The following is a 140,521-nucleotide window of genomic DNA, read 5'->3' as shown; positions in this document are numbered from 1 at the left end:
AAAGGTGAGAGAGACAGTCACTCACAAACTCTGCCCTAACCTGGACTACCCCACCTCCACACCTCACCTCTTTTTGCCCTCAGCCCGCTCTCTCTCTCTCTCTCTTTCTCTCTCTCTCTCTCTTCTCTCTCTCTCTCTCTCCTCTCTCTCTTCCTTCCCGGAGGCAGCTCAGGTGCTGAAAGGTGCTTTCTGGAAAGGAAAGGTATTTGGCAAGGAGCAGGCGGTGGGGGAAGGGGAATGTCAGCTCTTGCTAACCTGAGGGGTGTGGCCCCATGCGAGTCAACATGAGGAGGGAGTGGCTTCCTGCCTGAGCCCAGGCTGCCTGCAGTGGAAATTCCTACCTGGCCCTCTGCTCTCGCCCTACCTGCCACGGCAGCAGCTTCACAAACAAACAAGACAAAGGCGGAAGTCAACGTGACACTGACCCTGCCTGGGCCTCTGTCCTTGAGAGGTTTCAGACAAGTTCAGGGCCCAGGAGCGCAGGAGCCCAGGAGCCCACACCACCCAAGACTCCTGACTTTCCAGTCCGTGGAAGGGCATCTTGAAGCAGTCAAGCCAGTTGACCTTTCTGGATTCCAAGTCTTCTTCAATGGACAGAGGTGAAAAGGACAGGTGTCAGAAATAAGTATTGGGCCACGTACTGTGGTTCAAATCCTGCCTCCACGTCACAGTGGAGCGTGGAGAAGACGCAGACGACCCATTCCGGCATCTGTCTCAGCACCTTTTCCTCCACTCCCCCAAGTCTCTTGGAGATGGAAGCGACCTTGAACTTCCGATCCATCCCGCTGATAGGTGTGCACCACCACACTCAATTTCATGCATTTCTGGGGCTCAAACCTGAGGCTTTGCAAATGCCGGGCAAGTACTCCCCGTGCTTAGCCACCACCACCTCCCCCCGCCCCAGCCCTGAGACTTCTGTGCCCCTTTTCTCTCCTCAGCTGCTCATGTGACTGCCTTGAGGCTTTGGAGGTGGGGCGTGCAAATCACCCACTTAAGCCTCACTGTCACAGAGATCCATCACATGGTCTTATTTATTTTCCTGTGTGAGTGTGCACATGTACCACCTGACTGCAGACGCCAACGGAGGCCAGAAGAGGGCAACGAACACCCCGATCCTGGAGTTCGAGATGGTTGGGAGCTGTTGTGTGGGTGCTGGGAACGCAGCCAGCACTATTAGCCATGGAGCCATCTCTCCAGCCCTGCCTTGTTGCTTCTTTCGTAAACCTCAGCCTGGAGCCGGCCGTGGTGGTACACACCTTTAATCAATCCCATCGCAGAGGCGGAAGGCAGGTGGAGCTCTGTGAGCTGGAGGCCAGCCTGGTCTACACAGCGGGTTCCAGGACAGCCAGGGCCATAGAGAGAGATGCTGTCCAAAAAGAAGAAAAAGAAGACATGAACCCAGATTCTACCAGATTCTAAGAGGCCTCACATTATTTTACCTTCCATGAGCAAGGCCTGCTGGTACATTTCGGAGCTGACGCCTCTGGCCTCCTCCTGTACTAGCACTCACATGCACACACTCACACATGGATACACACACGTACACATAATTAAAAGTAATAAGTAAAGCAAAAGGGTCAGCTCGCTGGGTGGTGGCGGCACACGTGAATTCCTGTGAGTTCAAGGCCAGTCTGGTCTAAAGAGCCAGTTCCAGGACAGCCAGGGGGAGGTGGTTGGGGGTGTGTGTGGATGGGTGGGTGTCATCTCAATGACACATGCAGTTTGGGGCCAGCCTTCGTACGTGAGACCCTGTTTCCACGGAACTTATGGCTCCGTGCATCACTGGGCGAGCAAGGGAAACAGTGTCACTTGGGAAGAGTCATTTTCAAATGTGACATCCATACTTCATCCTAAGTGAGCCCAAACCTCCAGGGTGTGCCCCAGTGTTCCCTCTGTGCCTTTGTTTCCCCAGCGGCAAAGCCGGCCGAGGCAGCGGTTCTCGACCTTCCTAATGCTGCAGCCCTTTAATGCAGTTCCTCACCTGTGCTGACCCCCAACCACGAAATTATATTCGTTGCTGCTTTATAACTGCAATATTGCTACTGTTAGGAATCATGATGTAAATATCTGTGTTTTCCAACCTGACCCCTGCGAAAGGGTCATTCAACCTCCAACGGGTCAAAACTCATAGGTTGAGAAACACTAAAATTAAGTGACTGATTTTGAACAAGATCAGCAGAAATGATGAAAGACGTGTTAAAAGCCACGCCATGAGTGCTTCCAGAATTCAGGTTGAAGGCAGAGGAGGAGAAACAGCCAGGGCCATGTGACTGTCACCAGGTCCCACCCCCACCCCTACTGGTGCCCAGTGCACCTGGGAGAGGCCCCCTCTGGCCTCTGAAGGGGATGGAAGGCCAAGAAGAGGCTCACCTACCTGCCTTCTGTGCAAAGTCCAGCGGGGCCCCACCCCCCCTGGCACTGTGCCCCACCCCCACAGCAGAGCGGTGGGCACTGCCACACCCCAACCTGCCATTTGGAGTCTGTGACAAGAACCAAACCTCCCCAGCCTCCCCGCTCCCCTTTCCGGCTTTTATTATTTTCTTTTCCATAAAGATTGCTCCCCGCTAGCTACTCCTCTATCAAGGCCCAGAGGAAGAACACGTGGTCCAGGGTCTGAGAAACGCCAGGCCTGACGGCCCCACAACCCCCACCCTGCAGCATAAACCCAGGGCTTTTAAGCAAGGAATGGTTTTCAGCAAATCTCCCACTATCAGCAGAAACCTTTGAAAGAGTTTGTTTAAAGGCCAGGGAGATAAACAGCCAGGAGAAGTGTTTGTTTAAGAGGCATACTCTGTGTGGCCACTCAGGGGCCAGGATCTACTTCGGCAGGGAGGGGAGCCACTTGGAGGGGGGGGCTCCCTGGGGCACCCTTGGCCTCCTAGGTGTGGACTCCAGCCCAGGTAAGCTACCCGAGTCCTGGGGAAGGGAGAGGAGCTGAGCCGCACCCGTGGGTCCTCCTGGGCTAATGGTAGTAGAGGGAAGTTCAAAGGAGCCCTTCTCAGTCTGCAGCCATGAGAAGGGAAGGCACCCAGAAGGATCTGCTGGTGAGATGGGGGCAGAAATCCCACATGAAGGAGCTGAGAAATGGTTCAGTCAGTAGTGTGCCTGGCGCACAAGCAGGAAAGTAGAATAGGGATGCCTAGAGCCCACGTGAAAAGCCTGGTCAGGGGAGAGGCGTGAAAACAGGAAGATCACTGGAGTTTGCTGGTTAGCTGGCTTCATCCAACTGACAAACTTCAGCTCCACTGAGAGGCCCTGTCTCAAAAAAGTGAGCCAACACACACCAGAGTGAACCCTCACACAAAATTAGCTCTCTTCAACTTCCAAGACACTGGCACACCTGCCTCGGTGTGTGCGGAGTATTCATCCTTCCATTGGCCAAAGGTTCCAAGAACCCGCTTTCCACCATGTGGGGGACTTGGGGTTCAACAGAACAGAGTAAGGCTTCACACACAGTGAGCATGCGCCAGCTAAGGAGACCCCAACTGAGGGAGGAAATAGGTCCCAGGGCTTGGGAGGGACCGTTGAAGCTCCTGGAAGGTGACTTTGGTGGATGATCCAGGCAGGACCTCCTCCCGGGGCAATGATGAGCCCAGAGGAATGATGAGTCTTCCACAGAGCCCCGGGACAGGTCCCACGGGCAAGAAGAACCATGGCACTGTCCACATCCTTGGTGTCCTTGTTGAGGTGGGTATGGGCTGGTGAGCCTTCGGGCAGGAAACAGAGAACTCATGCTGTCTCTTCCCAAGAATCCTTTCTCCCTTCCAGGCAGCAAAGACACAAGATCTGAAGACAGGGAGACAGGCAACTCCTGACACAAAGTTAACGCCATGGTGCCCCGGGAGGCTGGGTCAGAAGCAGCCTGTTTAGCTCTTGAGGCAGGTCCTCGGTTGGGCCTGGAAATCTCTGCTTCCATCCAGGCTCTGCCTTTTGCTGAGCCGGTGACCTGGACAACTGATTCGAGGCTTCCTGGTTCTAGTTTTCTTCTCTAGGAAGTGGGAATAATATAGCATCTCCTTACCTGGGTAGGAAGCCGGAAGGAAGAATGGCAGGTGTTTGCATATAAGGTATATAGATGCTCAGTAAACACTAGGCTTCCCAGTTGGGGCCCTCTCATCCTTGTTTTCTACTCCCCCTCTTGGAAAGGTGAGCTAGAAAATGAGAGGTATGTGTCCCAGGTTCTAGAACAGGACAAGGTAAGATGCACCTAAATTGTCTGCAGGCACTGGAAGGACCCTCTCACAGAAGAAAGCCCAGATTGGCTCCGCGGGATTCACAAGGATAGGATTCCAGAACAGTGGGGTTTCTGTCACACCGGGAGGAAATCCAAGAAGCCAGTGCTGTCAACCTGTACAAGGAACATCAAGACACAGAGATTCTGGGCTGGGCAGAGAGATGGAGGGCTGCCTGGAGAGGAGTTTGGACGCCCCTCCCCCGGTCTCTAGAGCTGCTCTTACATTGAGATTTAGGAATTTTCCAGCGCTCCTTACAGTGGTGGTGGTTGTGTGTGTGTCGGGGGGCGGGGGGTTCAAAGTCCAACAAGTCCATCTCCAACCCTCGTGAAGAAAAGTTACCTGTTGCTTTTACTCACAGTCCTGCCATGGTGATAAACCCATGCTAAGTTTGGATCAGCAGCCCATTAGATCATGAACCTTGGGCAGATAGTATGGGTGAGGTTTACAGGGCCTTGAGCGCTTTCTCCCTGTACAAGGAGAACATTCCAGCACCGTGAAAGAATGGAGGGGCAGATGTGCTTGGGAGATATGCTGTGTTTATATTTAATTTATTTATATAGAACTTTTATTTATGTTTAATTTAATTTTTATATTATATTTTTATATTATATCCATATTTATCACACGATTCCTAGCACTCTAAGGCTCAACCTGGAATAAGATGCACTTCTTCTGGGATCATAGGATTGCCCAGACATTTATAGGGCCAGACTGCTGTCCCAGCCCCTCCTCTCTGTCAGCTGGGGACCTCAGGGATCCTTCTTTTTGCCCTGTGGATGCCTTGCCAAGGAGAACCCTCGTGCCTGGCAGCTGGAAGCCAGCACTTTTCTTTTCAAAGCGTCTGTATCTCCTTTGCCTCCTCCTCCTTCCTCTCCCCCCCAAACCCCAAAAAAGGGAGGATGCCCTCTGTTGAGTACACAGCCTGTAATTTTGCTGTCAAACCTCAGCTAGGAGGTCAGTGTTGTGACTGGCTGTGTAAGGATCTCTCCCTTAAGGGTAATTACAGTAAATTCCCCTCTGAAGGACAGCTCTCTCCGGATGGAATACAAGAAAACCCCCACCTCACATCCCTGTTGGTGGAAATGCTTGGGTCTCTGTGGCTGTTACTGGCACTCAGTGCTCAGACACTTTGAGGCACTCCGACTCCTCTGAGTTGAAGTTGCAGGGTGACAAGGGGACAAGACCCAAGGCCACAGGGAAGTATGACCACACAGCAAGTGGGGAGGCCTCTAGGGGGCCCTGTCTGGGGTTCTGGGTGGTCCAGAAGGAGCTTGGCTCCATTTGGAGTGTCTCTGCTTTAGCTGACAATACCTGGAACTAGGAAATCAGGAAGGTTTCATCTCCTGGCATCTAGACAGGGAGAGGAGACCCCTCTGTGAGGACCCATCCCTCTAACAGGTTGGCCCCCAGGTTGGCCCCCATTACGTGTTCTGCACTGTACTGTACCAGGCACTAAAGGATCCCTGCCCCGACATGGACTAGTGGGGTTGGAGATGGACTTACGACTTGGATGGGACAGTGATGCCCTTGAGAAAGAGAACTCCTAATCGTAAGAAAGCCCTCATAGGTGAAATAAATACCCAGCACACCTGTCCATCATCCACAGGCCTCACCAGGTGACACCACTTTCCCTTAGTTTCCTTCCACCCAGAGGACCCAAAGATGGCAGGAAAAAAAAAGTGTTCACCATGACCTTTCGGGTCTAGATTTGGAGCGTCCTCTCTCTATCCCAGGGGGACCCCGGCAAGAACTGGGGAATCACTTCACCCACAACAAACAGTTAAAAGGAAGAAAGTGGGCCTGGCGATATCAATGCACTTTGATAACAATAAACCCTGCTTTTAATTTATGCTAATGTGTAGGGCTGTGGTGACAGTAAGAACTAAATTACAGAGTGGCTTTCGAGCCAGTAATTATCCCTCCATTTTTCGCCGCTCTGGAAGATGGACACACAATTATGCTCTCTTGCTGTATATTAATACAGATTCTTGACATCTTCAGCAGACCCGGAGCTGTCATCCAGCTTTTTGTCTCCTTTAATTGAAAATTAATGGTTACTGGGTTGCCACGGAAACAGAGGCCACGGACGCCAATGGCGCTCACGTCTCACTAAGGGACTGGCGGCATCAGGAGTCCGGAATGACCTTGAAAGTTAAAAGAAAAAAAAAAAAACTTAAAAAAAAAAGAAAGGGGAGAGGAGGGGAGATGAGGACAGGAGGGTGGGAGACTGTGGGTCAGAGCTGAGGGAGACAAGAGGGGGAAAGAATGGGTGAAAAAAGGGAGGGGAGGGGGAGTGAGAAAAATTTAAAGAGAAAATTCCTCAGGATTGGGAGCACGGGTGCTGGACGGAAAGAAATTAAGTAAGTAAATTTCGCCTCTCAAGTTTTTCGTTGTTTGTGTTTTGTTTGGCCGCTGTTTTGTTCTTTGACTCTGGCTCTGTTACATCCCAGGGTGGAGGATGATCTTGAACTTCTGATCTCTTGCCTCCACCCACTCAGTGGGTGCTGCTATTACAGGTAATGTGCCATCAAGCCTGGTTTAGGCAGCGATGGGGATTGAACCCAGGGCTTTAGCACTCTGCCAGCTGAGCCATATCCTCAGCCCAGTTACCTCCTCCCTCCCCCAGAAGGCCATTGAAAGGCTGGGAGACAGATCTTCCCTTCCGGTTAAACCTGCCTGGAGCTCCAGGGGAAGAGACAAAGTTTCTTAGGTGTGGGGGGAGGCAGTGGATGGGACAGAGGGCAGGGAGGTGTGTGAGCTGGGGGTGCGCACCCCGGGAGTCAGTTGGGTGACGCTGTTAGAAACAGGATTGGGGAGAGAGCTGGGAAGCCATCCCAGCAGGGCCAGGTGAAAGGGCCCTCTAGGCCTTCAGCTTTAGAAAGTAACGAAAGAACCAGACAGAGTTAGGCATGAGGGGGGAGCCTAGGCCTGGGAGGCAAGCTTGGTTCACCCCAGATTATCAGAGATGGGGTGGACTGCCCAGGGAATCCGGAACCTAGCAGTTCTGAGGTTGTATGCTCAGCACAGGGATGGTGAAGACCCCTGAGGGTCCTGACAGGAAAGCTGGGCTCCTTTCCTCTCAGCCAGGGCATCTGTACCCAGGGGAAGCCAGGGCCACGCCAGCGCCGGGGTCCCTGAAGACAAATGAATGCTGATCTGTCCCAAGAAAGGGTGGAAATGGAAAATGGGGGTAGATGGACACATAAGCAAGCAATTGCTGGATAAACTCCCCTCAAATTTCCTCTCTAAAGATGGTTACTGCAGTGTTTACATAGTTAAAGAGTCTATATAACCAACCACTGGACAGATGAGATGAAATGCCTATAAGCCAAATCATCATCATCATCATCATCAAATCATCATCATCACAATAAGCCAAAAAGCAGAGCATTCTTTAACTTTATTTTATTATTATTATTATTATTTCTTTTGATTTTATGTATATTAGTGTTTGACTGCAAGTATGTCTATGTGAAGGTGTGGGATCCCCTGAAACAGGAGTTACAGTCTTGAGCTGCCATGTGGGGGCTGGGAATTGAAACTGGGTCCTCTGGAAGAGCGGCCGGTGCTCTTAACCAATGAGCCATCTCTCCAGACTGCACCGCCTCCCCCCCCCCTTTTTGTTGTTTGTTTGTTGAGACAGGATTTCCTCTGTGTAGCCCTGGCTGTCTTGGACTCACTTTGAGCCCACGCCAGCCTCAGACTCACTAAGATCTGCCTGCCTCTACCTCCTGAGCGCTGGGCTTCAAGGCGTGCGCTGCATTCTGCTTTTTACAGTATTTCTTAATGTGTGTTTGTGCCTGTATGTATGAGTGTGTGCAGTACCCTCGGAGGTCAGAAGAGGGTGTTGGGCCTCCTGAGGCTAGAGTTACAGTCGGTTGTAAATCACCCTACACATAGGAAACCAAAGTCCCTGGGGGTACTGATGCATCTCTCTGTCACATCTATCTATCTGTCTGTCTGTGTGTCTATCTATCTATCTATCCATCCATCCATCCATCCATCATCCATCTATCCATCCATCCATCTATCTATCTATCTATCTATCTATCTATCTATCTATCTATCTATCATCTATTTTTTGAGGCAAGGTCCAGACTGGCCTAGATAGACCTATATACAGAGAAGGGCGACCTTGAATATTTTTTTTAGATTTATTATTTTTATTTCCTGTGTACAAGTGTTTTGCCTGGAGAGGTCCAAAGTGTCAGATTCCCTGGAACTGGAGTTATGAATGGTTTCGAGTCATCTTGTGGGTGCTGGATATTAAACCCAGGGTCTCTGGAAAAGCAACAGGCACGCCTAACCACAGAGCCATCTCCCTCGCCCCTGATCTTGAACTTTTGATTCTGTTGCCTCCACCTGCTGGGAAGACAGGTGTGTGCCACCACATCCAGTCTGCTGGGTGCTGTGAATTGAACCCAGGGCTTTGAGCATGGTAGGTAAACACTACCAAAGTGAACTGTATGAGACTCTGCCTCCAGGAAATTACTGCATGTGTGTATTAAAAGTGAGCAATAGCAAGTCTGTAAATGTGCACATATGTCAAAGGATCGAAACTAGTGCACACAGGAAGCGTTGCCATGGTTACCTCTGGGCTTTTAGATTATATGTGATCTTTATCGCCTTTTGTGTGTGTTTCTCTGTATTTTCTCAGTTTTCCTCTGTACGTGAATCTCTGTGTTTGGTTTGTTTTGGTTTGGTTGGTTTGTTTGATTGTTTTGTATTTTCAAGACAGGGTTTCTCTGTGTAGCCCTGGCTGTCCTAGACTCACTTTGTAGACCAGGCTGGCCTCAAACTCACAGAGATCTGCCCACCTCTGCCTCCCAAGTGCTGGGATTAACAGTGTGTGACACTGTGCCTGGCTTGGTTTTGTTTTTTTGAGACAGGGTCTCCTGTAGCCCAGGCTTGCTCTACAAGTGAGAATGACCTTGAACTCCAGATCCTCCTGCCTCCCTGCTCCTTCTTCAGGTGATGAGATTACAGCTGTACACCATCACGTCATATCTTCTGAAATTCTATACTATATATAACTTTGATTATGATAAAATAATATTTCTGAGATGAGAAGCTCTAGGAACCAGCATCCCAAAGACTAAATTCCCAGAATTCCCAACAAGAGGGAGCCCCCCCATACTTATGTTGAGATTTGGCAGCTGGCCCAGAGTTTTACCCTAGAAACAAGAAAGACCCCTTCCCTAATCACCAGATCCCATTCCAAACCCTCATCTCATTCAAATCCCTGCCTCACTTCAGCTGGATGTCCAGAGTATCCAGAGGTGGGGAGGGGCGGAGGACCCCAGAAGGGCTGCCCAATGGTTACCTGAGCAGATAGACTTGTGTCCTGGCGGCCATAACCACGGCTTGGTTCCTGGGTGAACCCTGAGAGTGGCCAGTTTGAGCCACTTGCCTGCACATTCGTGGGGCTCATCAGCCCCGAGGCTGGCACCCAGCTGGACCTCAGCGGTCACCAAGCTCATGATGAACCTTGAGCAGTCATTAACTACACACCATTATAATTATAAGGCAAATCTCATTGTTTATGTGTGCTCATACATGTGTAGGTGTGCATGTAGTGTGAGAGAGAGAGAGGCAGAGACAGAGAGAGAGACAGGGGCCAGCTTTAGATATTCCTCAAGAACCATCCACCTTTCTTTTTGTTTATTTATTTTTGAGAATGAGTCTCACGACGTAGCTGCCAATAGCCTGGAACTGGCTCTGTAGACCAGGCTGGACTTGAACTCAGAGAGATCCTCCTGCCTCTGCCTCTGCCTCCTAAAGTGTTCGCCTCCATGCCTGGCCCTCTTTTTTAAAACTTTGCTTTTATTTAGTGTGTGTGTGTGTGTGTGTGTGTGAATAAGAGCACACATATGACGCTGCTTACGTGTAAGGAACAGAGAACAGCTTTCAGGATCCGGTTCTCTCCTAGGCTGGGTTTCATTGATTGACCTTACTTAGGTCATCTGGCTTAGTTGGCAAGTGCTCTGACCTCACCCGGACATCTCACCAGCCACCCTACACTGTTTTATTTATTTATATTTTGTGTGTGAGACAGGGTCTCACGTAGCACGGCTGGTCTTGCATTACCTATGTAGCTGAAGACATCTTTGACCCCTGATTCTCCCAACTCTGCTCCTGAGTGCTGCTATCGGACCAAGACAGGTTAGGCTCTTCCTCTTTCTGAGGGTGGCTTTTGCTTCAAGCACTGGGAGTGTCTCACGGGGGCCCCAGCTCTGTCTTTATGTGGCCTGCAACGCTATGGAAGAATGTGACTAGAAAGAATGCTTGTTCCTCGCTGTCCACAGCCTGACTAGCTGACTGGGGCATTAAACTGAGCACCTGTCCCATGCCATGTAGGAGGCCTTGCCTCCTCTCAGCCCCCTTCCCCGTCTGTCCTTTTCCACATGTCTGCTGTCCTTGCCCCCACCTCTCCAGTCACCGCTGCCCACTTCCCTCCCTGCCCATTTTCCCAGAGCAAGAACAAGAGAACAAACGAGACAAACCCAGAGGCGGCAGTAGTGGCGGCAACGAGGGAGACAGGGAATGGGCCTTCATTCCCGGCTTCCCTGATCCCGACCTTAATCCCTGCTCAGCATCCTGTCAGCCGGCTGTTCTGAGCTGACATTGCTGCGGGCACCTTCTCGGCAGCCCTTCCTCAGATCTGCCTCCTCTGGGGACTTTTAAAGAGGAGCCTGAGGTTTCTCCGTTACAGCCTGCTTCACTCGCTGCCCTCCAGCAAAACCTGGGCTCCCGCGGGGCGGCGGGGAGGAGGGCTGCGGGGGCGGTGCCAGTTCTGATGTTTTTAAGGAGGAGTTAGGATGGAGCGGGCAGGGCCCCAGAGGTTTCAGAGAGTGAGGGTCAGGCCTAGGGCAGGGGCCCAGCCAGTACTGCCTGTCTAGGGAGGCAGGGCAGGGATCAGATGGGGGGCGAGCCTGAGAGGCAGAGGAGAAACTGTGGCGCAGTGAATTTAGTGGTGGGTGAGGAAGCTGGCGTTATGTATAGTTTTGAACCAGCAGGAAATCAGAGCGTAGAGTGGGGTCAGCGAAATGGCACAGCGGGCAAAGTGATTGCAGCCAAGACCGATAGCCAGAGTTTGATGGTTTGAATTCACGGTGGGAGGAGAAAACAGAGTCCTGTAAGTTCTTCTCCGACCTCTGCTGTGCCCCGTGTGGTGCACATGCGTGAGCACGAGCGGGTGTGCACACACACTCGCTGAATAAATGAAAAAAGAAAACGTTGTTTTAAAGAACTCGGAGATGGCTGCGTGTGGTGGCTCACACCTTTTATCCCAACAGAGGCAAGCAGATCTCTGAGTTCAAGGCCAGCCTCATTTACCTAGTGAGTTCCAGACAGCCAGGGCTGCATAGTAACACTGTGGTTGAAAGACAGACAGACAGACAGACATGGAAGGAAGGAGGGAAGGAAGGAAGGAAGGAAGGAAGGAAGGAAGGAAGGAAGGAAGGAAGGAAGGAAGGGAAAAGAAGGAAGGAAAGAGAAAATCAAACCCAAACCAACCAACCAACCAAAAAACAAAACAAAACAACAAAAACAAAAAAACTCGGTGTGGTTTGGAGAAGGGGTCAGCCAGTGAATGCCTATACCAACTGAAAGAAACATTTATACCTGCCAGGTGCAGCAAGCCATGGCAAGGAGGGGGCAGGCTAATTCCAAAGCCACCCCTGCCATTTGGTAGCTGTGGCCCAGTTGCTTGCCTTCCTGAGCCCCTTTTCTCTTCTCTCTAAGGTTGGGAGCGATGTTAGCAACTGCTTCCTTACAGGATCATGGTAGAGATAGAGTCCTCCAGGGCAGAGCAGTTGGGTTTTACTGATCATCACCATTCAAGTCACTATCCTCCGGGACTTAAAATTCTGCAGCTTTGTTTGGGTCTTCAAGAACGGTACTGAAGTGGGGCGTGGTGCACACTTTAAACTCAGCACTTGGGAGGCAGAGGCAGGAGGATCTCTGTGAGGCCAGCCTGGTCTACGTTGTGAGCTCCTGGAGAGCCATGACTACAAATGACCCTGTCTCAGAAAGAAAGAAAGGAAAGAAGGAAGGAAGGAAGGAAGGAAGGAAGGAAGGAAGGAAGGAAGGTTACTGTATCTAAGATCACTGCATGAGAGCAAGCGTCATGCAGGAGCCTAGAGAAATTGCTCTGAGGCCCCATATCAGAATCAGTCTGCAGCCTCAACTGTCTAGGGCAGCATGTCTGGCCAGCCCCAAATGTCCAAGCAACCAGGTCAAAATGCCGTATCATTGCCCGGTCCCCAATAGGTGTTGATAGAATCTCCCCTCCTCTTTTCCTTCCTTCCAAGCCAATATCATCCTTCCTAGATTCCACTCAGAAAATTCCTGCCCAACCAGACCAGGTACTTCAGTCTCAACCTGGGTAAGGCGGAGGGGAATGCCTTCAGGGTCCCCCCCCCCCAGGCCAGGGCTGCTTCCAGTGTTCAGGAAAGCACCAACAGCTGGTCTCAGCATTCCCAGGAACCAGCCCCTGCAGGCTGACCTCGGGACACCCTGCACCCAACCTGCTGAGTCCATACCGTGCGAGGGATCCTGGGAAGCAGCCTGTAAGAAGCCCTGCTGGATTTGCACACACACCCACATTGCTGCTGAAGACACATCCTAGCTAGAGGTCCCGGCAAATGTCTGTCTGCAATCCCGACTCTGCAAGGCCGAGGCAGAAGGGATTACAAGATCAAGGCCAGCCTGGAAAACATGAGACCCTGTCTCAAAAGACAAAACAGGGTGAGCAAGAGGGTTCAGTGGGTCATACGTGCCTGTGTGAGGCTATCAACCTGAGTTCAATCCCTGGGACCTGCATGGTGGAAAGAGAGAAGCAATTACTGACGTTCCTATATGTGCACACACAAACACACACACACACACACACACACACACACACACACACTAAAATAAAAGGAAACAAAAGAAAACCCAAGCCAGACTTAGTAACACACGCCTTTAATCCCAGCACTTTGGAGGCAGAAGGTGGTGGATCTCTGTGAATTGGGACCAGCTTGTTCTACACAGTGAGTTCAAGAACAGCCAGGGCTACAAAGAGACCCTGTTTCAGAAGGGGGTGGGTACTTCCTGGTGCCTTTTCTCTCTTGCACTGCTTCACACTGTACATTGTTTTCCTCCTACCCCCACCTCTACCCTAGATAAGGTGTCTCTCTATAGCCCTGGCCGTCCTGGACTCCCTCGGTAGACCAGGCTGGCCTCAGACTTACCCTCCTGCCTCTGCTCCCCAGGGCTGGGATTAAAGGTGGGTGCCACTACTGCCCTACATACTTCATATTCGTATGTTGTGAAGATGTAAGGCCTCTCTCGGCTGGGGAGGTGGAGGCTTCTTCTGCTAGCCGGGATGGGACACCCTGCAAGCCGCTCTGAGATCTCAGCCTGGATTCTGCCCTAGAATCCTAAACTCTCCCCATACGACCGCTAACCGCTGAGAGCTTCCAGTTCTAGTTTCCACAGTGAACCCCATCTTTCCAAGGTCCTGTGGTACTTCTGGGCTCCTCCCTGGGATACGCTGCGACCCTGCCCTGGGAAGCCAGGCTCGCTCAGGCAGTGGCCCGCGTGCTCCGGAAGCTGTGAGCAGACAGCTTTCTGCTGATCCCTTCCTCCAGCTTCGGCCGGTGCGTCCACCTTTTGGGAGGCCCCAGGGAGGACTTAGATTTCCCATAGTTCACATTTCCAGGCATTCCAACCTGTAATGCCCCGTGGATTCCCAGCAGCCTTAGCCCTGGCCAGTCTCGCCAAGGAGGTGCTGCTGGGAGAAGGCCTTTCCAGGAGCCTCCCACTGAGCCTGTGCCTGCCATCCAGGCTGCCACGGCTGGTTCAGCAGACAGGGCAAGCCATCCCCATCATCACAACCTCAGTGAGATTCCCCAACACTCAAAGTGAACCAGGGTAGGAATCTCTCATTCTGACTTAAAAATATATATATATTTTAAAATTTTAATCATAGTATGTGCTCATTTGTCACGGGCATGTGCGTGTGAGCACATGAGCTACATTAGCACTAGGAACCAAACTCGGATCATGAGGAAGCGCAGCGTGGTTTCCCATGGAGCCTTCTTCTGACGCTTTATTCTCTTGAGACTGAATTCTTCTGCACACCCCACCACACACCGTGACAGGTGCTGGCTACCTACAAAGCTTCTTTTCCAACTGGATCTTCACAGAGCCCCAGCATTTAGCTGTCTGGCTCTTGAAGGGAGCCCATCTGTTTGGGAGGGTGCAGGGGTGCCTGGGAGGGGCCCCAGCCAGGCAGGTTCCTTCCAGTTCCTGCAGGGGGAGAACCCTTGTCACCAGGCAGTCCCGGGCCAGGGTGTGATTCCAGGGTGGGAGACAGTGCAGAGGGAAAGCCAGGAAACAAGACACCACAAGAGTGTCTTGGAAGCCAGGCCTGGAAGCCTGGCCTGGAAGCCAGGCCCTGAAACTCCCATGGGCGTGAGACCAGAAACCCAAACCTGGGCCCTCTACCCCACCTCCTCAAGCCACTGTCCGGAAAAAATAAACTCTTTCCTGCGAGCAGCTCCGAACCAGAGTCTGTGAGTCCGCTGTGACACATGTTACATAAATAGAAGCCGCAGAGGGGGAAAGCCTGTTTTCTCTTTCATTATTTATCACTCTCTAACCATCTCCAGCTGGGTGAGTAAACAGGCATGTTGGCCCGTAATGAAGACCAGACCGCTGCCGTGGGCCTGCCGGAGGGACTAGGTGTGTGTGTGTGTGTGTGTGTGTGTGTGTGTGTGTCTGCCTGTGTGCGTGTGTGTGCGCGTGCGAGTGTGGTGTTAGAGAGAGGATGTGCCACTCCTCAAGCCAGCATCTGAGAGGAAGGAAGGTTGGTGTGGAAGGGGGTTCCTAGTTCTAGAAGGCGAGGGGACATCCCCTGGCGGCCCGTCTGGGGTAGGACAGAGCAGGTGCAGGTCCGGTGGGAGGGGGTGCTGGGGCACGAGGGCGTGGGCCAGCCGTGTGGGTGGAAGGATGTGACACCAGAAGGCTCGCCCAGGGCTGCTAATGTCTGCGGCTCTGAGAGCGGCCTCTCCCAGGGTGGCCTCCGAGTGCGGCCATCACTGAGCGTGGGGTGGTGGAACTCGGAGCAAGGGGACCTGTGCTGAGCTGTGGGAGGCCACGGAGGTGTGTGGCCTTGGAATGTGTGTTGAGTGGTGTGTGTCACTTCGGGAGAGTTTATGGCCATGGGTGGTGTTAGAAGCTGAATTGTACTCCTCACGTCCCAGAGTGTGTGTATGCGTGTGAGGTACCCCGGCATCCAGCACCTCGGAATGTTATCTAATTTGGAAACCAGATGTTTGTAAATGTAAGCAGTGAAGAGAAATTGGAACTGGGGTTGGGTGGCAACATGGTGTTCTGAGTGGATGTTCAAATCTGTCCCTGTGAAGGCACCAGCGTACGAGAGAATGCCCTTGGAAGGGGAGAGTGGAGTGATGTGACTGCATGGCGAAAGGAGAGAGAACAGACTCACAAAAGTTTCAGAATAACAGATTCTTATTGCCACACTCACACTATGACACCCCCACATACACAACAGGGCACCCGCACACTCACACCCCAGCACCCCACATTCATATTAAAGCATCCCCACATACATGACAGGGCACCCCTAAATTCACACCAGGCACCCCCCCACACACACACATACAAACTAAATACAACTCTATAATACAAAATGTCTTATAGACTCTCTGGCTTACAGACCCTGACACTAACACCTCCAAGACAGCCCCTTGCACGAAGACCCACAGAGCCTGCACCATCTCCACCATCAGGGTGTTTTGCTTCACCCTTTCCCAGCTTCCACCGCGTCTTGCCTTATTCAGGAGTCTGAGGAGCCACAGACCTGACTGCTTTTGTGCTGCATAATTTGCAAACTACGCATGCAATATACATAATAAAGATCTTTTTTTTTTTTTTTTTTTACTTTATGGATATGAGTGCATGCATGTGTGCACACCAGGTGCGCACATGCCTTCAGAGGCTAGAAGAGGGTGTCAGATACCCTGAAACTGGAGTTACAGAGCGCTGTGAGCTCCCTCGTGTGTGCTGGAAACCACACCTGAATCCTCCGAAGAGCAGCAATCCCTTTCAGCCCCTCTGCCATCTCTCTAGCGCCCTCAGCATGTTCTTTGCTTGCCTGTGTTGTGGCTCTGGGAACACACCCAAGGCCTCATGCATCCTGAGCAGGCTTAAAGCTGCAGCCCCTACTACAGTTTTGTTGCTTTGGAATAGGACCTCACATAGCCCGGGCTGGCCTTGAACTCACTATATCACCGAAGATGACATAGAATTCCTGCCTAGTCTCCTGAATCTATTTTCCCAAATGCTGGGGTGGCGGGAAAGAGCCACCATGATGGTGTCTGTGTGTCTGTGTGTGTTGTCTGTGTGTGTGTCTGTGTGTGTGTCTGTGTGTGTGTGTGTGTGTGGTGTGGGTGTGGTTTGAGACCGAGTCTCCTTCAGTCCAGGTTGACACCAGCTTCCCGGGTAACCAAGGATGATCTTGCGTTTCTGGTCCTCCTTCCTCCACTTCTGGGGTGCTGGGATTACAGATGCTCCGAATCACACCAGGGTTTGTGGTGTGAGCTCAGCCCTTCTGCCACACACACACACCAGGCAAGCGCTCTGCCCACCGAGCTCCATCCAGCCCCCACTGGCTTTAATTGTAGTAGGTAATTATTTACCAGCAGTTTGACAATAGCGAGTTTTAACTTTGAATCCTATTATATGGTTTGTTTGTTGTTTTGTTTTGTTTTTCCTTTTCTTTCCTGTCTTTTTTCTTTGTTTTGTTTGTTTGTTTCTGACAGGATCTCTCTATGTAGCACTGGCTGGCCTAGAGCTCCCCAAGCATAGATCAGGCTGGCCCAGAAGTCACAAAGATCCACCTGTCTCAGCCTTCTTAGTGCTGGTATTTAAGGTGTGTGTCACTATGTCTAGCTGTATTTGCTCCTTTTGCAGTTCCCAGGCTACAGCTCTGGACAGGCACTACAGGGAGGTACAGGGGGCTAAGATGGGCGGGAAGGGGTGGAATTAAGGTGGGGATGGGGCGGGACTAATGTGGGAGGAAGAGGTGGGGCTAAAGTGGAAGGGAAGGGGTGGGGCTAAAATGGGAACGGAAAAACAGCTACAGCAGAAACCGCGTAGACCATGGCGTCAAGAGTATGTGGTAAATATTCTTTATATAATGGCCAGCTAGAGAGCAGAGACCAAGGCAGGAGTCGGCAACCAGGCTCAACCTCAAAGGCCCACCTACGCCCACCGGGGTTACCATAACCTTCCAACAGCAGTGACAGCAGCTAGGGACCAAGCATTTGCTGTTTAAGATTCAGTCAAGAGAAAGGTCGGGACCGTCAGGACGGCGGAGCAAACAAAGGTGCTTGCCATCAAGCCTGACTTCCATAGCTGGAATCCTGGGACTCGCATGGTGGAAAGAGAGAACAGAAGCCAGACAGGGGTGGTGTGTGTGCCTTTAATCCCAGGTTTCGGAGGCAGAGGCAGGCAGGTCTCTGTGAATTCAAGGCCGGCCTGGTTTTTCAAAGTCGGCAAAGACTTCATATTAAAGTCTCACCTCAAAACTAGAGAGACCATCCTTTCCCTGAATTCTGCGTCTCTCATTGACAGAACAGTTCTACAAAAGAAATGACTAATTATTGTTGTAATTTTGAATCAATGACGTGTTTTATGAATCCCTACATAACATCCTTAGTTTGGCCTCTTGGACAACAAAACCTAATATTTACTCCCTATCACTGTGCAAAAAAAGTGTGTTGATCTCTGCTTGTACCTGCCCCTCGTCCTTGTAGCCCTAAACAGCCTGGATGATTCGTAAACAGATGGGCGTGTCCGTGTCCCCAATGTAACGTTAATTACAGAGAAGATGGTGGGCAGGATTTGAGCCACTGCACACAGCAACAGCAGCAGACCTCAGCGCCGGCTCCTGCACTTCCGGGAGCACATCTGATCCATCTCCATTGTTATTTAAGCCCCTTTGAAGTGGCTTTTCTGATGCCTGCGCTGAGACAAGCTCCCAGAAGGAGAGTGTGTAATCCAGCCTGGGGCATTCAGGGAAGACGTCCAAGAGGAGGTGCCTCAAGACCGGTCGGCAGTGAAAGCAAACGGGAGAAAAGATATTCTGCGTGAAGGGCAGGTGTGAGCGGAAGCCCAGCCGCACGGCACAGGGTCAGGTGACAGAGCCGGAGGTGGACAGGATGGAATGCGAGGTTTGAGACAGCACACCCCACACCCTGTGTGCCAGGCCAGGGTGCTGAATTTAAAATATATAAATGAAACAGTTGTGTGTGTGTGTGTGTGTGTGTGTGTGAGAGAGAGACTGTGAGAACAGGTGCTGTGGAGTATGTGTGGAGGTCAGAGGGCAGCTTTCCGGAGTCAGTTCTCTCTTTCCAATGTGGGTGGGTTCTAGGGATCCAACTCAGACCATCTTTTACTCACTGGAATGCATCTCGGGCGGGGCCATGACAAGTTCAACCTGGCTCTCTGGGACTTGAACCATGGCTTCACAAATGCAGGACAGTTAAGCGAACTCACTTTTTAAAGACCCCCTCCTCCAACTAGACTGCACATTTTTCTTGAACATATATATATTTTTATTTTTCATGAAGGGTCAAATACATAGCCCAGGCTGACCTCAGACTCACTAAGGATGACTTGAAACTCCCGGTCTTTCTAGCCGATGCTTGACTACTAGGATTACAGGTGTGTGCCATAATGCCTTGTGTATTTGGTCGTGGGGATTAAACCCAGAGCGTCACACCTACAAGGCAAACTGGGCTTCCAGCTGTATTATATTCCTACCTGCTCAGTCCTCGCTGCCCTTTCAGACAAGGTCTTGCCCTGGAGCCCAATCTTCCACTTGTGGCTCACCTTCCTCAGCCCCCAGCTTGCCAGGACTGCAGGTATGGGCCACCATGTCTAGGCCTGGAGCTTTTTGACCACTGTGGATGATGGATGCAGTGGAGGGAGGCTCTTAACAAGAATTGGGCTGGAAATAGGGGTCCAATTCAGAAGCCGGAATGTTCCAAGTCATCGGTGATGAGGGTCCCAGAGGCAAGACGAGTGTGGGTGGAGAAGGGGAGTGAATGGTTCTGGAAAACGCTTTGGAAGCCACCTGGCAGGACAGGTGGCTGACTGGGCGTGTCGAGGAGGAGACAGGAAAAGCCAGTGGTTCTTAGTGGACCAATGAAAGAAGCATGTTTCAGGTGACGGCAGTGACTCTGGAGCTGAGGACATATGTGCCTCGAATGATAACGTAGCCGGTCACCCAGCACCATATAAACCAGGCTTGACGTACATGCCTGTAATCCAAGCATTCAGGAGGTAGAGGCAGGAGGATTAGATCAATGATGATGACGAAGGTTGGAGACATTTTGAGTGAGATATCCCTTGAGGCCCCCAGGAATAGGGGTGGGATAAAAATCTAAGGCAGGACGGTACAAGAAGCCACCAACATACAGGCAGTACTTAAATCTAAGCGAGAGTTGGCTCAGTGGTTAAGAGCACTTGCTGCTCTTCCGGAGGACCAGAGTTCAATTCCTAACACCAGCACGACAGCTCACAACCATCTGTAACTCCAGTTCCAGAAGATCTGATGCCCTCATCTGAACTCTGCAGGGATCAGGTAAGCATATGGCATGCATGCATACACACACTCACCATACATACATATACATACATGCAAGCAACACATCCTCACATGCAAAATAAAAATAAGCAAATAAACCAAGAGAGCAGGACTCTCTTGGTGGCTCAGTGGTTAAAGGCACTTGCTGTCCAATGATGCAAACTCGATATAGCTGAGTTCGGTGCTCAGAACTCACACAGAGGTGGGAGGAGAGAACCGACTCCACAAAGTTCTCTTCTGACCCCCAGGCGCCATAGCATGTATGACCACATATACACGTACAATATTGATAAGCAATATAAAGTAACTTCAAAATAAACCAAGCCACGAGAGTAGGTGGGATTGTCCAAGAAGATATGTGTGAGCACAGCTTTGAGACCAGCTTGGAAGCATGAAAACCCTAAGTGCACAGCAGGGGACGGTAGATAGGGATGAAGCCACTGAACCACACAAAAAGAGAGAGCCGGGGAGGGCGGAGTGTGGCAGGCCCTGGCACTCTCTCATCTCTCAGACTTTGATTATGAACTCAGATTCTCCTCTGCTCTTTGCCAGGAGGTTTGTTGTTGTTTTTGTTCTTTCGGATCAGGGACGTGTTCATGGCTCCAGCCCAGGCCAGCATGGACACGTGGGAAAAACAAGTCATCCTCCACAAACAGGCCTGAAGCAGTGCCTGAGGTGGGGAGGGAGAAAAATGCAGGCTCCATCTCCCTGGCCTTCTACACAGGGCCTCGGGGTGCATTCCACAAGGCCCCTTGGGTACACACTTTTACTGAGTTGCTGCCCTCTCTCCATCCTGCCCGCAGAGACTGCCTCTACACCCACCGTAACAAAGGGCAGACCTTGCGGGCAGAGAGATGGCTCAGCAGTTAAGAGCACCTGTTGCTCTGGCAGAGGACCCGGACTGGGTTCTCAGCACCCACAGACAGTCGGCAGCTCCTAGCTGCCTGGCACTCCAGTTTCAAGGATCCCATACCTTCCTCTGACCTCCACGAGCTCTTGTGTGTGGTATATGCACACATAGACACACAAACACATGCACCCTCACACACACACGCATAAAATAAATATATTTTAAAAGAAGCAGACTAGTGTCTCCTCTGGTCCTAAGGCTCTCAGCAGGGGACGCCCCACATTCACAGGATGAATGGACCTCAGCAGTGAGAAATTCTTTTTCTTGGACTGGGCATGTCATGTGGTGATAGAACACATTGCCTACCAGGTTAAAGATCCTCAGTTCAGCCCCCAGCACCACAGAGCCACAAAACCTTTCTCTCACCTCAGTTGCCCTCTTGTAGGGAATACCATTTAAGCTGAAGCTTGGAAAGATTCTTCAGCTATCGTCCTTGTGTCCCACCCTCCAAGGGGCTCTCTTCTCCTCATTTGTCATTTGTCTAGCCTTAGAAGTCCTTACTCTTTCTCAGCTTTAAGTCTACAGTGCCAGGTTCTGGTTGGAACTGTCAGCCAGCGTCAGGGAGAAACAGGAGACTGAACAGCCTGGAAATGCTTTCTACTTCCTGCCAGTGTCCATTGGATCTACCTGCTCCTCACCTTCCACCCTCAAGAATGCCGGGGAAGACTGAGAGGCGGCTCAGAATTAGGGGTTCCTACTGCTCTTCCAGAGGATGTGAATCCAGTTCCCAGAACCCACACTGGGCGTTCCATATCCATGGGTAACTTTGGCGTCAGAGGACCCAACACCCTGTTCTGGTTTCCTTGGGCACATAAGCGGCATATACATGAATAAAAATTAAATCTTGAATATTTCATATTTTCTTATATGCATGTGTGTATGTCTGTGCACATTTATACAGGAGGCCAGAAAGGGCCTGGGATCCCTTGGAGCTGGAGTTACAGAAGGTTGTAAACCTTCTAATATGTATGCTGGGAACTGAACTCAGAGCCTCTTCAAGAACAGCCAGCATTCATAATCACTGAGCCATCTCTTTATCTCCCTCCTGACCAACACGATTTTTTTTTTAATTTTTATTTTATTGTTCGTATATGTATATTTTACTTGAATGTATCTATGTGTACCAAATGTGTGTCTGGTGCCCTAAAAGGCAAGAAGAGGGCATCAGGTGCCCAGGAACTGGAATTTCAAACAGGAGCCACCATATGGGTATTGGGAATCAAACCTGAGTCATTTGTGGGAACAGCCAGTACCTTTAATGGCTAAGCCACCCATAACTGCAGCCCCCCAAAAATCTGGCAAAACAAAACAGGGAAATGGCCTTAAGACCAAGTCTTTGAGTGAAACAGAGGGGAGAGATGAGGCAATGCCGGCTGTATCAGAAGCCCGGGCCTGAACCCACACCCTGCTCTCTGTAATCATGAGACTCATGTCTAGCCCCACTGACCTTCTTGTCCTCTATAAAAATATAACAATGGCCACTGGAGCAGCAGCCCGAGGGGAATGTTCCGTTGAAAACATGTGACTTGAAGGAAGCCCAGCAGGAGTGGGGAAATGAGACACGAGTCGGGGAGGAAGGATTGAATGATGCACTATCGAGCCAGCCATTAAGTGTGGTCCCGTTCCATCAGCAGCCCCTGGGTGTGTACAGCAGTGTTTGTTTTCCTGAGACAGGGTCTCACTCTAGCCCAGGCTGGCCTGTTATTCACTCTGTAGCCCAGGCTGGCCACAGATTCCTGGTGAACCTCCTACTTCATTCTCCCTCATGCTTGGATTACAAGCGTGAGACACTGCACCTACACCGTGTCTTTCCTTCCTTCCATCCTTCTTTTCTTGTTCTCCTTTGAAGTCCAGGGACTCCAACAGGCTCTATACGTTCTAAGCAAATGTTCTACCACCGAGCTGCGTCCCTGACGCATGCATGAGGGGAGTTTTTTAAGGTGGGATATTTATACGCCAGATCCTACCTGCTATGGTATAGGGTTCTCCTAGAAAGGATTAACTCCCCACCTGAATGTTCTTCCTCCTTGTGGCAGAGCGGGTTCGAATGCCTGGAGGCTCGGAGGAAACCCCCAGGAAAGCAAAAGCAGGCATTGGTTATGGGAAGCTGGGGTGGGGGTTGTAGATGGTCAGAGCAGGATGGCAAACTGCATCCCGCCCACAGGAGACGAGGCTGTGTGCAGAGCTCTTAGCACTGAGTCTGGGTACCCGTGTGCTCCACTCACACACACTCAAGCCTTCAACTGCTTGAATCTCCAGCTACCTGACAACTGGGAGAATCTTAGGGTAAGAAGGCCAGAGGTCAAATGCAGATGAGGTGGGAGGAGAGTGGGTCATAAGTGATAAGGGGAAGACCAGAAAGAAGAGGGAATAAACGAACCAGAAAGGGAGTCCTGGAGCTCAGGCCTGGCATAGACTATGGCTGGGGGCAGTGTAAGGAAAGCCAGGGAACAGGTCAGCTCAGGGAGCACACCTAATAGAAATGTATAAAGTCTCTTTTTATCTTTTCTCATGTCCGCCCTAGAGCCATTGTCTGCTGGGTGGGGGAGGGGGCGCTGGAAACGTAGCTCAGTGACAGAGCACTCCCGTAACATGCATGAGGCCTTGATTTCCATCTTCAACACTCTATGGGATAGGGTGTGAGGGTGGGGGTGGCCGGTAATGTCTCGTGGGTAGGCAGTGTGGTGGCACTGACCTGTAGCCCTAGCCCTCCCTAGGAGGACTTTCATAGTTCTGGCCTGGAGGCCAACCTGGGCAAAGGCAATGCAGTAATGTAGTGAAATTCTCTCTCTGTGTCTCTCTGTCTCTCCACTGTCTCACTATGTAGCTCTGGCTGTACTGGAACTCACGATGTAGACCAGGCTGGCCTCAAACTCACGGAGACCCGCCTGCCCCTGCCAGCGGAGTGCCGGGATTACAGGTGTGCCCTATGAGGGTCCATCTCAACCTCACCTTTCTCAAGATTGACAGAGGGAGGGCTGAGGTGCCAGGCTACTCTCCCGGCTTGTGCTGGGTCTGTCTCGCTTTTCCCACACAGAAACCGATCCGTGCTGGAGATCTCACTTGACCCATTGACGCTGTTCATCTAATTAACAGAACACTGCTCACGGCTTGTCACGGTACCGTTCATTTCCTGATCTTTAATGAGAGATTTCCCATCAATCTGCCCGAAGTCCCTGTGTCTACCACGACAAACAAACAAACAAAAAACCCTAAGTGTCTGTGTTTGTTAGAGTGATTTCAAGGCTGCTGCAAGCATCTCCCAGGGCTCTGGCACAGATCGGTGCCACCTCCCCCAGTTCCATGGGCCTGGGCTCCACAGTGCCAGGGACATAGCGCCATGGCATGGTCTGGTCTTCTATTTGGGCCAATGTGGTAAAACTGATAAGCCTCCTGCAGGGGCTGGAGCTCTCTCTTAGTGTAAGGGGGAGTCTACAGAGTGCCTGGAAGGATCCTGGCACAGTTCATTAAGATATCAAGCCTTAATGAAATATTTCTTTGTTTAAATTGTCATTTATCTTGGGGAACAGAGGCCTTTGTGGGAAGAAAAGACTGCCCTTGCCTCCCTCCCCCACCTCCACTCAGCACAGACTCTGGAGCTTTCTGAAAGACTGCAAAGGGTAGGTGGGGAGGGGAGAAAATTCCAGAGAGGAGTGACCTGGGGGTGGGGAGGGACAGGAGGAACAGCTCAGCAGAAGGGCCATGAGAGGAAGGGAACTTCGGTGAGACCATGGTGGGCAAACAGCCAGAGCCTAACTGTCCATCAGCGACAGCGAGGTGGAAAAGAAACAGACACGTGAACTGTGGAAAGTTGTTTGGTGATGCTGACGTGACATAGGGATACAGGTGTCTAACAGGCTAACCTTGACCTTGTTATGTGGACTCAGGATCCTTCCGCCTTGGCCTCCCGTGTGCTGGGAATGAAGACAGGGGCCAGAGACGAGGCAGTTGTGAGAATCAGAGCTCCTCTGTTCCAAGCAACCAAATCAGGTGGCTCACAACCATCTGTAAATCCAGCTTCACGCCATCTGACTCCCTCTTCTGGCTGCCTCAGACACTGGACACTCTTGTGTGCACACACATGCACATACATTCAAAAAAATCTTTCAGAACTTAGTGGGGGCTGGAGAAATGGCTCAGCCGTTAGGAGCACCTGTTGCTCTTGCAGAGGACCTGGGTTCAGTGCCCAGCACCCACATGGAGGCAAACAACCATCTGTAACTCCAGTTTTAGGGGGTCTGACACCCTCTTCTGGCATCCTTGGGCACTGCAGTCACGTGGTGCATATATGTAGATGCAGGCAAAACACTCCTATACACACAAAGGTTAAATATAGAACTCTACAAAAGAGAAGATGATGGAAAACTTTTGAGGAGAGAGAAAAAGATAAGTTCCCTGGCAGTGAGATGAATGGAAACAAAATATCTGGGTCCAGGTGTGCTGAGTACGGGATTGAATACACTGTTTCTAAACACAGAGCCACCACCGCTGCCCTTTAGCTGGTCTCAGGCCTCCCGCTGAAAGCAAGCTCCTCTAGCGGCCAGCTCCTGCCCACAAAAGTCTGTTCCCCAGCCCAAGGAAGACGCCATAGCAAGCGCTTCCTCGGCCACCGCCTCCATTTGTTATCTGAAACAAATTATCCCACCTCTCTGAGCCATCTTCGTGCTATAGAATGGGGAGAAGAGCCGCTGCGGTTGGCCTCGCCCACATCTGGATTTCCTAACTGGAAGCTCCTAAGATTTGCTTACCTTTGGCCTTCTGAGAACTGGGGCTTCCAAAAGAAGAGCTCTGTGTTGTGTGTGTGTTTAAGATTTATTTGTTAATTTATATGTACACAATGTTCTGCCTGCATGTACATCTGCAGGCCAGAAGAGGACACCAGATCTCATTATAGACGGTTGTGAGCCACCATGTGATTGCTGGGAATTGAACTCAGGAGCTCTGGAAGAGCAAACAGTGCTCTGAGACACCTCTCCAGCCTGAAAAGTTTCGTGTTCGAGGAAAGCACTTCAGGCGGGGTGACCAGTCTTGGCCCAGACTTTCTTCATGCTATTCTCCCAACCCCGCTAAGAAGGCACCCTTCCGATTCTGTGACCGAAGCAAGGGAGGCTAGAACCTATAATCTGTCTGGGTCACACATCCGTAGGTGGCCAGGATGAAGTTCAGCCTAAGACTGTCTGACTCCAACCCTTAGGGTCCTAACTTGGGCCTCAGCCTTCCAGTCAGGCTGCCACCAGAGTTGCTTCTGCACTCCCCCTGAATGCTGGGTGAGAAGAGACGCAGCGGCTCCCCCTGGGGAACTTAGGGCTCCTGTGGGGAATCCCTCCCAACTCTCACATCCAGGGGAAGGGCTCTGGGCGGGCTACTGTGACTAATAATTGTTTGTTCCACTACCGTCCTTCAAGAGGTCTGTTTTCTCCCCTGGACTGCCTCAATTAGCACAAGATGGGGTCTTCTGACTCCCCTGGGCATCCCACTATGACTCACAAGTCCCACAATCCCACCGGGGCCTGAGTAGGCCCTAGCAGAGGGGTAAACCGAAATGGAAGAAAAACAAAAACAAAAGTTGTTTTCCCAGCGTGCCCTGTGGGAGGTGGGGGAGGGGCTGCGGCAGTGAGGCAAGGGGGCAGGGTTCCGTGGGCAGCGCGCCTCCCTCCTGGACAGAGACACCTTCCCTTTCCTCTTCAGAGCCCCTCCTATCCACTGCACCCTCTGCTTTAGACAAGATGGGGGAGGAGAGCGGGGCAGCAGAGGAGGGTCACCAGCTCAGGGGTCCCTGGTGGCTGAACACCACGGTGCTCCTCAGGCCGCCTCTCCACAGAAGGGAAGATGGAGAGCTGCAGGGCCATAACCTGTCCAAGACAGGTCACTCCTGTTGGAACCGCTTCATCACTCACGAGCTGTGTAAACCTACACAGCAGGAAAGGCGAGTGCCTTCCGTGCCTCAGTTTCCTCCCCTATAAAACAGAACTAACAGACTATCTCACAGGCTAATTATGAAGATGAAAGGAGCCACCGTACCTGGCCCGAGGCGGGCCTTCGTCTAACCCTTGGTTATTATTGTTTGTTTTGGATTAAAAGATGTTTTAAACATAACATTTCAAAATTTATGTGTAGAGGTCACGAACAACTTTCAAGAGTCAGCTTTCTCCTACTACGTGGGTCCCAGGGTCCGATTTCGGTCTACAGGCAGATGACAGGAGGTGTCTCTACCTACTGAGCAATCCGGCCAGCCCCGTTTTGGATTTCTGGAACAGAGTCTCACGTAGCCCAAGCTGGCCTGGAACCCCATCTGTAGATGAGGATGACCTTGAACTGCTGAACCTTCCGATTTCACTACAAGTGTGGGTCACTGCCCCTACTGTCATTTGATTATTTCTGCTGGGCTGCGGGTGTGGCCCGGTGGGAGAACACGGGTTTAGCATTTGTAAGGCTTGGTTTGCTCTCTAATTCAATAAGTGGCACGACAGCCCTCCCCAACTTGACACCTGTCTGTCTGCAGGACTTCAGCAGGATCTACGTCTGCCTCCGTCTGTCCACTAGGCCTGTGGTCATCACATCACCACCTTTCAATCCCCGGCTGTAGCACCCACAGAAAAGGGGCAGAAACAGTTTGAGCTAAGCGTCATCTCTGAGACGCATTTTTAAGAGTTTTCTCCAAAATAAGGCTATCTCTAGGAAACCAGGCCCAGTCCTTATGCAGCTCATCCTCTCCAGGGCATGGGTCTGCCTGCCCTTAGCCACCTGCCTCAAGGTAGCCTGAGGCCAAAAGGGCCTTCCATTCTCATCCCATAGCTGAGGTCTGGAGACCTGGCATCCCCAGACAAGCTGGGGAAACCACAGAGGGGTCCCCCACCTCCTCACACACCCAGACAGGGAAGATGTTTGGGGTAGAGAGTAGGAGGATTTTTTTTTCTTTCTTTCTTTCTTCTTCAGCTCTCCACTAGTCTGAGCCCGGAGCCTACTACCCAACTTTGCCCTCCCCCCTCTCGGAACGTGGGCCTTTCCGTGCCCGGACTTCCCCCTCCCAACCCAAACACACACCACTCCCCCCCCCCCGCCCCCAGCCCCCATCCTCCTAGTCCCCCTGGGCACAGGCGGTATTCAGGGACGCCGAGCTTTGTTTACTGTCTAATTTGTTCAGATAATTGCCTGGACTCTGCTCCGTGCTTGGCCCGCGTGGATCCGGCCCGGGGCCCCTTCTTCATTGGTTCTCACAACACTTTATAGGAAATTCCCCTCTGCAGACCGAGGCAGCGCGCGCGGGCGCGCGCGCGCATGGGGTTGGTAGAAAGAGCCTCCCCAGCCCCCACCCAGTGGGGAGTCGGAGGGAGGCAAGGCAGGGCCCCCGCCGGACGCCGGCTCCGGACTGGGGGGGGGGGGGAGAATCCCTGACCACTCCCCGAGCCGGGCGCAGCTCGCCCGAAACCAGTGAACCACGTGCCTGCAGGACTCGGCCGTACCTCCGGGGCTCCTGGAAAAGGCCACAGTTCCCAAAGCGTCCCATAAGATGGATCCCCAGGCCAGGGCGAACCTCTGCGGCCTATCTGCTTTGGCAGATCCGCCGCCCCACGTTCCCATTTTTCCTTCCCCAAAGTTTGGTCCACGTGGTCTCGTTCAGCTCGCCGCTGGCCGCCTCGCGGGGGAGAAAAGTGGCTGCACCTGCTTTAGGCGAATTATGGTAGCACTAGAAGTTAAGTCTCTCCTCCCTCCGCCGCTCGCTCGCTCGCTCGCTCGTTCGCTCCCTCCTCCCCGTCGCTCGGCGCGCTCCCTCCTTCCCTCCACCCCTCCGGTCCCCCGCCCGGTGCGCCCCGCCCGCGCGCCCGTCGCTGGCAAGCCACTCGCAGCCGGGGCTCAGTCGCAGCCCCTCGGAGTCCGGAGCCGGCCGCCCTCCCGGACCGGACAGCGCCGCCGGCTGCCGGGACGGAGCCCCCCAGCGCGCGAGCAGGGCGCGGCGCGGGCGGCCGCCGAGCCGTGGGGAGGAGCCCGGGCCGGAACCAGGGCTGGGCCGGGGGCGGGGACGCCGGGGTCCCAGAGCCCCGGAGCCCGAGCGAGCTCAGGAGCGTCGCGGGAGCCCCGGGAAGGACGATCGGGAGCCGGGGAGAGCCGAGCCATCCCGCGAAGTGCGATGCCCCCCAGGGGCTGAGGCGCGCGGCGCTCGGCGCTGGAAAAGACCGCCCCGGAGCGGCGCGGCGGGCAGGGGCAGCCCCGGCGAGTGGCGGCGGGCCCGGGCTGCGACCCGACCGAGCCCCATGCCCCGTGCGGGCTGACGGGCCGGAGCCCGCACCGAGCGGCCGGGCCGGACAGGTAGGTGGCCAATCGGAGGACCCTGGAGACCCGGGTGGGGGCTGGGCCGGCGACCCGTCCAACTCCCCGGCTCGCTCACTCTCTCGCCCGTTCCCCGGCTCACTTTGTGTTTGCAAACTGCCCGCCCGAGGCGCGCAGGGCCCCGGGAGGAGCCGGGCCCCGGGGCCGGAGCACTTTGTTCCAGCCGGGCGGGCCGCGGCCGACTGACCCCGGCGAGTTGCGTACGCGCTGCCCCCCGGCTCGGGGGGGCCCCCACGGCCCGGAGCCGTCTGGGGAACAGGTGGGGGCTGCGGAGCGGGGCTGGGGGGCAGCGGGGAGCCGGCCGGGGGGGGCGGCTTTGAGAGGCCACTGAGGCCCGCCCTGCCCCAAGAATCTGGGCTCCACCCCCTCCTGGCCTCGCTGCTGGGAATGGGGTGTTAGGGGGCGCGACCCCCCCTCCCAGAGCGAGACAAAGAATACTTCCCGGCCCGGACTTTCCTGAGCCGGGAAGGGAAGTGGTAAAGTGGGACCCCCCCCCGGGGTCCAGTCTGCACGGGACTCCCCGGGACCAGCAGAAGGACTTGAGTGTGTTCAGGGGGGTGGAGCGGGGGGGGTGCACCGGCCCCAAACACCCCGTCGCCTTGGTGCGCGGAGGTCGCGCCTCGGAAGTGCCGAGAACTCGTCAGCCCCCTTCCCCCCCGCATCCCCTTAGTCAGACGTGAGATAGACGTTGCGGAAAACTTCTTCAGGACTTGGGGTGGGGGGGGGAGAAACTGGTAACGGCCCTGGGATTTTCGTGCGCTTGAGAGCTGGCGGATGCCCTCCCCTCTCGGGGTGGGGAGGGTCAGGTAACCGGAGGGAGGGTCCAGGGCCCCCAGAGGTGAGACCGCGGGAGGGAGCAGTGCGCCCCCCCGACTCTGGTGACTCGCTGGACAGTCCCGTCTGGTCCCCCCGCGCCCCTCTGGCCCGCGGCCATCCTCCGCGCCGCTCAGACCTACGTGAAACTTCCACTTCTCGGGCTCCACCGGAGCCGGGGGCGCCAGCGTGGGGCGGGGGCCCGAGGGACCTGGGGCCGCGGCCACCTGCGCGGAGGGACGTGGAATTTCGCGGGACGCGGATGCCGAGGCGGAAGCCCCGACCGTCCCTGCTGGACTGGCGTCCCCCGGCCCGGGCGACCTCGTGGACCCGCCGATGGTGGCACCCGCCGCTCCGTGGGCCGGGAGGGTGACATTGGACGGGTTCCCCCTCCTCAGCCAGCGCCCCTCTTCTGCACTCCGGGCCTCCCGGGCCAACCCCGCCCCGCGGCTTTCCACGGTCCCCTGCTCGGCACCCGGGATTTCGGGTACTCCGTGGCTAGCTCTCCTGGGCTCCCCACCCGGCGGACTCCGGCTCTCCGGTGCCAGCTTACCCAGCTTGGGGGCCGGGAGGCGCAAACCCCAGTCCGAAGCCGTCGCTGGGCGGTTCCGGAGGAGTCCGAGACTGTTTTTGGCTGATGCGGGATTTTTATTTTTTTGCCTTGAATCTAAAGCGCCTTTGCCCGGGTTGCGGAGAGCCCGCCCGGATTAGCAACCGACGGCGGCGGCGGCGTTGGGTCTGGAGTTCGGGGTTGGGAGAGCGAGCGCAGCCTCCGCGACGGTCGCTGGGGTTTGCCGCGGTGTCCCATCTCCCACGAAGAAAGGAGCAGCGGGGGGTCCACGCCGTCCCGCCGCTTCCTGGCGAAGCCCAGCCATCCCCACCCCCTCGAACCTCGCGGGTCGGCCCCTTAGCCTAGGTACCCTGCGGCACCGGCCTTTTAGGCCGAGGAGCCAGCCAGGAGGAGCCTCCTGAAGCGGAGCCGTCGGCCTCAGACGACCTCTGCCCGCCCCCGCGGAAAACCGCTGTGGGGAAGTGGGGAAGTCTGCAGGCTTTTTCCCCTCTTTCTTTCTTTTCTTCTTTCTTTCCTTTCTTCCTCTTTCTTTCTTCCTTCCTCTCTCTCTCTCTCTCTCTCTCTCTCTTGCTTTCTCTTTCTTTCCTCCTTAAACTTGAGGAACTTTTGCTTTGCCTGACTGACTCAGGGACTGTCCTCTGGAGCTTGGAGGGGCCCTGAGAGCAGCGAGTGTGAAGACTGTGCTGCACCCCCACTCTGGGCAGTTGGGCAAGGTGGCCTGGGCATAATGGATGTCGTTCCCCTTTCCCTTCACGCTTGCTTCCGCCTCGATATCCGAATCTCGGCTTGTGGGGACCTTTTAAGTGCCTGATCGGTTTGTTGTTGTTGTTGTTGTTTGCTTTCTGGGCGAGGGTTGGGGAGACTTGAGACAGTTGTCTCTTTACGTGGCCTAGGCTGGCCTCCGACTCAGTCTTCTGCAGCGGCCTCTGGGATGCCGAGATTACAGATGTGCCCCCCCCCCCATCCCCTGCTTTATTTTTACCTCAGTCCCAACCTTGGCAGCAAGATGGAGGAGACCGTGACTACAGTCTGGAGTGGGGAGTTGAGAAGCCTTTGGACATTGGGGAGCGGCGCTGGCCTGGCCCAGCTTGCTGGGGGACCTGCTTCCTTTCCTTCCTGCGTATCCCCACCCCTTTCCTCCACCTTTGGCCAGAAACTTCCTATCTGTCTGTCAGGTAGCTCCTTCTTGCCAGGAATGCGCACATCCTGCTGTGGGCCCAGACTGCAAACACACCTTTTCCTAGCAGGGGAGGGCCCAGGAGGAGTGGAAGAGGGTGGCTCGCTTTGATCTGGTAATTTCCTCGGTGTTTGCTGAGCTACTACCCTGTCTGGGCAGATCCCGGGCTGGGTACTGGGGTACCCTTATGCTGCTATTGGGAGTCTCCTCTGTGAACCTCAGATTACTGGGAGAAGCAGATATGATGGGGGGAATGGGCGGGGTCTGGTTTCAGAGGACTCTGTAAGGGAGGGAAGGGGCTTCTGCCCCTGAAGCCATCCTTCCTTTTCTGCATCTTAACCCTTCACTGCCCATAGTAGTTTTTGGAAGGTTTCCCCTCCAGACCCAAGCCTTTATTCTTACTCCCTAAACAGCTCGGGATACTTTCTTCCATCTTCAGGGCTTCTCAGTTTCTCTGCCCCCATCCCCTTCTCTTCTCTCAGCTTCCCCAGGCCCAAGGCAGCGACGGGTCTATTTCTGTCAGGGTTTTTATGCCTCCATTGGCCGAAACAGCTTCCTCTGAGGTGGTTCTGGAGCCCTAGAATCTAAGGTGCACAACTCGTGCCTCCCTGGGGCCCTTCGCGTCAGAGCGAAAAGGGCTTTGGAACTTGGCTCTAGAGATGGGGCTCCAGGGAACTTAATTAAGCTGCTGGAACCTCAATTTTCTTGGGTTGTAAAGTAGGTCAACGATGCCCAGAGTAGATGAGCAGCTCGGGAGTTGAATCAGAGGTAAAGTTCCACGCCCCACCAAGGGTCTGGCCAGCAGAGTGCTGCCCAGTAAGGACACACTTGTTCCTTTTTTATTTTTTAGGTTAGTTTACCAGCACTGCCAGGTCACTTATTAGACCGAATGCTGGAAACACTGAAGTATAAACCTTCATTTTATAGGCTGGAAAATGAAGCCAGAGAGAGGTGGCAACTTGTGTGAGGTTTTCGCTGCTGCTCGGGCGCAGAGCTAGGACTAGATTGTTGGTCTCCAGAATAACCAGAGGCTGGAGCCTCTGGAGTGAGTAAGGGAGAAGGGCACAGATAGAGGACTGGCCACCCCTTTCAGCAGCCTGGCCCAGCCTCCTCCCTCCCTAGACTGTACCTCCTGCTTCAGCCTTTACTAATGGTCTGCGTTCCCTGCCTGCACCTACCCTGGCCTACCCCCCCTAAAGCCTTCTGAAGGTAAAACACAAATGAGATAGCCTTCTCCAGAAGCCAGAGGAGAAAAAAAAAATTTATTGGGAGGCTCGTATCTCTTCTTTTCAAAAGGGAGATTCCTAGTGTTTGGAAATGGAGCTGCCTGTTCTTATAGGAAGCGAGCAGGCAGAATCCGGACCTACCACTGAATGGTCATCTCAAAGAGGCAAGAACCTTTCCTGCAGGGAGCCTGAAGTTGTTGGCTGTCCTTCCCATCACCTTCTGGAATTCTCTATGGAAATGAACACTTTTGATTACTACCGGTCACACCAAGCCTGGGTCCCAGTGGGAACTCTGCTTCCTTTGGCCTCTGATTTGGTGCTTGCTCTGGGCTCTCAGAGGGATTGGGCACACGGATGAGCTGGAAAACAAGGGCTCCCACACGAGAGCTGCCTTCTGCGTAGAACCACAGGGTGAGGCGTCATGTAGACTTCCTCGAGCTGTCCTCCTCGATTCAAGGCTGGCATGTACTCTCTGTCTCTCTCTTTCTCCCAGCTACTTACCTGCAGCAAAGCCATAAATCTCCCCAGCCCTATCAGGCCCTTGCCTTCAGCCTCAGGTGTCTCCTCAGCTCCTGGCTCCCTTCCTCTGCTGTGCTGACTCTGGATGGCTGGGCTGCATGCGTAGTGCCTAGTAGACACAAGGGGAATTTGCTTTCCCACTGGAGCTGGTTCTGATGGCATCTGATCCCAGCCACTACCCGGTAAATGAGCAGAGGGAACAAATGGTTCCTCATAGTAGGTCATAGTATGCAGAATTAATAGTTCCATTTGTTTCAAGTAGGGAGAGGGGGGCCAGAGGTGACCCAAATCAATCAACCTATCTATCTGTTATCTATCCTCTAGCTATTATGATATGGGGCATGGCATGTCTCAGAATTCTGACTGGCAGGAAGAGAAAGGGAAAAGCGATGGCTGCCAGGCTTGAGGACAGAATTTGGGGACTAGAGATAAGCTTTCCAATACATCCATTCTATAAACCTGTGTGCAGCAGACACATTGGAAGGACCCAGAGAAGAGAGGAAATAGGGAGGGCTGTCTTGCAACTCAGCAAACCCCAAATGGAGCAAGCCAGGGGATGTGGATCTTTGAGATCTTTGCTGGGGATAAGAGAGGCCTGACAGGGCACATGTTCCAGGGTAGGCTCCTTGCCTTAGCCCTACCCCACCCCAGAGTGAGGGGAAAGTGGAGGGACGGACAGGTGAGGAGGGTCGAGTTCTACCTTCCTCCACCCTGCCAAACCGGAGTCGGCTCCTTGGGTACCATTCTGGCTGTGCCTGCGCTTCTAAGGAGCCCCCATTTCTGGTAGGCCCAGGCTTAAAGACATCATTCCCAAAGAGGGTGACTCCCTCCTTTTCTGCAGGAATTCCCTGTGTGAAGGAAGGAAAAGGCCCTGAGGGGAGAGTTTGAGGGGAGTACCCAAGGTCCAGGGAGCTTCTGGAAGTGCCAGGGTGGCAAAGCCAGAGGCTAGTGACCCTCAGAGCGGTAGGTTGCATTGAGGGTCTTATCTTTGGTCTTGTGGGACAGTCTCTCTTGGGTGTCCCCCAGAGGCCACAAGCTCCCTGCCTTTCTCAATTGGAACACAATGACAATGGAAGCTCTGAATGCCTCTCCCCGCAGCCCAAGAGCATCAGCCATCCTTGTCCCTTCAAGGAAGATGGCAGACCACTGAGACCTGAGTCTAGGGATGACTTTGTGGGTCCTCCAGGTACACTCTGTGTGTGGGGGTGGGGTCCCTGCAGGCAATGTGCTGCTACCGGGTGCCCTAACTCACTGTCTGGCCATTGGCATGCTGTTCTCTGTGGGTATCAGGTTTCCTACTGTTCAGGTGGCGAATGGGCAGCTTCCTCTCCCTGGCCTCACTTTGTTGAGGATGTGTACAATCTTTATCCCAGGACACAGTGTGTCCCTGGCCTACTGCCTCTGAAGGGGCTTCCTGAAGAGGGCGCTGTGGAACTCAGGGCAAGGGACCCTGTGACCCTCGAAAGCTTCCTTTTCACCAGTTAGACAGCCAGAGCCTGATTAAAAGGGGTACCGCCTGCCACCTCCTGCCTGATCCCCATCGACGAGATTTCCCTTCATCAGAATCTCACATCCTCCAGAAATTAATTTGATGCCTCTTGTTATCAATTAATTGAATCTCGTTGGGAGAGAGCTCCGTGAGGCGGGCTGCAGCGTGGCCCTTATGTGTTTCTGTCCCCCAGCCCCCCCCTTACCAGGACAGTCTAACCCTCCCCCCAAACTCTTTCTTTCTGCTTTTAATTTCACATATTTTTAAAAATCAAAGCACTGCTTTGAGCCTCTTTGCCAGGTTTGGCTTGGATGGATACCTCCAGCTGGGTGCTGGCTGGACTAACCTTCTTAAAGAGTCTTCCTCTATTTGGTTTCTCCTTAAATAAACAACATCTCACCCTTCCGGGTTTGTCTCTGACCCTGATCCTGTGTGCTCCCGGGGCTAGAGCTTGGTTGGGGTTGGGACAGCTACATCCTAGTTCAGGAAAGAGACACACAGGATCAAAGTAGGGCTCTCACACCAACATTTTTTTTTTAATTTTGTTTGTACACACACGTGAACATGTGCCATGGCGATTATGTGGAAGGACAACTAACTTTTGGGGGTCAGTTCTCTCTTCCCCTGTGGATTCTGGGAATCCAACGTCGGTGATCAGGCCTGGTGGCATGCGCCTTTACCTGCCGGGGCATCTCTCTGGCACCATCTTGATCCATCATTTTTAGGAGTTATTTAAAAATTGCTGCCCTTGGCAGGGCGGATTTATCAATTGTAGGACAGAGACACCAGGATGGGTGACCCCCACCACTCCATCCCCATCCCAGCTTCCTAACGGCCGGCTGGGTTAAGCATCTGGAGGAACCAGCTCTCGGCACTGAAAAACACAAGGAAATCCCGGCTCCGCCCCTTGAGTGAAAGATGGTGGCGGTGATGGGGTTCTGTAAGATGCTCCAGTTACAGGACCTCCAGGGAAAGATTCCTGCTTTGCAGCAGTGCTCAACCGGTGGGTCGAGACCCCCTTGACAGTTGCAGACCACACATCCTACCCATCAGATCAGACATTTACAGTACAATTCAGGACAGCATCAGAATTATGGTTACGAAGTAGCAGCGAAATAATGTAACGGAACGGTTGGGGGTCACTGACAGGAGGCTGCAGCATCAGGAAGGCTGAGGACCTCTGCTTTACAAGCTTCATTGTAACCTACCCCACACCCTGGTGTGATGCTCCAGGTCTGATTATCACGGTCATGACGGATGAAGGACCCAGGCCCTGGAGGGTGATCTGACTTACTTGGAATCACCTGTCCACCCGCACTTGTCTCTTGAAATGCTTCATTCTGGCAGGGGGCAGGGGTGTCACCAATTGACTCACTTCCCCCCTGATGGTTTCTGTTAGCTCCCACACCGCTCAGCCTGTGGTGCGGGTCACATCAATATCCTTACTCAGGCTTCCTTTGAACAACCAAACCCAGCCTGCCTTCGTGTTTAGCGAGGACGTGCGGAGGTTGAGTGACAGCTGTTTCTCCCCTGGCCTCTTCGGTGGCCGTTGCAGCTACTGAGGGCATATTACTTAGCGTCTTTCTTCTCTTTTTCTTTTATGTGAATGGGTGTTTTTCCTGCAAGAATGTCTGTGCACCACATGTGTGCCTGACTCCCACAGTGTCGTCTGGAAGAGGGGCCGGTGCCGTTAACCACTAAGCCATGTCTCCAGCCCTGGATCGTGCCTTTCCTTCCTTCCTTCCCCGGCCCCCCTCCCACTTTCTTTGAAACAGGCTCTGTGTAGCTGGGGCTGGCCTTAAGAGCATATATGTTCCCCTGTCTCTGCCTCTCAGTTTCTGGGATTATAGAAATTAAAGCTTGTTAGCATCTTTTCACAGGGACATTTACCTGAGCCCAGTATTCTTTAAGGAGACCTGGGGTTGGGGATGGGTAGGGAGAAGGTGCCTGGAAGCCTTCAGAAAGCCTTTTCCGGCAATGGCTCAGAGAAGACAAATAAGGTCACTCTTGCCCAAGCCAGATTCCCATGCTGCTGCCTAAGAACTGCAATTGTTGTTCGGCTTTGGTGGTACTAAGGGACTGAGCCAGATACCATTAATCTCCATTCCCAGCAAGTCTTTCTCCCTTTCTCCTATGAAGTGAATTTTAAGGCCCGTGCCTCCAGAGGCTATGCCAAGTCCAAAGGAGCCCGTCCCTGTCCAGGTAAGGCCCTCTGTAGAAACCATCACCTGTTGCTCCCCCAAAACGTCTCCTCCTTGTTTGAGCAGGAGCCCTATTTGAAGGCTCATTGCCCACCCCCTCCTGCCCATTCACAGCTGTGAGATTTCCCCTCACCAGAATCTCACATCTCCAAGAAAATAATTCGATGCCTCTTGTTATCAATTAATGGATTGGGAGGAGCAGTCCTCTTCTTAGATCACAGTGGGTTCCGGCCTACTGAGGCCTAGAGAGAACAAGCCACCTCCTGAAACCAATCTTGATGCAGGGACAGAGAGGTGCAGGGGTGCTTGGTATTTGTAAATTTGCGTGTTGCTGTGTCTTAGATGTCCTTGAGCTGGTGCCTAAGATCCTTCTGTGAAAGCCATACCTAGAAATCTTCTGGGGAGACGGGGGCCAGAGCTGGGTCAAGGGCCACATAGTGCCAGACCAGGTGGTCTGATGCAGGCTGACAGGAGCCCCTGGTGCCAAGGGCACTGCCAGAACCAGACTCCAGACAGGCTCCAGATGGTCACTTGGGCCCTGAATGGGTTGCCCCCACCTCTGAACCGAAGGCCCCCCACGTAAGACGTCACTATTTAATTAGCTGTGTCTGATTAACCAAACTTGGCATTAGGCTCCTCTTGCCCTCATCTTTCCCAGCTCCGAATCAATGGCTTTGATATGCTAATTAGGGAGTAATTTAATTTCAAAAGGCCGCAATTAACAAGGGTGTTGTGGACATGCTGTAGTTAAGCGGAGTAATCTAATTTGCATTAGTAACAAGCAGGGACTAATTAGAAGCTTAATTAGACACTTAGATGGCTCTTATGTTTACTTTCTTAATGAGTGGGCTCTTTGGTTCTCTCTCCCCGTCTCTCTGTCTCTGCCTCTCTGTTAATCCTTCCTTTTGGTCATGGTGATAGGAAAGTGTCGAAGGAGGCTTCCCCGACAGGGCCTGGTGGAAGCACTGTGACGTCCTCACTCTCACTGTAACGTCCCCATTCTCACTGTAAAGGTGGGATGGAAAGATGGCGTCAGTTCAGGGTGTCTCAGGTCTCTGGATTTGTCACCACTGCGGAGGGATGCTGGGCAAGGTCTGGGGTCAGATGACCTTGTCAAGTGGTTCGTCTTTCAGCGTGAGCCACGGGAGTGTGAACGCGAAGAGGGCCAGGGTATGGTGGAGGTATGGCCAGGGACCCGCAGTGGACTGGCTGTGATGAAGAGGCATAAGCGGCACTCGGAGGCCTAGACCTGTGATCACAACTGCTCAGGAGGCTGAGGCAGGACAGTCTTACGTGTAAGGGCTGTCGAGGTTGCAAAGTGAGTTCAAGGCCAGCCCTGGGTCACTCAGGGAAACCCTGTCTCACACTTTAGGGGGGAAAAAAAGTTGTTTGAAGGGTTGATGTTGTAGCTCAGCAGGAAAGCCTGGCACACATGGGGGCCTAGGCTCAGTCTCTGGTACCATGAAGACAGAGAGACACATAGAAGGAATAAACTACATTGAGAAATTGTGCTCTGGAGGCCTTACTGCCTTGTGATTTAGCCCAGAAGTACCTGTAAGAGGCCTCGCCAGAGTACCACACCCCTCAAGGCACCCATCTTTCCTTTCAGCGCCTAACCTAACATTTGCAAAGTGGGGTGCGTGAGTGCGTGTGTGCATCCTCAGAATCCTGTGAGGCACCCATGCCTGCACCCCACTCTCCAGTCTGACTTAGAGCAAGGAGGACAAGCAGTTTGCTTTTAAACCTCGGTGCTGTTTGCACCTCTGTTTGCTTATGATCTTTTTGCACTCCACCAAAAGCCGGAGCTGTGTTTTCTTTGCTTCTGTTTGCCAAGATTCCCACCACATGTACTCAGCATCAAGTGCAGGACAAGGCCCACTCCCGCCTCACTTTCAGAGGCGCCTCAGGGGCTTAGTGTTGTGTCCTTGTGTCGAGCTGAGACTATTTCAGAGAAGAAGCTCTGAAGAGTGGAGGGAAACGGCTCTGAAGATTTCCGAGCCTTCAGGAAGAAAGGTCAAACTGGTGCCAGTCAATGGATACCATTGAAGTCAAGAGCTTTAAAGACACACAGTTCCAAAGCTGAGCAATGACGGCACCTGCCTGTAATCTAAGCACCTGGGAGATGTAAGCAGGAGAATCAAGAGTTCAAGGTCATCCTCAGCAAAATTGCCAGACTGAGGTCAGTAGAGATTATACGACAGGTTGTCTCAAAAAATATGTAATTTTTGCCGGGGAAGGTGTCCTCACCTGTGATCCCAGCACTCCGGGAGGCAGAGGCAGGCGGATCTCTGTGAGTTCAGGGTTAGCCTGGTCTACAGAGTGAGTTCAGGACAGCCAAGGCTACACAGAGAAACCCTGTCTCAAAAACAAACAAAGAAACAAACAAATGTAATTCCAAAGCAGGGCAGTGGCTTCATTGTCCCAGCTCTCAGAAAGTCAGGAGGAACATGGTAGTTCTGGACCATCCTGGTCTACTTAGCAAGATCCTGTCTCAGAAAAAAACAACACCAAAATGAGAAGTAAAGAAGATAAGGAAAAGAAGAAATGATTGTTGCTTCTGAGCAAAATGTAGATTGTCTATCCTATGCCCACGTGTGGACAAAGGTAACTCTGAGGTTAACAAAATAAACTCAGAGGTCCTGAGAGATAGAACTTGTTCTGTAGACCAGGCTATCCCCAAATTCCCAGTGGCACTTTTGCCTCTGCTTTGTAAGTGCTGGGGTTACAGGCTTAGGAAGCCAGGCCTGGTTGGTTGTTTTTTGTTTTTTTCTTTTTTAAGACAGGATTTAGTTGTGTAGCTCAGGCTGGCCTGAGACTCTCCTCCTCCTAGCTCGGCCTCCGGGGTGCTATGGTGATAGGTCTAATCCCTACACACCCAGCTATACCCCTCCCCGCTTCCGGAATGTTTTGCCAAGATGTCCACTCCTTTTAGAATTTGAAAAAATAAAGAAAGCTTGAAACTTGGGAGAGGGCCGTCCCCCAAAAGATAGCCCAGGACAGTGCCTCAGAGTCCCAGTCAAGGGCTGTGTGGGTGAGGTGACCTTTGAAGTGGGTCAGCCTTGCCCTCCATCCCTCAGGTTTTGTGCAGAAAAGCCTTGAATGGTTCCTAGAGTTGGGGGCTCTTAAAGTGCCACATGTCATTTATGGAGGATCTTTGGCTTGGTGTTCAGCCCCATCTGGGCCGGGAGGCTGAGGCGCTGGCCTCTGGTCTACAGCTGGGAAAGGCCCCAGGAGGACAGGGTGTTATTTGTCGCCTGGGATGAAACTCGGGGCCTTCCTTGCTCAGGGTGGATGGATGCTCTGCCGCTGAGCTGGGCCCTCAGCCCTTAGTGGCGTTCTAGCTGTGGGTTCTACCTTAACTCTCCTCAAGAGCTGCTGGAAGAACGGGGTGAGGCTTCATGCACCGTGCCTTATTTGATTCCGAAGCATCCATGGAGAGAAAGTCTATTGGTATCAGCCCTGTATTAGAGATTTGGACACCACGGATCAGACTGGTGACCTTGCCGTTCCGTGTCGTGAGTCATGCCAGGAAAGGGTTAGCACTAGGATGGCTGGATGAAGTGGCTGCTGTCCTGTCTGACCCCTCCCTGCTCCCTCCTGCTGTGGCCAGCGAAGGTCAGAGATGTATTGGAGAGAGGAGGTCCCTCAGTCCTTGACTTGAGAGGTACGCTCGGCCGCCTGTAGGACCAAGGCTGAAGGCTCTGAAAAGCTGTTAGCTTTCTGTTTCTTACTAAAGGTCCGTTAGCAGGCTGGCCAGAAGAAAGGACTAGGCACATAAGGCGGGCTGCAGACCGTCTTCCGTGTCATACTCATGGATGTCTTTATATCCGTGATTTAAGAAATGTCACTCCTTCAAAGACCTTAGTCCTAGAAAGCTCTGAGCCCAGTAGGCTCTCTTTGGGTAAATGAAGGCCTTTGCATGTGTTTTTGGAGCATCGAAGCTATCGTCTGCCTGGCCAAGCCTGCTTATCCGTCACAGCCAAGTCTACGCACATTTCAGCAAAACAGGAGTCTGCATTTGAGACACAGCCCTGAGCGTGGGGAGGGGTTTCTTATACCCAAAAGACACTGTGTGTCCACATGAAGGCATTATGGTTTTTTAAATTAGGGTCCCACTTACTCCTTATACCCACGCTGGATAGAATTCATCTCACCTGAGAGGTGCTGTTGATGTGTCTTTCTCGTTTGTCTCCCCTCACAGCAACATGGGCCCCAGAATTCCCTGCATACCCAAGCGTGGTTCTCTGTTGTTGCTACCTAAATACTTTTTGGAAACTATGAACGGGTGAAGGGTCATTGCTGGCACAACAGGCTCGTGGTTGGCTAGCTGAGGGGAGAGAAGGAACCCCCACAAGTGGCCCCTCTTTCAGGGACTGTCAGAGGGAAACGGGTGGGGCCCTCAGTGCTACCAGTTGCCTTGGCTGAGCTGAGTCTCCAAAGGACTGCCTCTCAGTCTCTTGTGGCTAGATGAGTGAATACACCCCTCAGCGCTTCATCAACTTGTTTGGACCACGGGAAAGCTCTTAATTGAAGTTTGCTCTGGTCCTGGGAGCCCTACTGCCTCAGACAAGCAGGTCGGCAGCGCGGGGGACGTTTAGGCCATACAAATCACCGTCCTATTCAGACCAAGAGAATTAGCTTTCCGGATGGAGCCCAAGCACGCTAAGGTTGGCTTCATCCCCGGCTCCTTCTCTTCTAGGGTACGTTTTCAGACGTTCTATCTGCCCTCTACCGCAGTCGGCTTCCTCCTCTTCCCTCGGCGTTTTAAGTAGACAGCATTGGCTTACCCTCTCTAAGTCGTTCAGCAAGTTTGTGTGACCGGCAGGGCTGCCGCTAGACACCAGTTTTCTAACCTCGGAAGTGTTCGGCGCTCTCAGCAGAACCACGTTCGGCTTCGGGGACCACCTGGACGGTGGGTACAGGTGACCCGTGGCCACGCCCCCGCCTGCCCCCTCGCCGGCTGCCCGCGCGCGTGCTGCTCCCGGGGACGGGGACGCGCGCCCCGAGAGCGCGCTGAAGCTGCTCGGTCCCCTCCCTCCTTCCCTCCCTCGCGGGCAAACTCCGGGCATCCATCAGTCTGTTAATTGCACTAATTAGAGATCGCGGAGGTGTTAATTGGAAAACCCTGGTATTGTGCCTGTTTGGGGGACGAAAACGTCAATAAAAATTAATTGATGAGTTGGCAGGGCGGGCGGCGCGGGTTCGCGGCGAGGCGCAGGGTGTCGTGGCAAATGTTACGGCTCAGATTAAGCGACTGTTAATTAAAACGCGACGGTAATTAATACTCCCCACGCCATATGGGCCCGCGAAAAGGCACAAAAGGTTTATCCACGTGTGGGGCTCCGGTGTCTTTTTCCTCTCCGCCTCCCCAAAGCACCCCAGGCCCGGAGTGCCCTTTTGGCCCCTAGCTAGGTGCAACTCGTCACTTCCGGATGGGAGGAGACGGGGCGGACCTTGGCTGGTTCAGAGGAGGCGTTGCTGTCTCCGCTCCCGCTGGGGTGCATCCTAGAGGCAAAACCCTCAGGGAAAGTGGGAGCCCCCAGGTGGCCTCAGAGTTCCCCAGAGCGGAAGAGGTGGCTGTGGCTTTGACCTAGCTTCCTTCTAACGACGCCTCCCAGAGCCCGGCCTGGGCATGGCTCCTTAGTACCCAGACTTCGCCAAGGGAATCCGGAGAATGGGAGAGTAGGATCTACCCACATGTAGGATCAGAGGCCCCTAAATCCTGGATCATGCCTCTGCGCACCTCAGTGCTCCTCCATTACCCACGACCTGTGGTGAGAGGGTGGTCTGGGAATGCTGAGGTGAGGGCGAGAAGCCTCGTCGTCGTAGCAAATCTTAGGGAAATTTGGAAATGTTTGGTGCCCACTCCTCAGAGGCTTTCTGGGACCGTTTCAGAAAAGCAGGGTCTGCTGGCCGCTAAACTCACAGCTCAGCTGAGGTTGGCCTTCAGCTCCTGATACTCGTGAGTGCCGAGATTTCAGAAGCACACACCACATCTGGGACGAATCTCAGTTTGTGGGTCTTTTTCCCCGCTGCTGCTGCTGCTGCTGCTGCTGCTGCTGCTGCTGCTGGGTTGCTTCAGGAAGGGGTGACTCTGTATACGTGACGTCAGTAAGATGGGAGTGGAGGAATGAAGGGGTGCCCAGAGCAGCCCCCTGGAACCCATCTTGGGTGGAGCCTTTGGGATAAGGGGCTACAACTGTGACTCCAGTGGCCTGCTGGTGGCTCCCAGCAACACCCAAAATCCGGTGGCTTCACATCCATCAAACTGCCCTGGGGGGGGGTGTCCCACTGCCCCTCCCCCAAGTCATAGGAGCTCCAGAAACCCCTTTCTCACAGAGAGAAGGGGAACTGAGGTCCAGAGATATAAGAAGGCAAAGGGCTCTTGATAACAGAGGTTAGGCTGCCATCTCTCCTAGCCGGGGCCGTAAGGCACACAAGTGACTTGCCCCCGCCCCCTCCTAGTCACCAGGCACTGATAACAACGAAGTGTACTCCCAGCACCCCATCCCACCCGCCTCTAGCTCTGGCTGGGCCCCAGCCCTCAGTGCTTGCTCGCCCACAGTACGGGGGAACTCCCCATCTCATGACAGCATCCTGCAGAGAGGCGGGCGGGAGTCCTGAGGCTGTTGGCGTGCTCAGCCTTGGAAGGTAGGTGTCCCAGGGCAGAGGTGAGGATTCCTAGAGGGCCTGGAAGTTCCTGCCAGGCGGGTTTGAGGGGGCTGGTGTTGGTGGGTGGGCGGGAGCTTGGAAGGAAGGATATGGGTGTGTGTCAGTGGGCAAAGGCCCCAGGAGAGGGCAGAGCCCTCCATAAGGGAATGGCAGCTATTCGTACACCCTGTGGAAATGACTTTTCAAATGCATATAATCTCAAGCATGCAAATGAGAGGTTTGCTTCACTGTGTTCAATGTGAATGATTGGCCCTTGAATAGCTATTATTACATGGCTCGTGGCCACAATTATGTTGTTCACTTGGTTTTGCTATACCCGCCCTCCTCCCCCCACCAAAAAAAAAATGATGGGAAAGGAAGGGACACCCCTGTTGGCATCCTCCTTCATTTCCTTCTCCCTTTTCCAAACTTGCTGTCAGAGCTACAACTTTGCGGTGCTCCTGTGAATGTTGGAAGGGGACCACTCTCCGTTCCCTGGGGAAAGTGGCTGCCAGATTCTCTCTGCTTTCTCCTGTGTGTGCTTACACCCCTGAGGCGCTTGTCTTTGTCCCCTGGGGCCCACGAGTTCTCAGATCTCAGAGCAGCTAGTCTGGGATTCTGAGCTGGCAGCTGCTCTCTACCCTAGCAGGGCTGGAATTGGAGGAGAGGAAGAGCTGAGTGGGCAGAGGGCTCCTGCTGCCTTCCTATTCCCTCAGCCCCAGCTGAGGCCCAGGCTCCTCTAGATTGCATGGTGGGTAGCTTCTGGGGAGGGGGCTGGACCCCTGTGCTGTGGTGGGCTGAGGCCAGAGCCCACCCCATCCATCATTTGGCAGCTACTAGCCCTGGGGCTGACACGGCCATTAAAGGCTTGGAACCGAGTGCTTAATCTCTTCCAAACCATCGCCCCCACAGCCTACCCCTGCTCTAGCTCCTGTCAGAACTCAGGAGTGGGAGCCAGCGGTGAGAGAGAACACAGTGAGGCTGAGGCCACCTCAGCAGCACATGGGCACTTGGGATCCCTCTCCCCAACCCTAGAGACAATCCAGGGTCAGGTACTCCACAGCCTCAGTGTGGCCCCTCCTGCATCTCAGTATCCTCCCATTCTGCTCCACCAGCAGGCATGGAGACTGAACAAGCAGTCCAGGGAGAGAGGGAAATGGTGAAATGGTGAAGGGGGCAGGGGAGGTGCTCCTGGGAGCCTCCGCCCTGGGAAGAGTAGCCATTTAGTCACTTCTTCCAGTTTCTCTAACCTGTTACCTGGAGGGCCCCGTCCTGTTGACATGCGGGACCTGGCTGGTTTCACCAGTCCTGGCTGGGTGCTCAGGTGGATCCCTGTGTGAGGTCACTCCAGTCTGTAACCCCTCTGAATCACAGTTAGGGTAGATGGAGACAGGCAGGTGCCTTGATTGTCTTGAAAGGACTCCAAGAGGCAGGGGGCTAAATACTTTGACAGAGAAGGAAACTGAGGTTTAGGGAGTTTGAAATGTATGTTAAACAATCCATGGTGGGTACCTTTTAGGGTGATTATTCATAGGGTAATAGAATCTAGAATTTGAGAAGAGTTTGTGTGCGTGCGTGCGTGCGTGTGTGTGTGTGTGTGTGTGTGCGCGCCCACTCGCACGCTACTGAATGCTGGCGGTGGGTGGTCAGGGCTGAGGTAGGGTCTTACTTAGAGCTCAGGCTAGTCATGAACTTGAGACCCCTCTGCTGTAGAGTCCCAGGACTGCAGGCATGCATCTGGGTCACAGGATCCATACGCTAGCCCTCCTAGCTGCAGAATAGCTTTTTGTCCTAAATGTCCCCTTTCTGAGGTTAGACTTTCGCAACCAAGGGAAGGGGACTCGGCCACCCCTCCCCGTCCCTGCTCTTCCCTGCCCCAGGTGAACGAACAAATCCCCTCTCTGGAAGACTTACATGGGACCCTTGTCTAAGGAGAAGGGATCCAGGCCTTGACCCTCAAGGCACCTGACTTTTAATGAATTTGTTCATCTGGTGTTTTTCTGATTTTGTGGGGCGGGGGGAGACACAGGCTTGCATGGGTGTCAGAGGGCCAGAAGAGAGTATGAGATCTCCTGAATCCTGAGTTACAGGTCGTTGTGAGCACTCCTGGGTGGGTGCTGGGAACTGACAGCAAGTGCCCTCGACCTCAGAGCCATCTTTCCAGCCCTGTGCTTTTGTTTTTGAAACAGATTCTCCTGTAGCCCAGGCTGGCCCGGAATTCCTCCTACCACAGCCTTCTAAACTGAAATTTTAAGAGTGATATTTTTTTCCCTTCCTACCCCCGCCCCCCCCCCCCCACATTTACTTTGTGTTGGGAATGGAAGCCAAAGCCCCACATGCCAAACACATCCTCTATCCTTGAATTATGGTGACATTTCGGGGGGGGGGGCTTGCTAAGGGCTTCGACCTACAAAATCCAACACGCTAAGCCTTTACCTAAGCATGTACTCCCAGCCTCTGGGTCTTAAATACACATTTCACTGCTCTGGCGAGGAGGACTCCTGGGCGGTGGGTAGTAATACATAAAGCAAGACAGCAACGTTGGCAGAGGGGCTGAGGACTTGGTAGTGCTTGGGAGATGAGGGCTTCTGTAGATGAGGGCTAGGACTCAGGACAGCTAGTTTCCTGTGTTGATTAGGGCCTTCTGTGTCCTGGGGAAGCAGCTCCTGCCCCCAGGGAACTCCGTATCTTTATGGGAACAGGGGCAAGAGCCATTACCCGTGGGAGGAAAAGACCTTTGGTAGGTCCCTAACAGGTTTAGACCCCCCAGGGAAGAGGCGAAAGAACAGAACAGGTTTAGGACCCCGAGGGAAGAGGGTTCATCTCCTCCCCTCCCCCCCCCACATAGTCTTACTGGAAGGAGGAAACGGGAGGTTGCAGGGTAGGCCCCTTAACCAGGCCCTAAGGAGGGGGTGACCCTGAGAGGGTCTCAGGAGGGGCTTCTGGGAAGTTGAGGAAGAAGACTCCCCAGAACGAGAGGGGGTGATGGGTCCGGGGTAGCTTTCAGCCCTACCCATCTACCCTTGAGCCTCAGCCCCTCCCCATGTCTCTTCTCCAGGTCCCGATAGAGCGACATGATGGTGGAATCTGCATCGGAGACAATCAGGTCGGCTCCGTCTGGTCAGAACGGCGTGGGCAGCCTCTCTGGGCAGGCTGATGGCGGCGGCGGGGCTGGGACTGTAGGCACGGCCCCGGCGGTGGGTAGGGACGGCTCCGGCCGAGAAGCCTCCGGAGGAGCTGACAGCAATGGCGAGATGAGCCCAGCGGAGCTTCTGCACTTCCAGCAGCAACAGGTAGGAGCAGTCAAGCAGGCGGGCTTCCCCAGGCCTTTAGCCCACCCCCTCTGGGTCCCCGCGGCATCACTGTTCTGTCCCACTGAGCAGCCTGGCTTTTAGATCCCTGAGAAGAGCCAGCCTCCAGGGACTCTGCCTGTGTGTCTCCTATTCCAGTGGCTGGTCTGAGCCTGAGGAGCTCCAAGTGGTACCGGGGGCCCAAGTTTATGGAGTTTGAAATAGTCCCAGCAAAGCCATAAGGACCGACAGCCGCCTGGGCAGCAGGCTCTGAAAGTCTGTTTTGAGTGGGTGGGTGTCTTGGCACGTTGTGGGGAAGCTAGCTATATTAACGGGGTTGGGAGTGAGTGCTGTGCACACAGCCCTGTCTGTACTGTGAACCACCCTTCATCCCAAGGCTTCCTAGGTCGCCGATCTGAGCTGTGAAGAGGTTAAACTTACAGGTACCGATGGCCGAAGCATCTGGAAAGAGGCCCAGGAAGAGAGGAATTAGGCAGTCACCAACATACCTGTATATATATAATTAAGATTTGGTTTTTTAAATTTTTCATTATTGTCTTTGCATTCTGCACACAGTATTGTGCTTGGGAGTTTTCAGGTGCCTGCAGAGCCCCCAAGTGTCAGGCACCACAAAACTGGAGTTATAGATGGTTATGAGGCACCTAATGTAGGTTCCGGGACCCGGGTGCAGTGGCACAGGCCTGCCTTCGCAGCACGCGGGGAGGCAGAAGCAGGTGGATCTCTGAGTTGAGGGCCAGCCTGGTCTACAAAGCAAGTCTAAGGACAGCCAAGGCTACACAGAGAAACCCTGTTTCAAACGTAAACAAACAAAAAAGCTAATATAGGTGATGGGACTCAGATTCTCTGGATGAACAGCAAATATTCTTAAGAGCTGATCCATCTCTCCAGCCCAGGCTTGTATAGTAAAGGCTCACACTAGGACCTAGTCTATGAGCTTCCTCTTCTATGCTTATAACCTCTACCCTGAAGTGCAGGGCTTCAAGAGTTCAAGGCTGGCCTCTCTGAAGATCCCGGGATACTAGGTGAGAACGTGGTTAGATTATGAATGAGCAGGACCCTTAGATACCAGCTCTCCCCAGTGGGTAGGGTGGGTGGGATCGTGACTGAAGAGATCAGAAGAACCAGCTCAGCCAGCCCTGGCCTTGGGAGTCTTCTTATTAATAGACTCTGCTTCTTAAACTACTGCCGGTGGCCTGGCTCTTAGGGGCTCAGCTGGAAAAGAACAGGAGAACCCCAGATGTACCCCATACCATGCTCAGCTATGCAGCCAGGGCCTTCGTGACCCTCCCCCCACCGCACACATTGCTGTCACTAGGCTCCTCCTTGGCACCACACCATCCAGTAGAAGCAGGGGTCAATGGGCTTTAAAGCAGGGACCGAAGGAACCTGTCCTGAGTCTCAGCCAGGGCCTTTATCGGCTGTATGACATTGGCCACTAAAAGACTGAGTTGTTAGGACCAGAAGCAGACAAGTAGATGTTCAGGTAGGTAGGTGTGAACCAGTAGAGGACTTAAAAGCTTCCGTGCGTGTTCGAAAATGTGTGCTCCCACGTATAGAGGTCAGGGATGGATTTAAGGTGCCTTCCTAAATCACTCTCCATCTCTGTGGGGTTTGTTGTTTGTTTGTTTTGAGACAAGGTCTCAGTATGTAGCTACGGCTGCTCTGGAACTCGGTATGTAGACCAGCCTGGTCTGGAACTCGCTGAGATCTTTCTGCTTCTGCTGAGATTGAAAAAGTAAGCCACCACAGCCGACGACATCTTATTTTTATATTGTGTTTCGTGTGTGTGTGTGTGTGTGCGCACGCGTGCACGCACTCGAGCATGTATGAGCATGTAGTGTTCAATGCTACAGTGTGTGTACAGAGCTTTGGAGAGACCCAGGAATCAAACAGTCTTTGGGGATATGATCCAAGGGAGCTGGCGAGCAATTCCCTCATCCCTTTGAAGCACAATCTCTGGGGGAGGAGGAGACCCATTCAGTCTGTGCTTTCTGCTGAGGCAGATTCCTGTATCAAAATATAACCAGACATGGGCTGGAAAGGGGACCCAGCAGTTAAGAACTCTTGTTGCTCTTGCAGAGGACTTAGGTTTGACTCACAGCACCCACATGGCAGCTCAGCCATCTGTAACTTCAGTCTCAAGGGATTCGGTGCTCTCTTCTGGTCTCTGTAGGCGTCTGTAGGCAAGTGAAAATACACATGATTAAAAATAAATCTGGGGGGCTGGAGAGATGGCTCAGCGGTTAAGAGCACTGTCTGCTATTCTAAAGGACCCAGGTTCAATTCCTAGCACCCACATGGCAGCTTACAACTGTCTGTAATGCCCAGTCAAAGTGATCTGACACCTTTACCCTAATGCACATAAAATAAAGATAAATAAATATTTAAAAAATAAAATAAAATAAATAAATAAATAAATCTGAAAAAATATGTACCCCTAAAAGTTTCCTAAGGCCACATATGTTTTTTGTTTTTTTGTTTGGTTTGGTTTGATTTGTGGGGTTTTGGTTTGTGTGTGTGTGTGTTTGTTTTGTTTTGTTTTGTTTTGTTTTGTTTTGGATACAGTGTAGCCTTGGCTATCCTGGACTTGCTTTGTGAACCAGGCTGGCCTGGAACTCACAGAGATCCACCTGCCTCTGCCTCCCAGAGTGCTGGGATTACAGGCATGTACCACCAGGCCTGCCTAGGCCACATGTTTTATATGGCTGTTTTGGATCCTATTGAATCTCTTTGCAAAGAGAATTATGCAAAATTTCAAATGTGGCAGGGGGTTGGAGGAGTCACCTAAACTAGAAACTTTAATATAAAAACAAAAACAGACAAACATTAAAAACCCCAGGGCCGGCAAAATGCCTCCGAGGCTTGCCAACAAACCTGACAGCTTGAGTTGGATCCCTAGGCCACCCCAAGGTGGAAGGAAGGAAGCGACTCCAACAAGTTGTCTCCTGCCATCTACACAGGCACTGTGGCTCTGTGCACACATAGGTACTCACAAAATAAATAAATACAGTGTAACTTTCAAAAGCAAAACAGAAAGCTTGCCATGAGGCATAGACACAGGCCTCTGGGGAACTTGGGAGAGGTGGAGATGTTTGGGTGGGAGAGGCAGAACCGACTCTGCTGATCAAGTTTCTGGGCTCAGCCCTGTGCTCGGGCCGTGACTTACCGTCTCAATTCCACGGTCAATTGTTCCCGTTTGTTTTGAGGACCATCCCAAAGTCCTGGAAAAGCCTGTATCAGCTTCACAAATAAACTGGGATTCGGATCTAGAGGCAGGCAGAGGGCCGGTTTATTCATTTAGGCTCACCGTGGGCAAAGTGCCTGGACCAAGGAAAATATGTGAGACTTAAAACTTTATCGGCTCCACACTGTGAAAATAACCTGCAAAATTAAAATTATGAAATTTTCAATTAAAGTCAAACTTGGCCTATGGGCTGTCCTTCCATTTCTAACGGATGAATCGAGGCTTTGGCGGGGGGGGGGGAGGTCCAGCAATTCTTGGTCCCCCCGAAAACAGGTGTTATTATTGGTGGGGTAAGCAAGATGGTTCCACCCGCCTGTCAGCCACAAGCAGGAAGTCTGCAGAAGACGGCTTTTGGATTCTTTTTGGATACGGTGTGCCATTAAATGTCACCGAGCCTTACCCTCCCTGGGGAGGGGCAGTGTCATTGCCACCTCAGGTAGCAGAGGTGGCAGTGACAGCTTGCAGGTGCCTCCTTCAGGGATGAGCGCTGTCTCTCCTGTCGCTCCCACAGCGTACATGCACACTAATAATAATAAAAAAACCCTAAAGAACACAGAAAACAAAAGCCAAAATTTAAAGCCAAGTGTAGTAGCACACTCCTATAATCCCAGCACCCGGGAAGCTGACGCAGGAGGATCTCAAGTTTAAGAATGGTCTGGGCTCCTTGGCGAAACCCTGAGTCAAACATATTAAGTCCTGGAGCTCTGGAAACGGCCGAATGGAGAGAGTGCTTACCGTTCAGGCGTGAGAACCTGAGTTTGGGTCCCTCACACCCACATAAAAGCTGAGTGTGGCGGGACAAACCTATAATCCCAGCATAGTGTGTTGGGGTGGCGGGGTGAAGAGGAATCCCAGGAACCGGCTGGCCATACAATCTAGTTGAAACTATAAGCCCCAGGTTCAGTGAGAGATGCTTGAAAAACGGACAGATAAAATTGTAAAATGTATTGTGGCAAAGCAAATGAGAAGGACAACCCAGTGTCAGCTGCTGACATGCGCATGTGAACACACACACACACACACACACACACAGATATGCACAAGCATCCCGCTGAGCACTGTGGCACATCACAGTACTTAGGAGGTGGAGGCAGGATGCTGAAAGATTCAAGGTCACCCTCAAGTACACAGAGTTGGAGGCTAGCCCACAGGAATCCCTGTGGGAGGGAGGGCTCTGTCCACTGCCCTAAGTGGCGGATCTAGTGCCTGCTCAGAGGCAGGGGATTGACAGAATGAGTCTGCAGATGGCTTCTGCCCTTCTAGGGTCTCCCAACCCTGATCCCTTTGTCTGTGGGTCCCTGCCTCTTTGCTGTGGGTAAACAAGTCTTGGCCTTTAGGAGTAATGAGCTGAGCGACAGCCAGCCAGACAGGGCAAGTCAGAAGTCAGGCTGTGGCAGGACTTGAGGCTGGAGGAAGCAGTGCTGAAGAGGGCAGCCACACCACTTTGGAACAAGAGCTGATACTCTGTTTCCATGCAACAGCAGGCGGGGACCTTGTTTAAACAGAGGTGAGGGGGCGACCCAGCTGAGCTGCCAGGCCAGTTGGCTGCACAGAGTCCCTTGCTGGCTGCCCCATTTCAGTGTTTCCCGGAGCCTTTATTAGTAACAGAGCCACTGGAGCACCAAGCTCCATTATCCCCCGGGGCTTTCCCCACATCTTCTGTCCCACTCTCTGTGGCGACTGCTGTGAAGGTAGTGTGGGAGGGCCCCAGACCTTTCAGAGCCACTCTTTAGCAGAAACACTAGGGCTCAGTTGGTGTAGTTGGTGCAGCTCAGTTGGTGGCCTGCTTGCCCTGCATACATTATGCCCTGGGTTCAATCCCCCAGCGTGAACTGGGCATGATGTCACATTCCTGTAGTACCAGTACTTGAACAGTGGAGACAGGAAACCTAAGTTCAAGTTCATCTGCTATGGTACCGACTCGAAGGTCAGCCCAGGCAAGCCACATTGAACCATATTTTGCCTCCTCTGCTGAAAAAACTGTGGGAACCCTCAAATACCCTTGGGCTGGTGCCCCTGGTTTTGGAAGGTTTTAGGGACCAGTCTGGTTTGCTGGCAGACAGCTGGACTTGGAGCCAGGAGGGCCGAACTGGTAGAGTGGAGGTAGGCAGAGCCTCCGACCACCGAGCTGAAAGGCGGCCTGGGCCCCCAGCGCCAGCATTCCCATTGTCCTTGGGTTGCAGGGGTGACAGGTCAGAGAGGGTCACCAGAGGGTTGCCTAGCGTCTGGGAACTCCCACCACAGTTGCCACGGCAACCGGGCCAAATCCCACCCTGGTCACATCCTGTGAGGAGATTCAAAAGAGTTGGGGGGAGCTCAGCGCAGTAATGGGCTTTTAACTCACCCCCTCCGAAGAGATGGGGGGTGGGGAGTCAGGGGGTTGGGGGAGGGGAGGAGAAGAATGGAAAGAGCCTTTTCTCCATCTGGCCCTCTTCTGCCCGAGCTACTTAGAAGGATCTGGGGGCTTCCAGAGGGGATCAGCCCCACCCCGCCCCACCGCGCACAGGCTGCCAGCAGTTGTCTGAAGGCTTCCTGCTGGTCAGGGGCCCATGTCTTCAGTACTCCAGCCTCACGCCCCGGATTCCGCTGCTTCTGCGCTGGTCCTGTAACTAACTTTTTTTTGTCCGTCTGGAGACAGAGTGGACAGAGAGAAGATACCCCAGGGTGGGGTTTAGGGGGTCGGTGGGGATTGCTTCACAACCACACCTCAGCCCAAAAGTAGATGGGGAAAGGCAGATGAGAAGTGATGGGGCTGGAGGTCATGACGGGCATCACTGTTCTCCATTTCCTAAAGTAGTAAGCCAAGGGCCATCCCATTTGCTAAGAGGTAGGCCCTCTGGGAGAAAGGAAAGAGCCCAAGGCCTGGGGAACAGACCCCTGGCCTTCCTCCAGGAGAGGTACGCTGGGCCATCACCTCCTTTACATGGCAGAGGATTAGTCCCCACTGAGGACGACTGTGGGACTGGAGGGGGATTTGGGGGATCTGTTTTTCCTGAGGGCAGAGGGCTTAGGGGGAGGGTTGATAGGGAGAGGGTTGCATCCCAGTCACCCATGGGCCCCCCCTAGAACCTGCGGTGTGGCTCAGTGTTGCTCTGAAATGTCCTACTAGGAGCCCCTGGGGAAGGGATCTGCCAGTCAAGCAGTGTGGACCAACAGACCCGCGTCTAGAGAATTCTACAGCTAAGACAGAGGAGCTGGCTACAGCCACCCTGCCCACCTCCACACCTCCACTCCTCGTCCGTGGCTGTGTATCTCCCCCAGCCCTGCCTTTCCCAGCACCGTGCCAAGCCGGCTTTGGCTGTCACCGGGCGCTGAGCTACCACGAAGCTCACCTGTGCTGGCGCCCGCGAGGGCAGGATGGAGGCGCCTTGCGAGGACAAAGTCCTTTCTGTGCTGCTGGCCCACGGCTGGTCTGCACCTGCTGAGGCCAACCTCTCGTGAAGAGGGAACCTTCTGTAGGGTTGGCAGGGATCCTGCGACGGTGTGGAGATATCCCCCCCCCCCCGCCCGAGAGAGGGCCTGTCTGTGTGTGCTTCGCTGGTTTTCATTTTAATGGTTCTAATTTGAGAATGTGCCGATGTCATTTTTACGAGGTTGGTGTAAAAAAAATTTACAGCCTTTTCCAAAAAGCTTTCTTAAAAAAAAAAGATCCAAGGGAAGAAAAGTAAAATCACTTCGAGGGTTTTATAGTCTCCCACCACACACTCTTTGCCCCCCTTCGCTCTGTGATTTCATCTTTATGTCTCTTCACTGGAGGACAAAGTTTTACTGGCCAAGAACCTGTGTCTCCCTGGGTTAGTTCCCTCTGTGGTGGTTACCACTGACCTCTGACCCTGTCCATCCCCTTCCCCTATCTATCTGAAGAGTTTTGAGGGGTGGATGAGAATGTAAGGAACACTTATTGGACACCTGCTGTTTGCTAGCAGAGGGTTGGGTATCACTTTCTGCTCAAAGTCTTCCTGGGACCCTCCCCCCACCTCTGTCGCCAGGGGTTGGGTGAGGTACCTTGCTCTGTCCTGCCTTGGCGTGTGGGTGTTCACCTGTAATACAAGCACTCGAGAGGTTGAGCAGGAAAATCATGCACTTGAGGCTAGGCCACAAATAGTAAGACTTTGTCTTAAAAAAACAAAACAAAACAAAAGAGCACTGACTTGTCCTGGGGGACTGGGGTTCGATTCCCAGCACTTCATGGCAACTCAACAGCTGTCTGTAATCTGATGCCCTCTTCTGGCCTCTGTGGGCACCAGGCACATAAGTGGCACACAGACATACATGTAGGCAAAAACAAACAGATGAGATTGTACACATTAAAAGAAAAAAAATTATCAAAAATAAAATTTAAAAAACCCCAATCTTTTAGGAATGTGACTCAGTCAGGTAAAGTGCCTAGGATACAAGCATGAAGACCTGAGTTCTTGTCCCTGTGCCCATTTAAAAAGCCTGGGATCTCAATGCTGGAAAGACAGAGACTGACAGCCAGCTCAGCCAAATCGGCAAACTCATGAGAGACCCTGTCTCAGAACACAACAGGGAGTGCTGTTGAGGAAGATACCATTGGTCTCCACACACAGGCTCACTCGTGTGATAAGCCTCATGTTCGCTTTTTTCTACCACAGGGCCTTTGCACCATGTGTACTTAAGTACTCTCTCTGGAAAGGATTGGCGGCCTCTGTGGTGAGGAATCTCCTCAAGCAGCCTCCCTTACCCTGCTTGGTGCAGCTTGCCTTCCTCAGCCATAAGTGTAGCAGCATCTGGGTTTGTCTGGTGGTCGTTAGGCCCACTAAACTGGGGAGCCCAGGCAGTTAAGAGTTGCTCCTTGAACTTGACAGTGGCTCCTGGGACCGTAGGTCAGTGACTGAGTTGTCCTGGGCCTGAAGCTGATGGCCTTTCCTAAGAATGCTTCTCAGATTTGAGACCCCAGGAGGGGCTGGGTGGAAGTAGCATTCCCAGATACCTTCTGGTCTCCCCTTCACCTAGATCCAGTCTGCCCTCAGCCCAATTGATGATCAACACAGGACCAGCAGCTCAGGGGCTGAAGGTGCTTTCCCTGCATGCTTGCTGATCTGAGTTTGCTCCCTGAAGCTCATGTAACTAACTACCAACACAATATGGCTAGGTCTGAGTTCCAGTTTTGTCAGACATTTCAGTGGCAGACAAGAAGTGTGGTTTCTGTCTAGGGCTGCTCTCAGCACACACGTGAAGACAGTTTACAGGTGTGGAGTCTCCCTCCACTCATGGCCTACTCACTCCTTTTCCCCGTAGAGCCCAGCTGAAGTCCCAGGTGTGCCGGGCCACTGTCTTCTCTGGGCGAGCTCTGGGCCCCTCCCTGGATCTCCGTGTTCCTTGTCGACCTCTCTAACATTCCTGTACTGATGGGATATTCAGACCATTGTTGGATTATAACCAACCATTTGGATCCCACTTGATGCCCTCCAACACTCAAGGCTCCCCAGGCTGTGGCTTCTGAGTACTGTTTACTTCTCTGCTCTTCCAGCGTATTCCTGCCCACCCCTCCTGGAGGGACAGGGAAAGGGCAACGCAGACTGAGGTCCTGACAAAAGGTTCTGAGCATCCCTGTACCCACCTTCAACTGCAAATCCTCATCCCAGAAGTGGGAGACCTTACCCCCCTGGGACTTCCTTCCTTCCTTCCTTCCTTCCTTCCTTCCTTCCTTCCTTCCTCTCTCTCTCTCTCTCTCTCTCTCTCTCTCTCTCCCTCTCCTTTCATTTTTTGAGACAGGTTTTCTTGGTGTAGCCTTGGCTGCCCTGGACTCGATTTGTAGACCAGGCTGGCCTCAGACTCACAGAGATCTGCCTGCCTCTGCCTCCCTGAGTGCTGGGATTAAAGGGGTGGGCCACCGTTCCCAGCTGAGACTTGTTCTTTTCAATGCAGCCCCCCAACCCTGTTCTAATCACGTCAGCCTCCATTCTAGACCCTTGTTGGATGCTCCCTGATGCTGTCCATCTGCCATAAGACACTTGTTCCTAATTGTGGGAATCCTGCTGATGACTTGGGGGTGCGGGAGGGTAGTTCGGCTCCATCGGAGAGATTGGAGAAGGTACAGGGGAGGAAGGAGAGCTGAAGAAGTGAGCAGACCCTTCATTCAGGTGGTACTGTGCAATGAGCACTCGGTGAAAAAGTTCAGTGACAGTGATAATGCTCAGGTTCTGGGTGCCAGGCGCTCAGCTAAGCTCTCCATGTGTGTCACCCCATGTATTCCCACACAGGATCCATGTGAAGAAAGTTAGAGCTCACGCCAGCTTTTCAGAACAACAGACTGGAGGTCAGGCTTTGCTAAGGCCACTCAGCATAAAGGGGGGGGGGGAGGTCTCTCTCACCCTCTCACCAGGGTCTGTGTGCTGAATGGACAATACAGCCCTCCTCCAGAGACTAGTCCCATAAACCACGGAGTAGTGAGTGTGTTTGTAGCTCAGGCTAGCCTCAAGAGCTCTATGTAGCTAAGGATGGCCCTAAATTCATCTTTGCTGTTTGTTTTGGCTGTCCAGGAATTCTCTCTGTAGACGATTGAACTCCTAGATCTGCCTGCCTCTGCCTCCCAAGTGCTGGGATTACAGGCGTGTCCCCTAGTCTGGTTTTCTGTGATGCTGGGGCTGAGGCAGGTTGCATCCTGTTTCACGAGGAGAGTTTTGTGCCAGTCAGACACCACTGCTGCATCCTCTGGCCTGCATCCCCACCGTCATTTGCTTTTCAGTTTGAGGACCGGAAGGAGAAAAAGAAGGCTTATGGAGGGGTGGGGGGAGGAGAGACTGGCTCCCTAATTTCCAGTCTCATGGGCCCCTCCCTCTTTGCTCTCCTATCCCTCAAGATTTCCCTGATGACACCAGGCATGGTACACTCTCCTTTAATCCTAGCACCCAGGAGGCAGAGGCAGCCAGATCTCTTGAGTTTGAGGCTCCCCTGGTCTACACAGAGAGTTTCAAGGCAGTCAGAACTTCATACTGAGACCACTGCCTCAAAAAACAAAAACAAAAAGATTTCCCTGATGGCTTGTGCCATGTTTGGGCATCTGAACACCGTTCCTTCTCAGGAACTGTGCTTCGTCTGGGACATCCCTGGTCTCCTCCCCATCCTCAGCCTAAGCTGCTTTACCTCCCAAGTACTGGAAGCTTGGACTGGAGAGAAAAATACACAGATCTCATAGGTTTTGCCTACAGCCTTGGGGCCTCTTTCTGAGGCCCTGTTACCTCGGGTCTGTTTCCTTGTCTATAAAGTGATCATAGTTACACCTGTCTGGCCTAGCTCAGTGCAGGGATGCCCCTAGGACAGTTCTGTAAGCATCCACAGAAGTGCTGTGGCTCTGGCACTGTGGGCCTCTCGGCCATTCGGTCACTCTGCAGAGGTGCTTTGGGTACTGCAGGGCTCACCTTTGAACCTGGCTGGGACCAGCCTGTGCCAGCCTCCCATACTTAGCCAGGACCAAGACAGACTTTGTGTGTTGGGATTATGCCTACTGTGTGCTGAGGTGGGATTATGCCTACTGTGTGCTAGGTTGGGGTGCTCACAGCTGCATTTGACTTTTATAGCCTCTTAAGGGACTCCTGGTCCAGTAAGATGACTTAGTCGGTAAAGTGCTTGCTTTATAAACTTGACCTCTTGAGTTAAGTCCCCAGAAACCATGGAGAGAGGAAAACAGACTCCACAAAGCTTTCCTCTGATCCCCACATACCTGTGCACGCACGCGCGCACACACACATAATGGGTGGCTCCAGTCTGGCCAGCATCGTTAATGATGCTGAGCTGGACTGTGTGACGTCAGGGCCTGTTGCTTCCGTATCTCAGAGGCTGAGGGTCCAGTGGTTTATTTAACCCGCAGTGGCAAGGGCAGAGTAGGCATTGGCACTTAGTGCTCTACAACCATGAATCAGACTCCGATGAAGCTTCCTTGTCTTGGACCTGTCTCATCCTTTAGGCCAACAGTCTGCAAAAAGAACAGCCCAGGGTTGGGGGCTCTCCAAGGCCCAGAGCACCGTACTCAGCCAGGATCTGCCTGTGTGAACAGCGAAGTCCATGGTACCAGGTAGAACCCAGGACAGCAGGGATTGCCCACTGAGCAGTGTGTGACATGTCATGGTCCCCCAAGGAGGGGAGCACAGCCCCGCAGTCTGTCCACACCCGTCGTCTGGCATCTACAGGGTTTTCTTTAGTGGCAGCTGGGTCAAGGCTGGCTCTAGGCAAGTATGAGAAAGAACTCGTTTTGTCCATCACTGGCTTGCCATCACTAGACCCAGGCCTGTGTGTGGTGGAAAGAAGGGGCTGGAGTGAGTGAGTGAGTGAGTGGCCGAATGACTGTGAGTGATCAATGAGACTGAATAAATGAATGAAAGACTGTGTGAGCGACTGATTGACTGACTAAATGACTGTGTGTGACTGACTGAATGACTGTGTGGATGAGTGAGTGAATGAATGAATGAATGAACTGTGAGAATGAATGACTGAATAATTGTGAGTGACTGACTGTATGAATGACTGTGAGTGAATGAATGAATGAATGACTGTGTGAACGAGTGACTGAGGCTCCTGGAACCCATGCATTCTCCTCCAGTCTTTCCTCGTGTGTCCCCAGCACAGTTCAGTTTTCTGCAGTGGGAGCCATTTCAAGTCCCCTGTGCCCCTGCCTCATCTCGCTTCAGGTGTGCCTTCACACTGGAGGAACACTTGTCTTCCTCCTCCTCAGCTGCTTGATGAGCTGGTCCTTCGGGACTCCAGGACCCCGGCTCCGTGGCCTTCTGTGCTCCTTCCATGTGCCTTGTATGGTATTCGCCCTTCAGCTCCATGCCTCTTCCTCAGTCTCTGTAGAGAACACCCGCTGTCAACACCTGGACACCTGGGCACAGGACCACCCAGCATAACCCAGAACACAGTAGGCTCTTCGCTCACGCTAACGAAGGTGGGGGGAGGGGGGACGAGGAACAGGCACCCTGTGTGGGAATAGGGAGGGGTGAGCAGCTTCCCCTGACTCAGATGGCCTAAGGGAGAGTGGAGGGTGGGAAGGGAAGCCAACGACGGGGGAGTGGAGGGGCCGTTGCCTCCAGGAATGAGTGGGGGGTCCTGTCATTTGCCCCCACCCTGTAAACCTCGTAATTTCATGCTCCGGAGAACCACAAAGTGAGAGAGTTGGTGGGGAATGGATTCAACTCCCCTGGGTCCTCTCCAGCCCCAGAGACTGGCCAGGCTCTCTCTCCCACTTTCCCAGAAACCCCTCTGCTCTTTTGAATCACCTGTGCTGGTCAGCTCTGGCCCCGCCCCTACTCCCAGCTCTTCCCCCCCTAGTCTGACCCTGGCTGCCATTCCATGCTGTCTTCACCGTTAGAGAGCAAGAAGCGTTAGGTATGGTTAGACCTGGAGGCCAGTAAAAGCTTGGCCACGGAGGCGGGAATTCCTTCCTGGGGGCCCCAGGCCACCTCCTGGCCTCCCCATACCAGCCCCATCTTCCTATGGTCCCACCAGTCTCTTGACCCAGGAAGGTCTGATTTCTGTTTTCTAAAGAAAACCCTTCCGGAGAAGCAGCATTCTGACCCCGCCTGCAAGCCTGGAACGTTTGGGGCGGTCAGGGTCCAGGGCCTGCCAAGGAGCATACACGTTCCCATAGACACACGGGTGCGTATTTAGATAGTGTCCTAAGGTAAACGAGACTGAAGCCCCAGTCAACAGTGGGAAGGGCCGTACAGGTGGACTGAATTTATATGGTCACACTGGGCACACAGTGTAACTCAGAGGGTGTTTGCTGAGCTCTGCGTGTCCACCGCACGCATCCATGGTACCGCTGGAGCTGGGGCTGGGGCTCCCTGGTTGAGTGCTTGCCTAAGGATGCGTAGGAGGCCCCCGGTTTGATCACTGAGAGAAGCATTGGGAAGAGGGCACAGGAGAAAGGAAAGAAGAGTTTCACCTTAAAAGATTCTGGAGTAGGAGGATGGGATCCACGTGAGAAGGAAACAGGTGTGTGCCGGGGTGAGAGCCAGCCACAGTTGGGCACCTTCATCGAACAAGTGTGGGCCGATGGGGGCCGGAAAGGAGAGAGCCACCTGGGAGAAGGAAAGGGTACACGCTTCCCGAATGCCAACGAGGCGACAAGCGTCGGTCCTTTAATCCCTCCGCCTGATTCTGAAGTGGGTAATGTCCCAGTTTTACCGAGAAAGGGACGTAACCATTGAGAGATGGAATGACTTACTCAAGGTCGAAGCTGCCGAGCTCCAGAGCTGGGACTGCAGCGCGTAGCTGCCTGGGGCTGGAGCCCTGCCACCAGGGCCTGGGTCCGTGCTCTCTGGGATGCCTCTGAGGGACCTGGAGCTGACTGGACAGGTCCTCACTTGGACAGGACCAGGACTTGGCCAGACCCAAGGAGCACATTCCTGGGTCTCTTTGACCCTTCAGCCTCCTGCCAGACTTATGGCTGCCCACCTGTTCCCTGACTGCACCTTCCCCCTCCATCCCATTCCTAGGATTCCCCTTGCCTCCGTCCTTTGTCACGGTGTCCAGACTCCCATGTGACTGATCATTTAGACACAGCCTTCAAATCTGGAAAGGTTCCTTGGGGCCAGTGACCCCTTCCCCTCTACCCTACCTCAGCCCCATCTGACCATTCCCCTCTACCACACCCCCACCTGTGAGCCTTAGCTCCAGGGCAGGGCTGCTCCTGTAGCTCCTTGATTGACACCTACCACCTCTCCTCCTTAAACCTGGGAACCAGACTCCCTGGGCTGATCAGTTACTTACTTACCCTCCTAAGGACTTGGCTGCCTCATCTGGAAGAGGAGGCTAATAAGCTACCTCACAGCTTTATGGAAAGGAAGATCAAGAGCTTGCCTGTAGCTCTGAGGGATGCCAGAGGATTTCAGAGTTCGAGGCCAGCCTGGTCTCAAACATAGCAAGTTCCAGGGCAGCTGTGGCCTATGAAAAGGAAGGAAGAAAGAAAAGAAAGAAAGAAATCAGCCAGGCACTCAGGGAGGCAGAGGCAGGGGGATCTCTGTGAGTTTGAGGCAGCCTGGTCTAGAAAGAAAGTCCAGGACAGTCAGGGCTACACAGAGAAACCCTGTCTCGAAAAAACAAAACAGAGAGAAAGAAATCTGTGAAGCCCCAGTCACGTGGATGTTCAACCCAAAGTACCTGCTATTAGACCCCGACTTCGCCCTCGTGAACTTTCGCCTGGGGTCTTTTTGACCCTTGACCTTTTCATTTATGTCCCAGTTGAAAACCAATGGCCTCTCTGATCCCTGGGTGAGTCCTTGACTGTACCATGATCCCTACCATGACAGTTCCTTACCCCAAGCCCTTATGGACCTGTGAATCCCCCACACCTTTTCTGTTCTTCTTTACTACCCGAGTACACACACACACACACACACACACACCCGCCCTCCCCCTTCCATGTGCTCATCCCTGATCCCAGGCACTTCTGAGGGCATTGCTGGGCCTCACACTGACTCAGCCCCTGTCTTACAGGCTCTCCAGGTGGCCCGGCAGTTCCTGTTGCAGCAAGCCTCCAGCCTCAACTCCCCGGGGAACAATGACAGCAAACAGTCGGCCTCTGCAGTGCAGGTGAGAAGGGGGTCACCCACCCATGCTAGGCAGGGCTGGGACGGAGGGCAGGGGCTGGGGTGGGTCTTCTTGGCACAGGGGGGATCAAGGATCCCTCAGAGCTGGCCATGCTCCTGAAACAAGTACAGTCACTGCAGGGCGGGGCGGAGACACCACTGCCTCCTGGCTCCACCTGGCTGGCCAGGCCTGGGTCTGCCTAGCTTCTTTGTCTGCTCCTCTCTCTGGACCTGACTCACTGGGGTTCCTCCCGCTGGCTCTCTGGCAGTCCTCTTACCTTGTCCCTATAACTGAGTCTTGGCCCCTCCCAGATTTCTCAGTTGAAGAATCACTAAGTCTCCCTTCCCCCTTCTCTCTCTCAGTCTCTCCCGGTTTCCTGTCTCTTGACATCTCTCTGTCTCTTCTGTTTTCCTTTGCACAATCTGCCCTTTTTTCCCTTCTCCCCTCCCCCCCCTCCCAGCCTGTCGGCCCATCTGGCTGGCTGGAGGGGGAGGGGGAGCGGGAGGGGGTAGGGACGCCTGGCCTTCTGTTTACCTTTTGTGTCACAAAGAACTTGGGAGAATTGCCGTCTGGGTCCCAGTAGGTCACGACTCTGGCAAACCGCCTTCCTCCCAGCCATTGGAGCCCAGTCCCTGCTGTGGGGGTTGGGGAGGAGGTGGGTGGAAGGAGTGGGGACAGAGGGGAAGATTAAGCCGGGTTCTGAAAGGAAGTTTATGTAAAGGGGAATGGGGTGAGTTCTGTGCAGAGTTGATTGTGAGCACTCTGGGGCCCTAAGGGGCCTGGAGGACTTAGGAGAGCAGAGATTTAAGGTGGGTTCAGGGCGCTTGCAGGACACAGGACTGAGTTTGGTCCTGGGAGAGGCTCCAGTGCTCACAGACAAGTTACCAGTGCAGATTTCTGGGAGTTTTTTTGTTTTTGTTTTTGTTTTTAGCATATGTTTGGAAAGGACTTTGAAAAAGTTCAAGGTTCCAGACAGCTGTGCAACCATGAGTGTCAGTGGAAGACTCTAAGAGGTCTTCTGAGTGGGGAGTTGGCCAAGGGGTATGGCTGAGATGGGGTAGGGGACAAAGGTCTGGAAAGGCAACCGAGGGAGGGAGAGGGGGAAGTCTCAGGGGGAGACAGTTCTCTTGGGCTGTCAGGCTAGCTAGGTCTCACAGGATGAGGGACCTCCCTGTGGGTGTTCTACAGCCACTCTCCTCATGCCAGTCTGGCTTAGGACCTCCTTGTAAAACAGGGAGGTGAGAGCTGTGAACAGGAGCTCCCTTCCTCTCTCCCCTCCCTCCCCTGCAATTGGAAAGGGTCTTGTGAACCCCAGCAGGACAGGAGGAGTTAGGTGACTTTGAGTGGAGAACCACCCCCAGGGGGGACTTTCCAGCTGGATGTTGGGATGGTCACTTCCTTAGCTTGCCTTCCCCTGCCAAAGAGCTGCTGTGCCGGGCTCCGAGAGAGAAACGGGGTGCTTTGTTTGTTGGTTTGTTTGTTTGTTTGTTGTTTTTCCAGACAGGGTTTCTCTGTGTAGCCTTGGCTGTCCAGGACTCACTTTGTAGACCAAGCTGGCCTCGAACTCACAGAGAGATCCACCTGTCTCTGCCTCCCCGAGTGCTGGGATCACAGGCGTGTGCCACCGAGCCTGGCGAAGGTGGCTCTTTTCTTCCTTCTCACCTTCCAGTCAGTAATCAGCTTCTCCCTCCATTCAGCAGATACCGAGTACTTTTTTTTTCTTTTGCTTGTGTGTGCACATGTGTTCGTGTTTGTGTGCATGTGACATGTGAAGGCCAGAGGATAATCTCACTTGTCATTCTCAAGGTAGCCTCAGAATTATCAGCGCCTCCTATGAGACAGTCTCTCCATGGCCTGGAGCTCATCCCCTGGCCAGCAGTTCCTGGGGATGGGTGTTGAAGATCAAACTTCCAGGTCTTGCCCAGCATTTACGGCACCCTCCCCGCCCCCACCAGCCTGGATACAGAGTACTTATCCAAGGCTGGCCCTCATACCCTCGGGACAGCTGCTGTTATTAATCCATTTGCAAATGAGGAAGCCGAGGCTCAAAGAGGGTGTCTAACTAGTCCAAAGTCACTCCATGCCCTAATTTCTCTTGCTGTGATAAAAATGACCCAACAGAAAAAAACAGCTTAGGGAAGGGAGGGTTCCGTCTTTGCAGGGAAGTCAAGGCAGCTAGGCACGTTACATCCAGCAGCAGAAAGGATGAATGCATTGGTGCCCAGTGTCAGCTTGCCTTCTCTACCCATACAGTCCAGGGAGTGGTGCCAACATGTCCGTCACTCATTTTCAGGGCCCATCCCCCTCCCCACACACCCCTGTCAATTAATGTAATCAAGACAATCCCCTACAGGCATTCCCACAGGCCAACCTGATCTAAACAATCCGTCACTGAGACTCTCTTCTCAAGTGATTCTAGCTTGTAGCAAGTGGACAATTAAAAGCGTCACACCCTACAAAGAAGGGCAGGGACAGGACTGAGCCCAAAGAACTGGCTTCAGATCTCTGTTCCATGTGCTATCTCCACCAGAGGTACCAATGCTGTTCAAGCTCCTGGGATCCTAGGGACATGGGGGGACTGGCTGGAGGGATGCTCCGCCTCTCCTTCCCACCAAAAGGCAAACCCTGTTCGCCTTCCTTGTCTCATTACTCCCACCTCATCTTTACTGTCTCTAAGGAGGGATTGTAGAAACTCTGCCTAGGGCCTAGGAGCCTAGAAATAGCTTTTCTGTGAGCTCTGGGCTGGTGGGGAAATGGGAGGACTAAGGCTGGGCCCTTTACCAGAAAGTATGTGCTGTGGTTTTAGGACTTGAGTGACATTGGTAACAAAGGGAAGTGGTTGGGGCCCCACAGGCACATTCTGCTCCTGGACAGGTCACTTGTCCCTCACCTCAAGCCTCATTTACCATCTTCCTGCAGCCAGCCTTTGTGAGCTTCCAAAAGGTATTAAGCCTGAGTAGTGTCCATCGCTGCAGGCAGATAGAAATCAGTCGCCAGAGGCTGAGCAGGCAGCCAGGAATTTCAGGGAGGTAGCCAGGGCCAGGTTCATTGGCTTGTTGGCTCCATAATTCTGGAAGTTGTACTTTTTTTTTTTTTTTTGACTTTGTGTTTTATGGAGTTTTATTTTGTTTTGTTTGAGGATGGGGTCTCATCCAAGCGGTTATGGTGCACATCTTTAATCCCAGCACTGGAGAAGCAGAGGCAGGCAGATCTCTGAGTTCAAGGCCAGCCTGGTCTACAGAGTGTGTTCCAGGAAAGCCAGGGCTACAAAGAGAAAACTGAAACTGTCCAAAAAACAAAACAAAACAAAAAAAAGGGGGGGGGGAGGGCTTTGTGTAGTCTGGGCTAGCCTCCAGTTCTTTACGTAGATATAGAGGAAGGTGACCTTGAAGTGCTGATCCTTCTGTCTGCCTAGGATTGCAGGTACGCACTACCACTCCTGCTTTATGTAGAGCTAGGAGTTAAACCGGGGCTCTGTGGGCATTTGGATAAGTATTGCCACCAAGCTACATACCTACCCTCCTTGTGTTAGTATTTATTTAAAGTAGTGGTGAGCATAGCGTCCTTCCAGTTGACACGGGTCCGATTCCCCGGCCAATGCACCAATGTCAGTATTTATTTTAAAATTAAACCACCACATATACACAGGTCTGATAGGAAAGAGTTTTATTGGATGTGGGGGAGGGGGAGAGAAAGGTAGGCTCCCCTAGGAGAGAAACTGAGGCAGAGAGAGTGCAAGAGAAGAGAGAGAGAGAGAGAGAGAGAGAGAGAGAGGGTAGGAGTGGCAGACCACTTATATCTGAAGCACCTGGCCCAGATGATGTCATAGGACGTTGTCAGGACCCTAAAGGCCCCTAAGGGCAAGCCAGTTGTGAATTGCCTGCACAACATGACATCTTTCCATCCCTGTTTTATTTTGTTCTTTGAAACAAGATCTCATGCTGTAGTCCTGATTGGCCTGGAGTTCACTATATTGCCCAGCCTGGCCTCAGACTTGAAGTAATCCTCCTGCCTCAGATTCCATGTGGTATGGAATAATCAGGCACTCAACCCTGTTCCTGGCCAACACTGTCTGTCTCACCCAGCTTAGACACAGAATTAGCCTGAGGGTCTTCTGGTCATTTGCAAAGGGAGGAGACACAAACGGCATGGCAGCCTGATGCCCCACATGATGCCCACCTACCAGGGAGCCCTGAGTCCACCCTTCAGAAATTGAGTTTAGATCTATTCCAAGGCTCAGTCCCTAATATGTTTCCTCCGTGTCAGGCACTCTCTTCTAAATCAGGGTGCTTTACCCAGCACCCTGTGTTCAAAGTGGATGGAGGGCTCGGGATCGAGGAGAGTTGGCATTCAGCCACCCTTCCTGCAGTGGCACTGTTGACCATTTAACTGCCTAGGCTGGTCTAGGCAGAGACTCACAGCTGTTGAGCCTCCCAACTGACCAGTGTCCATTCTGGCACATCCCATCCCAGTGAGTGTGCAGAGACACCATGCGAGCCCAAGTGGGGCATGGTGATAGTTGGGCCAAGCCATCTCCCTGACTCTATTTTGGCTCCACCGAGCCAGCCACCTGGAGGTCAGAACACAGGGTGAGGTCCATCTAGGTTTCTGCTGAGGCTCCTGCAGCCACTTGCTCAGCCAAGTGACGACACAAGGGGGCCAGGAATGCCTTCTAAGGTCGCCTCTTCTGTTCCCCTGCCTCCAAGTCAGAAATCCCCAAGGAAGAACGGGCCATGTCCTTTGCTGGTTTCTGCCATCAGTCAATCACATCCTGGTGTGTCTGCCTGCCCTCTCTCCTGCTTCTTGTTCAGTTCTTGCTGTGGTGATAACAAGGGTCCTTCCTGGCGAGTTGTCCTAAGTGGCCCCTGAAATGCCCTTCATTCCCCACTCTGCTCTTATCCTTTTGGGGTTGGGGCAGGTTGCCTGGCTTCCGCTGTATAAGTGGAGATGATGGATACGACTCAGTGATTGCTCTGGACATACAGGGGTATAGGGCATGTTAAAGGGCTCAGCCACCTGCCTGGCACCTACTCAGTCAGCAGCGGCTTCATTATCTCTTTCATGAGGCCAAGAAGTGAAGATGTGTCAATCCCAGGAGCCAGATGAGGATTAGTGATTTTTTTCAAAGAATAGTGATGAAGGCCAGGGAGATAGCTCAGTGTGGAAATATGGCTGCCACACAAGCCTGGGTTCCAGCCCCTAAAACTCATGGCAGGGAAGAGAACCCAGCTCCCAAAAGTTTTCCTTGGTGGGGGTCTCTCTCTCTCTCTCTCTCAAACACACACACACTAATGATGATGATGGTAAAAAAAAAATTATATTTTTAAAAGAAAAAGAATAAACTGGTCTGCGGTGAGCTTAAAGTGCATGACTTTAAGCTCAGTACTTTGAGGCAGAGTGGATCTCTTGAGTTCAAGGCCAGCTTGGCTTACAGAGCCAGTTCCAGGGAAGCCAGGGCTACACAGAGAAACCCTGCCTTGAAAAACAGAAGAGGAGGAGGAGGAGGAAACCTCACCCAGAAAGGGTCTCTAGAAGGCTAGGCTGCCGAGGGGTTGGCCTGCAGGCTGAGAGGGCCGAGTGCTGGGTCAGACAATGGTACTAGGTCCTGTGTCTGCTGAGAGGTGCCTAAAAAGCAGGTGGGTACCAGCTCAGGGGACTGAGGCTGTAAGTACCTCAACTCTGAGCAGGAACTATGGAGGTCCTTTCTTTCTTCTCATGGGGAAGCCCAGCCCAGAGTTGCTGAGTTAGGTGACCTAGGTTCCCAGGATTGATGGTAATCGCCATTTCTTTTCACTTACTTGTTTATGGTTTTTCAAGACAGGTTTCTCTGTGTAGCCCTGGCTGTCCTGGAACTTCCTTTGTAGACCAGGCTGGCCTCAAACTCACAGAGATCCACCTGCCTTTGCCTCCAGAGTGCTGGGATTAAAGGCTTGTGCCACGACCCCATGGCTAAGTGAGAAATCATCACCACCATCATCATCACCACAATCTGGATCAGTGTCTCATGTAGCCCAGGATGTCCTCAAACTCAATATATAGTCCAGTTACCCTTGAACTCATGATCCTCCTGCGTCCACTTTTCTAATGCTTGGCCACCACACCTGACTTTATGCAGTTACTGAGGTTCAACCCCAGGCTTTCCCAGTGCTACCTCTACCAGGAGAGCTGGATCCCCAGCCTTGGGGTGAAAGCTTCAAGAGGACAGTCACCCTGAGATCTCAGCCACGAGGCCCCTTCAAGTCAGATTAGCCTGGTCCCTGTCTGCCATCCTTACACCTCTAGGCCTGCCTGCGGTGGAGCACCTGACCTTTGTAGACAAGAGTTCATAGCCATATGGTCTCTCTGATGGTAAAAAGTGGAACCTGAAAACGAAAGCCCACGAGTGTTTCCCCACCACCTGAGACTTCATGCAAAGTCTGAGACTGAAAGCTGGGTTGTTACCATAACTGGGGGCTTCAGCACAGATCTGGGATGGAAGGACTGGGAAAACTCAGGTAGACCCCAGGCTCTGGTTCTGGGTAGGGAGAAGAATTGGGGAGCATTGAGACCTCCAGGGGTGGGGGGATCCCAGGTTGGAGAGGGAAGCAATTCCTTCTTCCCTGCCCCACGGGCCAGGCTGGGGTTGAGGGGAGGGTCCACCCAGGACCTGCTTGCTGACCTGGCTTCCTGACAGGCCATTCCCTTCCCCTCCCTCTGGGTCTTAGGGCCTACAGTGAAACGTTTCATCGGTTGGGGAAGACATTTCTGTCTAGTACTTAATTGAGCACCTGTTGTGAGCCAGGTCCTCCATCAGGGCCAGGGAGCGAGAAATTAGTGGTGCATGCGGGGCTCTCCAAGCGGTCCAGGGAACAGACCGTCTCTGCCACTGTAGGGCTGTGTAACTTTTTGTTTTATTTTATTTTTCTTAAACTGCCTTGCTGTGAGTGAGGGAGCTCAGGGAAGGTGGGGCTGTGGAAAAACCATGATGTCATTGTTTTTTCTCTGAACCATTTTACTATAGGTGAATCCTCGGCAGCTCCTAGAGAGTGCTAACAGGATCAGGCAGCTGCTCTGCTTGGGCTTCAAGAATCCTGAGGTTTTTTTTTTTTTGTAGCCCAACTCCTGTGTCTCCTGTTTGAGGACAGTAGCGCCCTACAGAGGGCGAGTAACTCTATGGCTGCTGGCCTAGCATGCTCTCTGGTCCGCTGTAGATAATGACTTCACGCGTGCACACACTCACCAGTGGTCCCAGCGGCGTGGGCTCTCTGGGCCTCTTGCTCTGGAGGGCCGTGTGTGTCAGGAACACTTGTATTCAGAGAGGGGCCAGGTGGACTCACGCCGGAGCGTGATCATGTCAGGCGTGAGGCTTTGGGGAAGACAGGGTCTCTCCGTGTAGCTCAGGCTGGCCCGGAATCTGCTGCATCCCCAGGCTGACGTCAGACTCATGGGATCTGCCCTCGTGCTGGGGTTCCAGGCAGCCCACCACTGTGTCCAGCGAGCAGGCAACTTTGGATTCTGTCTCTCGGCTGCTCTCCTGAGCAGACTCACCTTGGCCGGCAGTCTCAAACATGTTGAGGGCCGGAAGTAGCCCAGTGGCCCAGGAAAGGTGGGCCTGTTCCAGTGCCGTCCAATCTCCTCCATCCGGGACCACTCATCCCGAGATCACAGCCGTTCTTACGGGCCACTGCTACACGCCAGCCCCGGACCACTGTTAATCCGCTAGTACCCTGAAGAAGTTCATACCCTAGCTAGTTAGCTTTTATCAGAGAACAGGGTCAACACGCGTCCAGAGACAGCGCTGTGGGGCACAGCGCCGTCGGTGGCAGAGCCCAGGCAGGTGCACCGGCTCGGCGCTCTGACTCACGGACGGGGCGACCCCCACAGGTGCCTGTGTCTGTGGCCATGATGTCGCAGCAGATGCTAACCCCCCAGCAGATGCAGCAGATCCTGTCGCCTCCCCAGCTGCAGGCCCTGCTACAGCAGCAGCAGGCTCTCATGCTCCAGCAGGTGAGTCTAGCCCCCGGGGAGGGGACAGCGCCCGTCACTCCCTCCTCGAGCCTTCACTGAGGACCTAGGCCGTGGCAGAAACCAGAGAGACCGCCCAGGCCAGACGGGATCTGCATTCCTCCAGGGCTGCGGGATCTTCTCAGGCCTCTTCCCACCCTCCCTTCCCACGTGCTGGCCCCCCTTGTGTCTTGAGAACTCTGGAGGGGCAGGGTGCAGTCTTGGAACACCGTGCCTCCCAACACACACACACAAGCACACACACACACATACACACACACACACATACACACACACACACACACACACACACGCACACGCACTCTGTGACATGCTGAAGAGATTAGGTCTCTGCCGGGTTTGCCTCTTGCAGCTTCCGGAAGCTGCCCCCCTCACCTTGTTCCCTCAGCTGCAGGAATATTACAAGAAGCAGCAAGAGCAGCTCCACCTGCAGCTCCTCACCCAGCAGCAGGCTGGAAAGCAGCAGCCCAAAGAGGTGAGTGGCTGCCCAGCCCTGCCCAGTGTGGTGATGTCGTCGTCGCCCTCCCCACCCCCCTCAGCCCAGGGCTCTGGCTCCAGCACCTGCAGCCTTCTCCTTCTGATAGGAAAGAACGGCCTTCAGGGAATGATAGGAAACCAGAAGAAAGTTGGGAGGGGAGGGGAGGGTACAAGAAGGAAGCTAGGGGTGAGAGTCACATGCCTCCAACCCTTCATCCCTACCTGTCCTTTCTCTCCTTGCCTCAAATTGCGTTGCCTCCGCACACGTGTGTAGGAGTGTATGCAAGTCACTGGGTGTGCCTGGTGGCCTTTGCTTATGTCCCGGTGGTCCCATCCTGAGGACCCTCGGCAGTATACCTCCCGAGCCTTCGCCTGCCCTAGCTTCTGCCCTGTCTCGTGGTGCCTTGTACAGCCTCACCCGTTTACTCTCATAACCCCCCGCCAGCCTTCTGCTCCACCTTCTGTCACAGTGCTCCTCCGTCAGGTCCCTCCTGTCCCAGACATGTCTCCTCCCTGACCAGACTGCAGCCCCGCTTCCTGGTTGCCCCTTCCCAGAAGGCTGCTCTGCCAGCCCTCCCTCCTGCCCAGTGTGCTTTCAGTGGCCACAGATCTGCTTTTGACTCTCTCGGCTGCCTAGCCTCCTGCCTCAGTGGCTTGCCATCTTTAATATACAGCAGCCCACCCCTCCAGGGCAGGAAGGCAGATAGCCTTGCCTCCCAAACATCCAGGACATGCTTGGCTCTCTGGGCTCAGAAAACTTGCCAACAGCCTGACTTGTCAGGGCCTGTGTGAAGAGCGGAGCGGGGAGGGGCGGGGGGCGCATGTGCAGGAGCCTGTGTCTGGGCAGTGGTGGTGATGTCACTGTTCCGGGACGTATTCCGGGTCATGTCTCATCCACTTTGTTAGCACTGTGTCTGAAAAAGCAAGCTAGGATGGGATGGGGGTGTGTGTGTGAAAGCGTTCCCACCCCAGAAGAACGGGCCCCTGGCCATGTGGGAAGGGTCTCCTCTGGGTGGGAGTGGTCCCCAGATCTGACAGGCTCATCCATCACCGTGAGGAGAGCCCCCCCACCCCCCCACCCATCCAAGCTCACAGCCGCGGCGTGCATAGCAGAAGCTGCCGCCGAGGAGGAGGGGGGGAGAGGGAGGGCGTCGTGCTGCGTGTCTGGGTCTGGCTGTGTGTGTTTGCGCGTGTGCGTGCGTGCGTGCATGCGTGTGTTTACTGCGAGATGCAGCCCTATGGAAGCTGGGCCGGGAGCAGAGAAGCTGCAGCTGCAGACGCCACCACGACAGCTCCAGGGGCTGACAGGCCCTGGGAGGGGGTGGCGGCAGCGTGGGGACCAGATGGCACGGCCGAGGCCAACGGCACCCCTCTCTGCCCACCCCCTCGGGCTCCCCCCCAGGCTCTGGGGAACAAGCAGCTGGCCTTTCAGCAGCAGCTCCTGCAGATGCAACAGTTACAGCAACAGCACTTGCTCAACCTGCAGAGGCAGGGGCTGGTCAGCCTGCAGCCTAGCCAAGCCTCAGGGCCCCTCCAGGCCCTCCCGCAAGGTGAGCGACGCCCCGCCCCGCCCCCAACCCCACAGCTCTCACCAAGCCCCCGGGAAGGCCCAGGCCCCTTGTTGTGCTCCCAGCCAGCCAGTCTGCCTCTGTCTCCCGCAGCAGCCGTGTGCCCGACAGACCTGCCTCAGCTGTGGAAAGGCGAGGGTGCCCCAGGGCAGCCTGCTGAGGACAGCGTCAGGCAGGAGGGGCTGGACCTCCCCAGCGCGGCTGCCACTGCTACCTCGTTCGCCAGCCCCCCCAAGGTCTCCCCACCCCTCTCCCACCACCCCTTACCCAACGGACAGCCCACTGTGCTCGCATCTCGGAGAGACAGGTATGGATGGCCCTAGGGGGTAGCACCTGGACCCCCAAACTGAGAGGAGGGAGGGGCTAGGGTTTGGGTACCCAGGAGTTCGCCGCTTCTCCTTTGGCACACAGAACGGGAAACCAGTAGCTGGGCCCAGGGCTGCTGGAGAGAGGACATTCTGGGCCCTGACCATTACCTCTTCCCTGCCCTTCCAGCTCCTCCCACGAGGAGAGCCCGAGTTCCCACCCCCTTTATGGACATGGAGAATGCAAGTGGCCGGGCTGTGAGACCCTGTGTGAGGACCTGGGCCAGTTTATCAAGTAGGTCTCCCCCAGCCCCCTCCGCTGAAGGGAACCCTCTCTGTCCAGCCTGCTCCAGGGGTCCCAGTGTCAGAGCTGAACTGAGCTATGGGGTGGCCTAGCTCTTTCACCGCTTTCCCTTCCTCCCACGTTCCCCCTGGCAGCTACCCCCCCACCCCCCCCACCCACCCAACATCCTTCCACTCCAGAACAGGGGTGTCAGAGAAGCCCATCTCCACATCCTGGAGAGTGATGGCCTAAGACGGCCGGCCGGGGATAGGCAGGGTGGGAGGCAGACAGGCGGCTGGCAGCAGGCGGCCAGCTGCCACCACAGTGCCAAAGCTCTGTCAGTGACTGATTAACTCCGCCGGCTCCTGGACCCTTGCAGCATCAGGGTCAAACAAATTGTTTTCACGCTTCGTCAGAGGTTTACTTAATTAGTTCATTTGCAATTAGATCTCTCTGTAGCCCGGTTTTAGCTAAGACATCAAAGGAGGCTGAGGAGAAAGCTTCCTCAATTGCGCCCCCCTCCCTTTTGTCCCACCCCTTTCTCTTCTTTGTATCTCTTGTTCTGTCTGCTTTTTCTGGCTAAGGGCTGGCTGCCAGGATGGGTTGGAGGATGGGTTGGAGAGGTGAAGTAGGGAGCCCCAGGGCTCACTCTCTTCCCTGCCCCCCTCCTCTCTAAGACACCTCAACACAGAACACGCTTTGGATGACCGGAGCACGGCCCAGTGCCGCGTGCAGATGCAGGTGGTCCAACAGCTGGAGATCCAGGTGTGGCCTGAGGGTGTGCAGGGAGGACCACCCAGGGGACTCAGCCTTGCCGGACACGGCAGGGAGGGTGCTGGGAGGGTGCCGTGGTCAGAGCCAGCATCCTGTGCTCCCTAGGTCTTAGTTACCATAGTGTGACGTGAGAACCGAGGAGTTGTGAGTGTGAGCTGAGTCTGAGGCCGTGTAGGCAGGGAGGCATTTTTCTCTGCTATGTGAAAACAAGAGTAATGCGAGCGGCTGATGTACAGGCCTGCTGCGTGGCGGGCTTCCGAAGTCATTGAGGTGGCTCAAGGAGTCCTCCGAGTAGTCAGCCCGCACGATAGCATCTTCGAGTGCCACAGGTATAGGGAACCTGAATAAGTTCCAGTGAAAGGAGGGAGTGGGCCTAGAACCAGATGCCCTGGCTCCTGCACCAAGTCCTTAAGAGAGTCACTCAGTCAGCCATCCGTGCTTAACCGTCTCTGGCTCCCAACAGGGTGCCCTGTGGAGAGAGGGTAGTTGTAAAAGATGCATCAAATTTATGAATGGAGGAAGTGAATCATTCATCCATTTCCACATACCTCTTCAGTAGTGAACCAGGCAGGCAAAGTGTTGTTCAGCCTCCGATTCTGCCTCCCGTGGGGAGAAGGGGCATGTTGACAGTGTAGGCAGTGAAGAGTGAGCCTAGAACTCTGGCTAGAGAAAGGGGGAGAGCGTCATAGCTGGACCCTAGGGTGTGGAAGGCCAGCAGGGCCAAGAATGGCTGAGGCAAGAGGAAGTTTTCAGAAGTGAGACACAGGGGGAACAGATGCCCCCCCCACACCGTGTGTGTGTGTGTGTGTGTGTGTGTGTGTGTGTGTGTGTGTGTGTGTGTTTAAGAGGGAGGGAGGGAGAGGTGTATGAATGAGAGAGGCAAGTGTGTGTGGGAGGGAGAGAGGAAGTGTGTGAATGAGAGGGAGGTGAGTGTGTGTGTGTGTGTGTGTGTGTGTGTACTGGGGCTTTCCCGTGAGGAGGACTGTGGTGAAGGATGGGCTGCAGGGGAGAAGGAGCCACGGTCTACCCCTTACTGTGCCTTTCCACAGCTCGCCAAGGAGAGTGAGCGGCTTCAGGCTATGATGGCACATCTGCACATGCGGCCTTCAGAGCCCAAGCCCTTCAGCCAGCCAGTGAGTGCCCCGACTTCCCGGCATCCCCCCCAGCCCTCACACACAGTGTACTCCTGGCCTTTGGGGACCGCCCGCTCCCATTGCTCACAGCTGAACCCATTCCCTGTTCTCCCTCCTCGTTCTCCAAGGTGACCGTCTCTGCAGACCCATTCCCTGATGGCCTCGTGCACCCCCCAACTTCAGCCGCTGCCCCTGTCACACCCCTGCGGCCCCCCGGCCTGGGCTCTGCCTCCTTACACGGCGGCGGCCCTGCCCGCAGGAGAAGCAGTGATAAATTCTGCTCCCCCATCTCCTCAGGTGAGGCTGCTGTGGGAGGGGCAGCCCCCAGGCAGGTTCCCCATCTGCTGCCTCACCCTCTGCCTGTCTCCCCCAGAGCTGGCCCAGAATCACGAGTTCTACAAGAACGCCGATGTCAGGCCGCCCTTCACCTACGCCTCCCTTATCCGCCAGGTAAGGGTGCAAGGCAGGATGGGGTGGGGCTGGTGAGGCCGCTGCACCCAGGCCTCCCAGTACCTGACCATGAGGTCCCTACTTCCCAGAGAGTCCCAGGACCCTCTCGTCCCGCCTTTCTCCCTCAAGCTGTGGCCTAGTTTGCCTGCAGTTTGTCTTCCCATTAGCTTTTCCTGTCCATATCCAGTGTCACACTCATTTCTGCACACACTCACTTAGCCTCCACACCCTTCTGGGTCTTCTTTCCTGTCCATGCCCTTCTCATTAACGCTCACATGGTACTCAGGAGCACACGGACACGCTCTTACAGGGTGTCTCTCTGTTCTATGGCACTTCCTACAGGTGTGCCTTCTCTCACACGCGCCCGGGCTGCACTTTGCCCAAATAAGGACAAATTCCCAGCCACCTCGACAGTAGTGCTTCTGAGCTCCCTCCTCTTAGATGGGGGAAGCCCTCTCTCCCCCTCACACCCAGCCCAGAAGAGGTCCCATGTTCCCCATGCACATGCACAGCCCCTGGACTAGACTAGACTCCGGATACCCTCAGCCCCTGTCAGCTCCTTAGCCTTGCTGGGACACCCAACCTGCCGTCCGTCCTCTGGTCCACACACCCGTCCTTACGGGCACGTCAAGGGCTGTACTGAAGGGTCTGAGGATCTCCAGAGCTAGGCTGAGGGCCTCTTTGCCCTGTCTTTGCCTGCAGGCCATTCTGGAAACTCCGGATAGGCAGCTGACTCTAAATGAGATCTACAATTGGTTCACCAGGATGTTCGCCTACTTCCGAAGAAACACTGCCACCTGGAAGGTGAGGCCTGCCCTACCTCCCCTCGTCCTGGCTTCCTCTAAACCTCCACGTCCCATTACACCAAGGCTGCCCAACAGTTTGTCTTTCTCAGCAGTCCTGCAGAACTAGCCCACCAGGGCCTCACACACGCACAGACACACACCCTCTTCCCCAGGGCAGGAACTGCCGAGCGTTCAGAACCTCCTTCTTGTAAACCTGGGACTTGCCTTCTGGCCCAGGCTGGTGTGAAAAACGTGGGTTCGCGTGATCACCTGCCTCCACCTTCCTGAGTGCCAGGTTTTTAAGTGTGCTTCACCACACAGTTGGGCAGCTCTGGGCATGGAACCCAGCCCTGTGTACAGTAGGCACAAACAGTTACTTCCTTTGAATGACCTTGGCCGGCCTTGTGCTGTCTCTTCAATGAGAAGAGATTACTTCTCTCCTGTATGGTATGAAGAATTCAGCCCTGTTAGACAGGGCCTCGGGAGTGGATGATGCTCCGCCTCCTGGCAGGTCCTGGGGTGAATCCACAGGTACTTCATGGAGACCCCTAACTGAAGGCTTGTGTGAAGTTGGGGCCCTGGCCCTGGTGTGCATGGACAGATTGAGGCCCGTGGTCCATTCCCAGGAACACGAATGGGCACCCACACACCACGCAGCCCACCAGTGGCAGGGAGATCTCTCCAGTTAGTCAAGTCATTTAACACTTTCAGCCCTAAGCATTTTCCTAAGAGACCAGAGAAATCCAAGACCCTAGGAAAATGGGATGAGGGCTGGGACAGTAAACCACGCTATAGTCAAGTTAGGGTATGCGTGCACATACGCGTGTGCCTTACACTGTGCAGCAAGGTAGGAAGTTGGTTCTCTAAATTTAGGAGAAGGGGGAAGGGAGTATTGGCCCCTTCAGGAGTTCCAGAAGCCTAATTGTATCTCTGGCTCTCGGGTCCCCCTGCTGGCCAGTGGGAAAACTGCAGGAAAAAAAACGCCACCTCTTTCACTGTGACCGGCTCTCAATGCCTGTGACGGAGGCCTGGGGAAGGGAGGACCAGAGCACTGCCAAGGCGGGGTCTGCATTTGTCCAGCCTTTTCTACCTTGCTAATGTACATAGGGCTACTAGAAGGGCCTGTCACATCATCTTCCCTTTCCTATGCCAAGCTCCAAAAGCTGAGAGAGACTGTGTGGCTGGGCCAGCCGCTCTGATTGGTTATGAGTGATGTCACTTCCTGGCAACCACAGTCCTGCCCCCTTTTGGAGCCAGCGTCTTGTTCTAGGAGCTTCCATGTTCAGGCCAGGTCAGATGGCAAACTCTTCAAATGATACAGTCCATTCACCTGAAGTTTAACACAACATAGAGCCTGATTTCTATGTGGGAGCTGGTTCGGCTCTCTTTCTTAGCTCCTTTTTTGTTTGTTTTGTTGTTGTTGTTTTCATTTTGTTTTGTTTTCGTGACAGCCAAGTATTGGCCCTTCTACTCTACTTGGCCGTCCTGGTCTTGCTTTGTAGATCAGGCTGGCCTCAAACTCAAAGCGATCTGCCTGCCTCTGCCTCCCGGAGTGCTGGGATTAAAGGAAACGGTGCCTGACTTACTCCCTTAGCTTCTAAGTGGCCATGCTAAAACAAATGATCCAATTACTCACCCTCGGCCTCTGTTTCATCCCTCCCACACACACCTGGTCCAGATACAGTGTGGCTTGTCGCTGTCACTCAGGAATGCAACCCTGCTCTGTCAGGTCAGACTGTGCTGGCTTGACATTGACTTTCAGAGTTCTTTTCAGCCAGTCAACTTCATGCTGCAGGGGAAAGCATAGCCTGTGCTTTCTTTCGTCTGTCTCCTTGAGCCCATCTCCCTCTACTTAGTTTTTTTTTTTTTAATCCCCACCCCCAACCTTTCTGCCCCCCACCCCCAACCCATCCATAGGCGCTGCCACCTACGTTAGACCCAGGGCATCCAGGCTTGGGAGTGGGTGTGGGCCAAGCCAGCTGCCATTTCTTGGGGCCAGAGCTACCATCTGCCAAGTCGGTGGTCGTCAGCAGCCCTCCCATGTCCATCCCCTCCTAGGGCCTGCGTTGCAGGCCCATCCTTTTGTTTACGCAGCCCCCGCCAGACCCCTTAAATTGCCGTTAATGTTTCAGCGTAACGAATTAGTCTCTCATCACGAATCAGGCTTCGAAACGAGGGAAAAAAGCCCCGGCGAGGCCACCCTCGGAAATTGGGGTCATTCTCATTTGCAAAGCGGAGGATCGGAGCCCCGTAATGCGGGCAAATTTATTCCGAGGCAGGAGCCCCGGCGTGATTAGGCCCTTTGTAATTATCGCTCCGTGAGATTCCACTCCAGCCGCCCGCCTCCCTCGTGGGTTAGCAAGCGAGTCGGAAAAATACACAGGATTTAATTAGAGGCAAATTAAAATTGGTAATGAAATCGGGCCAGTTGCAAGAGGCAAGAGTTGGATGGGAGAGAGGGAGAGGGGATCTCCAGGGGCACCCAGTGCCCGCCTTGCCCGCTTTCTTCCCGTTTAGAAATGTAAAGAGGAGACGGGGATGGGGGGGATTGGAGGAGGCTGGTGGGGAACAGGTAATGGGGACAGGGCTGGGGCCGTGAGAGAGAAAAACTGAGAGCAGAATACGGAAGTGGGACCAAGGGACCTGGGGACAGGAGATGGGTGGATCAGGGCCCTCAGTCAGGCTTCCAAAGGGAATTGGGCCCAGCAAAAACCCCCACCCCCGCCCATGTGTCCTACCAACCAGGTGACCTCAATTTCTGAAGTTCTGTCGTCAGGAGGAGGTGGTAGCGATGAGCTGACTTACCCTGTCTTGTTTTCTCGAAGCTGTGCATTTAGGTTGTCTTTTCAAGTCAGCGATTGGCAGCTACATATATGTATTAGGCTCCACTGTATACATGTGCTTCCAAGAAGCTGTCTGTTCAGAGCCACAGCTCCAAGCCATGCTCCCCGCACCCCACCCCGCCCCAGACCATGATACAGTTGTAGAAGTTATTTGCAAGCTCAGAGTTCCTTAAGTGCCTGAGGCACGGTGTCCCAGCCTCTCTAAGCCTCCAGGGTCCATGTTCGATCTTAAAATCAGAAGCCAGGAATGCCTGCTGTCGGTGTGTTTGGTCAGGGAGGATGGGGAAAGGCACGGTTTCGTTTCATTGGCAGCAGCATTTTTCTTTCCTTGAGACGGGGCCTTTTTCGGTAGTCCTGGCTGGCCTGGAACTCCCTGTATAAACAAGTTGGCCTCTGCTTCCCGAGTGCTGGGATGAAAGGCATGTGCCACCATGCTGTCTAGAGACAACATTGGCTAAGATGAGGCAGAAGTGGGAAGTTCCTGGCCGCAGGGTCGGTGAGAGCCTGGAAAGAAGGAACGTGGTTATTGCCTGGGACATGAGATGTGGGACCATGGGAGGATCCTCAGGGTATGTTCACGGGAATGGAGGCAAACCCCTTTTCGCTGCATCCCCAGAATGCTGTGCGCCACAACCTCAGCCTGCACAAGTGCTTCGTCCGCGTGGAGAACGTGAAGGGGGCCGTATGGACCGTGGATGAGCGGGAGTATCAGAAGCGGAGACCACCAAAGATGACCGGGTATGTGGGCCCTGGCCGAGTGAGCTGTTCCCAGCCTGGCCTGAGCCAGGTTGGCTCCTGCTTCTCATGGACACCCTGGGCTCCCAATGCCACCCCGAGAAGGGAATCTGGGTGTCAAGGGTGGCGGAGACCGGCAAGGTGCAAGGGCGTGACTGACAACCCAGAGATGGGCTCTGACATCTTTGTTCTCACTTCTGACTAAGAGAAGAATCAAAGGGAACAGGGTGTCAGAGAGATGGATGCCACAGCAGTCATGGCCAGAGCTGGGGTGTAGGCTGAGGTGACAGCAGGCTGATGGCAGAGCTGAGTCCAAGATGAGGCCTCCCATCAGGCTTATGCTCTGTTTAACCGCACAGTAGGTCAGAAACCTCCCTCATCTCACCAGCACCCACTTTTTGTCTACACACGTTGGCCACGGGCCCCTGCCTCAGGGAAGACCTGAAGCAGGTTAAGATGCCTTTGGTACTCAGTGCTTCTTCTCCCCAAACAATAGCCTTGCTGCGCGAGTGCAGGGGAGCGGCTGCAGGGCGAGACTGCTAAATGCCCTACCATGTGCCCGCACCCCACACTTGGTAGTGCCATCTCCTTGCCAGCCTGGGCCCCGTTGCATCTCTGCTTCTCCCCTACTGTGTGACCCCTGAGCTCTGTGGGAGGGAGGCATCCCCGAGCCTCGGCTGCCCCAGCACCTCTGGCTTCTGGGGCAGAAGAGTCTGCTGGATACGTGGTGCTCCCGGGGGTAGGTCTGAGCGCATGGCTCTACTGCCCTGAGTTCCAGAAAGTGGACCTTGTGTACAAGGAGCCATAGAGGCTATAGATCAGGCTTCGTTTGCCAGACTTCAAAAAAATGGGCACTATGGCACAGTAGAAGCTGAGTAGAGGCTGAAGGATAAGGAGTTCAAGGGCATTCTTAGCGACATAGGCACTTCAGTAACCAGTCTGGGCTATAAGAGGCCCTCTTCCTTTCCTTTCTTCCTTCCTTTTTTTTTTTTTTTTTTTTTTTTTTTGAGACAGGATTTCTCTGTGTGGCCCTGGCTGTCATGAAACTCACTCTGTAGACCAGGCTGCCCTCAAACTCAGAGATCCACCTGCCTCTGCCTCCCTAGTGATGGGATTAAAGGCACGTGCCTGGCAGGGGGAGAATATGAGAGAATGATCAGAGAGAGAAACTGTTGGCCATGTCCTGTGAAAAGGGAATTCTGGGAGTCTGGCCCTGCTTTCCAGTTCTTAGCCCCAGACAGCTCCGAGGCTGGCAGTCCCTGCTCCCTGCAGGGCTGTGAGCTTTAAGTACAGAGCAGAGAGAGCAAAAGTGGATCCAGCTGCAGCGTCTCCTAGAGCAATGGGAGAGTGGAGTGCACCCTCTCATCTTGGCTTTGGGCCTGGGGAAGGTCTCCTGTAGACATGTGTGTGAGTCCAAGTTGCCTTTCCTCTCCTAGGAGTCCTACTCTGGTGAAAAACATGATCTCCGGGCTCAGTTATGGCGCACTTAATGCCAGCTACCAGGTGACTGAGCCCCCTGCTCCCATTTGCCCCAGCCCCTGGCTTTGCCCAGCCTCCTCCCCCAGAGGAGAGAGGTAGGTTCGCAGGAAGGTGAAGACCACTCCCCACTCTCGGCCTCGTCCCTCTGCCTTACTCCAAACCTGTGCCAGTGTGATTTCAAGCCCGGGTTTGGGAAGGGTGAGCTTAGGACCAGTGGCCTGGTACAGCCACAGACTCCCACCCCTCAGCCACCAGACTAGCGTCCTCTGTCCCCAAGTAGGAGTCCCCAAGGCGGGCATTGCTAGGCCAGACCAGCTTTGCAGCCACTGATAACTCTACCCTGTGTGCTCCAGGCTGCCCTGGCAGAAAGCAGCTTCCCTCTCCTCAGCAGCCCCGGCATGCTGAACCCTGGCTCAGCCAGCAGCCTTCTGCCCCTCAGCCAGGATGACATGGGTGCCCCTGGCGAACCACTGCCCAGCAATGGGAGCAGTAGCCCCCCTCGCCTCTCCCCTCCTCAGTACAGGTGAGTGTACATAAGCCCCTCAGGCGGAGCGCAGCTCATCCGTCCCACGCCTCTGTGCAAAGGACATGTGATCTCTTCTAGCTTCTTGGGACTCCTGTGGGTCTCCCCACAGCCCTCTCTTCCCTCCCTCCTCTCCCTCCCACCCTCCTCAGATGGTGGGATTCCAGTAGGGTTCCGGGCTTCTGGGTGAGTTTGTGGGAGGAAGGGGAGGCCCTGGCACCCACCTGTCCACATCACCCTTTCTATGCAGCCACCAGGTACAAGTAAAAGAGGAGCCTGCTGAGGCAGAGGAAGACAGGCGGCCGGGACCTCCCCTGGGGACCCCCAACCCCGGCACTGTGGGGCCTCCGGAAGACAGGGACCTGGAGGAGGACCTCCCGGTAGAGGACACGTCCTAAGGGCTAGGTGGGCAGGTAGGGCAGGCCAAGACCCTGCCCCCCCAATCCGGACCCTGGCCCACCCATCCCACTCTACAGCCCCTCCGACCTCAAGGCACTTCGGGGACTCGGACTGGGGGAGGGGGGAGATCTGGGCCAGCAGCTCCCCATGACACCTGACTGACTGACAGACGCCTGGAGGCAGGCATATTCCTGCCCCCAAGAGAACACAGAACCCTTGGCCTGGGACCCATAGAGGACATGGAGGGCCCAGGCCCTCTCAGACCCTCCCTGTATCCCCAACCACCACCAGCAGCAGGGCCCTCCTTTCCCACCAGCGCCCCCCTCCAGGGCCCCTTCACACGGGGAAAGAGACCCGCAGGCGGGGCTGAGCCACCCTCACACCCCTGACCTTCAACCCCTCTGTCCTGGCTGCGGCAGAGGTTTCTGACCAGAGGGACCCTTCCTGGTTGTCTTCCCTTACCTTCTCTTCCCAACTGTGAAAATTAGTTCTCCAGTTCCCAGCTCACTGGGGCAAGCAGACCCGCCCCTCAGCTGCTGGGGGGGAGCAAGTTGTGTCCTGCCCTTCTCCCCTGACCTGAGACAGGACCCGGCTAAGCAGGCCTCCACCTCCACCCTGTTTGCTGGATGCTCCTGTGGCGCCCTGACTCGAGGGGGCGCTGAGGAACCCCCGTGCTGGCCACCTTCAGGGCTGTGTGCATTGGTGGCCTCTGTGGCCTGAGCATCACAGCACAGAGAAAGCCAGGCTCACCTCCAGCCTACAGTCCCCTCCCCACCCCGCACTGGGGTCCTCTCCCCTCAGCACCTCTTCCTGTCCCCTCCCCCCCAGTTAAACGGATGACCAAAGACCTTTCTTATGCCGGAAGCAAAAACCAAAACTTTTTGTTGGCTTTTTCCTTTGTCGCCTCCCGAGTGCCCCCACCCCCGCCCCTGCCCCCTGGCCCCAGGCTGGAAGCCATCCCTTCACTTAAGTTATTGTTTTAAACCAAAGTTTACAGTGTCTGTTGGTGGCAAGACCCTCTCCTTCCCTCCCCCTCCCCAAGGGTCCAGGGGTCCTACCCACTTCCCCTCCACTCTTCCCCTGCCTAAGGAGAAGGGAGAGGGCAGAATCCTGCCCCCAAACTTGGGCTGCTTTCCGGGGGTTCTTCAGATACCTCCATAGGACCAAGCCCCCATCGTGCTGGAAGTGTGGATTCCAGCAGAAGAGCTGGAAACGTTGAGACTCCGCAGACCCCCTATGGGGGACCCACAATTCAAGGCCACGGACTGGGTGTAAGGGGTGCCCAGAGCACCCTGACCAAGGCCCCTTCCCCGAGAGAGACTCCTTGGATGTTTCCCGGGAGAACCCCACATTCACCACCAACCCCTCTCCCCACCCCACACGAGCTGCCCTCCTGAGAGGCAAGGGGCCCCCGGCCTTCCCCATGTATCCCCACCTGTGTTCCGTTTGACCAGCACAGAAATATTAAAGTCCTCTATTTACCGGGCCCTGTGTGTGTCGCCAAGGCGAGGAAGGGGAGTGCCCTTGGAGCTGGAGGGCCTGCTGAAGACAGGAGCCAGGCCTGTGAACCTGTATCAGGAGCAGGCGTGATCCGCCTCTCCCGGCTGGCGCGATGCCAGGCCCTGCCGATAGGGCATTGTCAGCTGGGCACTCTGTTTTATATGGGAGTATATACAGCTCGTCACGTTGGCCTCCACCGTTGTGGCTACGTGTGTGCTGCCCCACGCATGTTGCCCAGGTAGGAAGCCCTCACGTCACCTGGATGGGCATCCTGACACATCGGATTTTTGTGCCCTGTGGTGCGTGTGTCTGCAGTGGCATAGTGCAGGTGGCTCTGGCTGGGAAAAGGTGGAATCCGTTCCGGGGAAACCCTGGATAGCGAGGAGGATCGGAAAAAAGTGGCTCAACTATTAGCCCCAGGGGAGTTCTGTCCGGGAATGGCATCCCCTTTGACTACTGCCCCTGGGGCACCTGCTCGGGTCTCACCTGCAGGCCCTCCTCCTGGGGAGCTAGCAGGTGGGCTGGTAGGAGTGGGAGGAGCCACAGGGAGAAAAGTTTAACAGTCACCATGCTAGGGGCTGGGGCTTTCCAGTGACTGCGGCTGTGGGGTGGGCAGGGGGTGGGCGGCCTGCCGGCCTCTGTCTGTCCTCTTGTTTGCTTCTAACCTTGGCTCATCGACCCTTCTCCCCAAACCTCAGCGCCTCCACTCCTCCACCTGGTCCTCAGTACTCTGTGTCTGTCCGTACGCACACAGACACACACACCATTGAGAGAGGACCGGGCTCCACTTGGAGACAGACGCACGCAACACACACACACACACACACACACACAGCTCACCGTGACAGGCAGCAGTGCGGGTGCCTTCCCTGTGCTCTCTCCAAGGCACTGTGGTGTCTGGACGGCCCCTGTAGAGCAGTTTAACCTGGCATGACCTCCTAACACCTTTGCTCTCCTTTTCCCTCTCCCAGCCCCACAGGAGAATTCAGGGGTCTTAGCTGCCAAGTACCTAACTCCCTTACGCTGTCCCCGCAGAAAGCAGATCTGTTCTAATAGCTCTTCCCAGGGGCAGCCAGCTTACTGGGATGCTAAAGGGGCAAGATAACATCCCTTTGCCTCACCCCCTGCTTTGTACCCAGGACAGTTTTCCCAGCAGTTGAAACAGTTTCTCCTGCTTCAATTAGAATCTTAATGGGTTTTGTTTATTTATTTACTTATTTTTAATTCCTGTTCCTCCACAGAGTGATGGAAACCTTCATCATAACTATGGTATACAACAGAGGGCGTTGCTAGGATCGTTGAGCTTAGTATCTCGCTCTTCATTTTTGTTAGGATCTTCCCACATAGCCTTGGCTCTCCTGGAACTCAGCCTCCGCCGGGCCACTCAGCCCGCCTCTGCCTCTGTGCTAAGATTACAGATGTGATGCTGCCAGCATTCTGCCTCCATCCGTTGCTGTCAGGAAGCCTTCCGTGCCTCCATCTCCTCTCCTACTGTTTGTTTCTTTTTAAACATAGCCTCTGGTTATTTTATTAATTTTTTAAAGATTACTTTATGTGTATGAACATCTTGCCTACATGTATGCAAGGACCTGGTACTTGCAGAAGCCAGAAAAGGGCATGCCCCACCCCCTGGAACTTAAGTTAGAGATGGTTGTGAGCCACCATGTGGGTGCTGGGAACCTGACTCCAGCTCTCCGAGAGAGCAGCAAGTGCTCTTCACAGCCCGTGCCCCCCACCTCCCGTTAATGGCTGGCACCAGCAATTTACACTGGTCTTGGCATTTCTGCCCTGCTGCTGACTCTGGTTCCACACTCTGTCAGAACTCGCCACTCTGTCCCAGGGCCTGTTGCCCACGGCCAGCAGAGGGCGCTTCAGACAAAGCGGACCGTCCACACTGGTCGCTGGTGCTCCAGGAGGGTGGAGCTAACTCCTCTGAGAACCCTTGCCTAGCCTAGGGTTCCGGTTGCTGTTGGGGCTTTCCAGATACTTCCAGCACGTGGCTTAGGAAACATTCTACAGGAAATCGGAGGGGGGGAGGAAGAATGTGGGGACCCTCCATACCTGTCCACTCCAGCCACAAGGAAGGATGAAACCAGTTCTAACAGTAATCCGTGTTAATACTGAGCCTGGGGTGGTGGCCTGTACCTGAAACCCCATCACGTGAGAGGCAGGAGGATCGGGAGTCTAAGAGCATTATGGTTCATATAGCCCTAGGCCACTCCGGGCTGCTTGAGACCCTGTCTCAAAAAATATTCCTCAGAAAAGCATTAACATTTATTGAGACTCTACTGTGCGCCAGATGCCTCTAGAAGCATTGTCTTTCATTCCCCACAACTCTGGGTTAGATACTGTATCCTCACTCCTCAGACGGGGAAACTGAGGCATGGGCTAACCTGGTAGCTCGTGCCTGTAATCCCAGCATTCACGAGGTGAAGGGGGAAGACTGCCATTGACTTCAAGGCCAGCCTGGGCTACAGTGAGAGGAGGAGGTGGGGCCGGATCCCCACCCCCACCCCCGGTACCTGTGCAGCAGGGAAACTGAGGTAGAGAGAGCCTCGGAAGCGATATTGAGACAGTGACTTTCTGGGACCCCAGCTGAGACTCTTCTCCAGGCAGAATGAGGTAAAGCCGGGTTTGCAGCGGGGAGAGGCGGAGCCGCCCTGAGGAAAAAATCGCGGGGGCCCCTCTGCAGCACCTCCGGGCAGAGCGGACAAAGGGAACCTTGTCTGCAGTGGGAGCTGACAGCCCCCACGTGTGCACGCACACACGTCATTGGTTTATACCCAGAGGCCCCTTCGGCAGGTAGCAAAGTCCCCCCACGTGGGCCGGGCCCCCTCCCCTGGCCTCAGGAGCAAAAGTTTAGGAACACAGGGCCGACAAGATGGCCTGTGAGGTAAGGGCACTTACGGCCAAGCCTGATAAACTGAGTTCAATCCCCACAAAACCGAATGGTGGAAGAAGAGAGATGACTCTCCTCTGACCTGCATACTTGAGTCCTCCCCACCACCACATAAAATAAATAAATGATGCTAAATTTTTTTTTTTTTAGAAAGACAGCCTAACCTTGTGCCTGCCTGGCCTGAAAGGTCCATTATCCTAGCAGGACGGTCCAGGCAGGCATGAAGCTGGCTGCCCCAGGTAGCCGAGCCAAGGTGTGGTGGGCGTGTCCTCCCACCGGCCCCACCCCCTTCCTGGGACCTGGATTGACCCCCGGATTATGCCAGGCTACTCCCTGCTTTGGGGAGAAGTCGAGCTGGACAGCCACAGAGGCATCTGTCAGAATGGAGTTGCTTCTATGACCCGGAAATAGACGGAGATGGGCAAAGCCTTCAGGGCCGTAAGCTGGGTAGTGCTAAGTGTCGGTCCAAGAGAGGAGAGGCCTCAGGTTGTTCTGCAGTGGACCGGTGTGCGGCCAAGAAAAGAAATAAGCGAGAGCTCTCAGCAGCAAGACCGGTATAAGGAAATAATAACGATAAAGAAAGCACAGAGGATGCTCACATTTATGGCGTATTTGAAGACATGACTAACAATGTCCTATCAGATATATGCATGCAACAGAGATTTGAGGAATTCGTAGAACTGCTGAACACTCAGGATCCGGCTGCCTTCCAGAGGAAGGGGGTCCTGCAAGGGTCTGAGCTGGGCAGAGAGAATGGACCAATCATTCAGTTACCCTCTCTGGAACCAAGGCAGGAGGACAGAGAGTTCTAGGGCAGCTTGGGTCTGTCTCAACATGCATGACCTTGTCCAAAACAAGGTAAGGGGGTGGGGGGTTAGGCAGGCAGCTCGGTAGGTGAAGGTCCTCAGTTGAGCCTGAGTTCAGTCCCTGGGATCTGCGTACTGGGAGGAGAGAACCCACTTCCCCTGACCTCCGCATGCTTCCACAGCACACGTGTGACCATCCACAGTAAATAAATAAATGGTAAAGGTGATGGAAACTAAAAAGAAGAGCCGAGCTGGACTGGTGGGGGCGGGACACACCTGCATCTTGGGGACAGAAACAGGAGAATCCAGGAGTTAAAGGCCAGCCTGGGCTACCTGACACCCTGTCTCAGAAGAGGAAGAGGAGGGAGGGGCAGGGAGGGGCAGCCTGTTCTCTGACGGCTCAGGAGCCTGAGGCAGGAAGCCTTAAGAACTTGAGGACACCTTGGACTACATGTAAACACCTGATCTCTGAAACAGTCAAAGGGGCTGGCACCATGGCTCAGCAGGTAAAGGCACTTGCTGCCAAGATCTGAGTTCCATCACCTCCTCCTCCTCCTCCCCCACCTCCTTTTCCTCCTCTGAAAATAGAACATGTGAGGCATCAGCTCAGCCACTGAGCTATATCTCAGACATGGGTGACATCTTTATTTATTTATTTACTGGGGGAGGTGGACCCCACTGTGTGCCTGTGGAGGTCAGAGAACAACCTGTGGGAGGACAGGATTGTTCCCAGGTGTGAGGCCCATGTCCCGTGGAGATTACTTACTCGCTCACCTCAAGCCAGGACAAAGCAGATGACATCTCACCTGGGCTTGAAGATGGTAGAATGCCCAGCTGCCCACGGCAGATGAATGTTGGTAAAACACATCTGACCCACATCTGGCTTATGGAGCAAGAGGCCTGGCCATGAAGGAAGCCTAAAACAAAGGTCAAAAGTCTCAAAAGACAGCCCCAGGAGAGAAGGCTAGCCCAGACCAAGGCCCATAGGGGCAAAGGCCTGGCAATGACAGCTTGAGGCTCCTGGCCTCCCAGAAGAACAGTCTGAAGACAGTGGGCTGGGGAGTAAGTGTGGGGGAGGGGAAGCATAGGGCTGAGGCTCCGTTCCAGAGATTTTAGTCACAGTGGGAGAGAGCGGAGCCTTGGGGAAGGGACGCGGCCTTGGACTGTGGGGTCCTGGTATGAATCTCACCTAGGATGATAACTTCATCCCTTTGTAAGGATGAGTAGAGGATGATAGAACAGGCTTCTGAGTGTGCATGGGCCAGGGCCCCCTCTTCTTTTAACCATTTCTTTTACCCTTTAACCCTTCCCCCTCCACACCCTGCCCCCTCCACTCACCCCACACATACACACCCCACACACACACAGTAAGGAAGCTCTGCTCAGAACTCAGTTCAATATAAAATGCTCAGAAAGAGGGATGGGACCCCAGGGTGGCCTGGAAACCATCACCAGGCTGAGTCTGTCAGGGAGGGGAGGGGCCGGAGCCTAATGGGTGCCCTGGATAAAGCATGGCTCTCTGACAGTTGGGGCTCCTGTGAACACCAAGATAGGAACAAGCGAGTGCCAGGGGAGGGCAGGGGCTCAGCATGCCAGCCTGAGTGTGAGGAAGGTTCCTAAGTCCTCCCCCTCCCGGCATCTGTCCACCCACCTTCACCTCTTCCCTACGGCCGTGCCTCCACCGCACCCCGCAGCTGCCAATCCACTCACACACTTACACTCACCAACCCAGGCCTGATCCTGCTCCTGTGTCAGAGAGAACCCCAAGCCGGCTCATGTGTCTTTCCCTACCCCAGAGCACACAGAGGGTTTACCCGTGTTAACTGAGCCTCTACTTTACACCCAGGCTGGTACTGGGAACCTCATGGTGGTGGTGCGGGGGAGGGGGGAGGTGTCATAGAACAGATGGCCAAACAGCCACCAAAGCGTAATAAACTGTTACACCAAAAATTAGCACCCGGCAGAGAGGGGCTGGGGCGATGGCTTCCTCAAGTAAAGAGCTAACAAGCCTGAGGACCTGAGTTTGAGGCCCAGAGACCACGTTACAAAAACAAATAATACAAAAAGCAGGCATGTGCGTGCTTGAAATCCCAGCACTGGAAGGGCAGACAGGAGTCCTCCCTGCTGAGGCTTCTCCAGTGCAGCCTACTCCAGATGCCCCAGACTAGAAAGATAACCTTCTCTAAAGAACTAAGGGGGGACAGCCTCCGAGGAATAACAGCTGCCACACACATCTGCAAATTCCGGTGTGTGCGCACACACACACACACACACACACACAACTTAAAAGACTTGTCGAAAGAACCTACTCCAGCTGGTTGTAGTGGCCCCCAGGAGGCAGAGGCGGATGGATGATCACTGTGTTCTAGGCTAGCCTGGTCTACGTGGGGACATCCTCCTTCCCTATCCCCACCAAAGGAAAGGACTTGGTCCAGTCCCTTCTGCCCTGAGCAGCTCTCCATGGGGAGAGAGTCCTTCTCGACACATCCAGGCACCTTAATTATTTAAGAGGCCTCCAATAAAGGGTGTTATTAATATACGACAGCGACCGTGGCCCCAGAGAAGGAACATAGATAAATAATGAAATCTAACGGGCCAGTCACTCACACATTCAAAATTTATTGAGGCTGTCCCGCAGGCAGGACACGGATGAGATCTTAAAATACAGAACGGTCTAGACAGTCTCTCTCCTCAAAGAGCCCGGCAGGCAGATGATAAGCAGAAGCTAGGAAAGGCTGTCTGTGAACCCCCCCCCCCCCCCGGGCATTTGGGTGATGGGAGGTGGCTAGCAGAGGGCAACCTTGGGGAGGAATGATGGGCTCCGGAAAGAGCGTCGGAGGCTTCAGCCTAGAGGGGTAGACTGCCGTCGGGCGGAGGAAGCTGCTGCTCAGCTCAGAAACTTGGACTCCTGCTCTGGACGGCACCAACTATGTTTGAGCAAAGGGCTAGTTTGAGCAAAGCCCAGCTGATGTGTGGTGGCTGCAACAGCTCTCTTCTCTGCTTTTTATTGTTGCTGCTGCTGCTGCTGCTGCTGTGTGTGTGCGTGTGTAATATGTGTGCACCACAGTGCACCGGCGGAGAGCAGAGATTCCCACTCGTCCAGGCAGGGCCTGGCATCACTTGGTTCGGCTGCTGTGCTATTCCTGTACTCCAAGACGCCTGCCCCTCAGGCCTCTGGTCCTGCCTCCACCTCCCTCTGCAGCAGGCGTGCTGGGGTGACCCCTGTTCATCACAGCATCTGGCTTTCTGTGCGTCCAAGGTCCCAGTGCTCTTACCTGCTAAAGCCTTTTGTTTGGTTGGTTGTCGTTTGTGGACTTTTGTTGTTTGTTTTTTGTTTGTTTGTGAAACACTCTGGCCAACTTGGCCTCAAGGATAACCTCGAACTCTGGGTCCTGCTGCCCTACCTCCCAAGCGCTGAGGTTAGAGGTGCCAATTCTGACATTCGGCTCCTCCTCTTCTAGTTTTGTCATTCTAGTTGGCCTAAAACTCATTAGGTAGACCAGGCTAGCCTTGAACTCACAATGCTCCACCTGCCTCTGCCTTTCCCAGCCCCCACGTGCTGGAATTAAAGGCATGAATCGCCATACTTGCTCCCCCACCCCCCCCCCTTTAACTTTTATTTTATGTGTATGCGTGTTTTGCCTATGTGTATGCCTGTACATCGGATGAGTGCAGTGCCTGTCGAGGCCACAAGAGGGTGTTGGATCCCCAGACCTGGAGCTACAGATGCTTGTGAGTCACCGTGTGTGGGGGAGGGGAAGGAGTCAAACTCAGGTCCTCTGGGAGAGCAGCCAAAGTTCTTAAGCACTAAGCCATCCCTCCCCAGGGTCTTAAAAAACACATATTTATTTTGTTTTGCAGTTATGAGCATGTGTTTTGAGATTTGGAGGCGTTCTGTGCGTGTGAGTGCAGGTGTTGAGGAGGCCAGAGGCCTGGGATCTCCTGAAGTTAGTTACAGGCAGTGTCAAGCTACCCAGACTGGGTGCTGGAAATTGAATATGGTCCCTCTGGAAGAACAGCAGTGTGTGCTTTAACCCCTGAGCCAGCTCTCCCGCCCCCTTTCTTCTGCTTTTTAAACAGACTTGTGAAGGGAGCCTGAGGTGGAAGGCATTGTGAATTTGAGGGCAACCTGGGCTACATAGCAAGACCCTGCCTGAAAGTACAAAACAACAAAAGCCTAAACACAAACCAAAGAAAACGAAAACCAGACAGGCATTTTCATTTTGTAGATCAGCTGTGAGGGCAAAACCCTTCATTCCCACCCTGCTGTGAGAAGAGAGTTGGGTGGCAGCTAAGAGCAGAGAGGAAGGGGAGTGGGAGGGAGCCGTGAGGAAGGAGAAAAAGGTGACCTTGTTCCACAAATAGGAAGCAAGGAAAACAAAGATACAAAGGAGACCCTATGGTTTTAAAGCTTAGGTAACAGTGGCGGAAACCAGGGGCAGGAAGAAGGGTATGGGGGAAGGAGCTCATTTTGTGGTGGAAGATGAAAGCATGACTCCCAGTCCAGGCGAATTTGAGGTGACAACAGAAAACCCGATTGAAGCAACTTCTAATTAAAGATGGAGGACAGAGTTCATGCACTTCCCGTCCTGCCCCCTGAAGCCGGAGACGCCGCCGTGGAGATTGTTTTATTTTAAGGAATAGACTCCAGAAGATGAAGGCAACAAGACGAGATGGTGAAACTGGGGAAGTGGAAGGGCCGGGCAAGTGGAAGGGCCGGGCGGTTGAGGCAACCAAGACCCCAGGCTGCGAGTCGAGCAGAGCCCGGATGCAGCTTCCCTTCAGGTGCCGCAGCGTACTCTCCCCTGCACACACTCGCATGTACGTACTTTCACTCATTCACACACGCACACACACGCACACACACGCACACACACACACACACATGCACGCACGCACGCACGTGCACAAATCTGAAATAAACTTTTTCTTTTTTGAGACAAGACATTTCTTTTCTCTCTGTACCTCTGGCTTTCCTGGAACACTCTATGTAGATCAAGCTGGCGTTGAATTCACAGAAATCCAACTGCCTCTGCTTCCCAAGTGCTGCAATTAAAGCTGTATACCACCTTAATTCTTGAGTAAACTTCTTCTTCTCCTCCTCCTCCTCCTCCTCCTCCTCCTCCTCCTCCTCCTCCTCCTCCTTCTTCCTCTTCTAGAACTCTCTATGTAGCCCAGGCTGACCCCAAACTCACAAAGATCCACCTGCCTCTGCCTCCTGACTGCTAGAATGAAAGTTCTGCACTACCATGCCTGGCCTAAAATAATCACTTATTCTCAGATATCATGCTATATCTATGAAATAAAAGTCACATAATATAAAAATGAGCATTTGTAGAACACAATGAAGTCTTTAGAAATTAAAAATATGATAGCAGAAATAAAAATAAAAGCCATGAAGACTGGTAGTTTAAGGCAGGGTCAGGCCAGGCATGGTGGTACAAACCTGTAGTCCCAGCAATGAGAAGGCTGTGATAGGAGGGTTGCTATGGATCCCAGGCCAGCCTAGGATATAGAAAAAGACCATGTCTTAAAAAAAAAAAATAGGGCCACGGATATAGCCTAATCAATAGTGTTTGCCTAGGAGGCATAAGCTCCTAGACTCAATGTCTAATACTGCATAAACCAGGCATAGTGACACACAGGTTTCACGCCAGTGACCGGAATGTGGAGGAAGGAAGGAGGGTTAGGAGGTCAAGGTCAGCTTCTGCCACAGGATTTGAGGACAGCCCGGGCTAGGGGAGGGCTTATCTCAAAACACAACAAAATAGGGGCTAGGAAGATGGCTCAGCAGTTAGGAACACATAGTTCCCTTCCATCAAAACTAAGTTCATTTTCCAGCACCCACATATTGGCTTGCAACCATCGGTAAGTCCCGTTCTATGGGGGATCCGATGCCCTCTTCCAGCTTTCATCAGCGTTGCACACATGTATTGAACATACAAACATGTAGGCAAATACTCGTATGCATAGAATAAAATTAAATTGTTAAAGATAAGTAAATATTTAAAAACCAGAGATAAATTAAGTAATACTTATTAAGGTATTACAATTAATAATAAAATAAAGACCATACTAAAAGTACCCCCATACACACACACACACACCCCATAGAAGAAAGCAGAAAAGACACTGCCATACCTGTCATACAGCTTCTAAGAGGGCCAAGACAAGGAGGCATGCCTCAGCCCAGAAGTTCAAGGCCAGCCCAGGCAACACGGAAGACTTCTCAGAAGAGACAGGTGGGGGTTAGTGAGAGAGAAAAAGGGAAAGGAAAAAGAAGCAATTCAAGAGTTTTTCAACTTGAATTTCCAAGCCGTGTGATCCGAAGAGCAAGTAAAAACTTATTCCCCAGGGCACCGCCACAGAGTTTCAGAACACCAACAGAAAGAGGAGATCTTGAGGGCTCTCAGAGACACATCAAAGGCGGAGACTCAAAGTAACACTTGATTGTTCAACTGCACCAAAAAAAAAAAAAAAGCATTGCCTTTGACGTTCTAAGGGGAAATTACCCCAACCTGAGACTCACCCTGCCTGCCTATTAATTAAACACAAGGGAGAAACGTGTGGAGACATGCAAATTCCCCAAACATAACTCCTGCTCTCCACTTCTCACTGCGACGACGACGGAGGGGATCTGTGGCTCCTCCACACAAGACAAGGGAAGCCCAGGGCCAACCTAAGAGACATGGAGACACTCAGCCAGGGACAGCAAGTGAGCAAGTCAGACGAGGGAGAGGTCCAAGGCCCCGACAAGAGCTCTCCAGGAAGGTCCATGGAATGGGCTCCACGCTGCAGGTTTAAGGGTCAAGAAAGCAAGCACAGAAAAGGAGGAGGGAGCCCCAGGAAAGGCAAATGTCTGAAGGAGAGCCACGGCAATAGTCCTTTTATAAAGAATGCTTAGTCCTGATTACGACAGCGTTGACTCCGAGGTCAGCAGGGGCTGACACACACTGGAGAGAGGAGACAGGGCCTCCGAGGGCGGTCACCATGTGGAGAATGGACGAGAAAATTTAATCTGTGTTTTTTAAAGACTTTAATTGATAGCTAAACGGGAAGGATGAAAAAGTCACAAAGGAAGTGTCTCTTTAAAGAATTTTAACTGTGTGTGCGTGAGTGTTGTGTGTGTGTGTGTGTGTGTGTGTGTGTGTGTCTGCATGTGTGAGCGCAGTTCCAGAAGAGGGTACTGAGGATCAGATCCCCTGGAGCCGGAGTTGTAGGTAGTTGTGAGCCACCTGGGTGCTGGGAACCAAACTCAGGTCCTCTGAAAGAGCAGCAGTTGACCTTAATCAATGAGCTGCCTCTCTAGCTTCCAAACCAAGTTTGTTTGTTTGTTTGTTTGTTTGTTTTTTAAAATCATGCATGCATTTATGTGAGTCAGAGGACAACTTGTAGGAGTTGGTTTTCTCCTTCTGCTGTGTGGATCCTGGGAATTGAAATCAGCTTGGCAGCTTTCGCAGCAAGCATCTCTACCCACTTAGCTGTCTCGCCATCCCGTCTACCTTGTTTTTAAAGACAAGGTCTCTCACTGAACTTGGACTGGACTGGCTGGCTGGCAGGCCTGGAGGATCCTCTAGCCTCTGCCTTCACAGCGTAGGGATTCCAGGACGAGGTGCCTGGCTTTTGACACAGGTGTTGGACATCTGTAGTGAGGTCCTCATGGTTTGTATTGGCAGGTACTTTATCTACTCCTACTCAGCCATCCATCCCCTCAGCCCATCAATCTCCTCTTCTCAGGTGGCTCTGAAAAGGCAGAAGGTCCACTGAAGAATCGGGTTGCATTGAGGGTGGAGAGGAGGAAGCGCCCAGGAGGAGGGGTCCTGCTTTTCCAAAAAGCTTGGTAAAGCCAATGACGACGCCCCCAGGTGCAGGAGAGTGCTCAGCGCCTCCCTATGAGCCGCTAAAGGGTCAAGACCACACAGACAGGGGCCAGGCCTCGTTCACCATGCTGCCCCAGCACCCAGCGCCCACGACCTGTCAGGCAGCAGGCCCTCAATTACATGATGATGGGTGACTCACTGGAAGTCACTGGAAAAAGGAGCAGACAACTTTCGATTTGCCCTATCACTGGATGGATTAGGAAACTGAGGCCTGTGAAGAAAGGAGTGACAGCTTCGGGGCTATGGTGTCAGACTCTGGATTCTCTGTCTGGAGCTCTGTGGCAAGCAGGCATTGCCTGTAAGCTGCATACAGGTGATAGTTACGGGAGGAAAACAGCTTTCTGGGGAGGGCTATCTTTTTTATTTATTGTATACACACACACACACACACACACACATTTGTATGTGTGAATTCGGGAATCACAGATGGCATGTGTGAAGGTTAGAACAGAAGCCCTGATGTCTGTTCTCATCCCCCACCTTGTTTGCGACAGGTCTCTCGTTTTGTTTTGTTTTGTTTTGTTTTGTTTTGTTTTGTTTTGTTTTGTTTTCTGTTGTGTGGGCCAGGCTAGCTGGCCTGCAACTTCCAAGAGTCTCCTGTTTCTGACTCCTTTCTCCCTGTAGGAGCTTTATGTGGGTCCTGAGGATTTGAACTCAGATCTTCACGGTTGTGCACCAAGCACTTTACCCATCTCCCCTGGGAAGGAAGGAGCTTTCTAGAGAGAGCAAAAGGAAGAGGAAGTGGAAAGGCACGGCTGGGGCGGAACTGACTGGTAGTGGTTTACCTAGTACACTGCTTGTCCTGGGTTCCAATCTCAGCACTGGGGGGAGCAGGGAGGGCAGAAAAGGAGGAGGAGGAGGAGGAGGAAGAAGAAGAGGAAGAGGAAGAAGAAGAAGCAGAAGAAGAAGCAGAAGCAGAAGCAGCAGCAGCAGCAGCAGCAGCAGCAGCAGCAGCAGCAGCAGCAGAAGAAGAAGAAGAAGAAGAAGAAGAAGAAGAAGAAGAAGAAGAAGCCACCATTCAGAAGGTCATATGGGAATGTTGCCCAAGCTGAGAGAATGGAAATTCACTGAAGAGGAGGTGGCAGTGGGGACTGCTTATTCTGAGGTGATACATGAGTAAGAATCCTAGGACATGGCCAGTGAGATGGTTCTGTGGGTAAAGGTTCTGTCCACAAGATTGGCAACCTGTGAGAACCATGTGGAAGAAGAGAACTGACTCCTTCAAATGATCCTCTGACTTACACACACACACAGAGAGAGAGAGAGAGAGAGAGAGACAAATAAATAGAAAAAATAAGTTTTAAATCCAAAGACTGCCAGGAAGCTACACAGACCCCAGTGTCCATTCAGTAGCTACCAGAATAGTCTCTTGCTTGGCTCTTAGTTCAGCTGTGGCAAAATCTGCGGTTGACTGGTTTTCCCACCAGTGACCCCCGCACATCTCTCCCCTCCAAAGTTCTTTCACCAGGGGAATGCCAGCTTCCTGTTGTGACACCGTTGCAAGGGAGTGCCTGGAGGGGCTCCCAGCCAACCAGTCCTGCAAAGCTTGACCCCACAGGCTCTCCAGCCCTACAGGCTCACAGGTGCAAATATTAGCAGGCCACTGTCCTTCCTGTCTCGTCCATCAGAAGAGAGCCCAGCTACTCCAGTAGGGACAAAGGCTTCAAGTCAGGCTTGGCACCTTGAGAACGTTAGGCAGGATGTCACAGGCTGCCTGGGAGAAGGAGCAGACACAGAGTACACAGGAAACGGTGTGGGTGAAGTGAATTGGAAAGAGGGTCTCATGTGACCTCCCTCCCTCCCCCTCCAGCTCAGGGACTCTCCATACGGGGGAACGCTCAGGGCAGCTGGCCCAGTGATAGCCACTGTCTAGATATACGCGGCGGCAAGAGGCTGGTCACACAGGGCAGCAAATAGGGAACTGGCTGAGCCAGGGGACCTTTGAGGAATGAGAAATCAACTAGGACCCTGTGACAACAGGGGGTCCGTCACACAAGCCGAGGGTGAGGAGGGCGAGAGTGCTGTCCCAGTCAGCTTGGATCAGGGAGCCCCTGGCCAGGAAAAGCCTGAGCTTCGGTTTTATGTCACCTGAAAACAGATCCAAGAACCATCAAGTACCAGGATGGAATGGCCTAGAAGGCTCTCACCAGAGTTCCGAATGCTGCTCTATATAAAATCCACCCAGGGTTGAACATGCTCTAATCCTAGCACTCGGGAGGCCAGCCTGATCTACACAGCAAGTTCCAGGCCAGCCAGAACGACTACAGGTTTTGACGGTGTCGAAACAACAGGAAAAACCACACCGAAGCTTAAGGGGACTTAACACAAATACTCCTCACGATTCCGAGTGCGATTTGGGACTGAAGCTGGGCCAGCCTGCTCCTCAGCTGGCTGCTTTCTGCTGGGATGGTTGCAGTTCATGCAGACCGCCTGGATGTCCCCCCAGAAATCTACCCAGAGTCCAGGGAATCCAGACCGAAGCGGCTAGCCTCCCTTTAAAGAATGGAGGGCACAGACCCATAATCTTACCCGCTAGGAGGCTGAGTCAGGAGGATGGAGAGATCAAGGCCAGCCTGGCCTGTGCAGCAGGATAAACAAAAACACCGGAAGCCTGGGCTGGCCGTGGGCCAGTGTCACTTGTGGAATTTAATCTCTGTTTTTCAGAGTGAGACCTTAACTGATGGCACTGGAATGAGAGAGAGATGGCAACCTTGAGCTGGAGAGGTGGTGAATGGCAGAGTAAAGAAGCCTCTCTTGACTTCAGGGGCTAGTGTCTCTGTTGGGAAACCAGGGAAACATGCGATTGACGCACTAGGGATCATTTAGGGGACCTTGAGCACAAGGAGCAGTGACTTCATATTTGATTTTTTTTTTTTTTTTTTTTTTTAAGACAGGATCTTCTGTATCCCAGGCTGGCCACACACTCAAAAAGAGTTGTGATCCTCCAGCACGTGCAGCCCAAATGCTGGGGTAAAAGGAGTGTATCACCACACTTGGTATTATGTGGTACTGGGTATTGAACCTAGGGCCTTGTGAAGGCTAGGCAAGCACCCTACCAACTGAGCCACACACCCAAGCCTGGAATTCTCTTGATTCCATCAGATCTTAGTTTTTTGACTCCTAAGTATCTGGTCTTAATGTAGCCAGCCAGGAACCCCTCTGCAATTCTAGCCGGTCTCTGGCTCTGACCCAGCCATGCCTCTATCTTTGTCTGGCCTGCATTTATTTTTAGGACTGCCAAGTGGCACTGGCTTCTCTTCCCAGGATGACAAGGAGTTGCTGGGTAAAGAAGCCATCTCAGAAAAGAGGGGGGGGCTCGGACAGAACCCACGTCTCAGCTGCAAGCTTCAAGCTCTCTTCTACGGGCATTTCTTTCAATGAGTCTGTTGTCCCTAGGGGATAAAAAAAATCAATGCCCCCAGCACTTCTCCCGTCATTAATCTGTCTTCACTCTCAGCCTTCACACAACACTTCACTCTGTTCTCCATGGAGGTTCTGTGGCGTCCTTACAGGCCTCCTCCAGAAACTTCACATTCTGCTCTTTCTAACCCCACCCCCACCCTCCACCCCGTGCTCTCCTGGTAGGCAGCACAGTGCAGAGAGACCTAGCTGAATCTGCAGCCAGTCACAGTCACGCTCCAGAGAACACCGGCAAAGAAGTCCTCAAAAAGCTACATTGTCATAAAAGTTATTGCACTCCCTCCTGTAAAATACAGGCTCAGCTAGTATGAGACAGACAAGACAGACACTGGGCACCAGCGGACTGGCTGTGTCTGCCGTGAAGGGCTCTCTGCAAGCAGAAAGCGGTTGTCCCTGCCTGGTCATTTATAGGGAAGGCCAACCCTGTCCTTGGCTCAGCTTCGAACAGGGTGGAGCAGGCACCCATCAGAGGACGCAGGACCTGCCATCTACCAGCAAGTTGTAGGTGAATGTGGCCTTCAGACTTCATTTTTCTTCTATAAGATGAGAAAAATATTTATTCAGTTTTATTTTTGGTCTTTTGTTGTTTGTTTGTTTGTTTGTTTGAAAATAGGGTTTATCATAAGCCCTGGCTGGTTTAGTACTTGCTAATGTAGCCCAGAGTATGAGCCAACACACCTGATCTGACAAAGATATTATCAATCACTCTCCTCTCTCTCTCTCTCTCTCTCTCTCTCTCTCTCTCTCTCTGTGTGTGTGTGTGTGTGTGTGTGTGTGTGTGTGTGTGTAGACATTCTTATACCTTAGTCCTGGCTGGCCTATAAGTCACAATCAACACAGAAAGACAGAAAACAGAAACAAAGTCTTAAAATATATATATTTATTTATTTATTTTTGAGACAAGGTCCCACTATGTAGCCATAGCTAGCCTGGGACTCTTTGTGTAGACCAGGCTGGCCTTGAACTCCACAGAGATCTTTCTGCCTCTGCTTCTTAAGTGCTGGGATTAAAGGTGTCATGACTACCTGTTCTGTCTGTTTATTATCTATCTATCTATCTATCTATCTATCATCTATCTATCTATCTGTCTATCTGTCTATCTATCTAGTTATTTTAGGTATGGTCTCCTGTAGCTTGAGCTAACACAAAACCCCTGTGTACCTGAGGATGACCTTGAACTTCGCTCAGCTTTCCTACCTCCAGTGCTGGGGTTAAGGGCAATCTCCACCACCATCCTTCCAATAACGGCTCTTTATGCTGAAGACTCAGGGCGTCGGATGCTGATCTTTTCTCTTATTTAAATTAAAAATGAAATGGTTTTCAAATGTGAAGGACTATAGATGGCTTTTTGTTGGTCACATGAAAATTTTATTTTAATATGCATACATATATCATGATGGTTTGAGTAAGTATGGCCCCCAATACTTACTCAATGTGTTTGAATGCTTGGCCATGTGTGTGTATGTGTGTGGCCTTTTTTGGAGGAAGTGTGTCACTGTGGGGGCGGGCTCTGAGGTTGTTTATGTTCAAGCTACACCCAGGCCACTTCTGCTACCTGCCGAGCTAGACAAAGAACTCTCATTTCCTTCTCCAGCACCATGTCTGCCTGCGTGCCCCCATGTTTCCTGCCATGACAATAATGGACTAAACCTCTGAAACTGTGAGCCAGCCCCAATTAAATGTTTTTCTTCATAAAAGTTTCCTTTGTTATTATGACTCTTTACAGCAATAAAACCGTAACTATTATATAAATGCACACACACATATATGTGTATACATATATTCGTTATAATAACAAAAAACTTGGGTTTCCATACATCAGTATTTTTAAGTGATAAAAGAAAAAAAAATACAAATCACTGAATGTACGTAATGTTAACTATCTGAAAGCCTGTTAAAGGGCTGGCATCAACGTTTGGTTTAATAATTAAATCACACATTGTTGAATGTGTATTCTACAAAACCTCTTCTTTATGCTCTAATTTTAGTGAAATCACTAGTCACATTTTTTTTTCAAAAATTTTTATTCTTATTTATGTATGTATGTGTGTGCATGTGCACGTGAGAACAGTGCTCACAGAGGCCGGAAGAGGCCACAAGGTCCCCCGGAACTGGAGTTAGAGGCAGTTGTTAGCTATCCAGTGGGCTGGGAAATGAACTTGGGTCCTCTGCAAGAGCAGTAAGTGCTCTTAGCCACCGAGCCGTCTCTCTGGCCCCCAGCTGGCGCCTTATTATGAAGATTTCCATGTAATAGCTGTATGGGTACCAGTGACATGAAGGACTAAAATAAAATGTAATCCGGTGTGATGACTCACGCCTGTGATCCCAGAAGTTAGTTAGTAGGGAGACTGAGGCAGGAGGATCATAGATTTGAGGCCAGCCTGAGCTGGATGCCTGGGCAACTTAGTGAAATCCCGTCTCAAACTAAAAGTGGCCTGGATGCAGTTCAGGGGTAGAGAATTTGCCCAGCAGAGTGATGCCCCGAGTTCAGTCCCCAGGAATGGGGGGAGGGGAAAATCATCAGTAGAGCGCCTGCGTGCCGAGTCCAAGGCTCTGCGTTCAATCCCTAGCACCAAGAAAACAGAGAATGAAGAGATTAATGAGTGAGTAAAATCAGTAAGATGTGAAGGGCTGAAATGATTGCTCAGTGGGAAGAGCATTTGCTGCTCATGCCTGAGGACCTGCATTTGAACGCCAGAACTCTCATAGAAAGTTAAGCATGGCTATGTGAGTTCCTATACCCTGAGCTCAGTGTGCAGTAGAGACGGACGGTCCCCAGCCCAACTCCAGATGTGGTGAGAGACCTGTCTCAAAGGAATAAGGTAGCAATGGAGCAGACACCCACCACACTCCTCTGGCCTCTTCCCGTGACAACTCAGGTGGTCAGCTTGGCAGCAGGCTCCTTCACCTGCCGAGCCACATCAGGTAAAGGCTCCCCCCTCACTCGCTCTGGGCCTGCAGTTGTGCATTAGATGGTTTTCTCTATGCCCCAACGTCCCTGGTATTCTGTTTTTACGCTCCCACTCTGGTCTCGCTGTGTGCCTTCTAGGTGTGTTTCATTGTTAACTTTTTTCAACGGCATCAAATGGCTTTCTCAGAGCCGGCTTATCTTCTGTTAGAGACACTTGTGTCATTTCCTGAAAGCACATGTGAGCTTCCCGGAAAGGCGCTCCCTGGCCTGTGGAGCTGCCTGCAGGTTGTACAGTGCCCTCCAAGTTTCTCGCTCTCAGGAGCACCACCCATGTTTCGGGGGCTTTTGGTGGCGCACAGTGACGTGTCTGTCTTACCTGTGCTCCTGAAAGGAACCCCAATAAACCCATTTGTCCACCAATGAACTTTAGTGGTCTTCTCACCTTGATCTGTTGTCTGTCCCCTATCTGGGGTGAGTTTGTGCACATCTCCCCAGGAATAGTGTCAAATTAAAGTTCAAATGTGAGCACATGGGTACACAGGCATTTGGAAGCCAGAGGGTGGCATTGGGACCCATTCTCTTGACACCTTATTCACTGAGACAGGACTCCATCAAACCCAAAGCTTGCCAATTTGGCAAGTCTCGCTAGGGTTGGCTTTGACAGCTCTGAGGCATCTTATGATAAAGATGTGTTCTCTTAGCTTTCTACTCCCCTGCCACGATGCACTCATTTCTCTGGAACCATAAGCCAAAACAAACTCTTGATGCCTTAAATTCCCTTGGCTGCGGTGGGTTTCTTTGTTTGTTCTTTCGTGTTTGTTTTGTTTTGTTTTATGCCTGAGGATGCCTTGCCTGTCTGTCAGCGTGTGTGCCATGTGCATGCCTGTGCCCTCAGAATCAAACCTGACTCCTCAGCAGGGCAGCCAGAGCTCTTAAACCCTAGCCTCATGGTCATGAAGCGCTGTCCCAGCGACAGAAAAGTAACTGATACAGTGAGCTTTGCAGGATGAAGGAGTGAATGGGTGGAGTGGATCCCTGCAGGATCCCTCCCGAAGATCTGCAGGGATTGTAGTGAGGAGACACATCAGCCACTTTTCTTGCTATCATGACCTGACAAACTTGACTAACGGCTCGAGAGTACACACACTGAAGCCATTTCAGCAGCAAAGGCATGCTGGCATCCAACAAGTTCCCAGCTCGTGGCTGTTGCGTCTGGAGCACAGGCTGCTTGCTCACATCTCTGAACCAGGATGCAGAGAGGCATCAGGAAGCAGGGTCAGGCTGTGAACCTCAAAGCCCACCCAGCAGACATTCACTTTCTTGCAGCTAGGCCCCAACACTGCCACAACCTCCCCAGCCATGGGACCGAATTGTGGGGGTGTTTCACACCCAGACCTTCACAGGAAGTCTTGACCAGAGGCAAAAATAGCAAACATACCTCCTTCAACCAAGTCTTTGGACTTCAAAGGACTTGGGCTGACTGAAGAGCCTCCATTTACTCATTACAAGCTAATGATCACCACCAACCTGCGGCCTTCCTGGTCCTGAGCTTGCAGACATGCACCACCACATCCCGTTTTGTGAGCTTTGAGAAGTATTATCATTACCCCCTGTGTATGATGTCTGTGTGGGGACATACATGTCACGGCATACACGTGGAGATGCCAGACATGTTTGTACTTGGTTCTCTCTTTCCACCTTTACTGCTGAGCCGCCTTGATGACCTTTGTTTGGCTCCTTCTCTCTGTCCTTCTCTGTCTCTCTCTGTCCCTTGTCTCACTATGTGGCCCCATCCTAAAACTCACTGCCTGTTGTTATCCTTGAACTAACAGATGTCTGCCTGCCTCTCTCTCCCTCTGCCTCCCCAGTGATGAGACTTTTTGACACAGGGTTCTTACTCTGTGGCTTAGGCTGGCCTGGAACTTGAGTGATACTAACATCATCATCACTACTATATTATATTATATTATAATTATATTATTATATTATGTATTGAGGGGCATGCACACGTGGAGATCAGAGGACTGCTTGTGGGAGTCTGGGCCTCAGGAATTAAGCTCAGGTCATCAGGCTTGGCACCAACCACCATCGCCCACAGAACCATCTGACCCTCTCCTGGAACATGGAATCCTCTTGCTGCAGCCTCCCGGGTGCTGGAACCACACGCCTATGGCACCCCACCCAGAACAGTGTCGTCTTGGTGATTGTTGTTGTTGAAAGACCTGAACCTGCAGGTCAGGGGGCAGCACGTGCGAAGGTAGCGGGCAGTAATTTTTGCCCAGTGATTCTGTTTCCCACAACCAGTCTCACTTGTCAGCACACGCGCCTCTCATTCCCATCGCTGCTGCAATTACTATGACGTCAGCAGCATTAAGCCTTGTGAAGCTTTTTCTATTAAAGTTCTTAGGTCAGAGGTCCAACTCGGGGCTGACAGGGCTACCCTGAGAGTGTTGTCGGGGCCGTCCGTGTCTTTCTGAGGCACGTCTGGAAGGAAGACAGAGTTCTCACGCTGTTGTTTCTCTGGCCGTTAGTTACCCTGGCCTTCTGGTCTCAGCCGAAGGTCGCTCTGTCTTGAGGACTGCGTGATGTGTTGGTTCCCGCAATGTCCTGAGAGGCTGTTGTTCTGCCCACCACGGAGCCTGCTGTACCTCGCATGCACTGCGGTTTGGGGGTTTGGGGTTTTTTCTTTTGTTTTCTTTTGTCTTGTTTTTGTATTTTAAACATTTAATCTCTATGTGTTTGTGTGTGGGTTCACACCTGCCATGGCACGAATGTAGAGGTCAGGGAACAACCAGAAGGAGCTGGTTCATTCCCGCTGGCTAGTTTTAGTCAACCTGACACAGCTATAGTCATCTGAGAGGAGGAAACCTTAATTGAGAAGATGTGCCCATAAGATCGGGCTGTAGGCAACCTGTAACGGCATCTTCTTTAGTTAGTGATTGATGGGGGAGGGCCCAGCCCATTGTGGGTGGTCCCATCCCTGAGCCGGTGGTCTTGGATTCTGTAAGAAAGCAGGCTGGGCAAGCCATGGGGAGCAAGCCAGTAAGCAGCACCCCTCCATGGCCCCTGCATCAGCGCCTTCCTCCAGGCTTCTGCCCCGCTTGAGCTCCTGCCCTCACTGCTTTTGACGAACTGTCTCTTGGAACTGTGAGGGAATAAACCCTTTCCTCCACAAGTTGGTTTTGGTCATGGCGTTTCATCACAACAGTAGTTACCCTGACTAGGACAGCAGCTCACGGCCGTTTGTAGCTTTGGTTCCGGGGGATCTGATACCCTCTTCTGGCCTCCATGGACGCTGATAATGAACATGGTATGCAGACATACATGCAGGCAAAACGCTCATATGTAAAAAAATAAGCATAATTGGTGCGGGGGGATTTGACAGTTAAATAGACGATGTCTTAGACAGGACCCGGCTCTGAGGAAAGATATCAGATCAAATCTAAGCGAACCTGAATTAACTGGGGCTTCGGTTGGTAATGATGTGTCAACGTTCGTTATTCATTATAGCACGTGTTAGTGGGAGGATTGGCTGTGACGTGTGTAGGGGACCTCTCTGCACCTCTGTTTTTTTTTTCCTTTTCCCTTTTTATTCTCCCAGTGTCGAGGACAGAACCCGGGACATTGCTTGCACTTGGTAGACAAGTGCTCTACCACTGAGCTAAATCTTCTAACCTCTTGTGTTTGTTGTCATTTTCCAAATTGAAATCCCTTATTAATTTATTTCAGGATAGCATGCTCACTAGCCAGCACACACATGTGGAAGTCAGAGGACCACCGGGACCTCGGGGGTTCTGGGGATTAAGCTCAATCCAGTCATCAGGCGTGGTGGCTTTCCCCCACTGAAACATCCATCAGCCGCATAAAATAAAAAAGCCCTGTGTGGCCAAGGATGAGTCAAGCCTGACTGCAAACTCCCTGTGTAGCTAAGGATGACCCTGAACTCCTGATCCTCCCGCCTACCTCCCCACTTCTGGGATTGCATGCGCACACCCCCACACCTTGGTTTAGGTGATTCTGGGGTCAAACCCAGAGTTTCCTACACCTTAGGAAAATCTTCTACCAACTAAGCTACACCTGACCCTTCTGTGTGAGGCTCTGCCCTTTTGAGACAGGGTCTTACTCTGTATCTCCCTCTGTCATGCAAGCTGACCAGGAGCTCACTAGTGGAGACCAAGCTGGTCTTCTGCCTTGCCTCCCGAGGGCTAGCACTACAGGCATGGACCACCAAGTCGAACCTCAACTTTTCTGAAAGTCTACATGAAATTGTTCATGGGGCCGCAGCATGGTTCGGCAACTAAGAACACATACTGCTCTTGCAGAGGCCCAGAGTTGGGTTCCCAGCACCTACACTGGGCAGCTTACAATCTTCTGTAACTACAGCTCCAGGGAAACCAGAGCCCTCTTCCGGCCTCTGAGGGCACTGCACTCACAAGTACATACCCACACAGAGACACACATAAACACACAATTTAAAATGAAATAAATCTTTGGAAATAAATCACTTGTTCTAAAAACAACAAAAAAATTATAAAAGGTAAATAATTAAAAGTCTAATAAAGTCCGGCAACAGGTGCAATTAGAGTTCTTGTTTCATAGGTAAGGAAACTAAAACATGAAGAGACAGCTCCTCTCATGAGGTCCTAGATTGGGACCTGGGCATTCTGGACACAAAGCCTGTTTTTCAGCTCCCTAAGAACTATTCACCCCCTCATTCATCCCCTCACCCCCAGCTTAGCCCCAAAGCTCCCGGAGGCAAGACTGTCCTTTTCCCCAGGCTAGTGCCTTGTGACGCCTGAATTTTTCTGTCACTCTCTCGTGAACATTGAGCATCTTTAATACATTCCTGCCAGTGTTCTGGGGTCAGGACTCCCTAACCAAGACAGCTTCACTCACTGCTCCCCCTGAGACATTTGGCCATGTCTGGAGACATCAAGGAACGTCAGGTCTCTCCTCCCCTGGATTTGAACTCAGGCTTTCAGTCTTGGCAGTATGTGCCTTTACCTCCCAGCATCCCACCATGCTGGAGGCATTTTGACTTCCATGACTCGAGGGTTTCTGGGTAAATGCTATTGGCCTTACTGAGCAGCGGTCCTGCTTGCTACCGGACATCCTCCTGTTCACAGGATAGTTCCCCAGCAAAGAATTATCCTTCTCCCAAAGCCAGCAGTGCTGCTAAGGCTGAGAAATGTGCCCTGGTGACCTCTCCAGGACTGGCAACTTCCTGTTGTCCTAGGAAATAGGACATCCTCCAGATCTGCCGAGAGGTCCCCAACAGAAGTCAAGAAGCCTAGCGCCTAAGTCCAGAGTCCTGCTCTGACAAGCCCTGAGACAGACCCAGTTTCTAATCCTCTCTCCCATTTTCCCCCGAGAGGACAATTGTATGAGCCTGCCCTCAGGCACACATTCTGAGCTTTCGAAATTCGGTCAGCACCAGCAAAGCCGTGACTCTGTGATTGAGAAGCCCACCCTGGGGAATAGGGTTTTTCTCCTGCTCAGGCCTTGCTCACTAGACCCTGTGACCTCCATAGTGGTCCTCTTGGCAGAGGCACAGGATGCCCTATTTCCCGGCGCAGGAGGACGTTACAGGCCTCGAAGAGGTCATGTCTGAGTCAGCCTTTCTTGGCCTTGGATCCCAGAGCTCACAGAAACATGAAAGAGATCGTGGCTGGGAGCCACGGCACCGGCTGGGGAGGCGTGGCGGGGAGCAGGCAGTGTCGAGTCAGCCTTCGTCAGGCTGGCCAGGCGGGCAAGTCATGGCAGCTGTATTGGTTGGGTTAAGTCCAGCTTCTCTGGACTCTGGCATCTCTGGATATAAACGGCGGAGAACACTGGGCCTCTCTGTTGGAGAGAGGACTGAGCTGTCGGAGAGAGCATCTTTAGTGGGTACTGAGTCAGCGCTGGGTGTAGCTGTGGGAGAAAGTGGAGCGGGCGAGACAGCCCCTTGTCTCCCGGAATGCCTCTTACAAAACCCGAATCTATCCTAGTGAGGCGCGGGGAAGCAGTCAGGTTCAAACACAGTTTCTGAGAAGAGAGAGACGTGGAGGGAAGAGGGGTGTTGTAGCTTTGCCCCTGAGGGCCCGGTTTCACTCCTTCCCTTCTGTATTTTACAGGGAGCTAAAAAGCCAACAAACTGCATTCCCAATACTCCACACCACATGGGAGGAGCTGCTGAGGGATGGGAAGGCCGGAGGGTGGAGAGGCAGCCTCCTCTGCAGCAGCTGAAGGAGGTGGTCAGCAGCAACAGCGTAAGTGTGGGAATCCCTGGGGACAGCCACCCAGGTCCTGTGTCTGGCTGCCTCCCCAGTCAGTGAGTCCGTGGTCTCCTGCCTTGGGTGGCCAGTAGCTGAGTCAGCTCATCTGCCCTCTAGGACATCTGCAAACCAGCTCCTCACACAGCTTGCTCGACACAGTCTTCTCCTTGAAGTTTATTTTCTTGATTGGACCCTGATTAAGAGAGAGAGAAAAAAAAATCACAGGATAAAGGTGAAAATCAATTGCTTCTTATTGTAGCAAGGTCCACAGCAAAAAGGATCCCCCAAACTCTTGATCTTTCCATCAATGGAAGGCTGGCTCCACCCATCAGCCTGGCCGCTTCAGGATAAACCAACAGGGGTCTGTGGATACAAGGGCTATATCTGATCTCTCCCCAATTCTACCACCTCCCTGGGCACCTGAAGTCCTGTCTTATTCTGTCTGCTGTTAGGGGGTGCTTTCTCCTCACTGACAAACTCAACCCACTCTCATGTATTGTACCTCGCCACTCTTTATCATTAATGTCAGAGACCACCCATTAACCATCTGACAGGGGACAGGGCCACAGAGGTGGCCAGATTCTCCCTCTCCCCAGCCCCTGATATCATGCCACGGGGCATTCTGGAGGGCAGGCATCTCCCAAAATTGTTTTGCAAATGCTGTTTACTTGCGGAGTAAGTTCTTGGAGAGGGCACCTATAGCTATCATCAGATTGTCAAAGGGATACAGGATGCAGAAAAATTATAACCAGGAGGTTAGGCAAGACTGTCTGTAGAACATGCTTTCCTTCAGGTAGAGCAACGCCCTGTTGTCTCGGTTCTTACCTTGTCTGAGTTCACCATGACGGTGAAGGTGGTTTTTCCCCAGAGCAAGGCTCATCCAATGCACTTGGCATGTGCTGGCCATGTGGGAAACTTGACCGTGTAGTTTGTGGCAATAGGGGTTGTGTTTGTGCTCTCTCCTGGGTTGGAGGGAAATACGCCACTATCTCTACCACCGTGGACCTCAGGAAGATCTGCTCTATCTGCTCACGCTGTTCATACCACATTATTTTATGACGACAGACACAGATTCCAGCTTGTCCAAAGGGGCAAGTGATCAAAGGTGGGTATGCTGTCAGAGTGATGGCTCCACAAGCCAAGGAACTCAAGATTGGTGGGCTGGGATCTCTCTCTCTCTGTCTCTCTCAATCTGATACAGGGAGTTATTGCTTAATATTTAAAGAGCTTCTGTTTGGGGGGATCTGTATCTGTTTTTCTTAACTGTAATTTAAAGCAATAATGTAATGTAACAAAACTCGCTGAGCCGTGCACCTTACTGGGCGACTGTTGAATGTTGAAATGATTTATATACAGAGGAACAAATTTCCCAGAAGAGCCTGGCAGTGTCTTTTTAGGTACCATACCACCCCAAAGGCATGGCCCATGAGAGAAATAGTTGATAAACCCGATGTCATTAAAATAATAGAAAATAAACTGTCAAGAAGGTAAGAAGACAAGACTGAAAGAAAATATTTGCCAAAGTTACATCTGTTAAAAAGACTGACTCAACAAATGAAGAGTGCTTTCTGTACAAACCTGACCTGAGTTCTAATCCTCAGCAACCACATAAAAAGCAGGGCCTGGCCTTACTGCCTATAACTCCAATGCTGTGTAGACAGAGAAAGGAGGATCGCTGGGGTCCGCTAGCTGACAACCTATTGCTATGTGTTGAGTGAGAGACCTGACCAAGAAAACAGTAAGGACTGGTAAGGCAGGACACTGGTGTCCTCCATTGGCCTCTGTGCATACATGCGCGCGCACACACACACACACACACACACACACACACAATTGTTTTAATCACACAAAGAACTATCAAAATTGATCAACAAAATAATGAACTACTAGGCCTGAAACTCAGACATCCCACCAAAGAAGATTTATAAGTAAAAAATATATATATATGATAAAAAACATTTTAAAGTTTTTTTTTTTACATCCTAACCATAGTTTTCACTCCTTCCTTCTCCTCTTCCCCAGTCCCTCCCTCCAACATCCCCTCCATCCATTCATCCTCCTTTCTCTTCAGAAAATAGGAGGCCTCCCATGGATATCGGCCAGCCATGGCATATCAAGTTACAGCTCCGATTCTCCTATTAATGCTGGATGAGGCAGCCTAGTAGGAGGACAGGGCCCCAAAGGCAGGCAACAGAGTCAGAGACAGACCCTGCTCTCGCCGTTGGGAGTCCCACAGGAAGACCAAGCTATACAACTGAAACATATATGCAGAAGGCCTAGGTCAGTCCTACCCAGGCTCCTTTTAAAAAAGTGATTTGTCATCACATATTATTAGAAAAATACAAACTAGGGCTGGAATTATAGGGTGTACTACCACAAGCAGCTTATGCGCTGGGCATCCAGACTGGGGCTCTGGGAGTGCCAAATAAGCCCTTTACCAAATGAGTCACTTGTCTCTAGTTGACTCCTTTTGAGACAAGGTTCTACTGTATGTCCAGGCTGGCTTCCGATCTGGGATCCATCCCCCTGCCTCAGTCTCCCAGTTGCTGGGATTCTTACAGGTAGGTGATACCACATCTGGATGTGGAGAGCATCAAGGGAGGGTTGGGGGGGAGGGCTAGGTTTTGGGGGAATTGTTTTTCGGTGGCATTTATTTATTATGTGCATGTGCCTGTACACGAAAGTGTGAATGAAATGAGGAGGGCACACTTGCCACAGTGTACACATAGAGAGCTCAGAGGACCGCTTTGCGGAGTGGATTCTTGAACTCCAGATCCCTCTACCTGCACCTCCCAGGGCAGAAAGTACAGACACTCATCACCGTGTTCAGCTTGCTTTGCTTTTCTCCCTAGGTAATCCAGGCTGGTCTGGAATTTGCCTTGAGGCCCGGGCTTACCTGAATCGCACCAGCCTCCTGCTTCAGCATCCTGCATGCTGGGCTTACAGGCAGACCCCCGTATTACACCCAGATGGAGCTGGAAAGTGGTTCTTAATTCCTACAGAGAAGCCTCCCCACTCCCACCAGGCATTGTGGCACCCGCCTGTAGCCCGAGCTAAATGGGAGGCTGAGGCAGGAATGACCATTTGAACTGAGAAGTCGGAGGTCCATCTAGGCCCCATGGAGAGACCTCAGCTCAAACAAAAACCACGTCCCTTTCACGCGACCCTCACCTGGGAGGGTCCTACCTCATACATAGAGTCCGTGTCCTCTCTTTGGTTTCTAGGGCTCGGACACAGCAGTGGTCAGCTGCAGCATACAGCCCAGCTGACTGGCCTCAAGACGGGAAGTGGGAAAGACTTCCTGCTGGACACGGAGGGGTGGGCACCGCGGCAGTGGCCAGGCCCTGTGAGTACAGTAACAAAGATTTGGAGGCGAGACTGCGCAGGCGCTCCCTCTACTCTGGAAGGCCTCCGGGCTACAGAGTCTGCGCTGTGGCTTATTGTTGTCTTGGTTATTTAGAAGGCTCTGGAAGGGGGATAGCAAAACACTGGGGGGGGGGGGGTCTGTGTTCCCACGTGACTTGTGTTAAGCCCCTCTCCTTCTTGGTGTTTCTTTCCCCACAGTGCTCCCTATGCAGACATCCTGCTACGGAACACATTAATAGGCAGGCAAAGTCCTTGCTGCCAGGAGCTTTCCCTGCACCATAAAAGAGGAAACACAGGAACCAGAAAGGCGGCTCTTCCAGAGGACCTGAGTTCAGATCCCAGCGCCCACAGCAGGCAGGCTGCAGCAGCTTGAAACTCTAGCTCCAGGGGACCTGCAGCTTACGGCCTGCCTGAGAATGGGCGCTCGTGTGCACGCACATACATGTAATTAAAAATAACAAAAGGAATCCTTTATTTTAAAAAAAATACACGAAGAAATAGAGGCTGGGGAGACAGCTCAGTGGTTAAGGTGTGAGGACTAAGGTTTGGATCCCCAGAACTCATGTAAATGCTGGCACAGAGGCCTGCCTTGGACTTCAGCCTCAGAGGGCAGAGTCTGGTGATCCCTGGAAGACGCCGGCTAGCAAGACTAGCTCTGTCTGTGAGCTCTGGGTTTGAATGATGAGAGGCCTTTCCTCAGCCAGCATCAAACCTGAGCTTCCACATCCATGTGCCTGCACACCACTACACGTATGTATACCCCACATGTGTGCACACCATGCACAAGCATGAAAATAGGAGAATAACAAATAACAGAGAAGCCAGGCAGGTTGCCACAAGCCTTTAATCCCAGCACTGGGGAGGCACAGGCAGGTGGATGTCTGTGAGTTGAAGGCTAGCCTGGGCTACATAGGAAAAGGAAGCCACCTGGAGCCTGTGCAATTGGTCTCAAGAAAGCAAGGGCCAGCTGGGCAGCGGAGACACATGTCTTTCATCCCAGCACTAGGGGCTAGCTCTGAGTCCGAGGCTAGCCCCACCTACAGAGTGAGCTACAGGGCAGCCAGGGCTCCTAGAGAAATCTGGGACGCATCTTTGACCTCTTCTACCATCCTCAGGGAGCCAGGTCCCTCAGGAAGAGACAGTCCCAGTGCAAGACTAGGTGGGACAGTTATCCAACCCCATTCATCCCACCTCAGTCAGAATGGCTATCAGCAAGGAAAACAAGACTGCACCAGTTTAGGCAAGGAGCCCTTACTGACTGCTGGTAAAAATGCAGACCTGTGCGAAATGGAAATCCAGGTGGAAGTTCCTCAAGAAACAACAAGTTTCTACTAGAATGTAACCCAGCTGTACCACTCCTGAGTCCACACCGGAAGGACTCCACGTCAGTAAACGTGATCCCCATGTTCACGGAGATTCTTGCACCCCCATGCTTAGGGCTGTGCTGTCCATAATAGGAAACAGAGCCAGCCTAGATGCCACTCGACAGATAAGCGGATTTTTAAAATCTCGTACACGCCGGGCAGTGGTGGCGCACACCTTTAAACCCAGCGCTCAGGAGGCAGAGGCAGGCAGATCTCTGAGCTCGAGGCCAGCCTGATCTATGGAGTGCGTTCCAGGGCAGCCAGGGCTACACAGAGGAACCTTGGTTTTTAAAAACAAACAAACAAAAATGTGGCTCACATAGACAGTGGAATTCTATGTAGCCCTGAAGAAAAGCGAGACCACAACATTGTCGGGGGAAATGGATGAAACTGGGAATTATGTCAAGCAAAAAATAAGGCAGACTCAGAAAGAGAGATTCTGCATGTCTTCTGTTAGCAGTGGAGCCTCGATTTGACATATCTATGTAATGGATATGACCATGCATGGGCATGTGTGAACAGATGATAAACTCTAGGAAAACGGATCACGAGAGGATGGAAAGAGACTTTGGAGGGAGTTAGAGAAAAGCAAGGGCGACGGATTAAACGTAATGAAGAGGGAACCAGAAGGAAATGGCAGTAGGGGAGGGGGACAAGTCAGAAGTAGGACACATGTGTCATGATGAAACTCTTTATTTTATACGATGATCTTAAAATTAACAATGTAAGTAATGGCCGGGCCTGTTGACACACCTTTAACCCCAGCGCTTGGGAGACAAAGCAAGCGTTTGAGGGTAGCCTGGTCTATATAGTGAGTTCCAGGCCAGCCATAGCAACATTGTGAGACCCTGTCTCAAAAATGCTATGATGATAATAAGCAACAGGCATAGTGAGGCTCATCTGTAATCCCAACACTTAGGAAGCTGCGGCCAGAGGATCCGGAGTTTCAGGCTAGCTCGGAGACACAGTGAGACCCTGCCTGCCCTGCATGCTTTTTAATCAACTGTGGTAGCATACCAGAAAAGTTCATGGTGGAGAGGCAGAGTGCTTGCCTAGCATGCAGGAAACCCATCTCCAGAGCCTCCTCAAAACGGATGTGGTGACCTGTACTCAGAGCCCTTGGGAAGTACAGGCAGGAGGGTCTGAAGTCCCAGGTCATCTTTGTTGGCTACGCTGGAGTTTGTAGCCAAACTGGACTACAGCCTAGTCCTCAAAGGGATCCCACCTGGACCACCGGCGCGGGTAAGGCTGAAGGCGGTCTGCAGCTACGCAGAAGCAAACATGGGCTCCTGACGGGAGGGGCTTTGACATCGCACGGACTTGGAAACCATGAGGGTCAGGGATTGCCTTGGCTGCAGGGGCCCTGGTCTGAAAACAGGAAACACTTCAAGGTGGGGCGCTGAAGCCAGCGAGATGGAGGAGCTGCGTCTGAGGGCGAGGGAGGCCCAGCCCCCTGGCTCAGGTAAGCCGGGAAGAATGCAGCAGCAGCAGCCCAGCCCTCCCGCGGGGCGCGTCGCTGTGACTCAGCCTACCAGGAAGGAGGAGTGCGCCCAAGCTCTCCACCGCCCACACACAGCAGCCTGATCTCCGAGGGCTCTGGGGCGCCGAGTCCCCCGCAGCGAGCAGCGAGACGTCCAGGGCGGGACCCCCTCCCGCCCAGTCTCCCCCTCAGAGCATCGCCCGGACGTGGCCCAGGGTGGTGAGAGCGCTGCGGGCGCCGTGGGGGCCATGCGAGTCCTGGCCCCGACGGCGCCCAGAAGACCGACGAGAGCTGTAAGTAGTGACTTGGAGGACTGGGAGCCGACCGTGGGGAAAGTCCACCCTTGGTGTCCCCGCTTTCCTCTGGCTGGGAGGAGGTGGCCTGGCGCCTCCCTGATTAGCCCTGGAGGCAGCTCAGATTCAGTGTGGGGCCCGGAGGGGCTTCCTACCTGGGGAGCACCTCCTCGGGCCTGCCTAGCCCCACCCGACTGCCTGCGAGCTCTGAATTGGGTCCCGGGGCCACTCTGAGGGTCCCCCGGCCCCACCCCCTACCCCGATCCCCCCCCCACACACACATACACACCCCGCCCACTGCTTGATGACAGCTCGCTCGTCTGCACAGCCAGAGCTTACAATTCCTGTCCGGCCAACGGACAGCCCTCGCCTAACCTTCCACACGCACCCTCGTGTTAGAAAGTTGGGGTGCCATCCTGGAGCTCAAAGAGACACTGAACAGTCCTTTTCCTGAAACGAATCCCCACGTCCAACTGGCCGGCACGGCGGGGGCCCATGGGGATGCTTTTGGCGCCCAAGGGGCAGGGGAGGCTGGGGAGACACTAGCCGGGTTTCCCGGAGGGGCCAGTCTCCGACGGGCTGCGCCCCACACTCCAGGCACCTAGGTCCGAAGTGGGAGCGGAGGGCATGAACGAGGGGCTGCAGAAGAACTAGATTGCGCTGATCTCTGGGACAACGCGATCTGAGCGAGGGCTGCTACTCTTCAGACCATTGTCCCGGGCTCATGGTGACTTGTGGAAACTTTCACCAAGTTTAAGAGCGAAGAAAAACACGCAGCCCCTTGTGCAACCCGCGAGGTCCTCCCGGCCTGGGGAGGCGGAGATCTGGGGAGACCGGAGCCCCTGGCTCTGAGCGAGGGGAGGAAACCAGACGAGCTGGCTTCCTGTGGGGGCTCAGGCCTCGGACGCCCCGCGGACAGACGTGTCCTGCCCTGGCAGCCGCGAGTCCCGCACGGGGGAGGGGACGCGTGTGTGGGGGGGTGGCTGGCTGAGACAGCGAGGAGGGGGCGGGGACAGGGTGGGCCAGGGAAGAGGGGAGGAGCGAGGGGGCTGGAGCGAGAGAAGGAAGAAGGAAGGGGCGATCGGTGGGTGCGAGCTGGCGCTGGAATGGGAGCCAGGAGCGAGTGAGCGGGGAGGGGGGCGCGGGCGACACCCAGGTGGCGCATGGCGGGGTCCACGCGGTGAACCGCCTGGGCCAGCAGCGCGCAGCTTGCACGGATATGCGCTAGGGCACCCCTAGCTAGTCCCCCGGTCCCCCTCGCACACCCAGGGGAGGCCCGCCCCGCCCGCTGAGCGCTGTTTCCCCCAGGTCCCGGACTGATGTCCCAGGTGAGCGATCAGTGCCCTTCTCGCTGCGACGCGCCCCATGGAGTCCCCAGCGTTGCCCAGGACCCAGGTAGGAGCGGGGATGGAAATCGAAGGTGGAGCGGGGTGGCGTGGAATATTGAGAGGGGTTTCGGGGGGATTTGGGTTGTTAGTTCTCTTGCAGAGCTACGGGCGGATGGCCCCTAGGAGCTTGAGTAGGGGTGAGGTGAGAAGTCTGAATATTAGGGACAGGGTTCAAGGAGAGAAGAGGGAGTAGAGGGCTAGGGTGAGGAGGCGGGAGGGAGCAGGCGGCCATGGCTGTGAGGAGTTGGCTCCAACTCCCCCCCAGCCCCAGCCACACACTCACTCTCTCTCTCTCTCTCTCACTCTCTCACTCTCTCACTCCGTGGTGTCTGCCCATAATATTGGGATTTGTCTCCCAACCATTTCTGCCCAGTGTGTAAATATTTATGAGGGCTTTAGGCGGGGTGTGTGGCAGGAGGGGGGGCGGTGTCTGAGTTTTTCTTCTTCCCTTCCCCCAAACTAAGCAGAGTGTAGCTCCAGTGCTTTCTGAAAACTTTTGTCTCAGCAACTAGTGGCCACGAACCCGGCCCCTTCCCTCCTTGTTGAGAGCTGCAGTTCCCTCCCCTCCAGTCTCTGCCCTGCGTGGCACACACACACTCACACACACGCACACACACACACACACACACACACCACACCACAACGCAGATGCCCCTTCCCCCACATCAGCAGCCAAACTACCCTGATTCCCCCAGGGGCCTACAGACTGAGGAAGGGTGTGTGGCTCCCGGGCATGGGGGTGGGGTGAGGACCTGCCAGTCTAGCTTTCCAGTCCCTCACAGTCTAGCGTTTTTTTCTCTGAGGCACATAATGGACGCACAGATTCGTTCAGTCAGGGTGGGCAGGGTGCAGCAGTGTAGGCCCAGATTTCCTGACTTAAACCCCTATTTTGGCTCAGTCAGAGGCCCCGCCTTCCTCCCCCCCCCCCCCCAAACTAACCTCTCCTTTCCCCAGACCGGAGCAGTAATGAAGATCCTAGCCAATCCTGGACCTCAAACTCCCCTCATGGTCTTTGGACAAGTCTATTCCACTTCTCTGGCCTCAGTCTTCACCCTCTCCTCCCACCCCTATCCCCTACCCAGGCCACCCAAGCTTGTCTGTCTGTGTGGGGGATGGTCTTAGCTGCCTGTCTACCTGGCCTGGCCCCTCACAACTGTAAAGGTGGATATCTGGCCTGTGGAGACCAGCGCATCTGTGCTGTCTTCCCCAACCTATTAAGTCTCTGTCTTATCAAAGCAGAGCCCTTGATAAGGGCTTGGAATTCTGGGGCACTGCTCCTCCAAGGTCCAGGCTCCTTCAGCTTGGAAGGTCAGTGGGGAGCACTGGCTTTGGGAGCTCCGTGGTTGGGAGTGCTAGGAGGCAGGGGCTTGGGAGGCCTTTGTGTCTGGGAACTTTCTCTGTCTCTCTTGGCCTCTCTCCCATCCCCACTTTTCCATGCTTTCTTCCTTCCCCTATTCATTTTCTCTGCTCTCTCCTCTGATATCTCCTTCCAAGATCCCCTCCCTTGTCTGACCTGCTCTCCACCCAATGGCAGGGGAGGGAAGCAAAGCTTGTTCGGACAGGCTGCAGAGTTTGGGGGGTGCTAGGGGTTCTGCTGGAAAGGCTTAGCCCTGGGCTGTAATTTGAGGCCCCCCCCTCAGTGTTCCATCAAGCCCCCTCCCCAGCCTGAACTGGGCCAGACAATGCAGCTTTTATAACACTTGTGCTGTTCTGTCCTGCCCGCTACCCAGGAAGAGCCCAAACCGCAGGAGACTCAGCCAAAACCCCACAGAGTCCTGAGTCTGAAACCAGAACCCCCCATGCTCCCTGTGTGCCCACAGATCAGGGAGGCAGTGCGCTGTCCCCTGGAGTGGAAGCTGCTGGCTGGATGGCCGGGGAATGACATGGCCTCCTCTTTCAGTCGTCTGAGACACAGACAGGGCACAGGACTCAGGGCAACTCTGGTTAGGGCAGGTGGCCAAGTGCTCACACTCTGACCCCCCCAACACACACACACACACACGCACACACACACACACTGGCCTCTACCCCACCCATTCCTGAGAGCCCCAAGAGCCTGGCTCCCTAACCCACAAGATTTCTGCCCAGCACTGGGGTGTCACATTTCCATCCATGGTTCTAAATTCAATTTCCTGGGAATTGGAGCCTTTGGACCTAAAATAAAACAATTGGACGGAGCCTAAGCAGCAGCTCAGATCCTTTCCAGCCCTCCGCTTGGTGGATTTGCACTTGTTAAAAAAAAAAAAAAAAAAAAAAGTCCACCTTCCCTGGCCTTCTTGGGGTTCAAAGCCAGATACCATCCCTAATCCTTGATGTAGCCCTTCTTTCTTCTTCCCCTAACCTGGGGCATTCTGAACACCAACACTCAGCTATGGATGTGCAGAAGTAAATACTGACCGCCAAAAGAGAAGGAGATGGAGCAGGGTCCGGTCTGTAAGAGAAGCCAGCCCTTCACTGCCGAGCTGTCAGTAACATGGCTGTTCAGAGGGAGGACTGGTGTCACGGGTGTCAGGGGAGGCTTTCTGGAGAAAGAAAAGACGTTGTGGCTGGACCAGGAAGGATGTCGGCAGCGTGGTCATGAGGAACTCTATAAGCGTAGGTAGTTTGGCCAGAAGCTGTTGTGATGGCCCAAGGGTGTGGACAAGCTAGTCTGCCTGGAACACAAGACCTTTGTACATTGAGTGAGGATGTGTGAGGTCTTGAGTGTCTGGTCTTGCAGAGAGTGAAATCTAGGGTTTCAGACACCACTCTCTGGCCTGAAGTCCTGGTCTTCTCTCTCCAGAGACAGTCATAGCCTAAAGGGCAGGGAGCCCAGGTTCACTGGCCGCAAAGGCAAAGATGGGGACTGGACTTGGAGCCCCAGAACATGGGAACTGGCCAGGCTTGAGGTGAACCCATTCCACCTGGAAGAGGTTCCCCTCTTCCTTCCTGGGCAAGAACCCCCCTCAACCCCAAGCTGATGGATAACAGACAGAAGGGCCCCACGAGGTCCCCGATGCTGCTGCAAGTCTCCCCAACTTTCCTGTGAGGTGTGTAGATTTAAATACATACCTTCCACTCCTTTCCAAGCTCTGATGTGCAGACCAGAACCTTACCGCCCATTAGGGATGAGCGTGCGTTGAAGCGAATCCTGTCTGGATTTCACCAGGGTGCAGGACCCTAGCATGTTTGAGGTCACTGTGTAAATTAATAATGATGTCACCCTGGGTAAGATAGACTGGGGAACCAGATGGCACCTGCTAGGACTCCAGCTATGGACATCAGCCTCTTTCCACCCAGGCCTTCAGTGGGGTCCTGTATGCAGGCCCAGGGCGCTCCCTCTCGGCCTTTCTCGACTCCGCCTTTCCTTCACCCTCTTCTACATGCACACTTCGGGAGAGTCTCCTTAGATATGCTCTCTTCTCTTCTCCATGGAGGACAGTGGAATCTTTTGGTCACAGAAGGAAAACCGGGCTCTTTAGTCTCTTGACCTGCAAGTCCTCTGTCCAGCTGTGCCTGGCTCTTCTGTCCCATCTCTCCCAGAAGTGCTGTTTCCAGCCCACGTCTTGGGGTTCAGATCCCTGGAGCCGATGGCTCTTCCTGACTCTGCATTTTCCTTCCAGCTCTGCTGGCCTATCTCTGAGCACATGCTTGGCTTCCCTCTTCTGCACCCCCACCCCCACTGGGACCTTCCTAGCTTTAGGAGGTCTGTGCCTCTGTGTCCAGGCTAAACCGCTGGTAGGCTTGGTCCCAGAATGGCAAACTTCCTACAGAGCCAGCTTCCTCAGGGTCTGCTCTCTCCAGGACTTTTTTGGTTCCTTCCAGGTACAGGGTCACCAGCCCTGTAGGAGAGACACTTGAGCGAATAGGACAGAGATGGGGGCTTCTATGTCCTTAAATTTCTTTCTTGTCTCCCTTCTCAAGCCCTGGGGGCCAAAAGAGCAGGAATTTTGACTCTGTCTTGACAGGACTCTGCACTCTGGTGACCTCAGGAGAAAGTCTGGGAAGCCAAAGGCCTTGATGACCAGCTGATGTCCAAGCTCCCAGACTCAACAGCACCAAGTGCTATGTGCTCCCTCAGGCCCCCAAGCTGGTGGCTCTGGGTTCTTCGTTCCTGTTGCCCTTTCCCTCAGCCCACACCAACAACTATTGGCTCAGAGGATATTGCTTTCTCCGGGGAACACACACACACATACACACACACGCATACACACACACACACATATACACATACACACACATACACACGGAGGAGACTGTTAAAATATCTTTCTAAAGACTTGGTCTCATGAGGCCCAGGCTGGCCTTGATCTTGCTACTTAGACAAGGCTGGCATTTAACTGTTGATCCATTTGTCTCTACCTCTCAAGGGCTGGGATTATAGGTTAGTAATACCACACCCCATCGGGATCCCTAAAAGTTAGCATTACAACAAGTGCCCTTTCCTCATCAATCCTCGCACACATCCCTGCTCTGACTTTTTTTGTTGTTATTGTTTTTGGAGGGGAATCTTGCCACACAGCTCAGACTAGATCACAGCTCTCAGAGCATCCTGGGTGACCTGCACCCTCACACCCAGGAGCCTATAGTCACTTGCTTGTTATTTTGCTTTTACGAAGTCTCATTCTATAGCCCAGGCTGACCTGAAATTCATGGTCAATCCTTCTGCCTGAGCCTCCCTAGATTACAGGTGTGGGCCACCATGCCTGGCCAGCTTGCTTCAGCTCTGGCCTCTTGCACCGTGACAGGCAGCTCCTTTGGTGGTGGCCTCGTTTTCCTCATGCTGGTACGCCCAGTGCTTGATTTGGTTAGGCACCCTTTAAGATACTAAAACGTGCTGGAGGGAAGGAGGGAGACGGGAAGGCTAGATGGGTAAATGGGCGAGTGTTGGCAAATGGCTCCTCTGCTGTGCATTTTGCCCCAAGAGCTAGATATTTATGTTTCCACACAAGGTAACTCAAATTCTGTAACCAAGCAGGTGTGGTGGTTCACACTTGTGATCCTAGAGCTGAGGAGGCTGAGGAAGGATTGCTCATTAAGTTCAAGACCAGCCTGGGCTACAGAGTGAGACCTTGTCTGAAAAAGGCATGGGGTGGGGTGTGGGGGAGAAGATGGCTCAGCCATTAAGAAAGCTTGATGCTCTTGCTGAGGAGGCAAGAGCACCCACATCAGTGTATAACCTGCTGGGAAGTCCAGCTGCAGGGGATCTGGCACCCTCTTCTGGTCTCTGTGGGTACTGCTACTCATATGCACACACACACACACACACACACACACACACCCTCCCAGAACACAGATTTAAAACTAAGATAAAGCTTTTTGAAAATCCTGAAATTTACTCTTCCTTAGGTCTTTTTCATGACAACATGTGGGAGAGTCAGGAGCCCAGGGCCTGCGACTGTAGAGAGATGTTTCTAGGAGCCAGAGGTCAGTGTCTGGAACTAGAAATTCAGACCCAAGTGCCTGGCTACGTTCTTTCATGCCAACGCAGTGTCCACTTTCCAGTCATGTCAGGGCTGACAGGTCCTCCCTCTAGCAGACAGCATGTCCTTGGCTGCGGCTCCACTTGTCCCTTATTTCAGCCACGAGATTTGCCAAGAGCTAGCTGTTTGACTTCTATGTCCTTAGTCCATCCAGGTTTGGTGGGGGGAGGACTTTCAATGGACCCTCGCAGACAACGGGGCTGGAGAGAATGCTCACCTTTGTGCTGTGTGCAGCGTAGATTGGATGCTGATCTCTTACCTTTGTTTCCTTTCACCTCCCCATCCCCCACCCCTCACCCCCCCCCCATCTATGTAGCCTGCCTCCCCTTTGGTGCCTGCCTCTCTCAGAGTCTCTTGCTTCTGTTTCTTCTCTCTGTCTCTCACTCTCCCTTTCTCTTTATATATATATAATGAGGGGAGACACAGGTAGAGAGGCCATGCCCTGAGACCACTGCCATCCCACTGCACAGCACAGCCTTGGGTGTAGTAAGAGGCAGCTGCACCCCAAAATTGTCATAGCTTGGGTCCTGTGAGCCCTGGCTATGCCTCCAGACCTCCCCAAGCCCACAGGCTAAGGCTGTGGGCTCTCAGACACCTCCCATCGTCTGTCTTCTCCTGGGAGCCCAGGGGCCCCCTGGTCCTGCTGCTGCGGTTTGAAGGTCGCTCATTCCCTCATTCCGCCCACCCTGCCCAGAGCCACACTAATTACATGGGCCTGTGGTTCACCTCTTCCCCAGCCTGGCCGTCTCCCGGCCTGTCTTCCTGCCTACGGCCCCTCCCTGCGCCTCACCCCAGGTTGCTCTCTCACTCCTCTCCCAGGCCAGCATCCCCTCTCTGACCCAGTTTCTCCACATCTGCCTTCTTCCGGTCCCACCGCAGCTCCCGGCTCAGGTCTACTCAGGCCCTCTCTAGGCTTTGTCTTTCTTCTTTATGGCTGACTTTCTTGCTGGTCCCAGACAGTCTGACGCCAAATCTGGGCAGCTCTGCCTTCCCCACCCAATCTCCCAAATTCTCTATTCCTACCTGTCAGACTCCATGACTGTCTCTTCGGCTCCATTGTTGCGAAGCTCATCCGTTTTCTCCGACGCTGTGCACCTCTCCTCTCCCCTCTTTCTACCGTAGGCCTCACCTCCTGATGCCACTCGGGTGTGCTCAGCCATGCATACCCACATGTACAGGTCCACATGCCCTTGCACACATAGGCGTTAGGATTCTGGAACTTTTCAATTTGGAAGTCAAACACCACAGCCAGATGGGGTGATGCCGGGCCCACGATGAGGGGGCAGAAGTGAGGGTTCACATGTGTAGGTCAGACCTGGGCCGGAGCACACGGGAGGACACCAGGAAAATGATCCCTGATCATCTGCTTTTTCCCTTAGCCCAGACCATGTCCCTCCTCCCTGGGCTGGAGGCAGCAGCAGGAGCCACTCACCCTGCAGAGGCTTCGCCAGAAGAGGGCTCGCTGGAGGAGGTGGCACCCTCCATGCCTCAAGACAGCGGTCTTGGGGCTCCCCAGGCTCTGAATAGCACTGACCTCAATGTCCCCACAGAAGCTGTGACATGTGAGTCCAAGGGACCTGGGTTTTGGGATGGTAACGTACCGGGTTGCCCTAGGAAATCCCACCCAGACACACTGTCAGAAGTCTGTGCGCTGTCTGTCTCCACTCTGCGCACTAGTGTAGGTGGGGGGGGGGGCAGCTCTCTACCCCTCTACCCTGTAAGAGGCCAGGCTCCAGGCAGTACGGCTTGAGGGTGCAGAAGAGGTACCCTTGGCCTCAAAGAGAGAGAATTGGTTTGCTGGGCAGGGCCAGAGGCCGGAACACGATGCCAGAGTACCCTTCAAGGCAGGACCAGGGTGCAAAGGAAAGAGGGAAGCCCCCAGTTGCTCTAGAGAGAAAGAAGCAAAATTTATCTCATTTTTGTTTGTTTGTTTTTCTGTGTAGCCTTGGCTTGGCTGTCCTGGACTCAATTTGTAAACCAGGCTGGCCTTGAACTGACAGAGATACTCCTTTCTCTGCCTCCCAGAGTGCTGGGATTACAGACATGTGCCACCATGCCCTGCTGAAATTCATCTTCTTTACCAGGCCTGGATGGAGGTCCCCACAGAGCCCAAGGGGCTAGGCAAGAGGTTGCCAGGATCATTTTGTAATAAGCAAATGCTGCCTTCCAGGATAGTCTCCCAAAGCAAATACTATGTCTTTGAATGAACTTGAGTGCCTTCCTAGAGAGGCATCACCATAGCTCTTGTCAAGGCCTTCTACAGAAGAAGAAACTGAGGCACAGTCCTAGACCAGACCAGGACACAAGCCTGGCACTTAAGTCTTCTGGCCCCACTCTGCTGTGCCCACCTGGCCTACTGGCATAAACATTGTGCCTCCTACATGAGCCAGGGCATCTGGGGCCAAGCTGGACAGCCTGGACATAGGGCTCTTAATTCCTACGAGGGCACTGTCTTGTGTGCACACACATACACACACACAATTGAGAGAAGGAGGTCATGGCCACAGGGAGGGGTCCCCATGTGGGAGTGGGACAGACACCCCTGTGTCTATGGCCTTGAGTGTTTGCACTGTGACTCAACACCATCCCCCACCCCTTGGCTACCCCACAGCCAAGGCCACAGGAGAGCTTTGTGTCTGCGGCACCTCCCAGGGCTCCCGGCTCACCACACACTCCCTCCCTCTGGCCACTGCACCCAAGTTTAGGCAGCAGGGCAAGGGACAGTGAAGCCGGCCAAAGGGAGGCTCAGCCCAGGCATCTCTGTGGAGCCAGGATGATTCAGGCCCGGCCTCTCCCGAAGCTTTGCTCCTGTTTACCAGGTGCAGGCCCCAGCCTTGCCTGCCCCAACTCCCAGCATGACCCCTCTGCTGTCCTCCCAGGCTCCAGGCCTCCTCCCTCCACTTCCTAGCTGTGGAATCTTTTTCGAATTCTACCAGCTGGTCCTGAAGGGTTTTCATCTGAGAAATGGGCCAATGGTAGATTGCCTGTGATGTGTAAAGACATCAGTACCTGTCAGTATCTTAGTACGCTGCCCTGACCCTAATACCTGCTCAAAACATGTTAACTAGCTACCACCTATAAGAAGTGCTTGTAACAGTGTATTCCCCAACCCATTGGTTCCCAGCCTTTGCACCACCCCTTGCCTCCTCTTTGTCCTGAATCCAGCTCAAAATCTCAAATTAGTTCCACTTCTGAGAGTTACCAGCTATGTGACTTTGGGAAACTTACTCTCCCTCTCTAGAATTTTGTTTCCTTATCAGTTAAAAGGAAAAATGAAATAAAACAAAACGTAGTGACCCAGGCGTGGTGGTCTATACCAGTAATCCCAGCACTTAGGAAATGGAAGCAGGAAAGCTCATGGACTTGAACAGGCTCAAGTCCAGCTTTGGCTACAGAACATTCAGTGGGAAAAAGGGTCTTATAAAGAGGGTTCCGTGAGGAGACAGTTAGCAGCTGGGGACAGCGACTGGCCAGCACACAGTGGGTGCCCAGCCCCCTTCCTCTCTCCTGAGTACCCGAGGCCCTTGACATCTCCCGCCTGTGAAATTTAAATCCACGAGCCAGCCTGGAGAAGTCAGGGCTCCAGGGCCCAGCTAAGGGCTGGAAGTACCCCACGTTTGCTGGAGACATTTGTCCCAGACCTCCTGTGCCCCTTCTTATCCCCTACCAACATAACATAAGCAGCAGAGGATTCGGGGTTCAGGGGAATCCCCAGGCCCCTAAAATTGGTTGCTTGGACTGGGAGGGTAACTGGCCTTCCAGGAGGTCTCTCTCTCCCACCAGCTCTTCTCCCCACCCTCCCTGACCCCCACCCTGCCCCAGTCACCTAGATCAGATGCCCTCAGCACTCTCTGCCCCATAGCAGCTGGGCAGGATGGGACTCTGCAGAATAGGAAGGGGCTGCTGCGAGTCCAAGGCCAAGTGTGCCTCTCCAAACAGATGTTCCCAATAAGTCACCCAGCAGCACCAGGGGCGAGAACAGCTGGGGGTTGGCACAGGCCAAGGTGAAGGTTAACCCCTTCACTGCCAGTGTTTTAGCAGTCCTAGCCAGCCATGTCTCCCCAGCCCATAACTCAAGCCCAAATCCCAGAGCCTAAAACAAGAGAGCAGATTCCAGATGGGGAAAGAGAGTGGGTCCCCGGCCCCCCTGCTTTGTGCCTCTGGTTTGGATTTTGGTTCTGGTTTTTCTGGAATGAGCACTGCTATGGGAGTTGGGAGCTGAGCCCTAGTCTGCCAATGTTGCACAGTGTCACTCTGGGCGAGTCATTTCTGCTCTCTGGGCCTCAGTTTCTCCACGTAAAGAGGACAAATCTGCCTGAGCTGCCCTGAGGTGCGCCTAAGAGTGAAGGAGGCAGGATTCAAACTCACTTTCCTTACCTTCTCTCTTCATCTCTCCAGGCCAGCCTCAGGGGAACCCCTTAGGCTGCACCCCATTACTGCCAAATGGCTCCGGCCACGGCCACCCCTCAGAACTGGGCAGTGCTGGGCACGCGGGGAACGGTGCTCTGGGAGGCCCCAAGGCCCACCGGAAGTTGCAAACGCATCCATCCCTGGGCAGCCAGGCCGGGAGGAAGAGTAAAGGCAGCAGCAGGGGGTCCTCACAGGTCCCCCTCCAGGCACAGGAAGGTAAGGCCCCTGCCACCCCACATCCACAGACAGGCGCCATCACCAGCTTACTGCTCAAGAAATCCACAGCTCAGCACGCTGGCTCAGCCTGTTAATCCCAGCACTCTGAGAGGCCGGGGCAGGAGGATCTCCTTGAGTTTGAGGCCAGCCTGGTCTACAAATCTAGTCCAGGACAGCCAGGGCTACACAGAGAAACCCTGTCTCAAACAAACAAACAAACAAACAAAATGCACAACTTAAACAACAACAAATAACCCAAACCAAACACAGCCCAGCTAAATCCAGTGCCTCTAGCCTGCTGACTCAGCACTTAGAAGAATGAGGCTGGAGGACCAAGGTCCACCTGGGCTACGTTTTGAGACCCTGCCGTGACCTGAGTTTGCTCCCTAGGGTCTTTGTGGTGGAAAAGGAGTGCTGCTTCCTACAAGTTGTCCTCTGACCTCCACGCGTGTGCGGGAAGTGTGCACAGAAAGGCAGACCTTAGGAGTGGACCATCTGTTTAGTCAGAGTAAAAGGAGGGAATAGAACGATGCTAAGCTGCAGGCAGGGGTGTGTGTGTGTGTGTGTGTGTGTGTGTGTGTGTGTTTGGGGAGTGGGAAGGAGTTACAGCAAGGGAGGCCAGAAGTTCTCAGAGCAGACACACAGCTGCTGTTCCAACACCACAGAGAGCCTCTGTGGGCTGCCGCAGGGCAGCTGTCCGCTTGCCCCACCAGGTATCAGGAAGCAGCCGTTCATAGATCAGGGACCGCCTGATGTCAGCCCTGTTCTTGTGGGAGGACCCCAGCCTGGCCGCCTGCAAGCAGGATTCAGTGTGTGCGTTTGTTGTGGTTGCTGTTAAGATTTATTTTATGTGTTTGAGAGTTTTGCCTGCACGTATGTATGTGTGCCGTGTGTGTCTGGTACCCTCAGAGGCCAGAAGAGGGCGTCCGATCCCTTGGGACTGGAGTTACAAATTGTTGAGAGCCACCCCATGGGAGCTAGGAATTAATCGGAATGGAATCAAACCAAGGTTCTCTGTAAGAACAACAAATGCTCTTAACCACTGAGTCATCTCTCCAGTGCCTGCCCTGCCCCGAACCACATACTCCTGCATTTTGACACCGTCTCACCCCCTCAGGCAGAGTCAGCCTAAGTATTGAATGACTGGAAGTCATTTACTTAGCTTGCCGCAGGGGGTGGAGAAGTGGCTACGGGGTAGATCTCTTGTTTAGCAAGTTCAAGGCTCTGGGTTCAATTCCCAGTGCTGCCAGAAAATAAATGATAATAACAACAACTGAGCATTCTGGGGCATCTGCTACATGCTAGGTACCCAGCCCACGGGAACAGGAACTTTGGAGCGACGCATGTGTTTGGCATTTGGCTAGTAGACTGAGACCCCAAGGCAGAGAGGGACTCTGGGAAGGCCTTAACAACTAAACCAACGATGTTGAGGGGTACCAATGACCTACTGGAACACAGGGATGGTTGGAATGGACTGAGCGGTGATTTACCGTATCTGCCTTTGAAGAGAACTGCCGAGTGTCCATGCTGTGTGTAGAGAGACCACTGGGCAGCCACATGGGATGCTGGGTAACATTCATCGGCAGAGTGCAGCTCTGGTGGGGAGGGCTGGTGCTCTGTGCTCTGGCCTGGCCCTCAGGAGGGCTAACTGCCCAGCACTCGGCAGTATACAGGGCTGGGACAGAACTTAGGACTTGGTGCAGGCGCTTAGTAGGAAACCGTTGTACTGAACAAGCCACATCCTGCTCTGGACACTTGTGACACGCCTGTGACCGACCAAGGTGATAGACCAAGGCAGAGCCTAGCAAGTGTGAGAGGCTAAAATGCAGCGGGAGGGAGAGCCAGGAAGAAGAGGGGCGGGGGGCATAGGGTGCGCCAGGGCAGGGAGAGCTCCAATTTCTGCTGGGCATGGGTCGTCAAGCCTGCTGCCACCCAGCAGAGGTGACATTTGGAGAACTGGGGAAGGAAAGGAGTGCACAGTCCAAGCAGAGAGAGTGGTACCAGTTCGGCGGCGCTTGGCCTGGGTTCAGCCAGAAGATCAGTATGGAAGAGCAGCAGGCGCCAGGAATAGTTAGGAGAGATGAGGTCTCTGGGCCTGGGGAACCTCAACTTTTCTCCTTTGGGGGACGGAGCTCAGTGATAGCTCTGAGAAGAGCAGGATCTGATACGGCCTCTTTTATGTGCATTAGTGTGAAGGTGTCCGATCCCCTGGAACTGGAATTACAGACAGTTGTGAGCTGCCATGTGGATCCTAGGAATTGAACCTGGGTCCTTCGGAAGGGCAGACGGCGCTCTTAACCACTGAACCATCTCTCCAGCCCCCTGATACAGCCTCCTTGTTTTTATTTTAATTTTTATTTATTCAGCCTCTATTTCTAAAGGGTCTTCCTGGCCCTGGCATAAAACAGATTGGTGGGGTTGTAGCCAAAGACAGAGAGTGAGGAAGGAGCAGAATTCTGGATCATATATTTTGTTGTTATCTGTATGTTGTTTATTTGTTTTGTTCTTGAGGTGGGGCTTCATGTAGCCCAGGCTGGCCTCAAACCCATTGTATAGCTGAGGATGACCTTGAAATGCTGATCTTCCTGCTTCTGCCTCCCAAACGCTGGGATTGCGCTGGGATTGCGGGTGTGTACCACCATGGGAGATTTATGTAGGTCCAGCCCAGGGCCTCCTGCAGTCTCTCTATTAACTAAACCACACCCACAGCCCTCGGGGATCCCTTTAAATGGCTGGCCTTCTCAGTGCCTCAGTTTCTTCACCTGTGTAGAAAGAGGCTGATTAACAGCTCACACCAGAGAGCTGTTACAGGAGGCCTGGGTGAGCTCACTCCCCACACAGCGCTTACAACCGTGCCTGGACCACCTCTTCACCCGCGAGCTCGTTAAATACATAATGAGAGGGCTGTTAAGAACACGGGCACCTGATGCAGACTGCCCGGGCTCCCTGCAGGCAAATCCCGCTCGGATTTACTTGACTCACACTGTAAAGAAATTTCGCATCCCCCCTAGCCCCCTTTTGCTTCTTGGGGCAATGGGGACTGCAGGAGCCACGTGAAACTGCAGGTCCTCAGCAGCCCCACTGTGCTGCTGCGGCTGGGGCTCTCTTGTCCCCCCGTCTCTTACTCGCCCGTCCACTGCCCGCAGATTGCTGTGTCCACTGCATATTGTCCTGCCTGTTCTGCGAGTTCCTGACTCTCTGCAACATCGTCCTGGACTGCGCCACCTGCGGCTCCTGCAGCTCCGAGGACTCGTGCCTCTGCTGCTGCTGCTGCGGCTCCGGCGAGTGTGCGGACTGTGACCTGCCGTGCGACCTGGACTGCGGCATCCTGGACGCCTGCTGCGAGTCGGCAGACTGCCTGGAGATCTGCATGGAGTGCTGTGGACTCTGCTTCTCCTCCTGAGGCCGCAGGCTGCCACCCAAGGCCCGACGCCTCCCCTCACCCCGGGGGGCCCCCTCAGAATCCCAGCCCAGATGTGACAAGGTGGTGTGCTCTGAGGGGCCACCTCAGCCACGGAACAGATCCGCTTTGGACGAGCCTGTTCCCCTCGATGGAGGGGGGAACCAGGAAACACCACATCCGGAACCTGGTAGGACAGAACCAGTTAGCTGCCGACACTCAGAACACTGTGAAAGGTGGGGGTGGGGGGCAGGGATGGGAGGCCCAGGCCCTCTCTACCTCTCCGCTCCAGGTGCCCGCCTCCCTCTGCTACCCCAGCTTTGAGGACTGAAAATGTGAAAAGACACCCGCCCGGCCCATTGTCAGGCCACTGCTCTCCCCTCCTGCTCATTTACCAGGCTCTTGTGAGGGCCTAACCCGCACAGTGAACCAAGAGGACAGGGCTTGGGGTGGGTGGGTGGGTGGGAAGGGGAACCGTGTGGACAAGACTGGAAGGGGGTAGAGGGAAGGTCTGTTCTCTTCCTTGCTGTAAATAAAGATACTTCGCTCTCAAGTTTCCGCTCTCCTCCAGACGCTTTACAAAGTCTACAGTCACAAATGCTGGAAAGCAAACCCTTCCCTCCAGCCCCTGACGGCACCTTGTGTGGGGCCTCTGTGGACTAAGAGGTCACACGTTCGCCACACAGGCGTGAGGAACTGGCTTTGATGGAATCCACGCAAAGCTGGATCTGGGAACCTGTTCTGTCGTTCCTGTGTTCCTACAGCAAGACGGGAGGCTGTCTGGAAGCCAGAAGGCCAACTGTCACACAAGAAACTGCTTCAAACAAGATGGAAGGCGAGGGCTGTCCCTGAAGTGGCCCTGAGACTTCACACGAACCTTACACACAATGTACATGGGCACATGCGTGCATGCACAGGCGCACACACCCCTTGGGCAGGCCTGTGCTGTTCTCTGGGGTCCCTCTTTCTTCATCCTAAGAAGACACACTGCCCTTCTCCCTGGCTCATGACTTCACTTCCTGCAAGAAAGGGAAAAGGATAGCTCCACTCCTCACCACTGTTCCTGCTGCCCGCCAGCTGACAGCCGAGTCCGGCAAGGGAAGAGTTAACCTGGGCATAGTGTAATTAACAACAGATGTGCTCAGGCTTTGATTAATTAATCTCCTGCTGACTAAAGCGTCTCCAAGCTTCCCTATGGACTTGCTCCAAAGCACAGGCTGACCCTGTGTCAGCTGTCGAGGGGTGCCTGGGAAGGGGTCACTCCAGGCCTGAACACCCTGACTGGGACCTGGGATTCTGTGGGTCGGGGGCAGATGTGGCCTGAACAAGGGTCATAGTCCCTGGCTGAAGTCCTTCCTCTAGCTGCCAGAGGCTGGGAAAGAAGGAAGCCATGTCAAGACCACAAGGGCCTCCGGAGGTCATGGGTCTAGTAAAAGACCTACTTTTTTCAGGTAAAAAGTAGGACGTGGCCAGCACTGGCAGACCTGGGCATCAATGAATGGCACTGGGGTACACAGGCCCACGGGGATCAGGTCACGGGCCAGGGGTGGCTGAGGAGGGCACACAGATATGTGTGGGTGCTGCTTTCAAGCCTGGTTGGTGGCTGGATTGGCTCACAGAGTTTCTGGAGGGACGGACACTTGGAAAAATGACCAGAGGCAACCCAGAGTCTCTTTAGGATTATTGCAGAGTGTGGGCTTCGTTAAAGGAGCAAAGGGTTGTGACAGGCCTCAAAGGGGACTTCTGCCCCACCCTGCCCATGCCATAGGCCTTACTTTGCCTACTTCCTGGATCTCTAACCGGAAACAGGAGTCACACAATCATGCCAAGAAAAATGTACACAGGACCCCCAGTGTTCATTGGTTTGTCTATATTCATTTGTTTACAAATTTTATTTAGTCACTGCAATTTCTAAGGTTCAAGAGTCCAATCAGCATTTTGTATGGGCTGTTTGTTTGTTTGATTGGAGACAGGGTTTCTCTGTAGTCCTGGCTGTCCTGGAACTCACGCTGTAGACCAGGCTGGCCTTGAACTCACGGAGATCTGCCTGCCTCTGCCCTCCCAGCATGACCAAAGGTGTGCGTCACCACATGTAGCCTCTTTCTGTTGCTGTATTTTAATAGAAAGTGTGAGGTGACTGGCAGACATACGTTTTGATCTGAGCATGGGCTGAGGCAGAGCCACCGAATTTGTGGCTGGCACACTCTCAGATTCGGGGCATGGCTCTAGTCTTGTCCATTCTCTGTAGTCAGGAACACACCCATTACATGAAAGTCCATCTCTGAAGAAAGTAAAAGGCAGCACGTGTAATGGCGATCCTGTACTCTGAAGGCTGAGTGTAGGACAGGTGTCTCAGGTAAAGAGTCTGACTGTGGCATTCCTGGACCCATGAGGGTTTATGAGACCTGACAGGGCCCCCAGTGGGCCTCTGTGAATGTCGACCAGCCTCCATGCATGTGTCTTCAGGCTGCCCCCCTCTCCCACTGCCCTGGGCTCTTTTCATCGGAAACTTGTGGGGGGCTTCTGTTCAGCCCCAGGCGACCTCAGAGCTCCCTCAGCCTGGGGCTTGAGGGCGGAGAGGTAGTCAGAAGAGCCGGGGTAAAGGAGAGGGGAGGGCGAGGGGCTCCTGACCAGCTCAGCATCTGGCCCAGGTGGCAGGAAGCCCCTCCTGGCCTCCCTCTCCGGCCTCCCTCTCCGCTCAACAGATTGCTGGCAGAGGCAGGAAGAGGCACCTCTGCAGTCCAAACATTGATTTCCTGTTGTAGGCTCCAGGCTGTTTTCTTTAGGATAGTGGCTGAATCCCCAGAGCTGAGCAGGGTGGGGGTAGAAGGCAGGAAGGATTTAGCTAGGCCCCAGCACACACACACACACACACACACACACACACACACACACACACACACACCTTCATACCCACACACAGCTTCATCTGCATACTCATTCCTGTGCACATTCTTTCAGACACACAGCTCCCATTCATAAGCACACTCATTCACACAGGCCCCTCAGGCCACACCCTTTTACTCTCTCTCTCTCCATATAGTCACATGGCAAACCCCATTCTCCATTCCAGAGCCTAGACCCGTCTACAGAGGGTCCGAGTCCAACTCCCATGCCTGCCTGCTTCCCTAACTTCCTTCTTTCCTAGGTACCTCATCACACTCTGCCCTTGACCCAGCTGCACCAGCCAGCCTCCCAGGAGAACCCTGGCTGGGTACCTCCTCCTCTGCCCCACAGTTCTCTGACTGACGGCACCTACCTTTGCTTACCGCTGGACAGAGCTGGGTGACAGCTCTTGGCTTGCTCTGCTGTGGGTCACGGAACAAGGCCCCTCCCCTCTCTGGGCACCTGGAAGCTTGAGGGACCCTGGAGAGCTGATGGCTGGAGTCAGGGCGCTCCGCCTCTGCCTGTCTCTGATCTTGGGAGCAGTGCCCTGGCCACCCTTATCCAGGACACTTCCTCACTCCTGAGCTGTCCACACCAGGGTGGCCATTCTCACACTTGTAAGGGAGAAGATGAGGAGCACAAGTGAAGCCTGAATCGATGTGGCCTCGTGTTCTGGGTCTGAGAGACGCTGCAGTGGGGGCAGAAGCTGCTTGTGGGCACGGATGCTCTGCCATGTCCTCAGCTCCCTCATGTTAACTGCACTTCCCGCTCTCAACCCAAGGCTGGACACTCAGAGCTTCAGAGCACCACCCCTGGCCCCGGACCACTGGAAGGGGCACCTGTTGGCAACCAGCCGTGCCCCTCAGCCACAGTGGGTTTGGGGGGGTCCCCGAGGGCGTCGGGGCTGCTGCAAACCCCCATGGCTGAGTGTGTGGAGGGCAGTACAGCTCCACCATATCTGGGAAAGTGCGAGGCCGCAGGCAGGAGCTTTGGGGACAGGGATGACAGGACTCATGGCTTTTCTGAGCTCTGTCTTTCCTAGGGAGAGGCCGGTCACAGCGTGAAATGACAGCCGTGTCACAGGACCTCATCGGCTTGGCTACCTGTTCCCAGCCCTCCTCACCACCCCTCACCTCATAACTCACAGCTCTAACCCTGCTTCTGGGGGATAACACCCTCCTAACTACAGAGGGGTAGGGACTGGCTGTGTGCTGTGGGGTGTTCACACACGAGCTGCCCACCACAGTCTCAGCTGGCACCCCTGAGGGTCCTATGTCAGGGACAAGTAAAAGACTGATTCACTCAGCGTAAGTTACAGGCCTACTGCTGTGCTGACTGGCTAGGCCAAAATCTTGTGATGTTTCTGTGGCTTGGGGAAGATGGGCTACCTGGCCATCCCTCCAGAGCCACATAAATTAAGGAAGGAGTATTTTAACCCCCCCTCCCTCCCCAAAAAGGTAAGCTGGAAAATGAAAACAATGAGAGCCGCTATCAGGTTAGACTGCTGGGGGGGGGGCACAGGAGACCTGCTTGGTGGGGTTTCTGGACTTGAAATCTCCAAGAGTAAAACACAGCTCAGGAATAACCTGTGCCCTCAACATCCAGGGCTCGGAGGAGACGGAGGCTCTCTCAGACTCCAGCAGATGGAGGTTAGAGTGTGGAGCAGACAGACAGGAGAGGCCCCCAGCTCCAGGAGAGAGAGAATGGACAGTGTCCCCAGAACTAACACTCCGAGTGCAGTGTGCCTGTTCCCAGACTGCTCTGGGGCCTGGTTTGTCCTGGTGTTGACCAGGTGACAGGGCAGACAGAGAGTGGAGGATTAGTCCTGGTCGCCCCCACAACGCCTAACTGAGACCCTCCATGGCTCAACCCCGGGGAACGCTGGCCATCTGATGAGAAAGACATACCAGGACAGAGCAAAGATGCAGGTAGGGGAGGCAGAAAGGGAGGCAGAACTGGGGAGCTGGATCAGCATGCGAAGATACACACACAAGACAAATAAAATATCATCTAGAAAAGAAAGAGAAGAGACAAGGACATGGTCGAGAAGGTAGGAACTAAGATCCTGGATACCAGGATTGTGGTGCGCTGTGGAGACCTGGCCCTCAGCTCCTCCCAAGGTCACCTCTGGTGGGCTGTGAGGGCAGTGATACCCCTCAGCCTGGGTCCTTCCCAAACATGGAGCTTCCACAGAACTGGGCAGTTTAGTGTTAATTAGAGGCCCTGGCTAATGGCTTGGAAGATTGGCCAGTTCCAGAGACGCTGATGAATAGAGACCTCGGTGAGATTTATTTCTAATTATCTCATTTGTCTCCCCCCATTACTCTTTATGGCCTGGATTTATGGGACCATTAGGGCCTCCCCTCCACCGGCCAGGCCAGGGTGAGCATCAGCCTTGGGATACTTCATAATAACAATAATAATGTGCTCCATGGTTAGATTGATGGGGGATTTGCCTTCTTGTCCTCTTCATCCTTGTCCTTGGGACCCCAGATACCTGTCGCCCTCATGTCCCTTTCCCTTCCAGGACCAGTGGTCTACAGCCCCAAGCTCTCAGTCAACCTGTGGAGTCCAAGCCTGTGGCCTCCTCTGCCTTCCCCTGCACGCCAAGCCTCTCGCAGCCCCTGTGTGGCACCTTATCTGAGAAGCTGAGGATGGCAGTGGAAGACTGGAGTCCAAAGGGCTCAGAGATTTCTTCAGGGGTACTTGGCAAACATGTGTGGGTTGTTGTTGTTGTTGTTTAATTGTTGATGTTGTGGGTATTTTTGTTGTTGACGTTTTGGTTTGTTTTTTGGTTTCTTTGGGGGTTTTGTTTTTGTTTTTTCAAGACAATGTTTCTCTGTGTAGCCTTGGCTGTCCTGGACTCACTGTATAAACCAGGCTGGCATCAAACTCACAGGGATCTGCCTACGTCTACCTCCCGAGGAGTGCTGAGATTAAAGTCCTGTACCAGGAGCTTGAGAGATGGCTCAGAAGTTAAGAGCACTGGTTGTTCTTCCAGAGGTCCCCAGTTCAATTCCCAGCAACCACATGGTGACTGGTAAACATCTATAATGAGATCTGGTGCCCTCTTCTGGCACACAGGTGCACATGCAGGCAGAACACTGTATATATAATAAGGGGGCGCATACCCCCACCTGGCACTGTGGTTGAACCTGTTTTGTCTCCTTGACTAGAAGGACAGAGGTGATCCCTGGGATGGTCCTGATTCTCCAAGGGCTCCTGTCGGAGGCAGCCGTCAACTGCTTGACTTGAGACATCCTCCCATCTCCTGAGGGTGGCATACACCTGAGTCCTCCTACCCCTCGTATGTAGCCCCCACAACTGTAAATTGGGACATCCTGTAGCTGCCCTAAGGGGTAGGACTGGAAGGGACATGCAGGACTTCCAGGAAGCTGGCGAATGTTTGATTTATCCCTCTCAGATGCTTTCCTGTTGCTGTGATGACACACCACGACCGAGGCAAATTATGGAAGAAAGAGCTTATTTTCGCTTATGGTTCCAGAAGGATAAGAGTCTGTGATGTCAGAGAAGCGAGGCAACACGTGGCAGACATGGCAGTCAAGAGGATAAGAAGTTCAAGGTCATCCTTTGCTAGAAAGCAAGTTCTAGGCCCTGTCTTAAGTGAAGGTGATTACTTATTTATCTATTCCTCGGCAGCAGGATGCTGAGAGGAAACATCTCAAACCACAGGCACAAAGCAGAGAGCAAACCAGAAATGGCACGCATCGTTAAACTCTCAAAGCTCACCTCCAGGGATAAGCACCTCCTGGACCTCCAAAAAGTGTTACCAAGAGGAGGACAAAATGTACAAATGTGTGAGACTGTGGGGGACATTCTCTCAAACCATGTCCTTCTTCTCTTCCCTTCCCTTCCTCCTCCCTTCCCCTCTCCTAACCTCTTCTCCCTTCTCCTCTCTTCCCTCCCCTCCCCTCCCCTCCCCTCCCCTTCCCTCCCATTTTCTTCCTTTCCTTTCCCTTCCCTCCCTTCCCTGTATCACCTGAGCCACACTCCCTTTCTTGTCTTTTTTCACAAGGTACCCCTATGACTGTAAGCCTCTGGGGATAAGCCCTGTCCCTGGGTTCTCTGGCCTCTGCGGGTAGCACAGAGCTTTCCCAACAGAGTGAGCAGGCAGCTGCCTCCTGTATCTTATGGCTGCATTTCTGAGAAACAGGATCACATTGGGGGAGGGGAGGACGGGCACTGCAGAGGAGAAAATAAGAGGAAACCCACAAAGGGATGGTGGTGGTGGTGGTGGTGGTGGTGGTGGTGGTGGCACAAGCCTTTAATCCCAGTACTCCAGAAACAGAGGCAAGCAGATCTCTATGAGTTCAAGGCCAGCCTGGTCTACAGAGCTAGTTCTAGAGCTACCAAAGCTACATAAAGGAACCCTTTCAAAAAAAAAAAAAAAAAAAAAAAGGAGGAAGAGAGAACTCAGAGCTAGTGAACATGGCTCTTTGCCATTGCTGTATAACAAATAACAAATAAACCCAAATCTAACAGCTTCAAACCATAAAAAACAGCTACGGCTTCACGCAAGAATGTGACTTAGGAATTTGCACACAGTAGAAGCGGTGCAGGTCTGGCTCAGGGTCACTCAAGAAGATTCAGTCAGGATGGCAGCCAGGGCTTCTGGAGGTGTACCTAAGTTGACGGAATACTTTCCCGGCATGCATGAAGTCATCGGTTTCATCCACAGCACTACATTAGCTGTGCATGGTATCATGCACCTACCATATCACCCCCTGGGAGATAGTCAGGAGGATAAGAAGTTCAAGGTCATCCTTTGCTAGAAAGCAGGTTCTAGACCGGCTGAACTATCTGAGACACTGTCTTAAAGGAAGGTGATTCCTTACTTATCTATTGCTGTAATAAGACACCATGACTGAGCCAATTTATGAAAGAAAGCATCTAATTTGGAGCTCGTGGTTCCAGAGGTTTAGAGTCCACGACCATCATGGCAGGAGACAGGCGGGCACAGTGCTGGAGCAGCAGTGGAGAGCTTATATCCTGACCCACAACCACAAGGCAGAGAGACACAACTGGGAATGCTTTGGGCGTTACAAACTTCAAAGTCCACTCCCCCAGTGACACACCTCAACAAGGTCACACCTAAATCCTTCCCAACCAGTTTCACCAACTGGGAAACCAAGTATTCAAGTGTGCGAGCCTGTGAGGGCTATTTTCATCCCGACCACTACTTGATGATTGATGATAGTGACGGTGGTGGTGGTAATGATGTCAATGAGAGCTATGATCTCTGTCATCTTGATGGGACCAGAGGACCTGCTTTCAAGGCAGCCCACTCCTATGGCTGGAGTCTGTGCTGAGTACTAGCAAGAGACCTCAGGTCCTTGGACCACCTTGCTGCAGGGCTATTTTGTTGGAGGGGGTTGTTTGTTTGTTTCAAGACAAGGTTTTTCTGTGTAGCTCAGGCTGTGCTAGAACTCGCTTTGTAAGTTAGACTGGTCCAACTCAGCGAACCACCTGCTTCTGCCTCCCCTGAGTGCTGGGATTAAAGGTATGCATGGCCACACATGGCATGCTGAGCTCACTCGTAGCCAGCGTCCTCCATGTCAGGCAAGTGGGACCCTGAATAACCTGGGAGTCTGAGTCAGCCCTACTCAAGATGGAAGACATCAAAATGGCATGAGTACATGAGCCTGGAGTGCTAGAATGAGTGGGGGGTCATCCTGGAAACCGACCACCGTATTTACTAGGTTCAGGCTATGAAGCCCACCTCATCTCACACGCTTGCTTATGTACTGAGTTTCACACATCAGAGCTCAGCGCCACAGATTTAATCAAACCCAGTACCTTTCACATGCTAGGCAAACATTCTACCATGGGCCCTTTTTTCCACCTTTTATTTTGAGGCAGGATCTCTCTAAGTTGCCTGGGCCAGCCTTGAACTTGCCTTGCAAGGCTTTGAAGTTGCAATTCTCTTGTATCAGCCTCCCACATAGCTGGAACCCCTGGCCTGTTCCACCCAGCCCAGGGACCTTTTCTAAATATCTCCAATGGGGCAGGCCAGGGACCTGGTCCCCAGATCTCCAGCGCATGTCTCGCTTTGTTACATTGTTTCCTAGAGTGAGCACTGCGCTGGAGTCCAAGGCCTGTGTGCTGTTCAGGCTTTCTGTTAACTTGGACACTTGTGGCCTGTAACTGATGATGCTGTGTCCACTGTTAATTCAGAGACTGGGCTTCAGAGCGGGGTCTGGGTTCTGCTACTCAGCTCTCACAGTCCCAGGCTCCTTCCAGCTCCTGATTCTCATTCTCCTGGTCCAGTTTGGTGACACCCACATTCCAGGCAGCAAATGGAGAGAAGACAGAAATGAGAGCCAAGGCTTGTGCCAAAGTTCCCTGAAAGAAGATTCCGGAGAGCTACCGAAACATCTGCACTTTCTCATTGGCTGGAACACCGCCACCAGTCACAGTTAGCTGCCCAAGAGGCTGCAAGTGTAATCCTCCTCCTGGGTGGCCGTGTGCTCCGCCAAAATGTGTATAACGGAAAAAATGAGCTGGGAGTGTGGCTCAGTGGTACAGTGCTTGCCTAGTGTTCATGAGGCCTTAAGTTCAATCCCTGGATCAGAGAAAGTGGGAGGAGGAAGAGGAGGAGGAGGACAGAGGGAAGAGAAGAGGCAGAGTGAGGGGGGAATGAGGAACAGAAGAAAGGGATGAAGATCAGGGAGAGTATAGAAAAAAAAAAAGAAAGAAATGAGGAATACTGCATCAGGCCCATTCATTCTTTGTGTGCGCGTGCGTGTGTGGATGTGTGTGCGTGCATGTATGTGTTTTAATGTGTATGAGTGTTTCGCCTGACTGTATGCCTGTGCACCACATGCATGCCTAGTGCCCTCAGAGATCAGAGGAGGGTTGTCATATTTCCTAGAACCGGTGCTGGGAACTGAACCCAGGTCCTCTGCAAAAACAGGAAGCACTTTTTAGTGCTAAGCCATTTTTCCAGCTCCGCTCATTCTGTGTGTGTCTAGACTTCTGATTTATTCGACTCTGCCAGGCAACTGTGAGCTTCGAAGACGGCAGGCCCCTGCTCCTGGGCGGAAATCATGACTGGTGTAAGCCACAGTGCTCTCCTGGCCCTTGCCAGTGATCGGTTTAGGAATGGGTGTGTGGCTTCATACTAGCTGAGGAAGCATGGTAGCAGGGGCTCCACCTGAAAGGGTTAGGCTAACTTTGTAACCTATATGTCTTCTAAAGCCTATAGTTTTGAGTTTTAGGTCCAGGTTAAGCTAAAGCCTCTTAGTACCTTTCCAGAGAGTGAAGAAATGTGACCCTATCTGTGAGGACAGATATAAAAAAAAGGGCAAGCAAACAATGACCTTCACTCACCAAAAGAAGGACCAGACCCTTGTCCTTGAGATAGCGTTTCTTAGCAACAAACCTAGACTTCTTCTGATTAGCTTTTGACCTCCAGCCAAGAGCCTGCAGCCCTAATTTTCAAGGATGAGTTAACCACCCCCACCTTCAATTGCAGCTGCATCCACACTTGGCAGGACTGGCCAAGCTTGAGCACCTAAGACTAACCAATTATCTTACTTTATAGCTTCCTCATCCAATCCTAAATTGCCAAAACTAGAACTTCAAATCTCCCGCAATTTTTCTTTTAAAAACCTAAAGGCCTTTGTCTCCCGGTGCCACTCTTTGCTGACCAGCAAGGGTGACCCCGTTGTACAATGGTTAATAAACCTCTTGCTTTTGCAACGAGTCTTGGTCTGGGGGAGTTTCTGGGAAGGGCGCGATTGAACTCCTGAGCTGTGAGACCCCAGGTCTTACACACCGATGGGGCCTTCTCACTTCTGTCCTCAGGACTTGCCAGCTGTTTGCACCTAACCTGTACACGAACCTTTGCTTTGCTTTGCTTTGCTTACCAAACCCAGAGCCTTGCCTGTGCTAGGCAAGTGTGCTCCTCTAAGGTGCTCCTCTGCACCCTGAAGGAGCCCTGTCTAGGACATTGAGACGACTCCCTGGAGGAGGCCAGAGTGGAAGGAAGAGATGTGTCTATCTGCTTCTGCAGCTGGATGTGGTGGGCATGAGGCCTCAAGTTCACTCCCTGGAACAGAGAAAGCAGGAAGAAGAGGAAGGGGGAGGGAGCGGGGAGAAGAAAGAGACGAAGAGGAGGGAGCCTAGAGAGGGTCGGAAGAAAAACAGAGAATGGCTGCACCAGGCCCATTCGTTCTTTCTGTGTGCATGTGTGCACATGGGCCTGTTTTAATGTGTGGGCACACCTGAAATCCCAGCTCCTGGGAGACGAGATGGGGCAGCAGCGGCAGCGAGGACTTGAAGGTCAGCCTGTTGTAGACATTGACTCGGAAGCCCAAGCTGTATAATCACACCAGCCTCCAAATCAACAGCAGAAGTCTCTTTGTGTCATAGCTGCCCTGAAGCCACACCACCTGTGAACTTTCTGGGTGTGTGTGTGTGTGTGTGTGTGTGTGTGTGTGTGTGTGTGCGCGCGCGCACGCGCTTGCGTGGAGACAAAAGGACAGTCTCCAGCACCGCCCACCTTGCTACCAACTTTTTTTTTTCTTCCTCAGAGCCAGGAATGGAACCCGGGGCCTTGCAATGCCAGCCCTCTCCCCTTGAGCTAAGTTCCCAGCACCATTCCCATTGGTTTTTGTTGTTGTGGTTGGGGGTTTGCTTTGGTTTGGTGTTGACTTTGTAAGGCGGTTTCTCTGTGTAGCCCTGGTTGTCCTGGACTTGCTTTGTAGACAAGCCTGGCCTCAAACTCAGAGGCCTACCTGCCTCTGCCTCCTGGGTTTTGGGACTAAAGGCATGTCCGCCGCAGCCACCACCACCGCTGCCACCGCCCCCATGCTGTTTTTTTGATACAGTGTCTCCAGTTGGCCTGGAGCTCTCCAGGTAGGTTACATTGCCTGGCCAGCAAACCCCAGCTTGGCCTTTCTCCAAACATCCCCGAA

The 140,521-nt window shown here is 53.2% G+C and overlaps 2 protein-coding genes across 7 annotated transcripts; both read left to right on the top strand.

Annotated features, from left to right (window-relative positions):
* The first annotated feature begins 28,684 nt into the window (after positions 1 to 28,684).
* On the top strand, positions 28,685 to 83,133 carry Foxp4 (forkhead box P4). 3 transcript variants are annotated; one of them, XM_021637284.2, is made up of 17 exons: positions 28,685 to 29,113; positions 46,840 to 47,074; positions 61,797 to 61,892; positions 69,753 to 69,875; positions 70,282 to 70,368; positions 71,773 to 71,920; positions 72,035 to 72,245; positions 72,434 to 72,538; positions 73,204 to 73,291; positions 74,350 to 74,433; positions 74,562 to 74,730; positions 74,807 to 74,883; positions 75,586 to 75,687; positions 79,128 to 79,249; positions 80,683 to 80,749; positions 81,079 to 81,248; positions 81,499 to 83,133. In XM_021637284.2, the coding sequence occupies exons 2-17, from the start codon at positions 46,856 to 46,858 to the stop codon at positions 81,644 to 81,646; spliced, it is 2,016 nt and encodes a 671-aa protein (XP_021492959.1). In that variant the 5' UTR covers positions 28,685 to 29,113; positions 46,840 to 46,855; the 3' UTR covers positions 81,647 to 83,133. The 3 variants fall into 3 exon arrangements, with proteins under 3 accessions (XP_021492959.1, XP_021492956.1, XP_021492958.1); XM_021637281.2 differs by having other exon boundaries at positions 70,246 to 70,368; positions 72,032 to 72,245; XM_021637283.2 differs by having other exon boundaries at positions 28,687 to 29,113; positions 72,032 to 72,245.
* Positions 83,134 to 113,474: 30,341 nt separating this feature from the next.
* Positions 113,475 to 129,140, top strand: Mdfi (MyoD family inhibitor). Of its 4 annotated transcripts, none has more exons than XM_021637302.2 (6): positions 113,475 to 113,820; positions 115,129 to 115,215; positions 120,537 to 120,614; positions 122,050 to 122,232; positions 125,069 to 125,296; positions 128,443 to 129,140. In XM_021637302.2, the coding sequence occupies exons 2-6, from the start codon at positions 115,140 to 115,142 to the stop codon at positions 128,697 to 128,699; spliced, it is 822 nt and encodes a 273-aa protein (XP_021492977.1). In that variant the 5' UTR covers positions 113,475 to 113,820; positions 115,129 to 115,139; the 3' UTR covers positions 128,700 to 129,140. The 4 variants fall into 4 exon arrangements, with proteins under 4 accessions (XP_021492977.1, XP_021492978.1, XP_060225583.1 ...); XM_060369599.1 differs by lacking the exon at positions 113,475 to 113,820 and adding an exon at positions 114,888 to 114,904; XM_021637303.2 differs by lacking the exon at positions 120,537 to 120,614 and having other exon boundaries at positions 113,501 to 113,820.
* The last annotated feature ends 11,381 nt before the right edge of the window (positions 129,141 to 140,521 follow it).

This window comes from Meriones unguiculatus, chromosome 16 (assembly GCF_030254825.1).
Source record: "Meriones unguiculatus strain TT.TT164.6M chromosome 16, Bangor_MerUng_6.1, whole genome shotgun sequence".
NCBI classification, from domain to species: Eukaryota; Metazoa; Chordata; class Mammalia; order Rodentia; family Muridae; genus Meriones; species Meriones unguiculatus.
The sequence above is the reverse complement of the archived record's forward strand: the minus strand, read 5'-3'. Positions and strand labels throughout refer to the sequence as shown.

Bases quoted from the DNA above. Each gene is read 5' to 3' on its own strand.
- Mdfi (XM_021637302.2), top strand. From the start codon at position 115,140: ATGTCCCAGGTGAGCGATCAGTGCCCTTCTCGCTGCGACGCGCCCCAT. The intron at 120,615-122,049 runs GTCAGTGTCTGG...TTTTTCCCTTAG, and splicing joins GATGTTTCTAGGAGCCAGAG to CCCAGACCATGTCCCTCCTC. The intron at 122,233-125,068 runs GTGAGTCCAAGG...TCATCTCTCCAG, and splicing joins CCCCACAGAAGCTGTGACAT to GCCAGCCTCAGGGGAACCCC.
- Foxp4 (XM_021637281.2), top strand. From the start codon at position 46,856: ATGATGGTGGAATCTGCATCGGAGACAATCAGGTCGGCTCCGTCTGGT. The intron at 70,369-71,772 runs GTGAGTGGCTGC...GCTCCCCCCCAG, and splicing joins GAAAGCAGCAGCCCAAAGAG to GCTCTGGGGAACAAGCAGCT. The intron at 71,921-72,031 runs GTGAGCGACGCC...TGTCTCCCGCAG, and splicing joins CCTCCAGGCCCTCCCGCAAG to CAGCCGTGTGCCCGACAGAC.